This window comes from Pelodiscus sinensis, chromosome 1 (genome assembly GCF_052426305.1).
Source record: "Pelodiscus sinensis isolate ZL-2025 chromosome 1, ASM5242630v1, whole genome shotgun sequence".
In the NCBI taxonomy this organism is placed as follows: domain Eukaryota; kingdom Metazoa; phylum Chordata; order Testudines; family Trionychidae; genus Pelodiscus; species Pelodiscus sinensis.
Genome location: NC_143052.1, coordinates 143,666,475 through 143,790,074, shown reverse-complemented (window position 1 = coordinate 143,790,074; position 123,600 = coordinate 143,666,475). Strand labels below are relative to the sequence as shown.

At 49.4% G+C, this 123,600-nt stretch overlaps 4 protein-coding genes, 1 long non-coding RNA gene and 1 other non-coding gene across 12 annotated transcripts; 4 read left to right on the top strand and 2 right to left on the bottom strand.

The window, feature by feature from the left end:
• The first annotated feature begins 25,498 nt into the window (after positions 1 to 25,498).
• Positions 25,499 to 35,527, top strand: SCNN1A (sodium channel epithelial 1 subunit alpha). Its single transcript, XM_006124174.4, has 13 exons — positions 25,499 to 26,331; positions 26,889 to 27,286; positions 27,595 to 27,850; positions 29,729 to 29,916; positions 30,755 to 30,855; positions 31,296 to 31,459; positions 32,807 to 32,905; positions 33,060 to 33,177; positions 33,443 to 33,521; positions 33,984 to 34,041; positions 34,180 to 34,235; positions 34,493 to 34,568; positions 34,769 to 35,527. The coding sequence occupies exons 1-13, from the start codon at positions 26,323 to 26,325 to the stop codon at positions 35,093 to 35,095; spliced, it is 1,929 nt and encodes a 642-aa protein (XP_006124236.3). The 5' UTR covers positions 25,499 to 26,322; the 3' UTR covers positions 35,096 to 35,527.
• A 1,434-nt stretch (positions 35,528 to 36,961) lies between these two features.
• Positions 36,962 to 53,066, bottom strand: VAMP1 (vesicle associated membrane protein 1). Of its 3 annotated transcripts, none has more exons than XM_075904273.2 (4): positions 52,357 to 53,066; positions 51,094 to 51,252; positions 50,184 to 50,232; positions 36,962 to 38,961 (listed from the first exon to the last, which is right to left on the bottom strand). In XM_075904273.2, exons 1-4 carry the CDS (start codon positions 52,504 to 52,506, stop codon positions 38,891 to 38,893), a joined length of 429 nt encoding a protein of 142 aa, XP_075760388.2. In that variant the 5' UTR covers positions 52,507 to 53,066; the 3' UTR covers positions 36,962 to 38,890. The 3 variants fall into 3 exon arrangements, with proteins under 3 accessions (XP_075760388.2, XP_075760406.2, XP_075760397.2); XM_075904291.2 differs by lacking the exon at positions 36,962 to 38,961 and adding an exon at positions 39,427 to 48,000; XM_075904282.2 differs by lacking the exon at positions 36,962 to 38,961 and adding an exon at positions 39,427 to 41,140.
• Positions 51,402 to 59,023, top strand: LOC149525647 (uncharacterized). The gene is made up of 2 exons (XR_016347585.1): positions 51,402 to 51,605; positions 53,061 to 59,023. It is a non-coding gene; the product is annotated as an uncharacterized LOC149525647 (long non-coding RNA).
• MRPL51 (mitochondrial ribosomal protein L51) lies at positions 58,691 to 59,787 on the bottom strand. Its single transcript, XM_006124172.3, has 3 exons — positions 59,477 to 59,787; positions 59,236 to 59,343; positions 58,691 to 59,022 (listed from the first exon to the last, which is right to left on the bottom strand). Exons 1-3 carry the CDS (start codon positions 59,559 to 59,561, stop codon positions 58,826 to 58,828), a joined length of 390 nt encoding a protein of 129 aa, XP_006124234.1. The 5' UTR covers positions 59,562 to 59,787; the 3' UTR covers positions 58,691 to 58,825.
• Positions 59,788 to 59,994: 207 nt separating this feature from the next.
• Positions 59,995 to 109,772, top strand: NCAPD2 (non-SMC condensin I complex subunit D2). 5 transcript variants are annotated; one of them, XM_075904251.2, is made up of 31 exons: positions 59,995 to 60,313; positions 62,397 to 62,472; positions 64,635 to 64,693; positions 65,144 to 65,322; positions 67,048 to 67,187; positions 68,954 to 69,081; positions 69,164 to 69,287; positions 69,359 to 69,506; positions 79,211 to 79,408; positions 79,615 to 79,749; positions 80,344 to 80,428; positions 80,797 to 80,980; positions 81,308 to 81,435; positions 81,757 to 81,954; positions 83,102 to 83,276; positions 86,200 to 86,284; positions 86,760 to 86,893; positions 87,962 to 88,094; positions 93,501 to 93,585; positions 93,669 to 93,830; positions 94,052 to 94,266; positions 96,913 to 97,024; positions 97,390 to 97,513; positions 97,707 to 97,862; positions 98,091 to 98,268; positions 100,191 to 100,285; positions 105,687 to 105,767; positions 107,104 to 107,290; positions 107,593 to 107,728; positions 107,856 to 108,032; positions 109,644 to 109,772. In XM_075904251.2, the coding sequence occupies exons 1-31, from the start codon at positions 60,184 to 60,186 to the stop codon at positions 109,724 to 109,726; spliced, it is 4,230 nt and encodes a 1,409-aa protein (XP_075760366.2). In that variant the 5' UTR covers positions 59,995 to 60,183; the 3' UTR covers positions 109,727 to 109,772. The 5 variants fall into 5 exon arrangements, with proteins under 5 accessions (XP_075760366.2, XP_006124232.3, XP_075760373.2 ...); XM_006124170.5 differs by having other exon boundaries at positions 94,049 to 94,266; XM_075904258.2 differs by lacking the exon at positions 59,995 to 60,313 and adding an exon at positions 60,395 to 60,540 and having other exon boundaries at positions 94,049 to 94,266.
• LOC112545985 (small nucleolar RNA U85) lies at positions 64,746 to 65,064 on the top strand. The gene has a single exon (XR_003089581.3). It is a non-coding gene; the product is annotated as a small nucleolar RNA U85 (small nucleolar RNA).
• Positions 109,773 to 123,600: the final 13,828 nt, after the last annotated feature.

Below are 123,600 nucleotides of genomic sequence, written 5' to 3'. Positions count from 1 at the left end.
CCGGTAAAAAGAAACCCAGGAAATACCGGACATGTTCACTTCTGGTATTTCTTCTTTCCCTGGGAGGGAAGCCTGGCGGGGACAATTTTCCCGGCGGGAGTGAGGAGTGCGGCAGAATCACAGTGAAGGATGGCAGGAAGGGGCACTTGCTGGGCGCCGGGCTGCGATGGGAGCGGAGCACATGCTGCTTTGGACCATGTGACCAACAGAGACCCGGGAGCTGGCCACGTAATATCTCCCGCTGCACCAGCCAAGATGGTGGTTGTCTTAAAGAGGCAGCCTCCTTTTTTAAAAAAAAATCTGTTCTGGGCGGCTTTTTTTTTTTTTTGCGTAACAACTTTGGTCTCCCCCTCCCCCCCTTTTTTTTTCCTCAACAGAATTTTTTTCCTGGTGGTTTATTTTTTTGGGAGGGGTGGTATTTGGAATTTTTTATTAAACCATCTGGCAACTCTACCCTTTGTCCAAATTCCCAGGTGAGTTACACCAGCCACTCTTAGTCTTTTGCACCCAGCAGGTCAAACAGGGCTCCTGGGGAGAGGTGGGCCATTCATGGGCATTAGTTGCTAGGCACCAGATGTCCCACTGATAGCATTTTCCACTGTCTTCATGGACCCTCCATTGACCTGGGGCTGTGAGTGCCATTTACACCTTTGTCATAGCCTGCTTGAGAGCAAGCTGCCTTTTTCCACCATCTAGTTAACAATGCAGCACACAAGGGAAACAGGCATGCACAGTATTCATGCAAAATATTACAGGGTTGCCCTTTGAGGGGTAGAGGAGTGAATATGGTGCCCTGCCCAATAGGGTATGTCCACATTAAAAAGTGGGTGGGCCACTTTCAAAAACAGAAGGGGCTCAGGATCTTCCTAGGCCTCCCAGTTCCAGCGTCCCTGCTTAGAACCCAAACCCTAAGCCAGCAGGCCTTACCACCCACAACCCTAACCATAGTATCAGGTGCCCAGCCTCCCACAACCTTAACCCAAAGTCAGGGGACCCTATGTGCCCTAACAACCCTAACCTTGACCAGGGTGTGTGATGGAATGGGAATTCTCTGTAAAGTCTGTGTGTGCCTCAGTTTCCCCAAGGACTACATTGTCACCTAGGGGTTGAAAAGAACTGTTTATTCTCAGCAAAAGCCCAGAGATTCAGGTGTGAGCTATCTTGGGGTTGGGGCCCAGATCTGTGGTGAGTCCCTGAAGACAATGGCAAATCCAATCACCGTGACATTTGGAACCTAGCAACTAACAATCGTGAATGGCCCATCCTACCACAGGCAGCTAGGCATGTTTGACTAGCTAGACAACAAAGGACCCAGGAGGGTGCAAGACTGACGTGGGCATTTGAACAAAGAGGACTCAGGGAGGCACAGTAAGAGATTAATGCGGGGGAGAACATAGCTTGAGTGGGGGGACTTGGCTAACCAGAATGGATCACGCTGTAACTTGCTTTTCTCATAGCTCCCCATGGACGTGCTATGCTGCTTTCCCCATGTCTGAATAACCCCCGGTATTATAGCGTGGGCTGAGACACTGCAGATGCTGAATGTGGGGCATATTGCTTTCTTTGGGGGGCTAGTCTTCTTCTGGTGCCCATAGCAGGTGGGCTCTCTGAAGGGAGCGCAGGTGTGAAGGGGGGTGCTGAAGGCGCCAACTTCAATCCAGTGCCGGCCTGGGCAAAATACGCCCTGGATCCAGCCCGCCAACCACCAGATCCAGCCAGCGGACACAGCAGGGAGCCCCAGGCAGGCTCCCCACCTGCCTCACCCACCTGCACGCTGCTCAGAAACACGGCTGCTGGGCAGTTTCACTTTAAAATCTGTGAGCCCAGAGGGGATGGGGGAAGGCTTTAGGAGCTGCTCCCCCCTCCCTCCAGTACAATCCCATTGGCTCATTTTTGGCCCTCTCCCTCTTAGTTATTCACAGACCACATGGCTGCAATCATATGGGAACAGGGCAGGCAGGGAGGCTGCTTCAGGAAAGTGCTGGGCTGCTGGCCAGTAAGTCTCCTGACCTGAGCTTGCCTCTGGCACCCCAGCCCCTTCCTCCCCCAACCCTCTGTCCCCTACTCCACATACCATCCCCCTCCTTCATCCATACCCCCTCCCAGATCTGGCACCCCAATCCTCTGCCCCAGATCATAGTCCCCTCCTGCCCTAGCCCACAACCTATTCCCTTGCACCTCGATTCTCTGCACACCCTCCTGTACCCCACTTCCCTGCCCTAAGTCACAACGCAACCCCCGCACCCCAATCCAGTGCTCCAGCTCACAACTGCCTTCTACACCCAACCTCCATCCCAGACCCCGCACCTCCTCCATTAATATCATGGAAGAGTGCAGCTCTCGACTGCTTTCCAAATTCTTGGAGTGACCCTCCATCAAAAATTATTGCCACCCCTGCTCCAAGGAGTGGTGAGATCTGAGTGAAAGAGTAAGACCGTAGTGGTATCTGGCACAGTGAGGAGTCCTCCCAGGGACTGTTCCAGAACCCCAGGCATATAAATCTGTGATAAAGAGTGGCTGCCTCTCACAGCCCTAACCCTAGCACCAGGTGCCCTACCTCCCCTAATCCAGGGCACCCTACGTCCTCTCATTCTAACCCAAGTCAGGGAGCCCCTTCTGCAACAACCTTATCCCTAATGCCCTAGGTTTCACTGTAGGTTTGGGATACCTATCTGCCCTAAACCTCACATGAATAAGGGTGCTCTCTCTCTCTCCTAACCTGAATCCTACAAGGACTCCATCTGCCCAATCCCAAGCCTAGCACTGGTTGCCCTTCCTTTCCTCACCTAACCCTAAATGAGGGTAACCTCCATGCCCAGCCCTAAGAAGGGGAGCCCTACCTGCCCCATTCTTACTCCTCCTCACATAGTGTCTCATATCCAGCTGTTCATCACTCCACAGAGGACAGGAGTCCTGTGGTAGTGCTGCAGGAACTCTAGGTCACCAAGAGCTGGAATGGGGAAAGGAGATAACTAAAAAGCTCTTCTGGTGTTGGAAGGAAATCCCATCACTGTTTATTTAAGGTCCCAGGCCAGGAGCCTTGCAGAGAGGGCATGGCAAACCTCTCATTCAACCAACCCACATGAGCGCTAAAGAAGGGGACCAGCACAAAGGCTGCCTCCATGCTGTCCACACACGACTTCAGCCTGCTGGGCCCTAATTGGAGAAAAGGAGCCTGCCTGGGAGCCTGGTAAGAGGTTCTGTCCCCATCTGCCCTGTCACTTCAAGGAGTCTTGGTACCAGGCAGCTGTTGTTCAGATACCTCAAGCCAGCAGCCAGCCCACAGTCCTCAAGTCTCACCTTGGCTCTCACCAGCCGGATCACTTACGATGACACCAACCACCCCTCCAGTTCCAAGTCTCCCTAAATCCGTCCTCCCGGAGTTCTTAAACCGACTGTGCCCATCATGTCTGTCAGCGCCAGTGTTGCAAACCCATGCACCCAGTGTTCAGTTCATTTCGCCATTCACAGGCTACATGCCGTAGAGCAGTGGTCCCCAACCTTTTCAGGTTGGCGGGCGCCAGGGGGCGTGGCCATTCGCCCGCCGGGCGCCAGGGAGCGGGGACACTTGCCCGCCCGGGGGCGGCCCCCCCAGCCGCATGCCCGGGGGCGGGGCCCCCCCATAGCCATGCGCCTGGGGCCCCCCCATAGCCACTTGCCCGGGGAAGGCACCCCCCGGCAAGTGCCGCGCACCTGGGGCCAGCGCTCCCCCCGTAAGCGCCGCGGGGCCAAGACCGGCGCCGGAGCTGGCAAGGGTACACGCAGCGCCCCCGGGGCCGGGACCGGCCATGCGCCCGGGGCTGGCACCTGCCAGCCCAGATTGCTCCGCGGGCGCATGTAAAGAGCCCGGCGGGCGCCATGGCGCCCGTGGGCACCGGGTTGGGGACCATGGCCGTAGAGACTGCTTGGGAAGGGAAAGCAAATACTATGCAAGTTACACAGGAAATAGACACCAACTCAGGCATTACACTCCACATTAGATACAAATCCTTTGTGTAACACTAGTTACCTACTACTGCCTTTGAACAGTTTCCCTAACCCAGTGGTCACCAACCAGTCGATCAGGATCTACTTGTAGCTCTTGGAGCCTCTGACGGGGATCCTGACTGGTTTGGCCAAGAGGCGATCAAGTGCCAGCACTTCAGCTGCCCCTGCAATCACTGCTGCTCATCTCCTGCCCTTTGCCTTGGAGCTGCCTCCCCACCACCACTCGCTGCCTCCTGCTTGCTGTGCAGGGGAGGGAGAGGAGGGAGAGGAGGGCACTGATGTCAGGGTGCCCCCCTTACACCTTGTATCCTAATTCGAACTAGCGCGTCCACATTAAGTGGACCCTGAACCGGGGTTAAGGATGGCGGGAAGCAGTGCCGGCAGGGCATCAGAGAAGAACTTAGAGCGTGGAGATGCTGTCTCAGGCTAGCCGAGGGCTGTGCTTAAAGGGTCCTGACCCCCACCCCAGACAGACAGTTCTCAGGGGTGCCCCGCTTGCAAAGCAGTCCTGGCTTGGATTGCCCGGACTACCCACACTGGGCACATCACACCACTCGGCCATCAGCCCGGCTGCACTTGCCGCAGGCTGCCATCTGGGGAGAGGGAGCAATTGGGGGGCTGCAGGAGAGGTTCCACCCCCAGAAGCCCGCAGAGCCAGCCCAGTCCTCCCCATCGGGGGCTCGTGCCCCATTCCTCCCTCACCTCCTTCCACTTACCCTTCCCTAGCCCCTCTTCTTGATGTACAAAATAAAGATAACGTGTCTTCCAAAATGGAATCTGTCTTTATTGAACAAAACTGAGGGAGACTGGGAAAAGGAGGTGGGAGAGGGGAAGAGAGAGGCTGGGAGAGGGGAGGGCAACTAAAATGATCAGGGGTTGGGGGCAGGTCCCATATAAAGAGAGGCAAAAGAGACTGGGACTTTTCAGCTTAGAAAAGAGGAGACGGAGGGGGGACAGGATAGAGGTCTCTAAAAGCATGAGTGGGGTGGAGAGGGTGCATACAGAAAAGTTCTTCATTAGTTCCCATAAAGAAGGACTAGAGGACACCAAAGGAAAGGAATGGGTAGCAGGCTTCAAACTAGTAACAGAAAGTTGTTCTTCACAAAGCAAAGAGTCAACCTGTGGAACTCCTTGCTGCAGGAGGCTGTGAAGGCTACAACTAGAACAGAGTTTAAAGGGAAGTGAGATCAAGTCATGGAGGCTGGGTCCATGGAGTGGTATTAGCCAGGGGGTAGGAGTGGTGTCCCTGCCCAAGGTTTGTGGAAGGCTGGAGAGGGATGGCATGAGACAAATGGCTTGGTCACTGTCTTCGGTCCATCCCCTCCAGGGTCCCTAGGGTTGGCCGCTGTCCGCTGTCCGCAGACAGGCTACTGGGCTAGATGGACCTTTGGTCTGACCCAGGACGGCCATTGTAAGCTCAGGGCTCAGGGGTCTCACTGGACCCCCTTGATTCTCTTGCACACCTGCTCCTGGGTGGCCAGGCTGGCAGCTCTCCTGCCCTAGACGGCCACTTTCCTGTGCCTAGTGCGGAGATCGTGGACGAGGTCCACGATGTCTGCACTAGCCCAGGTGGGTGCCCGTCTCTTGCGGTCCCGGGCAAGCTCCCGGGAGCCGCCAGCCTGGTCCCGGGAAGAGAGGGAGGGCTGGGGGGCATCGGGTGGGTGGCTCGATCCGTGCCAGGTGCAGGGTCTGCTGGCTGGGTGCTGGCAGGCTTGTACCTGGCACGGGCACCGTAGCCAGCCCGTGCCCCTTTAAGGGCTCCGGGGCCGGGAGGGGGGCAGAAGAGTTTCCCTGGTGGTGGCCAGAGTGGCCACCATGGAAAGCTGGGGAGGGCTAGCCTCCCACTAGTTCGAATTAAGGGGCTACACACCCCTTAATTCGAACTAGCTAGTTCGAACTAGGCTTAATCCTCGTAAAATGAGGTTTTCCTAGTTCGAACTAAGCGCTCCGTTAGTTCGAATTAAATTCGAACTAACGGAGCGCTAGTGTAGCGCCTATGAAAGTTAGTTCGAACTAACGTCTGTTAGTTCTAACTAACTTTGTTGTGTAGACATACCCTTACAGAGCCTATACCCTGAACCCCCTCCTGCATCCCAACCCCTACCCCAGGCTCAGCTCAAGACCAGAGCCTGCGCCCCAACCCTTTGCCCCTGCCTGGTGAAAGGGAGGGAGAATGGGGGAGAGGATGGAATGAGAAGGGCGGGGTCTCAGAGAAGGGGCAAGAAGGAGGCAGGGCAAGGGTTTGGGTTTGAGGTAGAGCCTGGATTGCACTTCAATTCAAAAAGTGATCTCCTGCTTAAGAAGGTCAGAGACCACTGCCCTAACCACAGCAGTGGACCCAGGGTTACAATCCCTCATTTAGAATGGGAGAGTTTCTTTTTTGACTTAATGACTCAGTGTCTTCAATTAACCCTTCAATTAACCATCATTGTCTGTCATCCCCCCCCCTCCCCCCTCAGGCTGCACAATGGTTAGTTAATTGGAGCCAGTTGTGTATACATACCCGGCTTGGGAGATGCTCTCTCCTGCTGTAAAGTCTAGTCAAGTGGAAGCTGCAGTAAGGTTAAAAGCACTGTACTGTACGCACAAAGAAAAATTCATAACCCCTGTCTAATTACACAAGCTTTCATAAAGGATCCTAGTACTCCCGTGTAAGGCAATAATACAGTATGCAGTCAGTTGGTTCAAGTGCTCATTTTTCAGGTCAAAACCTCAGGGTGTCTGGAGCCTGATTGTCACAGGGCCACCTAAAAAAGAAGCTAGCTAAGGTCCCTACAGTGAGCTAAATTACAGTGAGCTAAATTACAACCCTTTGCTAAGGGGGAGAGCTGCGGACTCTTGTTTCTATGGTTTGAAGGATGATTTGAAGGTAGAACCCAAGGGAGCTCTTAAACAGGGCAAGAAAACTGACCCTGACTCTAATATGGCCCCAGAATGGGTGAGAACAGGAGTGACAAAGTGAGTGACACTTTGTAGAAAGTCTTAATAAATCAAATGCTATGAAAGGGTACCTGGCTCTGGGGGAGAGGGAGGACATTGGGTTAGAGCAGGGGTGAGGACTGGGAGTGCCTGGCTCTGGGGGAGTGGAGAGATATGGGGGGGGGGGGGCTGAAGCACCTTAAACTCAAAGTCTTTGGGGCTACAGAATAAGGCAGCCAACACAGATGTCATATTTAAATTCCAGGGCAAAAAAAGAATCAGCATGTACCTGGTTTACACTGTGTTTCTTTCAAGAAAATTCAAAGGCTACTGCTTGCCAGGCTGAAGCAATTGTTCTGAGATATGAGTCCCTTATTGTTTTTGAACCTCTCATATTTTCAGTCTGGGACAGGCACTTCAAATTATTCTAATTTACTTCTCGGTTCAGTTTTAATTTTAAAAACCTCACAGGATATAATAGGGCAGTAGTGTTAAATTTAAAATACATGCTGGAGATGCTTTTTTTTTTTTTTTAGTGTGAGAATATTACTGTATTTAAAAAAAAAATTTTTTTAATTTGATTTGTTCCTTGTCGAGTTCTCTGAAGATCTATGGACTAGCCATGAATTTTTTAAGTGACTAGAGACTTTTTTATTGGTTCTTGTCCGAAATGTCCTGTAATGTTATTTGTATCACTACATTTTGTGTACTATATCTATCTTTCTATATATAGAAATATGCAAATAAATATATAATATGTGGCTCTTCACACTCTATCCACCGCTATTTTGGCTCTTTGGCTCTAACTGGTTGGCCACCCTGATCTAATGTATTAATTGGTACACCACTTCATCAATGGAAAGTGGATGTACAAACACCAGCTTTTGTAAAACCGAAGTAGACTTGCCAGACACTTTATATAAATGCAGTGGTGAGGGTAAACAGTAAACTAAGTTTAATGAGTACAATTTAAGTGACTGTAAGTGTTGGGTTAAAAGAGTAGTTACCAAAAGAAAATGCAAACACACAGTCTAAACTCTCAATCCTATTAGACTGGGCAACGTCTAGAAAAAGCAAGTTTGTTTACCCCACTGCATAGTGCAGTACATAGTATCACAGAATTCTAGAGCTGGAAGAGACCTCAGGAGGTCATCGAGTCCAGCCCCCTGCCCAAAACAGGACGAACCCCAACTAAATCATCCCAGCCAGGGCTTTCTCAAGCAAGGACTTAAAAACCTCTGGGGATGGAGATTCTACCATCTCCCTAGGTAACCCATTCCAGTGCTTCACCACCCTCCTAGTGAAATAGTTTTTCCTAATATCCAACCTAGACCTCCCCCACTGTAACTTGAGACCATTGGTCCTTGTTCTGCCACCCGTCACTACTGAGAACAGCCTCTCTCCATCCTCTTTGGAACCTCCCTTCAGGTAATTGAAGGCTGCTATCAAATCTCCTCTCACTTTTCTCTTCTGTAGACTAAATAAGCCCAAATCCTTCAGCCTCTTCTCATAGGTCATGTGCTCCAGCACCCTAATCATTTTGGTTGCCCTCCTCTGGATCCTTTCTATAGTGAGCGAAGCGGACAGGGGACTGCAGACAGGGGAGTTGAAGAGGGAGAGCAAAGCGACCCCACCGCCGAAGAGGCTACCCGGTGAGAGTACAAGCTGTGGTGTGAGTGTGTGTGTGTGCCTGACTGTTTGAATTTTACAGTTTGAAGTGTGAATTGAGAGTCTGATTCCAGGTGAGTGCTAGCAGTTTCAGTTTCAGCTTCTGTGGCAGTTGGGACTGAGAGCCTGCCATTGTTCCCTTGATTGCCTCTGATTAGCCTCAGGCTCAGCCTTCCCCTGTGTGACTCAGAAGGGGGCAGGCCTGACCTAGGCAAGCAGGCTTTAAAAAGCCAGAGCAGTGCGACCAGGGGACTGCAGACAGAGGAGTTGAAGAGGGAGTTGAGCAGAGGGAGTGACTGATGGTGATGAAGACCCGTAGCGCTTGTGCCAGTACTTCTCCTGTCTCCTCCACCTGTGCCTGTATCCAGACAGAGAACCTGAGCATGGATGCCTCTACCCAGGTCCTGGTGTGGTCTTGCTGTATTTGTGGCTTGCAATTCCCACTGAGTGATCTCCAGGCTGGGGGAGACAACCGTTGTGAAAGGTGCCTGCTGGTGGAATCTCTCAGGCAGCAGGTGGGAGAGCTACAGGAGGAGGTGGCCAGGCTGAGGAGCATTCGAAGCCATGAGGAGTTCCTGGACAGTATTCCTGTGGAGTCCACGGAGGTCACTGTCCTAGGATGTGGGACTGTTGACCAGCCACTTATGGAGGAGGCAGTGGTGCAGGGTGAGAACTGGCAGCTGGTTACTTCCGGCAGCAGGCAGTGTTCCACCCCTGCTCCTAACCCTCCCACTGTGTTGTTACATAACCGTTACACTTTACTTTCAGCAGGAGACAAGGAGTCACCCCCCACAGTGGAGGAGACCAGGCCTTGCACCACCAAGGTTGAGCAGTCTCCTGCCACCACTGCAAGGAGGAAACGTAGGGTAGTGGTGGTTGGAGACTCTCTTCTGAGGGGAACGGAGGCGCCCATCTGTCGCCCTGACAGCTCATCTCGAGAGGTATGCTGTCTGCCAGGGGCCCGTATCCGAGATGTTACGGAGGCATTGTCGAGGATTATCCGGCCCTCTGACTACTACCCCATGCTACTTATCCACGTGGGCACAAATGATACTGCCAGGTGTGACACTGAGCGGATCAAGTGTGACTACAGGGCTTTGGGAGTACGGGTGAAGGAGTTTGGAGCGCAGGTGGTATTCTCTTCTATCCTTCCTGTCAAAGGTAGGGGCCCGGGCAGAGAGAGGTGCATCCTGGAGGTGAATGCCTGGCTGCGACGATGGTGTCGCCAGGAGGGCTTCGGCTTCCTTGACCACGGGGTGCTCTTCCAGGAAGGACTGCTTGGCGGAGATGGAGTTCACCTTTCCAGGAGCGGGAAGGCCTTGTTTGGATACAGACTGGCTAACCTTGTGAGGAGGGCTTTAAACTAGGTTTGTTGGGGGCAGGTGAGCAAAGCCCACAGGTAAGTGCTGCATGTGCGGGACTGGCAGATGGGCTGGAAATGGGGGGGACTACGGCCTATAATGGCAAGGAGAAAGGAGGGTCAGGGCACAACAGGGAGGCAAGATCAAATCAGTATCTTAGATGCCTATATACAAATGCGAGAAGTATGGGTAATAAGCAGGAAGAACTGGAATTGCTAACCAATAAATACAACTATGATATCATTGGTATTACAGAAACCTGGTGGGATGGGACGCATGATTGGAATGTTGGTATGGAAGGGTACGGCTTGCTCAGGAAGGACAGACAGGGAAAAAAGGGAGGAGGGGTTGCCTTGTATATTAAAAATGTACACACTTGGACTGAAGTGGAGATGAACGTAGGAGATAGCTGTGTAGAGAGTCTCTGGGTTAAGCTAAAAGGGATAAAAAACGAGGGTGATATCATGCTAGGAGTCTACTTCAGGCCACCTAGCCAGGTGGAAGAGGTGGATGAGGCCTTTTTTAAACAATTAACAAAACTATCCAAAGCCCAAGATTTGGTGGTGATGGGGGACTTCAACTATCCAGACATATGTTGGGACACTAACACAGCGAGGCACAGGCTATCCAATAAGTTTCTGGACTGCATTGGAGACAACTTTCTGTTTCAGAAGGTTGAAAAAGCTACCAGAGGAGAAGCTGTTCTGGATTTGGTTTTAACAAATAGGGAGGAACTAGTTGAGAACTTGAAAGTGGAAGACAGTATAGGGGACAGTGATCACGAAATAATAGAATTCATGATCTTAAGGAAAGGTAGAAGGGAGACCAGCACAATTGAGGTAATGGATTTCAGGAAGGCAGATTTTGATAAGCTCAGAGAACTTGTAGGTAAGGTCCCATGGGAAGTAAGACTGAAGGGAAAAACAACTGAGGAGAGTTGGAAGTATTTCAAAGGGACGTTGTTAAGGGCCCAAAAGCAAACAATTCCGCTGTGTAGGAAAGATAGAAAATATGGCAAAAGACCAGCTTGGCTTAACAAGGAGATCTTGCACGATCTCAAAATAAAAAAGGAGTCATATAAAAAATGGAAACTAGGACAACTAACAAAGGATGAATATAGGCAAGCAACACGGGAATGCAGGGGCAAGATTAGAAAGGCAAAGGCACAAAATGAGATCAAACTAGCTACAGGCATAAAGGGAAACAAGAAGACTTTTTATAAATACATTAAAAGCAAGAGGAAGACCAAGGACAGGGTAGGCCCACTGCTTAGTGAGGAGGGAGAAGCAGTAACAGGAAACTTGGAAATGGCGGAGATGCTCAATGACTTCTTTGTTTCGGTCTTCACCGAGAAGTCTGGAGGTGTGCCTAACGTAGTGAATACAAGCAGAGAGAGGGTAAGTTTAGAAGATAGGATACACAAAGAACAAGTTAAAAGTCACTTAGGAAAGTTAGATGTCAGCAAGTCACCAGGTCCTGATGAAATGCATCCCAGGATACTCAAGGAGCTGATAGAGGAGGTATCTGAGCCTTTAGCTATGATCTTTGAAAAATCATGGCAGACAGGGGAGATTCCAGAAGACTGGAAAAGGGCAAATATTGTGCCCATCTATAAAAAGGGGAATAAGAACAACCCAGGAAACTATAGACCGGTCAGTTTAACGTCTGTCCCAGGGAAGATAATGGAGCAGGTAATTAAGGAAATCCTATGCAAACACTTGGAAGGTAATAAAGTGATAGGGAATAGCCAGCATGGGTTTGTGAAGAACAAGTCATGCCAAACTAATCTGATAGCTTTCTTTGATAAGATAACGAGCCTTGTGGATAAGGGAGAAGCGGTGGATGTCATATACCTAGACTTTAGTAAGGCATTTGATACGGTCTCGCATGATATTCTTATTGATAAACTAGGCAAATATAACTTAGATAGGGCCACGATAAGGTGGGTGCATAATTGCCTGGATAACCGTAGTCAGAGAGTTGTTGTTAACGGTTCTAAATCCTGCTGGAAAGGGATAACAAGTGGAGTTCCTCAAGGGTCTGTTTTGGGACCCGTACTGTTTAATATCTTCATCAATGATGTAGATATTGGGATAGAGAGTACGCTTATTAGGTTTGCAGATGATACCAAACTGGGTGGGGTTGCGACTTCTTTGGAGGATAGGGACATAATTCAAAATGACCTTAGCAAGTTAGAGAAATGGTCAGAGGTAAACAGGATGAGGTTTAATAAAGAGAAATGCAAAGTGCTCCACTTAGGAAGGAACAATCAGTTCCATACATACAAGATGGGAAGCGACTGTCTAGGAAGGAGCATGGCGGAAAGGGATGTAGGGGTCATAGTGGACCACAAGTTGAATATGAGTCAACAGTGTGATGCTGTTGCAAAAAAAGCAAATATGATTCTAGGTTGTATCAACAGGTGTGTTGTAAGCAAAACTCGTGAAGTCATTCTGCCGCTCTACTCTGCACTAGTTAGGCCTCAGCTGGAGTACTGTGTCCAGTTCTGGGCGCCACATTTCAAGAAAGATGTGGAGAAATTGGAAAGGGTACAGAGAAGAGCGACAAGAATGATTAAAGGTCTAGAGAACATGACCTATGAAGCCAGGCTTCATGAACTGGGCTTGTTTAGTTTGGAAAAAAGAAGATTAAGGGGGGACATGATAGCGGTTTTCAAATATCTAAAAGGGTGTCACAAGGAGGAAGGAGAAAATTTGTTCCTCTTGGTTTCTGAGGACAGGACAAGGAGTAATGGGCTTAAAGTGCAGCAGGGGAGGTTTAGATTGGACATTAGGAAAAAATTCCTAACTGTCAGGGTGGTCAAATATTGGAATAAATTGCCAAGGGAGGTGGTGGAATCTCCCTCTCTGGAGATATTTAAGAACAGGTTAGATAGACATCTGTCAGGGATGGTGTAGGTGGAGCTTGGTCCTGCCTTGAGGGCGGGGGGCTGGACTCGATGACCTCTTGAGGTTCCTTCCAGTCCTATTATTCTATGATTCTATGTGGGGCCCGGAACTGAACACAGTACTCCATATGTGGCCTCACCAGAGCCAAATAAAGAGGAATAATCACTTATCTAGATCTGCTGGCAATGCTCCTTCTAATGCACCCAATATGCCATTAGCCTTCTTGGCTACAAGGGCACAATGTTGACTCATATCCAGCTGAGAAAGCCACTGTAATCCCCAGGTCCTTTTCTGTCAAACTGCTACTTAGCCATTCAGTCCCCTGCCTGTAACAATGCTTGGGATTCTTCCATCCCAAGTGGAGGACTCTTCATGTGTCCTTGTTGAACCTCATCAGATTTCTTTTGGCCCAATCCTCCTATTTGTCTAGGTCACTCTGGACCCTATTCCTACCCTCCAACATATCTACCTCTCCCCCATTGTAGGTACATCTAGATAGTGGGCTTTATCTGGGATACTGTCCACCGCATCCAGGGAACGTGTTTGCTCTTCCACTTTTTTTTGCAGAAGAGCAAACGCGCTCTTTCAGGGAGCCCTGTATACCTCATTTAATTTGCGTAGCTTTTTCTGAAAAAAGGCGATAGTGTAGACCTAGTATTAGTGTCATCTGCGAGCTTGCTAAGGGTGCAATCCATTCCCTCATCCAGGTCATTAATAAAGATGGGAGATTTCCCAGTACACTGATTTCACCCTTGAAATCAGGGCCAGTTGGAGTCTTCAGAGAGTCCTTAGTGCTTGCAGCATGGTGGGGCAGGAAAAAGGCCAAGTATGGGCCATGTGTTTATTTTTTATATCCTCAGTCCATGTGCTTGGGGAGCATAACTCCAGTCATGTCAGGGGCATTGCTGAGTTTCCAGGCAAAGTTGGGCAGTTCCTCTAGCTGGGCCTCATACAAGAGAGACATTGCCTTGTAGCTCCATTGCTGGACAATGGCCTGGGAGTTGGCTACTCTTCTTGCTCCTGTTTCTGGGGATCTAATATCTCGCTGATTCCCCAATTTACAGCATGTTTTAATGACAGCCATACAACACCGTCTCATAACTTCATAAACATTGATGATACACATATTCAAATTAGGGTTGCCAGATGTCTGGTTTTTTGCAGCTCTGTCCAGTAAAAAAAATCCAGAAAATACCGGACATGTGCAATATCTGGTATTTTCTGGTTTTCTGACTGGGCGCCTGGAAGCCTGGAAGGAGGAGTGGCTGGGAGATGGGGCACAATCAGTGCTGGGAGCCCTGGTAGCGTGTGAGGAGGTGGGGCAGCCCGGTCAGTGCTCCTGTGCGCTGGTCAAGCATGTGGTAGAGCCGCAGCCGGACTGACTCGTGCTTCACATGGACCATGCGGGGGATGGGAGCATCCTGAGATCTGCACTGCCCGGGTCAGTCCCACTCCCCGCCAGCTGATACACTCCTCCCCCCATCCTGGCTGGCCAATTGGTTCTCCCCCACTTCTCCTCCTGATCTTCCCTGGCCAGCCCCGCTGCACCCGCCGTCAGCCCTGCTTCCAGTGGCCAGTTCTCCTCTCCTCTCCCAATCTCCCCCGGCCAGTCCTGCTGTATCCAACCTCCACCCCCGCCGCCAGCTCTACCTCCTGCCAGCCGGTTCCTCCTCCCGATCTTCCCCAGCCAGCCCCACTGCACCCTCCCGCCAGCGCTGCTTCCGGCGGTCAGTTCTCTCCTCCTCCTGAGCTCTCCCAGCCAGTCCCGCTCCCACTGGCCACCCCCCCATTTCCCCCGATATCCCCCGGCCAGCTCTGCTCTGCCCGACCCCCAACCCCCACCGAACAGTTATACTTCCTATTGCCCCCTCCCCGATCTCCCCCAGCCAGCCCCCAACCCACCTCCCCACCAGCTCTGCTTGCCAGCCCCTCCCCCTTCTGCCCAGCCAGCCCCGCTCTCCTCCCGGCCGGTCCCTCCCCCGCCCCCATGCAGATGTCCGGTATTTTTTTTAAGATGACCTGGTAACCCTAGTTCAAATAGATATCAGAGGGGTAGCCATATTAGTCTGTAACTTTAAAAACAAGGAGTGGTCCTATGGCACCTTACAGAATTCATCTGATGAAGGGGATTTGCCCACAAAAGCTCATGAATCTACATATTTTGGTTAGCCTCTAAGGTGTCACAGCACCACTCCTTATATTCTCCTCATACCTTTCTATACAGGATCATGATACAAAATTGCGGAATATGTGGGTTACAAGGTACTCCCCCAAGATATAGAACCTCACAACAGCCAAATAAAAAATTATACTTGTAGGAAGAAAAAAGGCCAGCCCTGCTTATGGAGATGGGGACTGGATTCTAGACAGCAGTGACTGATAAAGACTTAGGAGTCATAGGAGAAAAACAGTGGACCATGATCTCCCAATGTGATGCTGTAGCAAAAAGAACGAATGACGTTCTCGGCTGTACTAGCAGGGGAGCAGTGTTTTGGAGGAGGGAAGTGATTTTACCTCTGTTTCTGGGATCGGAGAGTCTGGTACTGAAATGCTGCATCCGGTTCTGTATTTAAAGGGTGCTGAAAAACTGGAAAGGGTGCAGAGAAGAGCCAAGACAATGATTTACAGGCTGGAGAAACTGCTGTTCTGTGAGCGAGTACAGGCATGTCTACAGGGCAATCGGTTGGATGCTTCCAGGGTGGGTGGACAGACGCACTAGCTCTGCTCTAGCTAGTATTGTAAAAATAGCAGTTCAGCTGCAGCAGTACAGTGACGACTTGAGCTAGCTCCCCACATAGAATCACCCCAACCCACAGGTTATGTGCCTGTGCTTCTGTGCCCACCACACTGCTAGGGTATGTCTACACCCTACAGTGGAACGAGGTGTACAGATAGTTCGGATTAGGAAGCCTAATCCGAACTATCTAATCCGTGCCGCGTGTAGCCGCGCGGCACGGGGTTCGCACTAGCCGGCTTTTAAAAATGGCGGCGCCGGCTTTATGCTAATGAAGCCCGGGAAATTCAAATCCCGGGCTTCATTAGCAAGTTCGGTATGCATACATTACCCCCCTAGTTCGAACTAGGGGGGTAGTGTAGACATACCCCTATTTTTAATGTACCAGCTTTAGCAGAGCTAGCAAGTTTGCCTGCCCCCATCAGGAAGAAAGCTTCCAGCTGCAGTGTAGACACTCTCCTTAAGAGCACAACCAATTTATGAGAAAGAATACTGGGATGTGGCATAGTTAAGGTATATGAGTACTTTCTTAGGGTATGTCTACACTACAAAGTTAATTCGAACTAACAGCCGTTAGTTCAAATTAACTTTGATAGGCGCTACACATGCAAACCGCTAGTTCGAACTTAATTCAAACTAGCGGAGCGCTTAATTCGAACTAGGTAAACCTCATTCTACAAGGACTAACACCTAGTTCGAATTAACTAGTTCGAATTAAGGGGTGTGTAGCCACTTAATTCGAACTAGTGGGAGGCTAGCCCTCCCCAGCTTGCCCTGGTGGCCACTCTGGGCACCACCAGGGAAACTCTTCTGCCCCCCTCCCGGCCCCGGAGCCCTTAAAGGGGCACGGGCTGGCTATGGTGCCCGTGCCAGGTGCAAGCCTGCCAGCACCCAGCCAGCAGACCCTGCACCTGGCACAGCTCGAGCCGGCCACCCGCTGCCACCCAGCCCTCCGCCTCTTCCCGGGACCAGGCTGGCGGCTCCCGGGAGCCTGCCCGGGTCCGCAAGAGGCGGGCGCCCACCTGGTCTAGTGCAGACATCGTGGACCTCATCCACGACCTCCGCACTAGGCACAGGAAAGTGGCCGTCTAGGGCAGGAGAGCTGCCAGCCTGGCCACCCAGGAGCAGGTGTGCAAGAGAATCAAGGGGGTCCAGTGAGACCCCTGAGCCCTGAGCTTACAATGGCCGTCCTGGGTCAGACCAAAGGTCCATCTAGCCCAGTAGCCTGTCTGCCGACAGCGGCCAACACTAGGTACCCCGAGGGGATGGACCGAAGACAACGACCAAGCCATTTGTCTCGTGCCATCCATCTCCAGCCTTCCACAAACAGAGGCCAGGGACACCATTTCTACCCCCTGGCTAATAGCACTCCATGGACCCAACCTCCATGACTTTATGTAACTTCTCTTTAAACTCTATTATAGTTCTAGCCTTCACAGCCTCCTGCAGCAAGGAGTTCCACAGGTTGACTATTTGCTTTGTGAAGAAGAACTTTCTGGTATTAGTTTGAAGCCTGCTACCCATTCCTTTCCTTTGGTGTCCTCTAGTCCTTCTATTATGGGAACTAATGAAGAACTTTTCTTTATGCACCCTCTCCACACCACTCATGCTTTTAGAGACCTCTATCATATCCCCCCTCAGTCTCCTCTTTTCTAAGCTGAAAAGTCCCAGTCTCTTTAGCCTCTCTTCATATGGGACCTGTTCCAAACCCCTGATCATTTTAGTTGCCCTTCCCTCTCCCACCCTCTCTCTTCCCCTCTCCCACCTCCTTTTCCCAGTCTCCCCGAGTTTTGTTCAATAAAGAGAGTTTCTATTTTTGAACACACGTGTCCGTTATTTTGTACATCAGGAAGGGGGGCTAGGGAGGGGTAAGTGGAAGGAGGTGAGGGAGGAATGGGGTATGAGCCCCTGATGGGGAGGACTGGGCTGGCTCTGCAGGCTCCTCAGGGTGGAAACTCTCCTGAAGCCCCTTGATTGACCCCCCCTCTGGATGGCAGCCTGCGGCAAGTGCAGCCGGGCTGATGGCCGAGTGCTGTGATGTGCCGAGTGTGGGTACTCAGGGCACTCCAAGCTAGGACTGCTTTGCAAGCGGGGAACCCCTGAGAACTGTCTGTCCGGGGGGGGGGTCGGGTCCCTTTAAGCACAGCCCTCGGCTAGCCTGAGGCAGCAGCTCCACACTCTAAGTCCTAATCTGATGCCCTGTGGGCACTGCTTCCGGCCATCCTTAACCTCAGTTCAGGGTCCACTCAGTGTGGACATGCTAGTTCGAATTAGCAAAACGCTAATTCGAACTAATTTTTAAGTCTAGATGCACTAGTTCGAATTAGTTAGTTCGAATTAGTACTGTAGTGTAGACATACTCCTAGGGAGAAGTTACCCAGTGCCAAAGAGCTGTTTCAATCAAGCAAAGAGAAGCGGAACAGGATCCTACGGGTGGAAGGTGAAGCCAGAAAAATTCAAATGAGAAATACAGCACAAATTGCAAAGGGCCAGGGAAAGTGCTGGATTCTCCCTCTCTTGGTATCTTCAAATCAGAATTGGATGTCTTTGAGGAACATGCACTAGAGTTATACAAGTTATTGGACTCAACTTAGGGGAAGCCAGGTGACATTTGATTGCCTGCACTATGCAGATCTTATGGTCTAGAATCTTATGGTCCCTTCTAGCCTTAAAACTTCCTGAATCAACCAGTAAAATCCAACCTGCAGCCACTGTCCTACAAATGGCCTATGTCCCATTCTCTAGCAGCCCGCTAAGCCAGCCCATCCTGTTTCCTGCTCTCCAACCTCAGGCAGTGTTGGAACAGTGCTATAGAGATGAAAGGCTGCCTGTGCCATTTTTAACCCTTAGCAGCTGAGGAAATGCTCCATAAATTAGTCTGAAATTTTCCAACCACATCTCTTTTCTGCTGTGCTAATCAAGGGGGCTACAGCTCTAAAGGGAAAAAGTAGAAACTGGGGGTTTACAGTTGAATTGCCCCTTTAAGATGGAATTCCTGTGGATATTTCCTTTTTCACTCTCTGTCTACCTGATGATCTATGTCTGGCCTGTATCTCCATAGAATGAGAACTGAACCTACTGCAGAGCTGAGCAAATGAGAGGTAAAATGCACAGCCTTTCCTGGGCCCATTGCCCAGGCATTTGCAATTACCAAAGAGGGTGGGACATGCCTCAGCTGGAGATTTAGCACTGCATTGTCAAAGCACTCAGTTACACATTAACTACATTGTTTTAACCCCATCCCAGATAGGAAGAAGTTGGCATCTACCCCAGTATGCAAAGGATTCAAATAAACTTAATTGGGTGGGGCTTTTTTCTTTCTGGGCACTTGCTACTTAATCCTTCTGCATAAGTGTGTGCCAACATGGCCAGGAGCAGTGAAAGAGGAACTGAAAACTGGCTCTAGGTGGCTGTATCTACCCTAGATTTCCAGGGAAGGAGGAATCACATAATAAGAGAAGTCTGTAAGGCACTTTTTAAGAGTATCTGAATGGACTGATCCAAAAAGCACAAGTTTCGAATAGCAAGAGAATGTTTTTAAAGTTATTAAAAACTTCAGAGGGGGAGCCAAGTTAGTCTGTGACAGGAAAAACTTAAAAAACAACAAATAGACTAGCAGCACCTTAAAGACTAATAAACATGTAGATGGTATCATGAGCTTTTGTGGGCACAGCCATCTGAAGAAGTGGGCTGTACCCACGAAAGCTCATGATGCCATCTACAAGTTTTGTTAGTCTTTAAGGTGCTACTAGTCTGGGGTTTTTTTTAAGTGTTTCCTTAAAATTATTGTTTACGATTTGTTAGGCTATCTTGCTTGGACTGAGAAGGGAGTTAAAATCCAAAATATGTCTACTTGAGGTTTCACAAGAAAGTGCCGAGAAGGAACAGTAAGATAGCTTACCTATAGGAACGTTAGTTACAGAAAGAGAGGTTCACTGGTGCTGGTTTCCTCTGGGCCTCAGGGGGGACTCAAACCTCTGCTCTACCTGCTTGGTGGGCCAAAACTGGCCCACAGAGGCCCTTTTGCCCACCCCTGCCCCATAGGAACACACCTCAAAGAACCCCAGTTATTATGGCACATGCAACCTCTCCTTGTTCTCTGAGTAGCATCCCTATCTGTACTCCACGTCAGATGACTCCCAAGCAGTGTGCCTACTGGGCGAAGAAAGCTTCAGAGCAGAGTCTAATATGAAGACAGAACAGCCCTGCAACCTGCAGCATCTGCTCTAGACTTATGAACTAAAGTTCAGTGCTTAAAGACACTATGTACTCAGATCCAGATTGTAGCTGTGCCAACTTCCTTCATGGCAGATTCTTGACTAATGCCACAGAAGCAGCTGACTCACCAAGATCTCATTCTAGCACTCTAAGAAGAAGGTTGCTTGTAGGCATGACTCAAGAGAATACACCTAATCTACCTTAAGAGTCTTTGGGTGGAGACTGTGGATTCTTTGGATCTGTCAGCAATTGAAATCAAGAGACTGGGAGACTTTCTGAATAGTTTGGTTATGTCCAGATAGAACGTTAACACCCTTATTACATCAAAGCTATGGAACAGCTTCTAGCCTAGTCTGATATGGCTTGGCGGGGGGGACGGTAAGATGGATGATTTGGTTAATATGAAATTCAGAAGACACCTTAGGCATAAATTTAGGTTGTGGGTCATAATGTGGGTTTTTCCTGGAAAACCTTTTAAAGGTTTGAAAATTGCTATTAAAGCCCCCAATTCTCCAAGCATCCCTGCAGAAGTGACGACCATCATGAAAGATGTTTTCATGGACCCAATGCAGCAATGAACATGTAGCTAATGGTTCAAAAGGCTGTTCATAAGGCATTTAAGCACAGAGTTCAAGTCCCACACTTGAGCAGATTCTCTGATCTGTGGAAAAAGATTCATCAGTCCTCCAAGGAATCCTGACACTGTAGGGTGGAAAACAAAGTCTTACCAGATCAATAAAAAGCTGTTATAGCTGCTAAGTGCCCCTTGACAGAGCTTGTGGTGATAGCGGGATAGGCATGAACAAATTCTGGAGGGGTCCTTTAACTAACTGACCGGAACCCTAAAGAGAACCGACACCGCTTTGCCCAGATTGCACTTGTTTGGTACAGAAACTGTGCCGAGTCTCCCTGGAAGCTCTGAAGATGTAATCTGGTGAGCTGGGTTGTGAAGATGCAAGTTGCTTTATGACACAGCACTCAAAGACAATTTCTTGCCTAGATTTGAAGACTTATCTCCTGCTACCCCACCTCAGGGCTGGAGCACCCCAAATCTACTAAAGGTCTGGTATGCAAAGGGAATATGAGGAGTGTCTTTCTTCTTCTTAGTTGGGGGCCTCATAGGTGAGAGTGTGGCTTCCCTTCCCCCCCCCTTCTCACCTGTGTGTGGCCCTGACTGATTTTTCTGTGGGCCAGTGACCCCTAAGCCAAAAAAGGTTCCCCACCCCTGACTTATCTGAATCCTTAAAATTAGATTTCTTAGGTTCACAACTATACTTGCAGGCAGATAAGTCTTGGTTGTCACACCATCCAGAGGAGTCCCTGTAAAAACTGGGTCAAAGCAGATTTTTCAAGATTGAGTTAGAGGCCTAAATTGTGGAACAGAGATCTTGTCACTTGTACGGCCAATAGGATGACTTAGTAAGATTGGCCTCTGAATACCTAATTGTCACGATAAAGGACAGCAATTGTTCCTAGCTTTTATAGGTGGGCAAGTATGACTGACATGATCTGTGAGAATGTCCTTGGGGCACAGGAGATGCCAAAAGGGAGCCGCAGTACTAAAAGTGATCCTGGTCAATGGCAAAACACAGAAATCTCTTGTAAAGAAGGAAGATTCATGACATAAAAATATATGTCCTAAAGGTTGAGAGGCACAGACAAAGCTCCAGACCATAGGGAAGGAATTATAGCTACAAGGGTCATCACCCTGAATATCTGTGTTTCACAAAGTTACTTAGATGTCTGGGATCTAATATTGGTCTCCATCCCCTGTTCATTTTGGGGACCAAAAATGACATGGGATTGAGACCCTCCTTTTCTGGGGCATAAGGATCTTGAGGAAAAAGGGGTCTTTGCGCAAAAAGAAAAAGTCCTCAGTGCTTGTTTTTGCACAAAAACCCCAGCGCAAAAACAGATCAGCAGAAAATATGCAAATGATATCGTGACTCATGCAAATGAGCCCCTCATTAGTATATTTTTTGCTGAGAAAACTCATAGTGTAGATGTAACCTAGCTGATGGGACACAACAAAAACCTCTGAATAACCAAACACAAATGGGACTGCTATGTACATGGGAGCTGGGTGCAATTCTGGGAATGCCCGTGTCAGTAACAGAGGCGGAACTATGCCTATTACCCCTAAAGAAAATCATCCCGATGCTTCCTTTAAGATTACCGTAGAATTTCATTCATCAGCATTGCCACACCAACACCTTTCAGCAGCACTAAATACTGTACACACAAGCCCCAGCCCTCACTGTCATACCTTTTCAATGTTTGTTTCTCTGAACAGTACTCATTATCAGGGCTTGACAATCGTTGTAAACTACTCGCCCGTGGGGAGTAGATTACAACTCAGAAAAGCCGGGTTCTGGTGATCTGCGCATGCGCAGAACGATCTGCACATGCGAAGAATGCTGGACAGCGCAGCTGGAGAGCAGGGCTCACCACAGCTCGACAAGCCCTGCTCATTATAGTTCCCAAAGAATCTCCTTTCCATACAAATTTCATGTCCCTTCACTTCTGTTGTCAGAAACAAAGTGGAATACATGAGAAATCCAAACACACAAAACTGGGATTATAGAAAGGGCATGTCTACGCAGCAGAGCTAACGTTGAATTAAGCTACACAACTTGAGCTATATCAATTGCGTAGCTTAAGTTGAAATATCTTACTTCAGCTTTTGGTGCTGTCTACATAGCAGGAAGTCAAAGGAAGAGCACCCTTCCTTCAACTTCCCTTACATCTTGTGAAATGAGGGATACTATGACTCGGAATGAGAAGTCTTCCAGATTGACATTATTTTGAAATAATGGCTTGTAGTGTAGACACGTTCTTTGTTATTTCGGAATAATGTCAGTTATTCTGAAATAATGATGCTGTGTAGACAGCTGTGTTTTCACTGAAGGAAGAAATTCCAGAGTACTTGAAATTTCCTTCATGAATGATTTTTTTGTATCCCAAAACCTGGTGTGTTTTGCAATGACCCTCATTATTCTCAGCTATGACAGAACTCCTAGTGAGACATAAACAGTAACTTGTTAACCCTCACAGCTTCCTAGGAAGAGAAGATTAGATAGATGGGGAAACTGAGGTACAGAGAGAATGAGGGTTTTGCTCAAAGCCCTGGGCTATGCCTAGACTACAGACTTCTTTCGGAAGAAGCTTTTCCAGAAGAGATCTTCCGAAAAAAAATTCTTCTGAAAGAGAGCGTCCATATTACCAAAGTGCACAGAAAAAACTATCTGCTTTTTCAAAAGAGAGCGTCCACACTGAATGGATGCTATCTCACATTTCAGCTGAGATTACTATGGATGGAGTGGCTACCAGGGCACCCGTGCTTTTTCCTCTTTCCTCTTCTTGCGAAAGAACTCCCTCTTCCCTGTCCACACGCGCCTTTTTCTGAAAGAGCTCTTTCGGAAAAGGCATTCTTCCTCGTAGGAAAAGGTTTACCAATGTCAGAAAAACTCCTCTGTTCTTTCGATTTTTTTCCAAAAGAACGTGATTGCAGTGTGGATGTAAGTGAAATTTTGTCAGAAAAATGGCCGTTTTTCTGAAAAAACTCTGTAGACATAGCCTGGTGAGTTAGGGTTTGTCTATGTAGGAAAGCTCTACTGATTATAACAATATAGTTATACAGGTGTAACGTTTCCATCACCTTTCCCTGGTGGGGACAAGCTCATGATGTAAGATAGGGATGTAATAGTGTAGTCGATTAACCAATAAGCAAAAACTTATGAGTTAATGCTATGGACTATACACATCCTCCACCCCACACCCCTGCCAGTAAATTTTTTAGCAGGCTGGCCAGCAGCCCGGCTCAGTCCTGGCTCACGCCTGGTATGGGACCTACCACTGTTGCAGCTCTGCATTTAAAGTGTATTAGGAGCCAGGCAGGCAGGCAGCCCAGCTCAGTTCCAGCTTGTGCCAGGTCTGGTAGCTCAGCCCCACCCCTGGACAGGGGCTGCTGCCTCCCCACGCCACTGCCTCTGTATCAAGAGCAGCAGTGCAGGGCGACAGGCATCCAGTCTACTAGGGGAGCTGGCTTTTAAACTGGCTCCCTTCATGGACCAGCTCCCGCCTGGCACCCAGAGCCGTCCTGAGCTACGGGCTGACCGGGCTACCGCCCGGGGTGCCCCATTGTAGGGAGCGCCGCGCGGGGCTGCCGGACCGGGCCAGGGAGGGGCCGTGCATGCGCCGGGTGCCCAGGAGCACCGCGTGCCCAGGGGTGGGGCCGCACATGCACCGCACTCCTGGGGGCAGCACCGTGCTCCCAGGGCCCAGAGCGCACGAATGGCTTGGGCTGGCCTTGCTGGCACCCGTAGTGGAGGAGTCTCCTTGGGAGTGGGGCTGGAGCGCTCTGGTTACTGGCCCCACCCCTGGGGATTATAGAATAGTGGAGTAACTGATAAGAATTCAGGAGGTTAATTTTAATCGACTATTCAATTAACCAATATTTAACATCCCTAGTGTAAGAGGCATTTTCCTGTAGAGCTTAAATCCTTCACAGATATAAACTAAATTGAAAAACAGGCAGCAGTATAATAGTGTCAACACCAAGAATTATACCCACATAGCTATATAAATTTAAATTCACACCTTGGAATATAATGAAAAAAACTTTCCTGTCTAGAGAAGGCCTTAGTGGTAAAGCTGCAAATGGTATCTAAGGCTTGTCTACATTGCATTTTTGTCAGTAAAACTTTTTTGTGTAACAAATCCACGCTCCTGACAAACAAAAGTTTTATGATGAAAAGTGTTGGTGTGGACAGCGCTTTGTTGGCAGGAAATGCTACCACACCTCATTGGGCACAGTTTTATTTTCTTGGCCAGAAAGCTCTGCTGAAAAACACCAGCTACACAGTGTACCTTACAGTGGCATGGCTGTGGCTGCATAGCTGTGCTCTGTAAGGTACAAAGTGTAAACCTAGTGAGTCCCCAAATCCAAATCTGCCTGCTTCTAGCTAGATGTTTCCCCCAGCTGGGATTAGAAGGCAATGCTTTTTGAGAGGAAAGATCTGTTTATGGTTAAAACACTGCACTAGGATTTAGATTAGGTCCCAGAGCTGCTCCAGACTCGCTGTATGATCTTTGGCACAAGAGTCAATCTCTCTGTGCCTCAAGTCCCCATCTGCAAAATGCTGGAAATAATTCTGTCTTCTCCACTTTAACTGTAATCTCTCCAAGTGCTTCTGAAGCGTTTGTACAGGGGCTAGCACTAGGCTGCAGTTCCAGCTAGGATGGTTATTAGAATACTCCTGCCTTGCAGGCCCGTGTGAAATGACAGTCAGTGTTGGGTTCCTGGGGCTTCAGGGGCCCTTCCTTTGGGCTGCTGGTTCCCACAGGCAATGGCTGCTTGTCCTGGAGCTGAGCAGCACTGAAGAGGCTGAAGGCGCCATAGAGACAGGCTTGGCACTCCGGCCCCTGGGGGTGGTCTGGAACTGAGACCAGTACAGTACCCGGACGTCTACACTGCAGCGCTACGGGTACCCGAGTATCCTGAAATAGCTATTCAGTGTCTTCCCAGCGCTCGCTATGCCAACATCCCTGCAAACCTCAGCCCAGGAGGAGCCGGGCACGTTTCTGACCAGCGCTCTACTTCAAAACGTGCTGCTGTGGAAATGAGGAAAGAAGCGATTTCGAAATAAGATACATTACGGTGCCGTGTAGACGCACCCGCACTGAGCCAAGGCCTTCGCCCCGCTCGGGGGGCACAGGAGAGTGGGCCCAGCCCAGGGAGTTGCAGCTGCAGCACCTTGAGTGTCCCCGTGCCCTTGAGACACGGCTGCCAACATTTGTTCTGCCTTTCTCCTCTTGCCGGGACACTGTGTTCCCAGCTCGCGGGGCGGCGGCGATGGGGAGGGACCGGCGCGACGAACCAAACTCCACCCGCCTGCGGGGAGCCGGCCAGCCCGGGGGGGTCCGTACCGGTTTGCTGCAGCCCGGGGAGCCAGCTGCACGGGTGGGGAGTGCGCGTAGCCAGGCTGGAACGGCCCGGCCCCGCCCGGCTGCTGCAGCGCAGAGCGGCCCCCGGGGCTGCACACTTGTGTGGCTGGAGCCGCCGCCGCCCACGGCCAGAGGCAGCCCCCGACCACAGCAAACGTCTTCTCCCTCGCGCGGCTCGCAGCCCACACGAGCCCGTCCCGGGGGCTGCTCGAGCCTGTTCGGCCCCGCTTCGCTTTGTGGCGCTGGCCCGCCCCCCCCGGGTTTCCCGCCTTTGCTCGCCCCCACCCTGCCCACCTCCCTGTTCGCCAGGGCCCGAGGGACTGAGATGTTAATGAGGCTTTTCTCCCCCCGCCCCACAGCTGCGGGGGCGGGGAGCTGCAGGAGCAGGACAGGTTGCTAGATCGAGCTGGAAAGGAACCAGTCTAATCCCAACCACCAAGGCAGAGCAGCTGCCAGGAGGCAGAGCCGGGAGCCGGCGCCCAGAGCTCGTCTAGCAGCCAGAGAGCCGCTCTCGCAGAGACAGCGCCGCGGGAGCCTCCCTTCCCCGGAGAGCCCCGCCGAAGCCGCCTCGGGGGCCACCATGCACCAAGTTAGTGTCTGTCTGCTCCGCTGCCTCTGACCTTGCCTAGAAACACGAGCCTCCCGCGAAAGCTGTGGGGCTTCTACAGAGCGGACGCTGGGCCGGGAGGGAACATCAGGGCTTGGGTGTGGGGGAGGATAAGTGTGTCTATGTGTGTGTAAGTAAAGGCTGCTACATGGGGGAGGATGCATGTATAGATGGGCGGGGGGGGGGGGGAGTTAGCGGGGGGTGCAGAAGGGCCAGGGCACTGGAGAGCATGTGTGTGTGAGGGGGGGTATTTCTGTAGAGGGACCACAGTGGAGAGAGAGGGAGAGGAAGGAAGGAAGGAAAGCAGGTGTGTATCAAGGGGCCGGGGAATAGAGGAGGAAAGCGAATGTCTGTGGAGGGGTCAGGGCATGGGGAAGAATAGGGGGGCTTGTGTGGACAGGCTGGAATCTGGGGGATGACAGGGAGTGTGTGTGGAGGGGATGAAGGGTTCCAGCGGGCAGAAGCTTCCTGAGTTAGGTGGATCCTGGTAGACATAACTGGTATCTATATTGCCTGATTCCACACTTATTGTGTCATAGGTTGTAACTGTGAAGGCAGAGAAGGTGCCCATGGGGAAGAGGCTGAGGAGGTGTAAGCAGGAAGCAGAGAATCAGCAGAAAGTGGAGGAAGTGGCAGAGAAGCTGGAGAAGGAGCATGAGGGTCTCATTGAGTTCCACAAGTCATACCATGAACTCTTCCAGTTCTTCTGTAACAACACAACCATTCATGGAGCTATCCGCCTAGTCTGCTCCAAGAGGAATAAAATGAAGACAGCCTTCTGGTCCGTGCTCTTCTTCCTCACCTTTGGCCTAATGTACTGGCAATTTGGGATCCTTTACAGAGAATACTTCAGCTTCCCTGTCAACCTGAACCTTAACCTCAACTCCGACAAGCTGACCTTCCCTGCTGTCACACTGTGCACCCTCAACCCCTACAGGTATGAGACAAACTCCCAGGGCCTCCAGGGATAAATATTTGGCATTATTGTACTCCTGTTGGATCAGGAGAAACTCTCGGTGCCCCTACAGGTGATATTGAGAAACTAAGGGCTTGTCAACATGGGTAGACTTCCCTGCATAGCTATACTGTTTGGAAACAGTAATTATACCTGAAAAATGTCACTTATTCCAGGGACATATACATGTATAGTGATAGCAAAATAACTCCAAGTCTAAGTATAGCTATGGTGGGAAATTTCCCAATATAGAAAAGCCCTAACTGGTATCTATTCTCCGCATCTCACAGATATAGTGCTGTCCGGAAGGAGCTGGATGAACTGGATCGTATCACCCATCAGACACTAATGGACCTGTATAACTACAGCATGTCTCAAGTACAAAGCAACGGGGCAGCCCAGTCCAGCCAGAAACGTAGCCAAAGAAGCCTGTCCCACCATGTCCAGCGCCACCCACTGAGGAGACGCAAGCGTAATGAACCAGTCAGCCTGAAAGGGAACAGTCCTCCAGTGGACAAAAGTGACTGGAAAATTGGCTTCATTCTGGTGAGAATAGATCCCTCTCTCTCTCCTGTATCCTATAGACTCTGCCTAGCTCCTTTAGTCTCATTAGGTCCCCTAGTACCAGTTCTGGTTCCACCTATACTGTATGATAAAGTTGTTGCTGCTACTAATGAAAACTGTTAAGAGCTGAAAAAAGTCTTTCAAGCTTCTCTCTAAGGCTACACCTTCACTGCGAGTCCCATCCCCCCCCCCCCCCGCCGACAGAAAATATGCTAATGAGGGACTCATTAGCATATTTTCTGCCATTTCTTTTTGCACACGGAGTTTTTGCACAAAAAGAAGCAGTGTGGACGTGGTTTTTTTGTGCAAAAACCCCATTTTAAGCAAGATTCTTATGCCTGATCTTGCGCAAAACCCGTTTTGCGCAAAAAAAGTCCACACTACTTCTTTTTGCACTAAAACCCCTTGCGCAAAAAGAAACTTCAGAACATATGCTAATGATGTTGCAACTTATGCTAATAATTCCCTCATTAGCATATTTTCTGCTGGAGAGGGAGGGGGGAAAGAGTCGCAGTGAAGACATAGCCCAAGAGTCTAACTCTAAACATTCTAGGGAAGGACTGTCTCCCTTCTTTGTCCATTTTGTAGCATGCACTAAACCAGGGCTGCGCAAGAGGCAGTCTGGGGGCTGGATCCGGCCAATCTAACACTTTGATCTGGCCCATGAGCTGCATCTAGCTTCTTTTTATTTATATTCTGCTGCCAGTGCCACCGAATTACCAGGCGGTGGTTCAGGCTGCAGAATCCTGTTTAAACTGCTTACGGCTCCTGGTTGTGGCTTTACCCCGGTAGGAGCCGGAGCTGTAAGTTTTTTAAATAGCTGCAGCAACCCCAGGCAGCTGCCAGGCAATACAGTAGTGGCGGGACCACAAGCCCCAAGCCCTTTAAATTGCTGCTGTTTAAAGGGCTCGCAGCTCCTGGTCCCATAGCTACAGTGTTGACTGGCAGCCGCCCAGGCGGCCCAGAGTTACTGTGGCTATTTAAAGGGATCCTGGTCACAGCGCTACCCCGGCAGGGGCCAGAGCTTCGAGCCCTTTGCTGTTTTTACTTCAAAGCCTCTAGGCCCCAGGCCATTCTGGGGAAAGGCTAGTCCCTAGCCCTACCCCTTCCCCCTCAGGCACCGCCCCTTCTGGATGGGGTGGAGCTGGCCCGTGACCAGTACCATGGCTTTCGTGTGAAAATTATTGCCCACCCATGTACTAAACTGTCAATGGGTTAACTAGAGTTCCAGCAGGAGTAAAAATTCTAGGCTAGGGCACGTCTACAAAGGGAATGGCACAAGTGCACTGTGCTGCTGTAGCACCATACTATAGAAACCTCCTACCTCAATGGAAGGGGTTTTCCTGTTGATATAGGTAGTTGCCCTCCCTGAGTGATGGCAGCTATGTCTGTGGAAGAATTCTTCACTCAACCTAGCTGTGAGCACACTGGGGCTAGTTTCAACTGATCTATAGCACTCAGGGTTTGAATTTTTTGCACCTCTGAGTGATGTAATTAGTTTGATCACATTTTTAAGTTTAGACCAGGGCCTACATACACCCCCAGAGAGGGGCTTCCTGTTCCAGAATTGAAAGCTCCTGTGTATACTCCACAATCTCCTTTGCTGCACAGCCCATTGCAATAATGCCACTGATTTGCAGCAGTTTCTCAGTCATTCTCCAGCCCAGTAGTTTCCATCCCAATCAGGATCTGGAGTTGGGAGGGGGGTGGAGTGTTCCCCTTATGTCTGTTAGCTGCACTTCTCAAGTATAATCTGAATGTATTTCCTGTCCATGTTCAGGGGGCAGAGGGTGGCAGGTATACCCCTCACTCCTCCTCATGGACTTGCGTTCCTCCAGACGACTGATGTTTCTCTTGCAGTGCAACGAGACCAATGAGGATTGTTTCCACCAGACATATTCGTCAGGTGTAGATGCTGTGCGCGAGTGGTATAGTTTCCACTACATCAACATCTTGGCACGGATGCCTGACACAAAGGCCCTGGACGAGTCCAATTTTGAGAGCTTCATCTATGCTTGCCGCTTCAATGAGGTTACCTGTGACAAGGCGTGAGTGCTGAGGGGGCTCCAGTATCTCTCCTTAACAGCCTCTGCATTCCTTGCTGGGTGCAAGGAGAAGTCAAGATGCTCCTGCTGGAGAACACTATTATGCCCACTGACCGAGGTTGGGGAATCTCTGGGGCTCCTGGATCCCATATTCTCCTTCCTTGGGGTCTCGGATCCTCAGGTTCACTGACCCCTGAGTGCCATGGGGTAGTTCCCTTTGCCTCAAATAACTGATAACATGGGTAACTGATAAGCAGGAAAGCTGACAGCCTCGCTGGTCCACTGGGCAAGCCCCAGGGCAGATGCCTCGTTTGCCCCCCACTCCTCGCAATGGCAACCCTGCTGATAACACGGGTAACCCCGGTACATATACCAGAGTAGGTTCATTTATACTCGTGTAAATGGGTCCCCACTATGGGCAAAATTGCATTAACTATACTGGCATAGTTAAAGTGGATGAAAGCGAGTACCTGGTGTTACAGTTTCCATTCAAATGATCCTAAAGAGGCAATCAAATTAATAACTTATCCAAGAGGCAGGAGAATTTAAAGCCAAGCCTACATTAAGGAGATTTTATTTTTAAAAAAATCCACTGCTGCTCACACCAGTTCTGCCCCTCCTGAGTTAGCACTGTGAGGAATCTAGCCAGAAGTCATTTTCAGCATCTTGCTCAGGGCTTGTTTACCTTACAGACACTTCTCTTTTGTATCACTATTAGTTTTCCTCTGGGTAGTGGTAAAAAGAATGGTTCCTGTTAGAATACCCATCTCTCATAATTTCTTGGGGATTTTGTCCCACATGCCTAGATACCCTTATGTGAATGTTTTCATTTTTCTCCCAGGAATTACACCCATTTCCATCACCCTCTTTATGGCAACTGCTACACATTCAATGATCGCAACAACAGCCTATGGACGTCATCATTGCCTGGGATCAATAATGGTGAGGATCCCCAGAGCAGGGGAAGGAAACATACGCAGCTGTATATATAGAATAGGAGGGTCTGGGAGGTAGGAGAAAACTATGAGCACTAAGATCCTGCTCTGCTTATTCCTCTTTGTGATGGTGGATTACATCCTCCATCCTGACCCATGTGAGTTTGGACTGCTGGAAGTTCATGCTTCCCCTGAGTCTGCTTTCTTGAGGCATGGCTTTGCAATCCCAGTTCTCTGCAGCCTCCAGCAACTCCAGCCCTGATCCTCAGCTCTCTGCCTCCCCCAGGCCTGGCCCCCTTACTGTGTGCTCAGTTCGGGCCCAGCCATGATTCCATTTTCTGGCTCATCTCTGAGTCTCCTCTTCCCTTCCACTAGCTCAGTTGTTATCTCTGTCTCCCTCGCCCCAGTGACTGGCCCTGATCCCCTCCCACTCTGAAACCTCTACAGGTCTCTCCCTGCTAGTGCGCACAGAGCAGAACGACTATATCCCACTGCTGTCCACTGTGACGGGAGCCCGGGTGATGGTCCATGAGCAGAATGAACCAGCTTTCATGGACGATGGGGGCTTCAATGTGCGCCCGGGTATAGAGACCTCCATCAGCATGAGAAAGGTGAGGGGGGAATGGCTTGTGGGGAGAGGTGGCATGGGCTTCATTGTGCACTTGGGGGAAGATGTGTATCAGTACAAGAGTGGCAAGGATGGGCGCAGAAGGGTTGCCATGGAACTAGGATGTGGGGAGCAGAAAAATTAACTGTGGGGAAGAGCAACACTGGGTGGGAGTGAGGGGAAGGACAGTCCCTTGGGAGCCCTTACTAATCAGGGATGGGCTGATAGAGGGCGATAGCAGGGAGGAGTTGGTGGCTTGAGACAGGAGTGAGGAGTGGGAGGTTGTTACCGTTGTATCTGTTACTAACTGGGGTGGATGGAGCTAGAGGATGGCAAGTGGAAATGGGGGAGGCACTAGGGGATGAGTATGTGTCAGTTCATCAGTTCCTCTGCCATTGGAGGGGCCTCAGACATTGGTGCACTTGGGTCCCTGCTATCTGTTCCTGAGGCACATCATAGCTCAGTCTCCTGAGCGCTGTCATGCCCTAGTGCAGGGGTGGTCAAACCATGGCTCACGAGCTGCATGTGGCTCTTCACCGCAGAAAATGCAGCTTGCGAAGCATCCCCCACAGCTTGTAATGCCACCCCTGCGCCCCTACAAAGGGCCCCCAGTTTCCTGTGCTCACTGGGTGTTGGTGAGCTGTCTGGTGTGGTGAAGGAAATGGTATCCTTTTTTTTTTTTTATTGCTTGACAACTTTTTTCCCCTCAGCTTTTTGCACTATGGCCACCACTATTTTGGCTCTTTGCCTGTAATGGGTTGGCCACCCCTGCCCTAGTGCAACATCAGTTGTTGGGTTCAGTGTGTGGGTGCTGGACGGTGTTCAGTGGCCTGTGCTACACAGGCAGATGGTGATCTCGTGGTCCTGTCTGCCCTTAAATTCTATGGGTATGTCTACACTACCCCCCTAGTTCGAACTAGGAGGGTAATGTAGGCATACCGCACTTGCAAATGAAGCCTGGGATTTGAATTTCCCAGGCTTTATTTGCATAAGCGGGGAGCCGCCATTTTTAAATCCCCGCTGGTTCGAACCCCGTGCAGCGCGGCTACACGGGGCTCGAACTAGGTAGTTCGGACTAGGATGCCTATTCCGAACTACCGGTACACCTCGTGTACCATCCTAGTCCGAACTACCTAGTTCGAGCCCCGTGTAGCCGCGTTGCATGGGGTTCGAACCAGCGGGGATTTAAAAATGGCGGCTCCCCGCTTATGCAAATGAAGCCCGGGAAATTCAAATCCCGGGCTTCATTTGCAAGTGCGGTATGCCTACATTACCCTCCTAGTTCGAACTAGCGGGGTCGTGTAGACATACCCTATGACTCGACGACTGACAAGCTGCCGTTTGTTACCAGGAGACCACGATGCTTCTTGGGGGCAGCTATAGTGACTGCACTGAAGATGGCAGTGATGTGCCAGTGCAGAACCTGTACTCATCCCGTTACACTGAGCAGGTAATCCATCACCACTGGTACAAACGCAGTCTGGTCCCTGCCCTCCTTGGGAGACAATCACAACCATGAGTGGCTCCCCGCTGCGTTTTCTGGACCTTGTTACGCTGAGATGTGAGGTTGCCCTTACTGAGATCTCTCCTCTCATGTCTCCCAGGTCTGCATTCGTTCCTGTTTTCAGATCCATATGGTGAAGCGCTGTGGCTGTGCATATTACTTCTACCCCTTGCCCCCTGGAGCGGAGTACTGTGACTACACTAAGCATATAGCATGGGGTAAGCACCGATGGGGCAGAGGGAATTGTGTAGTGATCCCCCAAGCCTTCCCGAGCCTACCCATTCCAACCCCCTAACATTAAAACCCTCCACATCATCCCTGGCTGTCAGCTCCCCAAGCCGCCTGTTTAAATCCTCCTGAGAATTCCTTCTCTGGAGCTCTCAGGCCCTGTGAGGATGCTGCAGTACCCATGCACGTGCCCCAGAGAGTATCTTCTCTGCACAGACAGGTTGAGCTTACTTTGGATCTCTCTCCCCTGTTTAGGTTACTGTTACTACAAACTCCAGGTCGAATTCAAATCCAACATTCTGGGCTGTTTCAGCAAATGTCGGAAACCTTGCGAGTAAGTCTCAGCGGGATAAAAAGTAGGGTTTTATGAACACCAGCATATGGCATAGTTGTCTGAGATATCAGGGAACTGGACTTGATAATCCAGTAGCTCACTTCCAGTCCCATGTGCCTGTGAGTGTCTCATTCCTACAGCTGACGAAGTAGCTGAGAATTTGATTTCCCAAAGTATTTTCAATTCTCTGGGGCAAATAGTGTTTGAGCAACTAAACATCCCACTAGATGCTTCCATCTTGTCTCTCCTTGCAAGAAGCAACACTGGTAGTGGGCAAAAATGTTGGCTGTGGGGTAGGCTCCTCAACATGCAGTCTGGCTCCTTTCAGGAGGCAACCTTGTAAGGAATAGGGCAGATGTGCTAGATATGGAGAAAGTTCCCACTATTGAGATTGCCATGCTGAGACTGGGCCTTGTGGATCCCACAGCCCTTCTGGTTAAGAATAGCTCTTTTTTTCTCTAGGGTTACCAAGTATCAGCTGTCAGCTGGATACTCCCACTGGCCTTCTGCTGTCTCCGAGGTAAGGATATGATTTTCCGTGGTAATCCCGCCAGCCCCAGGATGCAGACAGAACCCTCCAGATATTAACCCCCAAGAAGGGGAGGCTGGGACCACAGAGCAGTGTATATCTATGATGTGTTTTCTGTTCTCCTTTCAGAATTGGGTTTTCCACATTCTGTCCCAACAGAACAAGTACAACATCACATCCAAGAGGTGAGAGCTCCAGAATTGGCACTCAGAATCTGAGAGGGGGCCCAGTGATCTGTTACTGGGTCAATGGGTTGGGTCCTTGTTCCAGATGAACCAACGATGGATAGAAATTGGGAGAGGGGACAATCCAAGGCCTAGGGCCAGGTGGGGGAACTGCGGGTTTAGAGGGTGAAAGGTTTGGTAAGAGTGCAGGATGAGGTGTGTACATTGCAATACAGGGAGTGTGGGATTAGTCACTCATGTCTGTCTTTTATTAACAGGAATGGAGTGGCCAAAGTGAACATATTTTTTGAAGAATGGAAGTATAAAACCAATGGGGAGTCTCCTGCCTTCACGGTATACACCTCATCCTCCCCACTGGCCTTCCCTCACCATGCCCCTCTGCCTGCCAGCAGCATCCCTCCCTCCTGCATTTCTCCTCCCGTGGCAGGATGGGATGAGAATGAAGCCCCAGCTGTGAGTGCTCCTTGCAGCCAGGGGGAATACGAGCGTCCTCTCGCAGATTCAATTTCACTGCCTCCATCTCTCCGTTGCAGGTGGTGACGTTGCTCTCCCAGCTGGGGAATCAGTGGAGTCTCTGGTTTGGCTCCTCTGTTCTTTCTGTGGTGGAGCTTGCTGAGCTGATTTTGGATTTCATTGCCATCACCATTATCCTGTCCTTCAAGAGGTTCCGCTCTCGGCAGGTCCCAGCCCCAGGTGTGCCTCCCCCAGGTGCTCATGACAACACCGCCTTCCAGTCTGAGCCTGCTGACCCCAGTGCTCCACACCGCTTCACTGTCGAAGCTGTGGTAACCACACTGCCCTCCTACAACAGCCTGGAGCCGTGCAGGCGGGATGGGGAAGCCGTGATTGGACTGGAGTGAGATCTATGGAGGAACAGCGCATTGGGGTCTAGGAGTTTCATGGACCACACCGCAGCTCATCTTCTGGGGCGTGAAGGCATGCAGACATGGAGCAGGGACTGGTTTCCAGTTCGGTGCTATAGCACTTGCAGCTCAGTGCAGAGCTTCCATCGCCTCGACCATGGCACTCCGTCGGGAGGCAGGTGACAGCAGTGTCATTTGGTGGGGGGAGCGTTAGTTTATATTTGGTAAACCCTCCAGTCGTCTCCCACAATATAGACGTCAGTGCCTTAGCCACATTTTTTGTGGCATGATGGGAAGAGACAGCTTATGTGAGTGATATTGACTGAACCCCCTTCCACATATACACCCAAACTTCTCTGCACCTAGGAACTTGACCACTCTGGTCCAAGCTGTTTGAAAATACAAGCTAATTAAAGAGGCTTTGCTGTATGACTAGGAAAACCGAGGTTCCGTATGGGCCTGGCAGCAGACAGGGGTGGGCTGTATAGAGGGTACTATCATGCACAAATCCCTCTCCCTCTGCAGGATACATTTTCGGCCAGGAGACTGATTGCTGCTTCCCCACTCTGGGTCACTGTCCCTGAGGCCAAACTCGGGCTGGAAATATTCCCTTTTGCACATGACTCTGAGGAGGAGGCAAGGAGAGCCTATTTGGAAGGAGACTTCCATGGCTTGGAGACCAGGCAGGAGACTCAGCTGCAGAAGAGGTGTTGAGCTAAAAGGTGCAGGGCTTGGGGAGTTTTCTTTAGGATCCTCACCCTGGACTGAGGTCTGGGATATTCTCATGCTCTCCACAGGCTGCCTGCAACTCTTTGTAACATGTGCCTCACTCCGACTCTCCGTGCAGCCTCTCATCTCTTTAAAAGCGGCGGCCATGTTTATTTAAATCCCGCGGGGGAATATTTAAATCCCCCGCGGATTTCTCTATTCTGACTTACCTGCTTTGCATGCCTATTCCGTCTTATGTGGCCAGTCTAGACGTAGCCCTCGAGAAAATACCAGTCATATAACATGTCTGGTATTTTCTCAGTAGGTAAGTTGTTGTATTACTGGATGTATCAGTTTGTAGTTTCGAACTGCCTGGCTGGTAAATGTGCTCAGGCTGCATGAGTGTGTCTACCAGCCAGATAGTTCGCAACTACTCGAGGGGTTTGTGTGTGGGGGGTGGGGGGGAGGGGATGACACAGTAGAATCCCTGTGCCAGACTAACTCGTGCTTTGTGGGTGGGGGGGAGAGAGGAACGGGGTCTGGTCAGTTCCACTGCCTGCAGGCCGATTCATTCCTCCCCCCTGCTCCCCTTGCTGCGCCTCTGGCCAGCCCCACTTCCCCCAGCCCGCTCCCTGGCAGCCAGTTCTCCCCCGCTTCTCTTCCCAGTCTCCCTTGGCCAGCCCCGCTGCCTGCGTCCAGCCCTCTTTCCAGCGGCCACTTCTCCCACCCCGCCCACATCTTCCCTGGCCAGCTCCCTGCCCGCAACCTCGCACTCCCTGGCAGCCCTGCTTCCACCAGCCCCCCAATCTCCCCAGCCTGCCCTGATTCCCCTGTCCAGTTCTGCTTCCGGTTGCCAGCTCTCCCCTCCTCCTCACCCCAGAATCCCCTGGCACCTGCACCTTCCCTTAGCCCTGCACCCTCCTGGTGCCTCCTTTTCCCCTCTTTTTCCCTAATACCCCCCCTCACTAGTCTCTGCCCCATTCCCCTCCTACCCGTCTGTGCCCTCACACACAATTTGTTCCATCCTGACTTTCCTCATGCCCACCCCTTCTTTCAAGCCTTCTCCCAGAACCTCCCCCTCCAGCCCCCAGTGCCCTTCCCTTCACCTCTCCTCTCCCAGCATCACCTTGTCCCCCCTTCCCCTAACACCTCCCCTCCTGCCCTTTCCCTCATGGTCTGCACTTGGCCCCCTGGCATTTGTCTCTCTCTCCCGCACCCCTGTCCCTTGGTGCCTTCCCCCTCTCCTTTCCTCGCCGCCGCCACCGCACGAGCCGGTTCCCACCTTCTCCTTCCACGCTGCAGGGCCGGGGGCCGCACTCAGGCCCCGGAGGCCGAACCCGGAGCCAGCCAGGCCCCGCCACGTGCCTCCCGCAGGTTTCGAAACCCCGGGCCGATATGTCACGTCACACCCGGGTGTCCTCCCTGCCCATGTGCAACGCCACGCACGGGCGGCAGGCGGCAAGGAGGAGCTGCGCGCGGCAGAGATGTCCGAGGCCGAGGGGGCGGGGTGGGAGGATGCGTGGGGGCGGGGCCTGCTCCAGGCAGAGCCGGGGAGAGACCCAGCTCCACACAGCGCTGGAGCAGGGCCCAGCTCGTCACTCGCCGGCACTTCCGGGTGCAGGGGCGCGGGGCCCGATTCGACCAAATGGGTTGAATCGGCCTTAGGGCCGGCAGCCACTAGGCACACTGAGGCCCAGCATTTTTTTTCCGCGGCCCGGTACCGGGCCACGGACCATAGTTTGGGAAACGCTGCCCTAAGACATGAGAGGAAGCAAACTGCCCCAGAACTGCCAATAGCCAGACAGTAAGAGCACTTACTTGGAAGGTGAGACCCTGCTTCTACTCCCTGCTCGGCCTGATTCAGAGCACAGCCCTAACCCCTCAGGTCACAGTGTCTCTTGCTCACAATCCTGCAGGAGGAGCTGTTCTAGCTGGTGTAAATAATTACATATTCCTGGGGCTAGAGAGAAACTGGCTCCACCTTGAGCAATTCACTGTTTTGGAGTGGCTTGTTCTCCATCCTGGCCCTGAGGAAAACATGGTTGCTTGCCTCTCACAACTGTTCTTCTAAATGTGTTACTCATGTCCAGGGCTCGACAAATGCACTTATCTACTCGCCCATAGTGAGTAGATTTCAGCCGGTCACCCCGTTCATCGGCGGTCCGCGCATGCGCAGTGCGAGTCTCGCGCATGCGTGGTGTGGGGCTGGCAAGTGGCTTTCTCCGCGATTGTCGAGCTCTGTTCAGGTCTATTCCAAGTACCGGTGTGTGTGCGGCCTGCACAGCTGTCAGAAGGTTTTCCCCTAGCGGTACCCATCGGGTCATCTGTGGAGCCCTCTTGAGTTGCACCTTCATGGTGGTGTGTCCATGCCAACCTATGGCCTGCTCACTTCCTTCTTGGTGGAGCATTCCAGCTGAGGGGTAGGTGGGTGACTGCTGGAATGGACACGAACAAGTTATAAGAAGCAGGTAACCGTTTTTCTTCTTTGAGTGTTTGCTCGGATTGATGCCAAGTAGGTGATTCCCAAGCAGTTCCTAGGAGGAGGGGTCAGAGTTCACTGAGCCACAGGCTGGGGCACTGCTCTGTCAAACGCAGCTTTGTCTCTAGCCTCTTGAGTAAACGTGTAGCACCACATGGAGGTAGGGCTCATGGACCCACCTCGCTGCCCCTGCAGATGTCTTGAATGGGGACCTGTGCTAGGAGCGCTGCTGAGGAAGACTGCGCTCTTCTGGAGTATGCTGTTAGTGCTGGGGTGGGTGTGCTAGGCCAGTGTTTCTCAACCAGTGGTACAAGTACCCGTACGGGTTCTTGAGAGAAGTCGGGGGGGGGGGGGGGATCAACACAACTGAAATTTGGAGAAAACTGAATTTTTGTTTTAAGTTTTTCAGCGCTTTATTATTTTTGTACTTTTTACACCCAAAAATGTCATCGCCCACCCAGCTACAATGAAGTTGTTTAAACAAATGTGTTGCAGTAGTAGAAAAAAATTGTGTGTCTGAAAACTGTAGGTACTGGGGGTACTTACAATTTTTTTTTTTTTTGGAAAAAGGGGTATTTCATAAAAAAAGGTTGAGAAACACTGTGCTAGGTCACAGCCATGATCCACGAAGAGACCCCTCGAGGTGACTCCGGAAGTCCCTGCATCCACCCAGTAACTGCAATGAAGAACTGTGTTATTTTCGAAACAGCTTTGTCCCCTCAGAGTAAAAAGCTAATGCTCGTCTGGCATCCAGGGAGGGGAGCATTCATTTCTGGTTACTAGCATGCAGCTCAGGGAAGAACACTGGGAGACATTTCATGTAGAATTGAAAAACTCTCTTTGGGAGGAAAGCAGGTGTGGCCGCAACTGTACCTTGTCCTTACAAAAATCAGTATAAGGGGGTTTGGATGTCAGGGCCTTAAGATCAGACTCCCTCCTTGTTGAGTAGTGATAGAAATGTAGCCGTGTTAGTCTGGGGTAGTTGAAGCAAAATGCAGGACAATGTAGCACTTTAAAGACTAACAAGATGGTTTATTAGATGATGAGCTTTTGTGGGCCAGACCCACTTTTGATCTGAGGAAGTGGGTCTGGCCCACAAAAGCTCATCATCTAATAAACCATCTTGTTAGTCTTTAAAGTGCTACATTGTCCTGCATTTTCCTTGTTGAGGTTATAGCCACCAGGAATGGCACTTTCCAGGAAAGACAGAGGAGACTGCATGCTGCTAGGGTTCAAAAGGAAGGCCCACAAACTTCGAGAGCACCAGACTGAGATCCCATGGGGGGACTGGCTGTCTTACTTGGGTACAATCTATCTAGCCACTTGAGGAAGCAGCCAACCCCAGGGTTAGCAAAAACTGACCAGCTGGCAGAACCAGGATGGAAAGCTGTGAGAGCAGCCAGTTGCACTGTTATGGAACAAACTGCCAGGCTTTGCTAGTTGAAGTGCAGTAAATAGTACAGAATGGAGGGACTCAGTGACTGTAATGGTGGGTCTCCTTTTGCAGTGACCAGGTAAGTGGCTCTAGTGGATGGTTTTCTGCTGCTAAGGGAAATCTCCCTAATAAAGTCTGAGTATGTGAACTCCATAGGGTTTAGCCATGGAGTTTCCATGCCGTGAGATGGAGAGACTTGACTAGGAAGCTGGAGATGGTCGAGGTCCTGCGTGATGAAGTCCAGGCAGTGTTATCGATGTGTCCACCAACAGGCCTAGAAGTGTAGTGAACCAGTGTTGACATGGCTGTGCCACTGCTATCAAGATCATTGATGCTCCCTTTCCTTGGACTTTCAGTAGAACCTTATAACTGGAGGAGTGAGTCTAACCAGTTTGTCAGGGTGGTCTCAGTTTGGCCTGTATACTGAGTCTAGTCAAACTGGAAGTGCTCATAGCCATAGCCTGGCCTGCTGTACTACATACGGTCATAGAGCCGAGCAGCTTCAGGCAATTTTGCGCCATAATAGTGGGGAATTGCCTGAGCTCCTTTATGGTGGTACCCCTGGTGAGAAAGGAAGGAACACCCTGTCCTGACTAGTGTCTAGGAGAGCTCTGACAAATTCTGCCCTTTAAGCAAGGGGTAGAGCTGGTTTGCCATGTACAGTATCAGGCTGTGCCTGTTAAACATCACCTGAATTAGGCTCCCATGATCCTTTACTTGAGCCCTGGACTGACCCTTGATTAGCCAGTCACCTAGGTATGGGAATACTTGAACCCGCCATTTCCAAAGGAAGGTGGCTACGACTTACATGTACTTCATGAACACCTGAGGGACTGCCAAGGGGCTGAAGGGGGGAACCAAAAACTGATAATGGGTGTTATAGACCATTAAGTGGAGGAACCACCTGTGGACAGGCTTATGGACACGTGAAAGTATGTGTCCTTCAAGCTGAGGGTGACATGTCAGTATTTCAAATCCAGGTAGGGGATACTGGCAGCCAGGAAAACCAAACAGAACTTCAACTTCTTTGAGAATGTGTTGGGATATTGCAGGTCTAAAATAGGTCTGAGCCCATCCTTGGGCTTCAGGGTTAGGAAAAACCAGGAAAAGAACCCCTTTCCCATGTATTCTGGAGTGTTTGCACTTCCTACATGAAACACTGCTTGTGAGAAGGGTCTCTGAAGACGAATAGGAAAAGTGGCTGGGAAGGCAGGAGCGAACAGAATCAGAGAGACTACCTCAATTCTACTGTGCTCAGGATACTCCTTAGAAAATGTGCTGCTGCGCGTGTACACGAGCAATGCATATTTTTAATTTTTGGTGCAGCAAAAAGTTTCTGCTGAAAAGTTGCTACAGTTCTGCCTTTTGCTCATCAGAGGGTGATGTGGTGCAAGAACAGCAGGCAGCCTCTCCAAGTCAGCTAGGAAAGAGAAAAAGAGCTCAAGCCTGTGCCTTGCCTCTCAGGCCTGGGCAGGAGACAGGGGTTATGAGGAGATAAACAGTGTGGGCTGCTGTTGGGAGGGGAGGGGAGGCAGAGAGGGGCTCATAAGGGCTTGTGGAGAACAGACTGGGGCAAGGGCTAAATGGGAGTGGAAGTGCAGAGCCATATGATGATGGGGAAGGAGGTTCAGGGCCACATGGGCAGAGGGGGAGCAGAGCTACAGGAGGAAAGGGCATGATGGGGGGGGCACAGATACATTGGGACAAAGGGAGGGAGTGCAGGGTCACACGGGGATGGGGTGGCTGAGTGCACGTGAATGGACACATGGCTAGGGAGTGCAAGGACACATGGGGATGGAGGAAGTGGATGTCAAAATGGCATTTGTGGAACACATGGCCACGGGGGCATAAGGACACAACAAGGGCAGAGACGCATGGGGATAGTGGCAGCTGTGCCAGATTGATCCTTGACTGGGCTAGGGGTCAACCAGAGTCTGCAATGGAGAAGCTAATAGTTCTCCTCACCCCCCAAAAAAACGGTTTTATACTTTTCCCACCCATACTTCACAATCCTTCCAGCTCAGACCTTGGCTCCTTCCCAGCAATTCCTTCCTTCCCTCCCGCTCAGATCCTCTGCTATCCCTGACTTTCCCAAGCATTAGCTCTGGTTCTGAGAGATGCAGGAAATACAGTTCTGTAGTTGAAATGAATTACTACTCAGAATTCTGCATTAATATGCCTAGCGAGGAATCTATTTATAAAAAAAAAAATCCTGAATCTTTTTTGTTGCCTATATTGTTACAGACTTCCTTGCTGACAAGTATTTTGAAATAAATGACTCAACATAATTGAAACTAGTATGATTATATTGTATTATTTTGACAAATAAAAATGTGAAGAATTTGAAAATATTGTGCATAGAATTTTTAATTTTTTTGGTGCAGATTTGCCAGGGAGTATCAAGATCCATTAGTCTGAGGTGCTTTGTGCTCAGGCATGGCAAAAATGGGATAGGCAATTCACAGAGGAAGAGGAAGCATCTGGGATTTGTACTGTTGTGTCATCCTCAGGCACACGCTCAAAAGTTGGCCTGGGGGCTGAAGCTGCCTTGCTGAGCCATAGCCCTGGAGGAGGACTGGGAACATCACAGGCTACGTCTACACTATAAAGAAAAGTCGGAAAAAGATACACAAATTTCAAACTCGTAATTTGTGTATCTTTTTCCACTTTTCTTTCGAAAGAGGCTTTTCCAAAATTTGGCCCATCTACATGGTGCCAAATTTCAGATAAAATTCCTCTTTTGAGCCATCCCTTCTTCCTCATAGAATGAAGATTACAAGGATGGCAAAAGAACGCGTCGGCTTTTTCGGAAATTGTTCAGAAAAAGTGGACATGTTCCTTGGAGACAGCACTGCTTTTCTGGATACCTCTGGAATCCTGGGAAAACTTTGCAGTCTAGACATAGCCTCAGTCTATTATACCTGCCTCGCTTCCTTCTATAGTCCTATCTGTGGGGAGCAGGACAGAAGTGAGGGGTAGGCTGTGGCTGGTGAGTGAAACTCCATGAGTTGCCCATGAGTCTTTAAGCTTGTGAAACTTAGAGTCTTTTTCCATCAAGAAAAGCCCTGAGCCATCAAAAGGCACGTCCTGCATTGTCTGTTGAATTTTGTGTGGGCGTTCGAATGCCTGATGCTCTTTCTCATAGTTATGGTTAGAATCATAGGATCACAGGGTTGGAAGAGGCCTCAGGTCATCAAGTCCAACCCCTTGCCTAAAGCAGGACCAACCCAACTAAATCATCCCAGCCAGGGCTTTGTCAAACCAGGACTTAAAAACCTCTAGCGATGGAGATTCCACCACTTCCCTAGGTAACCCATTCCAGTGCTTTACCACCTTCCTAGGGAAATAGTTTTTCCTAATATCCAAGCTAGACCTCCTCCACTTGAGACCATTGCAATTTGAGACCATTGCTTCCTCCTTCTGCTGTCACTACTGAGAAAAGCCTTCCTCCATCCTCTCTGGAACCTCCCTTCAGGTAGTTGAAGGCTGCTATCAAATTTCCCCTTACTCATCTGCAGACTAAATAAAACCAAATCCCTCAGCCACTCCTTGTAGTTCAGTCAAAACTGATCTGTTCACACAAAAAGTTTCAATGAACTGGCATTTTCTGACCAAAAAAATCATTTAATTGAAAACTGCCAACCATCTGTGGCATTAAAAATCTACTCAACCTGCTCTAGGGATAGCAAATGAACACTGAAACTCTAGGCACACGGGTTATGGCCCACAGAACTACCTTAATGCGTGCTGTGGTTTTATTGAAGTGGAATACCCAACAATTACCAAACAAGTAAGTAAAAAAGAGCTGCTGCAGAGGGGTCATCATGCAGATGAAAGTTTAACTGGGAGGGGAGGGGGAGGCCTCTATGTTAGAGCTGATCAGGAATTTGAGGGAAATGATGTTTTTTGCCCAGAAAATGGTAGTTCATCAGAACAGAAACTTTTTGGTTTCTAGAACCTACTAGCCTCTATTTTCCCTCAGGTCCAAGACTAGAACTAAAGAGTTCTTACTCCAAATAATAAAAAGGCATGTCCTGATATTGCTTTGTGACTGAAGGAAAGGAACTGTCAGTGAGATTAAAATGGATTCTTTGGATATTCTGTGAATTACTTAAGCAGAACACACAATCTTTGCTGTCTCACTTTTCCTTTCATGGATTCCTATTCTAGGATCCCTCTTGTGTACAGAAGCCTCAACTGCATGCACTCTTTTTTCCATTGAAATAGGATAGAAACACATTGACTAATTATTGATTATAATGGGATGGAACAGCACCAGTATACTTAAATAGTTAAGCCAGTCTCAACATTCACAGCCAATTTTTCTAAGAGCTCTGAAACCCAGAATCTGACTTGGATTGCTGTACCTCAGAGGGAGCTAGGATAACACCTAAATAATCCAAATTTTGAGGTCGTATAAACAACGATTCATAAGGTAAAGCCCTCTTAATAAAATTGTTACATCAAAATTTAATGGTTCTCCTAACTTTCCTGCGCCCATGTGCGGTTAACATGGCTTCTGATATGTCGATGCTTGTGCTTCCCAAACTATCATCACCTTCTTGGGTTTGGTCTCAGCTACTGTTCCAGAGCCCACTACCTCTGTGGAAAGGAAATGTTTAAAAAATATTCAAGGTAAAAATTGGATCTACAATGTGACTTGAGATCCTAAGAATCCTGCCCATGGCCAGCTCTGCTCCTCTGCTTGCCCTGTAACAGAACAAGAGGCTTGGAGGCAGAACTCAGGAGAACAGCTCCCAGTGAACTCTCTTGTGCTATCTGAGGTGCTGCGTTTGCACCTGGACTCAAAACAAGCTTCTAGGACATGCTGCTTCTCTCCGGCCCTGCATGAAGGCAGGGAGAAAGGAGACTTGGCCCTAAAGAGGCCTCAGGAGCTGAGGCACCAGCCAGCACTATGCAGAGGAGCATAGCTACTAACTCCACTTCTCTTAAATCTGGGGTTGCCAGGTGTCCGGTATTGATCCAGACAGTCCATTATTTTTGGCTCCTGTCCGGTAAAAAAAAAATCTGAAAATACTGGACACCTAAAATGTCCGGTACTTTCTGATTCTTTCCCAGCCACGAGGCAAAAATCTGGGGCTGTCCAGCTCAATACGGAGGCAGCCTGGAAACCCTAGTGCTTACCAGTGAGCTGTCTGGCCCAGTGCAGGGAGGAAAGATGGCAGGTGGCCGCTGGCTGCCTGTTTTTAATTTTTTTTTTTTTGCTCAACAAACTTTTTCCTGGCATGTTTTTGTTGGGTATCTTTTCTGAAACCATCTGGCAACCCTACCTAAATCAGTCACACCCACTTTCTCTGAAATGGCTTTCCAACAATGACTAGGCCAGAGTGACCATATTTCCCAAAGGGAAAATAGCTTTCTGTGTGGGGCTATCCCAAGCCCTCTCCTCCACTCCTGGAATATGGTTAGCCCTGTCCTTCCCCACACCTGAGATCCAAACTGTCAGGCTGCATGGTACCCTTGCATAACTTTCTGCCCATTCTGTCACGACAAGCTATGCAATGCCAGGCAGTCGGGCATTAGAAGCAGCTGCCAAAGAATATGTTTTTCTCCATAACCCACAAAGTGCATTGTGGGCAGTAATTGGTGTTGTCTGGAAAACAACAATTCTGTTTTGCAAACACCTGCAAGGTTATGACGTTTGTTTTTATTCCATTGCCGAAGGAAAATGAGGCTTTTTGAAATTGACTCGTCAGTGTTTTTTCTCAGAATAAAAGAACTCAAAATAACCAGTAGCTGAGCCGTCTTCTCAGTTGTGAGAGAACCCCAGCAAAAGCCCCTGAACTGCATCAGCCTGTGCAGGGACTTGGCTCTCAGGATCCTACCCATCAGGCTATAAAGTCAGTCTTTGTTTCTGACTCCATGAATATTTATACAACCTGGAGCAGCTCCAAGAAGAGAGATTGGTAGCGAATTAATCCCGCATTCTAGACTTTTAGTTGGATTGTATAAAGCAAATGGCCAGGGCATAGGCACTGACTTCAAGGGTGCTCTGGGGTTGGAGCACCCACAGGGAAAAAGTGGTGGCCGCTTAGCAGCAGCCACCCTGCCCCTTTTGCCTCTCTCTGCTCCATGCCACTGGCCAGCTGATAGCCCCACTTACCAACTCCTCCCTCGCCCTCCCAGAGTGCTGCCAACAGCTGATTCATGGTGTTCAGGAAGCTCTGGGAAGGAGGGGGAGGAGCAAGAATGCTGTGTGCCTGGGGGAAGTAGTGGAATGGGGGCAGAGTGAGGATGGAGCAGAGTCACTAAAAGGACAGGTGGAGATTTGGGAGAAGGGGTAAACTAGGAGTGGGGCCTGGAGTGGGGAGTGGTTGGTGGGGATCAAGCACCCTCATCTATTGGGTAAGATGGTGTCTATGGGCCAGAGGTCACCTTGGAGCTCACAGTTGAGGTCAGAGTTTTCATTAGGGTTGCCCTATGGTTTAACCAAAAATACCAAACACCCCCGCCTCCAAAAAAAAAGGGGGAAACAAAAGTTGTTGAGCAATAAATAAATAAATAAAAAGGACCCCGACAATTATTAGGCAAAAACAAATAAAAAAACAAAAAACTAGCTTTTGCCACTAGAGGGCACCGCTGCCCCACGCTTCACAGGGAAGCCAGAGATCCTGGGAGTGGGTGGGACCCGGGCAGAGAGATGCCAGAGCGCGCAGGCAGTGCTCTCAGGGCCCTGTCCCACAGAGCATCCCCCAGCGTCTGCAGTTCTGTCTCTAGAGCAGCCCGGCCGGCCCGCAGACGCTCTGGGGGGGGGGTCTCTGCTGGCGGGTGGGTACAGTGATGCGCCTTTCCCCAGCTCCGCAGACACAGACACGAGACCAACTCTTTGAAAGAGTAAATAAGAATAAAGTGGCAGCTTCTGCAGCCTGGCCCTGGGGGCGACTCTCCTAAGAGACACAAGAGCCTGCAACGCAGCGCTGTGCCTAGCCCCGCTCCACCCCACATCTCCTGCCCTCCAGCTGCCGCTGGATCCTGAAGCCAGAGTCCTCTGCCCCAGCATGCTAAGGGGTGGTCTCGGTGTGGGGGAGCCCCGTGAACCCCACATTAGCTGGTCTGTGCCTGTGCAGGCGCTGGGCATCGGGGGCTGTTCCGTTCCTGCCCCCAGCACCCAGTCCTAGAGCAATGTGTTAGGCCATAGAAAATTGGGCCTAGGGTAGTTATGCTAAGACAGACTGAGAAGAGTCCAGCAAAGGGTTCTGGATAGTCCCTGAACAAAATTTGAAACATGAGTTGAGCAAGGGCATAAGATAAGCGAACAGCTGCATTTTTGTACTTGCTGAGCTGAACAGCTTGCTTAAGAAACTGATAAGAAAACTCCCTGTCTCCTCATTGCCTGGTACTTGCTTTCTGTCTTAATAAGAAAGTTGCTAATGTATCAAGGCCACCTTGTATAGTTGGCAAGGTATGCACCCATGCTAGAAGTTTCTAACTAACAAAGAGGGGTGGGTTGCTTAAGTGAATAGTCTATAACGCGACGGAACTGTTTATATAACCCCACTTGTTATAGAAATCGGAAGCTGGTTCCTGGTAGAGACGGGCTGCTCTCTATTGTCGTGTGCACTCTTCAATAAAAAGCTTTGTGATTAGACCTTGCTGGTGTTGCCTGTCTCTTTGCAGTCAGACAACGAACTGAAGCCGTCTGGGTTCGAGTCCCCGACAAATGCACCGGAGCAGCCGGGCACCGGGGGCCCACACAGCTGCCTTGGTGCGAATACAGGGCGACTGAGCCACGCGGTTGCCCCCAACCAGAAGGGAGCCAGCGTGCAAGCTGAGCAGCATCAGGCTGGCAGAGCAGTCTACACGGGCCACTCCTTGGGGTGGGGGCTCCAAGTGAAGGCATCACCCCCCATTACTCCCACTGGCCCCAGTTCCTGGCCAATAGGAGCTGCAGAGCTGGCAGAGCACAGAGCTAAGCTCAGGGAGGGACATGTCACTGCTTCTGAAAAGCCAGCTAGGGAGCCTGCCAGCATCGCCAACACCCTCCCTCCTCCCCAGCGGCACTCCCTGTACCATCTGACCAGGGACTCATAGCACTCACCAGACAGCACCTGTTGACCCCCCTATGCCTCTGTGGCTCCCCTGAGCCTCTCCCTTAAGTACTTGTGGTGCTATAGCCACCATGATGCTCACCAATGATTGTGTCTGCCCAGTGTGCTCGCAAGGAAGTGCACCAGTCTTTGGACTTCAGAGTCATGAAAATATCACTGTCAAACCGACAGATGTTCTCAACCAGAATATCCCCCACATCTGAGCACACACCTGGAAAGGGAAAATGTGGGTCTGCCAGGTGCCCCTATCCCTTGTTCTTCCTCAGTCCTTCTATCACTCAGCCCCATCTTCCCACTTTCTTGTCACCCCCTATTCCTATCTCTGAGGGTATGTCTACACTAGATGTCAGAGGCCCTGGAGAGCTTAAATTCAAGAGTCCAAGATGGAGTTTAGCATATAGTTTACAAGTTCATGAGCCTTTCTAAGTAGATTTGCAGAGAGTCACAAGTTGATGAATCTAGAGTTTGAGACATTTTCTCAAAGCCCCCCTCTCAGCACAGAGCTCTACTTTCCTACCATTTGTTTTGTAACTCCTGCACAGAACAAGGGTTTTGGAGAAAGAACAGAGCAGAAGATGGGAACTTGGTCAAAACATACACACAGGATGTAGGTGCGCAGCTATTTAGGCAAAGAATCCTCCCCAACCCCTTGGTCACTCCACACAACAGAGCAAGAGGCACATAGCTTGGTGAATTGAGGGGGGGGGGGAATCCAGAATTCCTACTTTCTCCCTCTACCAGTTCTGTTCCCTCCACACCCCCGGACTTCCTTAGGTTAAGGTGCATGCCAGTAGCTAACCAAGGTGACAGCCTGCCAAGTCTGGACCAGTGACAAGAATACAAACCCCTGATACAAGCACTGCTGCCATGCTTGTGGTGTAGGAAAAAGGATCACCAACCTTTCAGTTGCATTCCTATGAAGCTGAGAGCTGTCTCGTCATGAGCAAGGGACAGCCCACCACTGTCTGTAGGGAGGCTCAAGGTCAAGTGACCACCATAAACTAGTTTAAGCTTTAGCAGGTAATGGGAAACTCTGTGGCTACGTATAGAATGGCATGATTTTCCGGAAATGCTTTTAATGGAAAAAGTTTTCCGTTAAAAGCATTTTCAGAGAAGAGCATCTAGATTGGCCACGGACACTCTTCCGCAAAAGCACTTTTTGCGGAAAAGCGTCCGTGGCCAATCTAGACGCGCTTTTGCGCAAAAAAGCCCCGATCTCCATTTTTGCGATCGGGGATTTTTTGTGTAAAACAAATCTCAACTGTTTACACTGGCCCTTTTGCGCAAAAGTTTTGCAAAAAAGGGACTTTTGCCTGAACAGGAGCAGCATAATATTTCCGCAAAAAGCACTCATTTTACACAGTAGGAAGAATTTCCGCAAAAGCACTGACAAGTGTAGACAGCTGGCAAGTTTTTCCAGAAAAGCGGCTGATTTTCCAGAAAAACTGGCCAATCTAGACACAGCCTGTGAGAACAGAAGCCAGAATGCCTTCTGGCGTGAAGCACTACTCTAATGAATTTCACATGGGAGCCCTCCTTCCTCTCTGGCTCATCACAGCCAAGGAACTGCTCGGAGAAGCTCACAGTGCTGGAGTGCTTTCCCCGGGAGGTATCAAGTAACTGCTGTGATAAAATTGACATCTAATCTACACCTCACTCAAACTGTGGATCTAAATAACCACCCACAAAAACAGAAGAAAGAGTAATGTTTTCCCTTTCCCTCACAATTAAGCTGGCCCTCTTTGGGGCTGCAGGTTTCACCCCTTCATGACCTAAGTCCAAGAAAGTTATTTCAGAATCACACACAGAAGACAAACACAACCAAGAGAAAGAACAGACGGTGAAGCAGCCATGTGGAGGGGAAGCATGGGCTAGGAAGGAGACAGGAAGAAGGGAAGGTGGACTGCAGACTGAGGGACAATGTTCAAGTATAAAAGTAAACTGGAGACAGAAGGCAGCAGAAGGAAAAGAAAAAGGAGAGAACAAGAGGGCAAGTTACACCAAGTTCCCTGCAGTAAGCAACTGAGACCTCCAAACCCCTAGGACTGCCCAACCCTTCTGTTCCCGTCTCTGTCATACTTTGAGAAGGCCTCCTCTGTCATAGTAGAGTGAAGATCCATTTCTTCACACCCTTCAAGTACAAAGAGCTCTCTTATGGGTCCTTTAGATGCTATTTGGGATATACCATTTCCCTGTGGAGTTTCCCAGAGACTACCTGCCAAATGCCTAGTGAAGGATGGAGTTTCCCCCTTCACCACCAGAGAAATGCTACCATTTGAACAAGCAGACTACTCCCAGACCTTAAGGCACTTAACCAAAAGGGAAGGGGCATCATTTACCAAGAGTCTGGGGCTCCCTTGGACCTCTAAGATTGAGATTCCATATGGTACTTACGTACAATGGCCATCACAATGGCACAGATCACTCCAAGCATGATCATCATCTGCGGAGAAAGATTGTGAAGGGTTAATACTCTCGGAAGGAGTTGAGATGCCTTGGGAGACCCCACCTTATAACACATCTGCACTCTAAGAGACCAAACAGCTCAGAATTCCAGTCTTTGCAGCAGGCCATGCAGTACGGAAAGTAGCATTACCTTTTTCCAGCCCCCAGAGTCATGAACCTGCTTCCACAGCCAAGAGATGAATGTTCAGCTTGAATCAGGAATCCCCTGAAGCAGGGGCATCAGCAAGTCCTAATTAGCAGCACTGCAAATTTTCATCAAATCTGAGGTGTGGTGCTGCCCATCTCTAGCCCCCCTCCGTCCCCCCATCAATCCCCAAGGTCACTAATGCTCAGCAGTAAGGAAGGAGTGGGGATCCAGTGGAAGGATGCACTCTTCCACCCCTCGGGGAGGGTATGCAAAGATTAAGGTAACTCTCTTTCCTGTGCACCTTACCTTCCAAAAGAGGGCTTGAGGCAGCTTCATGCTGAAACCACAGCCCTAACTGTACGAAGTACAACTGTCTTATAAACCCCAGCTTCACTTGGATGCAGCCACAGACTATCCACACCTGCTGACATGGGAGGGAAAGGCACAACCTTGGAAGAAACTGGACACCCCCACCCCCAAAGCAGCAGTGTCTCAGAGAACCTCCCAGCTGTTTCACCATACCTGACTTGCAGGCTCAGCTCTTACACAGCGGTGGGGGGAGGGAGGGAGGGAGAGAGGGGGAAAGCACTCCATCATGTGACTGGCATGTGATCATGCATGTACCACCTCCCCATGTGTGGCCTACAGATGCAGCCCAGGGAGACATGAACAACTTCAGATCTGGCCTCACTGGAGGGTAATGAGGCTCACCTTACAGTTTTTCCACCAGTACTTCCTCTTTAGCCGTCCTGCACTAGTTTTAAACACTGAGGCATCAGCCTCTAGTGCATCTGCCTTGCTATCCATCTCTGTCAGTCTGATGTCTCGATCCAGCACTTTGTCCACATTCACACGCATTATGCTCACCACCTGCAAAAGAAAAAGAGATGTTATACAAGCGTAGCCCTCTTACTTAAAGGGCCTCTGACCTTCTGGGAGAATCCTGTGTGCTGCAGACTACAACTCCCATGAGCCTTTGAGGAAAGAGGGGGAAGTAGGGCTTGTCCGGGCATGTTCTAGAGTGGGCTCTCCATTTTGAGACAGAGGAGCCAGGCTGCTGTGGAGGAGCCTTATCCAGTTGCAGCTAAAGCCTGGGACTGAGAGCCTCCAGGGCTTGGACCTAGCAGGCTGCTTCAGAGGCTGCTGATTGTTCTAGAGGGGAGAGAGTCTGGCTGTGCCTGTGGCAGAGAAGGACTACAGAAACTGGCACACAGGAGGAGGCTGTAAGTAAACAGGTTCTTTAGGAAAATGCTGCCTGGGACAGACCTCAGAGATATAGACTCTGGGTCCAAAGAGAGGCAGAGTGTCCAGCCCAGTGAACCAGAGCTGCTGACATTTGGTGGAGCCTGCTCCAGTAGCAGAGGGAGTTTGCAGCTGGCTGCTCAGCTTGGACCAACACACACAAAACCTGCTCAGTGCTGCCTCCACTCCAGCTGCAAACCTTCAAGCATGCCTACCCAAGCATCTGGGACTCTGACTCCAGAAGAGTGCACACTCTGGGGTGGGATAAATGGTGACAGTACAAATGCTACATAGCTAAGTTCCTTTGATTTCTGTGTGCTGTTAAAATTGATTTTATTCACGTTTAATCTGTTAAACCCCATGTCTTTACATTGTAAAGTAAAGGTGTGAATTCTAATGTAATCAATTAGATGTATATATTTATAGTTGTTGTCCTGGAGTTAGATCCAGACTATTGCTGGAATATTTTTATTCCTGGAGGCTCCCAAGACACTCCATTAAGTGTGTACAGGACCAGCCAGGTGGAGGCACCACCACTGTATATTCTTTACGAGCAAGGAACTGCAGCAAGGGGGTGGATAGGGAATCCCCAACTAACCACCACCACTGGAGTACTCAGGATCTCCTTTTATGTTAAAAATCAGCAGGCACCTAGGCATACCTGTGAGTGTGACCTGCTCCCAAATAACCTAGGGAGGAAAAAGAGACTAAGCCCAGCAGACACTGACTTACCTCTTCCATCTGGGCCTGGGACTGCTGCAGCCAAAGATTACTAGTCACATTAGGGAGAGGCCCAGAGGGACCGCCATCAAGAGCCCCCTGTTCTGGTGCCTGAGAAGTAGGTTGTTGAGCTGGATCACACCTGATGAAACAAAGAGACATATCCAACAGAGAACACAGAATAATACAGATCCATTTATGAACCTCAGATTTAAGAGAAAAGCAGAATTCAGGAGCCAAGTCCTAAACTGAAAAGCCCAGAGAAAGTTCAAGAACTGATACAGGATCTCGAACCGGGAGAGGGTATGTAGTGAGGTCCCATGAGGGGAAGGGTGGTTGTGGTGGCGGCAATTGTGGGTCCAGCACTATTCAATATTTTCATTAATTTAGGTAATGGCACTAAAGTTGTGCTTAGGAGCTGGGAGGGGTTGTGACGTGAGCAATTTTGATGATCGGTTTAAGGACAGGTTTAGAATTGAGAATTACCTTAAATTAGAAAGCCAGAAATGGATACAGTAGATTACACTTCGTACACAACTCCAAATGCACAGGTATGAGGTGGGGAATAACTGGCTAGAAGTAGGACTGCTGAAAAGATTCTAGGAGTTTTAATTACAAATTGAAAAGTAAACATGTCGAGCTGCAAAATATTCTGTGCTATATTAACAAGAGCATTATATGTAAGACATAGGCGATAACTGTCCCTCTCTGCTCAGCACTTAGCTGGAATCCTGGGTCCAATTCTGGATGCAAGAGGTGGACAAACTAAAGAATCCAAAAGGACAACACAAAAGGTGACATTTAGAAGACTGAACTTATATGGAAAGCAAAAAAAATAAGAAAAAAGTTTAATTTTGATAGAAGAATGAAGGGGATCCGGATTACTGTCCTCAACATACTGGAAGACTTATCAATTGTTCTCAAGGTTCACTGAAGATCAGAAAAGTAGTAATGGGCTTCCTCTGATGCAAGGGAGATTTAGATTAGTCATCAAGAATTTTTTTTCTAATTATAAGTGTAGTTAAACTTCAGAATAGGCTTTCAGTGGAGGATGTGGAGACCCCCAGCACTGGAGGAGGTTGTTTTTTGTTTTTTGTTTTTTTTAAGGTGGTGTTATTGTTTGTTTGTCGCAGCTCCCGTGTAGGGGGCTAAACTTGACCTTGAGATCCCTTCCTGCCCTCCACTGCTAGCATTCTATGGCAGACAGGTACCTACTGCCGTACAACAAATAAAGGCCAACTTGAAAGAAACTGAAGCTAGGGCAGGAAATTGAGTCTAACAGATGCATCAGTTAACCTGAACACGTACATGCAGGATTAAAGTCACAGGCAAACTGTGGAGAGTGACTCTGCTAAAACAAAAGATGCTGCCACCCAGCATTGCCTTTAAATGACTTTGGTCAATTATCAAAGGGGTAGCCCTGTTAGTCTGAATCTGCAAAAGTGATGAGGAGTCCTGTGGCACCTTACAGACTAACAGATTTATTGGAGCATAAGTTTGAGGGCAAAGACCCACTTCAGCAAGATGCATATTATACACGAGTCTTTGCCCACTTAAGCTTATGTTCCAATACATCTGTTAGTCTGTAAGGTGCTACAGGACTTCTCCTTGTTTCTGTCAATTAGGCATTAAAGCTGCATTTCCCATTCAGGGAAACAGAGCAGAGGAACAGCCCCACTTGAAGTATTCATGGGACTAGGCTACTACAAAACAGGTGGTTTATAAGTTCCCCTCGCCCAACATGTAAGGGGCTAGCCAGCACCACCCTACTACTTGCGCAGGAACATCTAAGATCCAGATTTTGGAGGGGGGAGGGAGAGAAAGGAGTTTACTACTCCCGGTCGAGGCAAGCCCATTCCAAGCTCCAGGAGACTCCCCAGCGCACGCCGCTTCCTTTAGGCGGCAGAGAGCCAGAGCCCCCTGGTGCGCTGCGGGCAGGCACCGCTGACGCGCACGGGTGCCCAGAGCACGAGCCCCCTAGGACATGGGACTGTGTGACAGAGCTTCTGCCTATAGCTGCCCGCTGCTTGGCACCCACCTAAGCTCGGGGAGGGGGGGGGGGAGCAGAGGGAAGGCTGCGGCGAGCGAGGCACCACACCAGCTAGGCGGGTGGGAGCCCAGCTGCTACCTTGTTGGAACGCGCTACCGGTAGCGCTCTCGCATCGGTAGCGCCTGACACACCGCCGGCAGGGAGCGCTCCGGTGGAGAGGGGCAGAGGCCGCTGCGGGGCACGCAGGAGGGGCAGAGAGAAGTGCAGGAAGGGTCAGTCGGTGCCAGCAGTGACTCCCACCATCGAGATGGGGGTCCAGTCCTGGGACTGCAGGGAGCCGCGCAGGGGCGCTGGAGCAATTTGCATAAGAGGGGAGAGGCTAGGTGCCACTGACCCCCCTGCAACCCTTCTACAGGGTAGAAGCCACCCCCAGCTGCGAGGGCTGCAGCCCCCACCTCTGGTCCCAGCTCCTGTGGCCGGTAGCAGCACGCAGGCTGCCCAGAGGGGGGCGGACAGCTCACCCCGCTAGCTGCACCTGCTCCGCGCGCAAGACTCCCATGGCTGCGAACGCGCCCCCAGCTCGCGCTGTCTTCAAATCCAGCCCCGCCCAACTCCTACTAGTCTGGTGTGACCACGCCCACCGCCTCCGGTATATCTATGTCATCAGAGCACACGGCCACGGCCACGCCCCCCGTTTTCTGGCACTGTCCCTTCGCAGCGTTGGTCTGGTCTCTGGTGCTTCCTGAAGGGCCTGCGCGGGCAGCCTGTGGGTCTGCCCACGGCCTCAGATAGAACCCGCGCAACCAATCAGCTTCATCCTGGCACCGCTAGCCGCCCTTTGATGGTTCCAGCCAGCTGTTATCTTCAGCCTCTGTCCTGGTACCGCCCCCAAGGATGGTACTAGCCCAATCAGAAGTTTCGTTACCCCTTTCCCTAAACCAATCGCTGCGTCCTCCCGGCCTCGCGCTTAGACCACCCCCGCCAGCTGCAATGATTTATTATGAAGCCCCCTGCCCGGGATGGGCGGAGGCGGGCAAAGGGCGTGGACGTGGGAGAGGAGGGAAACAAAGAAAATCCGGCTGGGGGCCGCCGCAGACCTGGCACCATCAAGCGGCCCTAGGGCTTCATGGGCACAGCGGAGCGGAGCGCATCAGACCGAAAAATCTAATCCCCATGGTGACATCACAGCCTGGAGCTCACCGCCCCACCCCAGTGCGGGGAACTGACTCATCCTATCTGCAGCCTGACTCAGAGAGCCGCAGCTGCAGGTGGCAGTAGCCAAAGTTCTGCATCAGACAGGTCACCTCCCCTGCACTAGCCATGATTGCTGAATCATTTGTCTCTCTGCTCTACAGATCCAGATATTCTCCTTGCCATACCACCTTGCCGTTCCCTCCACAGCTGTTATGAAGAGATTCAGAAAAAAAAATAAAAAACAAATCTTGAGCTATATCACAGAACTGAAAGCAGTAATGTTTTGGGCAGAACATGTTCTTTATTTTACCTATTTCCTTTAAAAGGTTCTCTAACAGGTAATTTAACTAAAATTCAATTTATTCAAGAATTGTTCAGTGTGTTTATAGAGCTATAGTCTCACTAAAGTGGGAATCAAGAGGCAACGTCAACTATGATGCTTCCACAGATTTAGAAGGCACACATGGACTGCGTCTATACTGGCAAGTTTTTCTGCAAAAGCGGCCACTTTTGCACAAAAACTTGCCAGCTGTCTACACTGGCCACTTGATTTTGCGCAAAAGCACTGACATTCTACTGTCTGAAATCAGTGCTTCTTGCGCAAATGCTTTGACGTTCCCGTTTGGGCAAAAGCCCTTTTCCGGAATGTTTTTGCAGAAGAGGGCCAGTGTAGACAGCTAAAAACCGTTTTGCGCAAAAAAGCCCTGATGGCGAAAATGGCATTTTGCAGAAAAGCATCTGTGCCAATCTAGATGCTCTTTTCCGCAAATGCTTTTAACGGAAAAACTTTTCCATTAAAAGCATTTGCGGAAAATCATGCCAGTCTAGATGTAGCAATGAAGTACTTGCACTCATCTCTTATATGAAGCCTGGCTGCCCGCCCAGTCCCTAACAGTCAACTATCATACTGGATTGAGATCCTAGTGCCTTTGCAACAGCCCTAAGAACATCTGTGATTAATGTAGCTGTAGCTCAAGTGTTTTTTACTATCAGCCCTTCAAAGAATCTCAAGACTAAATCTGAGCTAGGGTACATTCAATGTACCCCATGTCAACGAGATGAGAATAATAGACTAAGGTTCAGTGGTTCTTTCTATATCCCACCACAGGTTGAGAGCATATGTAGCATGTTCATAGCTTAACCCACAAACACACCATTTATTAGAATGGTAAGACATGAATTAATAAAATGAGGCTAAAAAGTTTGAAAAACAAGATAGGACCTGAAGGGGAAAGCAAGAGATGTGAACTAGAAGGAAGACAAATGATATGGGGAAGCAAAAAGTGAGTAGAACAAGCAATACATTGCTAGAGCCATATTTTGTATAGCAGAATCTGATAGTTCAATTTATCTGATGAAATGGGTTTTACCTATGCAGGCTTATGCCAAAATAAATCTGTTAGTTTAAATTGCCACAGGACTCCTCACTGATTTTTTTCTCACCAATGTAAGTTTCACTGACAAGTGCTAGTGTGGACAGCACTATGTCAGCAGGAGAGCTCTCTCTTGTCAGCACAGAGCAGCTACATAGGAAACCATGTAGTTGTGCCACTTATGGTATGTAGTGTACATGTAGCCTCTGGAGCACTAAAAAGATTTGTAGCCTCCCTAGCAGCAGTACTTTCAAGCTCTTCAATCAAGGCATTAAGAAAAATAAGTGGAATGAGCTCCTGCAGGGCCTCTTCCTGGAGCATACACTTGTTCAGGAAAGGGGCAATGTTATAGACAGGTCGTAAGAGACAATCCTCAGTCATCTGACTAGAGAACTATTGGCAACCCTACTAGGGGCCAGAATGCCTGCATTCTGGCCTCAGGCAAGGGGCTCAGCGATGTTCTATGCTGGGGTACTTATTATCCAAGCAGCAAATGTTTCCAACTTCTGCCACCCACTGGATCAGAATGGAAACTACTCATCTCTGCCAGGTCAGCTGCTAAAACTTGCTACTCCAGTTTAAATTCCCCAGTCACAATGACTGCCATCACCACCAGAGGAATAAAGGAAGGAACTCAGTTTGTCACAGTTCCTTTAGTAGAACATTAAAATTGGAAGGGACCTTGAGAGATCATCAAATCCAGTCCTCTGGACTCAGGGCAGGACCAAAAATCATTCCTGAGAAATGTTTGTCTAACCTGCTCTAAAAAAATCTCCAACGATGGAGATTCTACAACCACCATAGGCAATGTATTCCAGTGTTTAACCACCCTGAGGCTATGTCTAAACTGATGGCTTCTTGCACAAGAACATATTGCACAAGGGTACAGGAAGAACTCTTGCACAATAACACATCCACACTGCCATGAAATTTTGTGCAAGAGCATCCATGGCAGTGCGGACACTCTTTTGCACAAGAAAGCTCTGATGGCCATTTTAGCCTTAGGGCTTTCTTCCGCAAGAAACCCCTGCTGCACGTCCACACTGACCTCTCACGCAAGAGAGCTTACACATGTTAGAAAAGAGCGTAGCTCTTGTGCAAGAAGCCCTCTCTTCCCACACATCTTCTTGCAAGAGTGGGCAGGCAGTGTGGATGCTCTGCGGAAGAACGCCCATTCTTGAGTAAGAACCTGCCAATGTAGACATAGTCCAAGAGTTAGAAAGTTTTTCCTAACATCTGGTGTAAACGTTAGCCCCTTACTGAGGCTAACCATTGATGCAGTAACATCTCAGTACAACACTGCTCCTGTTGGACACTATGGAATCTCTCATTCAGCTCTGTCTCTCTACATTGAGGCCTTACTACGCTTGGGGAGACTTAAAACAGAAACCAATGAAGTGCTGATGCTTCATTACAGAAATACTAGTATATCCTCCAGCCCAAGTAAAGATCTCATCCACAATTCTCTTTTCCTTTCCTACCCCAAATCTGCCTCAGTCTCTTATTGTGTATACTGTAGCTGTATCAGTTCCAGAAGTCGGTTCAATAAAAGACATAACTTCACCCCATTCTCTCATTTCTCCTCTTATCTCTCCAGAGCTGCCAGAAGATGCACCTAAGGAAAGAACTGAGTAGAAGGGGGATGGAAATTTAGCAATATTCAGAGACATACTAGATTAACAATTTTTGCAAGGGCAATTAAATCTTATGCTTGGTTTCAGCCCATTCCCTTATCATGAGAGATCAATCAGGATGTGAACTTGTGTTGGTTGAAGGGGATCAGAGGTGGTTGTGGAAGAGAAATTGAATTTATTGTGATTTTACAAGATTCCATTCTGTGCACAGCTCCAGGTGCTTAAACACCTGTTGCCCCAGGATGCCATTCCTTCCAGGATGCACATGGCTGGTTCCCACAAGTCTACTCTTAGCGGTGCTTTCCAGTGCGATTGAAGCGTCTGTACAGGAAACTGATCCTTTTGCTAAGGTTCTTGAAATCCTGGTCAAACATTCGATCGCCTACCATTTTCTTCTTCCGGATACATCTCTGCAGTTCATTTCCCTTCCAGCCTCGCAGCCATTTAGGCCCTATGATCAAGTCCTTGGGGTGAACCTGAAAGTCTCCTGAAGGTAAAGTGGGAAACAGATACAGTACCAGGAAAACAAACCCAGAACAGCAGAAAGGTTAGCCCCAGGTCCCATCAATTCATTCTGACCCCATTAAATTTTCCCATGTTGAGGGTAGGATTAATCTCTGCACACACACACACACACACACACACACACACACACTTCCTCTCTCCCATAGTATCCTCAGACCCATCCTCTCTCACTTACCTAAAATTCCTATATTGTCATAAACCCCAAATAAGGCTCGTTTCTCTGTCCAGCGATCAACCTCCTTAGGCTCAGACGGCTTTTTCACGTGGATCATGCTGGTCGCCCCTTGAAACAGAAAAGGCAGCTGAAGAACCATTTACTCAGCAGAAGGGCCCGACGCTTTCCCGGGCGGGAGGGCAAGACAATGGCAGGGGAGGGGGGGGGGGGAGTGCCCGGGACTGTACCCGGCTCTGCTCACCACAGTGGAGGCTCCTGGCGGCGTGGACCAGAGGGAGGCTACGGCTCAACAGGCCCCATCTTGCCAGCTGCGGCAGAGTCCCCATCACTGTCCCACCCGGCAGACACAGCCCCGGTCCCACAGCGCCCTGGCAGCAGGGGCGGCACCACCGCGCACGCGCTTCCACTCCCGCCCCTCAGAAGCCGCCTGAAGCGGGGGCGCTACAAGCCCCGCCGGGCCACCGTCATCTTAACTAGCTGCTTCCCAGAATGCAGCGCTCCCCGCGCCGCCTGTCGTGACGCGCCTGGCAGCCCTGCTGCCGCCCACAGGTCAACCCAAAGCAAGAGCTGCCTTCCCCCCCGCTGACTATAAACGCGAGCGGGGCTCTGAGAGGCGGAAGGAGCCTCTGGGTTCTGATTGGTTGCTGTGTCCCAGCCGCCCTCTGATTGGTGCCAAGAACAAGGCGGCGGATTAGAACGCTGGAGGAGTGGGCGCAAACCTGGCCATTCGGAGAGAGGTGGGCCTGCACATGGCTGGGGCGGTGACGAAATCGGTCCGTGCTTTGATTGGCTGCGCGGTGTTCCGCGCGCGCTGATAGGCCGAAGCGGATACTTTGTCGTGTTTGCTCGCGCGCGGCGGACCGTTTGGAGGAGGCTGTTCGGGACCAGCCCCGGGCGTGGGGCCGCTGAATCGCTGGCGACGTGACCCTGCTCGCGGGCAGCCAGGAGATGCCGGCACCGCCCTCCTGGGAGTTCCACCTGCCCCTGTCCCCGGGCGATCTGCTCCGGAGCGGGGGCCCCGCGCAGTACGTGGTGCAGGAGGTGCTGCCGATAGCCCAGGTTGCTGCGCAGCTGGCGGGTAAGAGGCGCGGCTCTGCCCCCCCCCCCACCCTCCCGGCGGCCTGGCGTGGCGCGGGTCATAGCGGCGGCGCCGCCTCCCGCCGTAGGGCTGTGGCTGACCATGGGGGCGGGAGGGGGGCAGGTCTCATGAACTGGGCTTCTCCCTTATTTAAAATGGCCGCCGCCTCGCTTTGCTGTGGTCGGTGCTGAAGCCAGCACGATGGGCGCCGTTTCCCGGCCCTGGAGGCGAGTGGGAGTCGGGCTGCGCGGGGCTCTGGCCGCTGGCGGGAGAGACCGGATGTGTTTTCGGGTGGGGGTCGGGAGCGCGACAGGCGTGGGGGTCCCAGCTCCCTCCTCCCCACAAACGGGGGCCGCGGGCATTTGTCTTCCTGCGGAGGTGCTAGTCTTGCTCTGAAATCTAGAAATGGCGGGGGCGGTAGGGCCCTTGTTTGTGGTGAGGAGGGAGTTGGTGCCTGCCACGCCTGCCGTGCTTCTGATTCCCAACCAAAAATACCGACGGGGGAAAGCGAAGCTCAGTCCTGAGACAGGTACCCCACGATCACCGAGGGTCCTTAATTAGGTTGGCCAGTCCCAGACGTTGACCTCCTTCCAGGGATCATGCGCCTTTTCTCTCGTGTCCCCTTCCCCTTCTTCTCTTCTGCTGTCACGGTCTCCTCTAGCTTCTTCCCCACCGATTGCACAGCGAGAGGCTGAGAAGAGAAGTTGCAGTGCTTTTATTGGTGCCTGGGGTGCTGGGTGTTGTGAACATAAGAATGGCGAGACTGGCTCAGGAGGCGCCCCGTGCCTGGGGCCAGAGTGCACTGTGGGCTGGCCCTACCCCAGGGACTATAGAATAGTTGAGTAACCAATAAGAATTCATGCGGATACTTAACTATTGTGTTACCTGATATCTAGCACTTCTTCTCTAAACACTGCTGGTGAGTGCATTAACTTAGCCCAGTAGGGTCTACAAGGCAGGGGGGCAGACAAAGCACAGCGTTAGCCTCTGTGGTGAACCTAGGAGTGCTCCAGCTCTTTCAGAATTGCTGAGTCTTGCTTTCTAGCCGACTCTTAACTGCATTGTCTACCTTGTGCCCTAAGGGCAGAGGAGAATGCTGCTCTGCAGCCTCAATACTATTTGCTGTATGTGTTTGTGTGTCTGAGAGTCCATTTGTTTTAAGAATGCCTCCTGAATAGTAAGAGCTAGGACCACCAAATTTGGTATACAGCTTCCTTTTATCATAATTTGAAGCAAGGTCAGCGTTTAATTGTTCTAGGACAATGGGGTGTGTCTGGAATCTGACTGTTTCTTATTAAATGGTAAGAGAGGGCTGATATAGCCTGGATAGTTATACTCACAATTGACCACAGAGGGATAGCAAGTATGGCTCCTGCAACTTCAGTCATTCCCAGGGACAGTGTGGCTCCTGCTGCCAGCCCAATTCCCTGCTCTGAGTGTGCCCCCCTGCCCTGACTTCTGCACCCCGCCCCCTACAAGGACCTGAGAAACACCAGGTAAATTCTTGAGTACAAAACGTTTGTGCTTACAAGATTAGTAATTCTGTAAATACATGTAAAAAGTTGGGAGGATTGGCACCTCAGCTTTATGTATGGTTCTATAGCAGCGAGAGAGGGTCCTGGGGCAACAGAAGTCTGGGGGGGTGGGGATTAGGGAAATGTTGTTGGACCTTGAACAACGCTAACCTCCTCTAACTGCCTTGGGATTTCTCTACTTGCTATTCTAACAGAAGAAAAGCCTTTGGGGGCTAGAAAGTCAAAAAGTTGTTGCTGTTGAGCCCGGGAAAGTGGAGAACACTTCCGGGATTCAGGCAAGTGACATGAGGAGTCTAGACAATGGAGGACTGTTCCCCAATCTTAGCAGGGGGAAGAAAAGTGGAGTCTCTTCATCCAAGTGGCTAGAGTGTGACATTCATTTTGTGTTTATTTAAGTCTGAAATTATTGCATTTAACTGGAAGACTACAGGGAGATGAAAAGTTTGATAGGTGGTGGGTTTCTTTGTGTGTGTGCGTGCGCACGCGCTCATAATTTTTGATCTATTGCCATTGACAATGCTGTTAATTGTGTCTTGCTGTCTCCTTAGAATTCCGGGGAGCATTCCGGGTGCAGGGGCCTCTGGCCATTCTGCAGCACTTCGACACCCTCTACAGTCTGCTCCAGTGAGTATATCCCACCCTGCGGGGGGTGGGAGTGACTTGGTCATAATGAGTGGTAGTGTGCATTACTGCTCTTGCTCCTCCTACTGATTCAGGAGCCCAGAGTCCTGAATATGTGTCTGCACAGTTCTCCAAATGGGTAGGCCAGTGAGGTACTGCTGGGTCTGCACAACTGTACCCATTTGCAGGGCTCAAGAAATAATGCAGTCTACTCGCCTGTGGCGAGTAGATTGCAACCTGGAAGAGCCGGATTCGGGCGATCTGCGCATGCGCAGATCATTGGACAGTGCGGTTGGTGAGTGGGGCTCACCGTGGTTCAGCGAGCCTTACCCATTTGACTAAGTTGGATACCCTGTATGCTTCTCGTCCACAGGCTTCTGAGCTCCTGGCCAGGTCCTGAGTGCAGAAGGGCCTCATGCTGTGTGGCATTAACCTGGGATGCTAGTTAGTGATGCAATAATATAAGCATTGCCTTTTTCACTGATTATTGCAGCCATCTCAAGGAGGAGAGGCTGTTAAGCTGTGGTGGAGTTGGGAATTGGGAGTTCCTTGGAGGGAAGGGAATGTTACAGCTGGGTAGAAAATAGATTTCTCATCTCTCAAATACTTTAGGTAGGTGCCCTCTCTCCCTTTCCACGTCAGGGCAAAACTGACATCTTTTGGTGTATGTGACATCTAGATGTTGTTGTTTTTTTAATTTTACGGGGCAACATTTGGTTTGTTTGGGTGGCAGGCTGACAAATAGCACTGAGTGATGGTTTGTTTGTATGAATTCGGTATTAGGCAATTTTCACTCCAGCCTTCTGTAAGCTTTGCTGGTGGTTTCCATAGCTTGTAGTGGGAAACATGCCTTGGTTTGTACTAGGGATGTAAGTGACTAATCGACTAGTTGGCTATCCGATAAGCAAAAGCTTATTGGATAGTTGACACAGTAGTCAACTAGTTGTCATTCCCCCACCCTCCCTGCCTCTTGCTGCCTCTATCAGAAAGTGGGGCGCAGGAGGAAAAGGAGGGCTTGCTGGGGGGAGTCTGCTTAAAAGCTAGTTCCCTCCAGCTCCATGGGTGGGGGCGGAGCGCAGTGACAGTGTTACACCTTTGAAAAGTACAAGAGTTCTGCTGGGGTTCTTGTACATTTCAAAGCGGAAGTTCTGCGTGGAGCTTGGGGCCTGTGGGGGACTCAGTGGCAATGCTCCATGTGGCATTGCCAAGGCAGAACACCCTGTGGCACTTCTGCCTTTGAAACGTAGCAACAGCTGGGTGGGCTCTTGCTACATTTCATAGAATTGCCCTAATTGAATAGTTGATTAGTTGATTAATGTTAACATCCCTCGTTTGTACTAGTGCATGTCTACAAGATTTTTGGTGGCCTGCCTATTTCAATAAGGGGTATGTAATGGTGTCTATTATAGTTTTTCCCAGTATAGCTGTACTAGCAGCTATTTTAAGTATGGTAACTAAGTCCTTGTGTTTACTACAACTTCTTGCATTGCCGTTGTCTGTCTTTTGTAACTTTTTGTATTTGTACGATACACAACTCACTATTTCCTATGATTTGCATTTCCATACTATAGCTAAGTGTTTGCTTCTCAAGAGTGGTGTTTGCTTAATAAGTGGATTCAGTTAGCAATAAATTCTGATCGCTCACTCACCAGCTCGCCTAGATCCACTTTTGCATTTTGTTCATAACATTTCAAAATACTCCTATTTGAAATCTTTGTATACCTTTAGAGCAGGAGTGGGGAACCTCAAGCCCAGGGTTGTCTTCAGCCCCCGGCTTGCCTGGATGCAGCCCCGAAGGCTCAGGCCTCTCTCTCTCTCTCTCTCCTTCCCTCCCCCCTCCATTTGGTACTCAATCTGTTACCTGAGGAAGAATATAGCTTATACTCCCAAAACTGTAGAACGTGCATTTTTGAGTACAGAATTTTCTGAGAAACTTAAAGGTAAATTTATCAATGAGTACAGATTCTCCAGTGAAATCTCTGATGGACCTATTTAAACCTTCTCATATGTGGCTGGAGGGATCAGTTTATGTGGGCAAGTTGGGAGAGAGCTGGCTTTAGAAGAAAAGTCTAGAGTTGCTCCTGAAGACTCCTATGTGACAGCTTTGTAGTAGGCCTACTACCAGTAGTCATCCTATATTTTGTTCTCTGTTGTCTGCTTCTCAGTCACTTCCGATCTGTAAATGCTGCAGTCAAGGAGGATGCCCTGGAGCTCATGACAAAAGGTAGGTATGAGGAGCCTTCTTCTCATGGTGAGATATTTGCTTCTTCCTTGCAGCTCTATGATGATATGAAGGCAAATGTGATCTCATTGGCTGGGCTGCACCCTCAACCCGTCCCTGATATAGGTCTGTAATCTTGGCAGGCAGTGCAGAGTTTGTGTGCGTTTGCTGTAAGGGCAGACCGACATAAAGTCCCATTTTCCATTTCATTCCTCGAAGGGAGTATGCCTGCCCTTAGCAAGTGGTCCTAGGGGCTGGACTGAGCAGGGCATGGGGACAGAATGAACTTGGTGTCTTTGGGTCCTGGGTCTCAGGGTGTAGTCCAGATTATGGCCAGTGAGGCATGAGCACAGTTCTTTGGTAATCTGAGGGCTGCTGTGAGTTTGTTGCAAAGGAAGCGGGTGCTTGAGTATGTATGGGTAGCGATCCTTTTGCCTTCTCACCTTCCTGCAGTGGTATCCCGTTACTCCAGTGACCTCTCCTCCATCTTGGATGATCTTGATCTGAGCCCTTCGGAACGCACCACTCACCTCAATGCTCTTAAAATGAACTGCTATGTGCTGACTCACCTAGTAGAGGCCTTCGAGATAGACTGCAAGAGTGGCTTGGCAGGGCTGGATCCCAGTGGAAAGGTATGTATGCGAGGCAGGTGGGAGTGGATTTTTTTTGAAAATGGACATGCATAAATTTACTGGACTCTGCAACTTTGTTCCTGCACTTTGATGCTCTAGCTGGAATTTCCCATATGGATGCTGTGATGGGATCCCCAGGATACAGCCTGGAATTGTGGGATTGCTGTGCCCCATCAACTCTCCAGGCTCAGTTGGAGAGTTGATGGTTTTCTAGCAACAAGCAGCAAACCCTTCCAGGTGCTGTGATCACTCAGCATTACAGCATGTGGAACCCCACATCCAGCTGGATGACGGGAATGCTCCCAGAGCCATTCATGAATCTTTCAAGAGTAAGACACCAGCTAAATCCCCTCAACTCCCAGCCTTGCACTTTAGGGGAAAAAATGTATTCATTGGTTCACCACTTTATTAATGGAAAGTGGATATGCACCATTGTTCCCTCCAATTGTTTTATGTCCATGTGTGGAATGACTCTTGTGTGCACTAATGTGATCCATCATTTCCATATCACAGAAAAGTCATTCTGCACATGAACAGTGTGTGGTTGGGGTGCAGGAAGGGACTGGGGCAGAGAATTGAGGTGCAGGAGAGTGAGGGATCCTGATGAAGGTATGGGTTCCGGGGTGGGAGCAGGGATGAGGGGGTTGGAATGCAGGAGGGTTTCTGGCTGGGGGGGTGGGCTCTGTGTGGGGCTAAGGATGATGGATTTGGGATGCAGGCTTCTCTAGGGAGAGAGGACTATGCCCCTCGTCCCCCAGCCTCCTCTCACTGCATCAGCTTGGTGCCAGGTGAGAAGTACCTCTCCATGGCTGTCAGGAGCTCCAGCAGGCACAGCTGAGAGAATGGAGCCTGTCCCCCAGCTGGGGTAGGTGGAGGCGAGGCTGGGTGGAGGCCAGGGACGAAGCGCCTGTCCCTAGGCTGTGGTAACTCTAGATGGGAGAGGGGGGAGGAAGGGGTGTCAGGGAAGGGACCACACTCCAAAGAAGCCAGCAAACTTCCTCCATCCCAAGCCCTGCTGTGCTCTCGCCCTCCATTCTGTGGAGATAGAATACAGGATGAGAAAGGGGGCACCCTGACATCAGCACCTCCTCCTCCTCTTCCTTCGTACTCTGCACTGCAAGCAGGAGGCTCTCAGGGAGGGGCAACTCTAAGGCAAAGGACAGGAGATGTGCAGCAGTAGGGGGAGGGACAGCTGAAGTGCTGTTCTTGATAGCCTCTTGGCCAAACCAGTCAAGATCACCTGTCAAAGGCTCCAGTATCTACCAGTAGATCCTGATCTACTGGTTGGTGACCACTGCCTTACATGATATACTGTATATGCAAGACCACAATTGTCTATAAATGAGTATGGAGGTCACAGGGCACTCCCCCGAGGTATATCTGTCCCAGATGCTGATCAGGTCACTATGACCTGAGGAAAGCCAGGCTGTGGTATGTGCATCTTTGAGTTACTTGTGGGTGGCAGCTTTAGGAGACAGGACAGAACACAGCAGGCAAGGTTTGCTGATACCTAAATGCCAAGGCTATTCGGTGTGGTGCCTCCTATTGTTGCAGTTCCAGTATTCCAGCATTTCCTCCCAAGCGCATGGCCCTTTCCATATAAGAGGAAAGCCATCACAGCTGGTTCCTTTTGCTGTGGCCATTTGGCTCTTGGCAGATTGAAACTTGAGGATCACCTCCAGCTTTAAAAGGGCATGCTGCCAATGTGAATATTTATCCTCTCAGAACAAGAAGAATCATGCCACAGGCTCAGGCTTCTGCTGGGAAGATGAGAGGCAGCCACTTATACAGCTGCTGACACAACTGCTGCAACTGGATCTCCGTCGACTGTGGTGTGGTTTGGTGGTGGAGGAGGAATTCATCAGGTAACGGTCCAAGTGGATACTAGGGAGAGGAAGGCAGAATGGAATGGCTGCAAGGGAGTAAGCTAGATGTGGAGGATGCTGGGAAGGGCTAAAAGAACAGATAAGATCATCTATAGGGCTACGGCTACACTACAAACTTTTTCCAGAAGAGGAAATGCAAATGGGGCACTCATTTGCATATTTTCTTCCGATTCTTCTTGCAGAAGAGGTTCTTGCGCAAAAAAACTCTGTGTAGACTGCACCTTTTTGCGCCAAAACCCTTCTTCCTCATTTTAAGGGATCTTGCGAAAAGAGGGTTTTGGTGCAAAAAGGTGCTGTCTACACAGCACTCTTTTGCACAAAAACTTCTGCAAAAAGGATTAGAAGAGAAAATGCAAATTGAGTGCTCCATTTGCATTTCCTCTTCTGGAAAAAGTTCATAGCTGTAGCCTAGGTGTAAACCTCACGGGAGTAGGGAGATACACTGAGAAGACATTTGAGAGAGCAAGGTAAGACTGAACCAAGGGAGAGATGTTTAGGAGACCTTTGCAATGCTGAGGGACCTATGAGCTTGGGCACATTATTGCTAAGGCCATGAGAAAAAGTGTGTGTGTGTGTGTGTGTGTGTGTGTGTGTGGGCCATGAGAAAAAGTGTGTGTGTGTGTGTGTTTTTAATTTACTGCAGTCATGGGTAAATTTAGAATTTGAGATATGCGTGGCCCCTGAGTCTCTTACCTCCTTTTCAAATTGCTCGGATTGTTTTCTAACATGAGGTATTCTCTATGCCGCTCTCTCTGCTGCAGTGGTGGCCTAGGGTGGAGTGAGTTCGGCTGAGCCAGACCACCTGCTACAATGTGTTGAGATACCACTACCTACTCCTGCTCAAGATCAGGGTGGGCAAAATACAGTCTGCGAGTTGGACCTGGCTTGCTAAGCTTCTGGATCCAGTCCGGGGACCAGCGGGAGCCTCAGCTAAGCTGCTTGCCCTGCCTCCGCATGATGCTCAGAGCAGTTTGCTGAGGGGCCATATGTGTCTGACTACTATGAGCTTGGGTGAAGGGAGCAGAGGCTTCACATGTTGCCCCCAGCACAGTATTGCAGCTCCCACTGGTCAGTTTCCAGCCAGTGGAGCTGCGTCTTTGAAGAACAGAGAGTGAATGAACTCCCCTCCCCCCTTTTCCTCTGGCTTGTAGCATTCAGAACAGCCGTATGGCCCCTGCAGCCAACTCTGAGCAGCGTGCAGAAGCATGGAATGCAGGGAGCCTGGTTGAGGAAACTGCTAGGTTACCAGTTGGGAGTCCAGGGAAGCGTCTCCTGGCCAGAGCCTGCCTCTGGCACTCCAACACCTCTGTCGAACATCCGACCCTTTGCCCCTGCTTCTGCACCCTATACCCATGAAACCCTCTGCATCCTTGCTTCTGCACCTATACTCCTCCCAGACTTTGCACACCCACCCCCTGCACACCCTGCTGCATGCATTCCCTAGGTCACAACTTCCTCCTTCACCTAAATTCCTTTTCCGATCCTGCTTTCCAATCCCAGCTTACATCAAGCTCCCTTCTACACCCAGCCTCTGTCCTAACCCCCGCACCTCCTCCATACCTAAATGCCAGGATTTTAGGAACTTGGAGCCTGGGAAACAACTCTGCCTCCCCTCCCCCCCCCCCCCCCCCCCCCCCCCCCCCCCCCGGAAAGTGGAAACTGAGGCTCTACCAGTTCATACCTTGTGGCTGGGGTTGTCAGATTGCCGTGCCAGGTCTCCTTATCTCTCCCTATTTTCCTTTCAGCTTAGTGACTAGCAACTGTTACCGCATTCTGGAGAAGCCCAGCATCAGCCACCAAAAGCATCGGGCCACACGGGAGGCAGTAATGCATTTGCTTGCTGTGGCTCTGACTCACTATGACCACATGCTCAGTGAGTCCATCACCTCCCCTTCCTGATGTGGGTCCTTCTTATGTATCCTCTGACCCTTTTCCCCCCTCCTTTGGTTTGGCAGGTGCAACTCTGAAGATCACACAGATGTTGCAGCACTTTGAACATGTAGCCCCAGTATTTGCAGGGGCTGTCAGCCTGTGGGCCACAGAGTATGGCATGAAGAGCATGGTGGGAGAGCTGTTGAGGTGAGACATTCTCCAAACCCCTGTCCCCTCCAGTCTCACTAGCTTTTGACACCAAGTCTTTCTTTATGTAGGGAGATTGGACAAAAGTGTCCCCAGGATCTGGCTCGGGATGCTTCCGGAGTGAAGGGCTATGCTACCTTTCTCTCAGAACTAGCTGAACAAATCCCAGCAATAGTGCTGTCAAACATGAGTGTCCTACTGCATCACTTGGATGGAGAGGTACTGCTTGGGAAGGGGCAAAGCTCTGTTTCCAGGGAAAACAATGTATAGTGCAGTGGTATCTAATCTTTTTGGCTTGAAAATCGGCTTGTATTTCAGCAAGATCAAGGGATTGCAAACAGTATTTGGGGGCAGGTTTTCTGCCTTGCTCCACTCTTTGCATGCTCTGGTGATGCGAATGGAGAAGGAACCACTGCAGAAAGTACTATGCTGGGAATTCACTCAGCTTAGGAAATATCCAATGGCAGAGAACTGGGGTGGGTGGGGGGGTGTCACTGTCTGTTGGCTTTCTGCCCTTTTTGCCCACCTCTGTGTGAGGAGAAGACCCATCCTTTGCTGTATGTTTCCCCTAGGCTCAGGCAGAGCTAGCTTAATCTATGCTTCTCTCTCTGGAACTATTCCAGCTTGGTAAGGAAGCAGCCAGTTGCAGGGGTAGCATAAGTCTTTACCAGAGGTGGCTTTACCTGGTAAAATCATGGTTTGCACAACCACAGCAAAAAATAGTTTAGTACTAATTTAAGGCATTTTCTGTTTTTAAGACTGTTTCATTAATGCACACCACAGTGCGCTTAGCTATGTATTCAAGTTGTGGTTTGCAAATGAAATTAGATTTGTACAAATAAAAAATAAAATTGCAGTAGGCATAATACTTGTATGTAATTAAATACTGAACATCAGAATGTTACTCAGACATTCTGGTTTGGTATTTTTATTGAAGGCCGTTGTACATGTTATGACTCACTTCAGTTTTCTAGTTTTTGTTCATATAATATTGAAATCAGTTAGATTCTTTTTCCAGTGCTTGTTCATATCTGTTCCAAGCAGGTGTGCGCGCTGCATGCACGGGTGTTGGGAACTGTTTGCCCTTAGCGGTCTCTGTTGGGCCCAGCTGGGCAGCCTCTGGAGTGGCACCTTCAAGACACTCACTATACGACCCTATCAACCTGACACCTCCCGCCTCCTGCCCCCACACACACTTCAGTTCCTTTTTGCTGGCCATGGTGGCATTGGAACAGTGTTCACTTGCATGCAATTGCTCCCTTAGTTATTGCAATTTTATTTTATTTTTTCAGTTCCCAGGTGTAGTTAGTTGTTGTGTTCTGGATTATCGTCCCATCCACCTGCCTGGGGCTGCAGGACATGCCACAAGCATAGGGGTTTACAGTTTGCCTGACTGCCATAAGCCTATATCAAATAGTGACTGACCCCCACCCCCACTACTGCTGCCTGAGGTGTCTGGGGGAAACCCATCCATGTGAGTGCTGTAGGATTTGCAAGGCTTTTCAGCTGCACATTAAAAAAGAGAATCCCACCTGGAAGCAGCTCCTGGTGGAGGCTGTGCTAAAACCTGCGGCACTGGACCGCCTGGTCTTGAGCTTGGTCTGGAGCATCTGTCATCAATGCCCAAGACTGTGCAATGGAAGGACTCTGCTAAAGAACCCTGGTACTGGAAGTCTGTCACCAGCGTGAGAGGGAGAGCCATGACATTGCTCTTCTCCAGTGCCACTCAAAAGGCACAGAGCATTGGGGAGTAGGGATGTTAAGGACTAGTCAACTAGTTGATTACTCTCTTGCTGCCTCTGAGATGGAAAGGAGAGAGGGGAGGGGGTACTTCAAAGTGGCAGTGCTGCATAGATAAGCAGGGGACTCCCCAGCTAACCCCAGGCTCTGAGCGGCATTTCCCCAGAAAATAAATAAATAAATAAATAAATAAATAATATATATATATATATATATATTTTTTTTTTTTTTTTTTACTGACCCTGGGTTCTGGGGAAATGCTGCGCGGAACCGGGATCTGCTGGGGAATCCCCTGCTGACCCCAGGCTCCACAGCTGCCCCTTTGAAACATGGAGGCAGCATTTCAAAGGGGGCAGCACTGTGGAGCCCGGGGTCAGCTAGGGACTCCAGCTGATCCTGGGTGGCTCTGCGCAGCATTTCCCCAGAACCCCAGGTCATCTGTGGAGTCCATCGCTAATCCCAGGCTCCATGGCTTTGAAATGTACCTGTGCGTGCAGCCCAGAGTCAGAGGGACGTCCCTGGTTCTGGCCTAGTCAGGCATGCCAGACTGAGGCTCACACCCCTACAATCGTGACTAGTCCTCCCCCATACACTTCAGGACAGCTTGGACCTTGTAGTTCAGAGAACCGTAGAGCTGGAAGGAGACCTCAGAAGGTCATCAAGTCCAGTCCCCTCCCCAAGGCAGGACCAATCCCAACTAAATCAACCCAGCCAGGGCTTTGTCAAGCCGATACTTAAACACCTCTAGGGATGGAGACTCCACTACTTCTCTAGGTAACCCATTCCAGTGCTTTACCACCCTACTAGTGAAATAGTTTTTCCTACTATCCAACCTAGACCTCTCCCACTGGAACTTCAGACCATTGCTTCTTGTTCTGCCATCCGTCATGATTGCGAACAGCCTCTCTCCATCTTTTTTGGAACCTCCCTTTAGGAATTAGAAGGCTGCTATTAAACCCCCCTCACTCTTCTCTTCTGCAGACTAAACAAATCCATCAGTCTCTCCTTATAGGTCATGCGCTTCAGCCCCCTAAACATTTTCGTTGCCCTCCGCTGGACCCTCTCCAGTGCGTCCACATCCTTTCTATAGTGGGGGGCCCAGAACTGGAAACAATACTCCAGATGTGGCCTCACCAGAGCCAAATAAAGGGGAATAATCATTTCTCTAGATCTGCTGGCAATGCTCCTCCTAATGCAACCCAATATGCCATTAGCCCTCTTGGCTACAAGGGCACACAGTTGACTCCTCTCCAGCTTCTCAACCACTGTAACCCCCAGGTCCTTTTCTGCAGAACTGCTACTTAGCCATTCGGTCCCCAGCCTATAACAATGCTTGGGACTCTTCTGTCCCAAGTGTAGTACTCTATACCTGTCCTCATTGAACCTCATCAGATTTCTTTTGGCCCAATCCTCTAATCTGTCCAGGTCACTCTGGACCCTATCCCTGCCCTCCAGCATATCTACCTCTCCCCCTAGGTTAGTGTCATCTGCAAACTTGCTGAGGGTGCAATCCATCTCCTTATCCAGGTCATTAATAAAGATGTTGACCAAAATTGGCCCTAGAACTGACCCCTGGCGCATTCCACTAGAAACAAACCGTCAACCTGACATCAAGCTGTTGATCACTACCTGTTGAGCCTGTCAATTTAGCCAGCTTTCTCTCCACCTTAGTCTATGTATCCGATCCATACTTCCTTAACTTGCAGGCAAGAATATCAAAAGCTTTGCTAAAGTCAAGGTATATCACATCCACTGACTTTCCCATATCTACAGAGCCAGTTATCTCCTCATAGAAGCTAACCAGATTGGTCAGGCACGACTTGCCCTGGGTGAATCCATGTTGACTATTCCTGATCACTTCCCCTCTTCCAAGTGCTTCAAAATGGATTCCTTGAAGATCCCCTCCATGATTTTTCTGGGGACTGAGGTAAGGCTGACTGGTCTGTAGTTCCCTGCATTGTCCTTCCCTTTTTTAAAGATGGGCACTACACTTGTCTCTTTCCAATCATCTGGGATCTCTCCCGATCTCCACGAGTTTTCAAACATAATGGCCGAAGACTCCGCAATGACATTTACCAACTTCCTTGGTACCCTCGGATGCATTAAATCCAGGCCCATGGATTTATATACTTTTAGGTTTTCTAAATAGTTTCTAACCTGTTCGTTCTTCAACAAGGGCTGCCCATCTCCTTCACATACTGTGTTGCCTAGTGCATTAGTCTGGGAGCTGACCATGTCTGTGAAGACAGAGGTGAAGACAGAGGCAAAGAAAGCATTGAGTACTTCAGCTTTTTCCATATCTGTCACTAGGTTACCTCCCTCATCCAGTAATGTCCCCATGCCTTTCCTGTTACCCTTCACGTCCCTTGCTAGCTGCAATTCCAATTGCGCTTTCACCTTCCTGATAAGTCACCAGCATAGTTCTCCCTAAGGTGCTAGGCTGTGCTCAGTTCTGGGCCCTCCCATCTCATTTGTAGAGCTGCACAGCAACACTCACCACTCACTTACCTGCTGGAAGGTGAGTAGCGGGTTCCTGCTCAGCAGAACACCATGCGGCCTGGCTGCCCTGTGTGCTGTAGCTGGAGCCAGACCATGGTGAGGCTGTCCCTGCTGGGGCAGCGTCACCACAGTCCCAATTCCTGCTCTGTGGGGCTGTTCAGGGGGGCGAGCCATGTGGCGGAGCGAGGCTGTTCCCTGCCCAGGGCTGCTGGAGCAAGCCACATGTCGGGTGGTGGTGGCCAGGGCTGCAGCCACATGTCAGGCAGTAGCGGCCCCGGCTGGGAAAGGCATTCTGCTAACTGAAGTGGGGCAAGCTGCACTCTTGGGGCTGGGAAGGCACCAGCCTGCAGCGCCTGGCTCAGGAGTGGGGCAGGTTAAGGGAGAGGCAGGCACTGACCTGCTGGGCCAGGGTTCCCTTAATGAATGTTACTGATGTTAAATGAAAGAAATCCCATGTTCAGATTTAGATCAGACCTGCTTTGCTGGCGATTGCTGTTCGTAAAAATGCAAGTCTTATTAAAAACATTTTAAAATCAGAATACTATCAAGCCTGTTTATTACGCAGACCGCTAAATGCAGTCTTTAAATTTTATAGAACAAATGGCCTTTCATTAAGCCATTCAAAAGTGTGTTCCTCAAGGGGCATTGTTTCAAGGAGAAATGGAGAGAGTACAGTTTAGTGGGTAGAACAAAATACTGGAAGTCGGCCATTAATTTTTTAGTTTGCTCTTTGTATTCTTGTGTATGTACAGTAAAACCTATGTTATCTGGCATGCTCGGGGATGAGGGCATTCTGTTTATCTAAAACCTCTGGTTCACTGCTCTGCAGCCAAAATGCTTCTGAAATAAATGCAGTCAAACTTTAATAATTCTGGGTCACTGACAATGAAAATGATGCTTAACATTGTTTATTGACTCTAGCTTTCAAGATATGCTATTGGGTCAGTATATATGACCCTTGACTTGCAAATGGCGAAGGATAAGTGAGTTATAAAGGGAAGGGATCTCCATTTAAACCAGAAATGACTAAAATACATCTATGAATAAATCTATAACTGGGTTTGGACAGTACAGGCAGTCCCTGGGTTACGTACAAGATAGGGACTGTAGGTTTGTTCTTAAGTTGAATCTGCATGTAAGTCAGAACTGGCGTCCAGATTCAGCTGCTGCTGTAACTGACCAGCGGCTGACTACAGGAAGCCTGAGGCAGAGTTGCTCTGCCCCAGGCTTCCTGGAATCAGCCTCTGATCAGTTTCAACAGGTTGAATCTGGACGCTAGTTCCGACTTGCATACAGATTCAACTTAAGAACCGCAGGCGTCCCCAAGTCAGCTGCTGCTGAAACTGATCAGCGGCTGATTCCAGGAAGCCCAGGGCAGAGCAACTCTGCCTCAGGCTTCCTGTAGACAGCGCTGGTCAGTTTCAGCAGCAGCTGACTTGGGGACGCCTGCGGTTCTTAAGTTGAACAGTCGTTGGAGCCTGGGAGGGAAAAGTGTTCAGCATCCACTACTTGTTGAATCAAGGAAGATTTTGTTACCACCCTTACACATCAAGCGGGGTCTGATGAAGAACTTTGTCAAGGTCATGGACAAAACACAAGCAGCTTTCAAGTACCTCCATGGAAAATTTTCAAGGTTAAGTGAAGTTAAGATAAAGGAAGGTGTCTTTGTTGGTCCTCAGATTCATGAACTTCTTTGAGATGATGCATTGACCATGCACTGCGTGGCAAGGAAAAGGCGGCATGGAAAGCCTTTCAGTTAGTGGCAATAAATTTTCTCAGAAACAACAAGGCAGACAACTACAGGTTGTTGGTGGAAAACCTCCTCAAGGCATACAAAAGCCTTGGTTGCAACATGTCACAAAAGATACATTTTTTTGCACTCTCATCTAGAGAGTGCTCATGTGAGCAACTTTTGGTCACCAGGACATTGCAACAATGGAGAAACACTATCAGGGAAAATGGAGCCCTTCAATGCTTGCAGACTATTGCTGGACAGACACAAGAGATGCTCCATTTAATGAATACAAGAGACAAGCCAAGAAGCACTGAGTAGACACTGAATAGGACTAAACTATGTACATAATGGTTTTTTGCCTTTTGTTTCATAATTTTTATTTATATAACTCTTTTGCTGATTAAGAGTTACATAAACAGGACAGGTGAAATATTATCATGTAAAGCAACCATAAACACATGAAAAGACCTAGGTTTACAATTTATGATTAAAACTCTATCTACACAATATACATAGATGTAAAAACTTAAATATCTTGGAAACAGTACCCAATCAGTAGTTTTATTTGTCATATTTGAATTCAGAACATCGAAATACATAATAATTAGCACATTTTATCTCTGATGCAGATGACTTCTAAATTGTAGACTAGTATTATCTGAGGGTCCTATCAACCTAGGAAAAACTATTGAACAATAATAGTAAAACTCAAGTTTTTAATATTGGTAATTTTGTAGTGAGGGGCAGTTGGTCTCATTTTGAGTTAAAGACGATTAGTACTTCTTAAATAAAAAATTGTTAAGCCAATCATGGTAAACCAACCTGAGTCTGTGCCCCTGAAGGTATGGCTGAGGGTAATGCCAGTTAAAGTTTTCTTGTTAACAGAGTGCTGGATAACAAAGGTTTCACTGTATATATGATACTTGTTAGTAACTGGTAGGTGCCAAGCACACATGACCTCACGAGTGGTGCATAAGACACAACACACTCTGCGCAGGGACATTGGCCACTAATACCTTCACAAGTCTACCACTCCCTGCGCTGGTGGTTGAACCTTCATTTAGTTTGCAAGGGCATTGCTGGTAGCTCCACTAGCATTGGTATACAATGCTGATAGTTATTTGTGGATATGCCACTTCTCCAGGACTCACACAGGATGGTGGGCGTCTTCTGGGTGCGGGCTTCATGATGTGGGGCTTTGTGGCTAAATTGACTAGCGCTCCAGTGCTTGTAGGCAGTTGGGGAGATGCTACTGGGAATTAGGGAGGCTGCCACTAAAGCCATTTAACTGACAAGTGGGAAAGGTTCTTGTGCTGGTGCGATGAATGGTGCCTTCAATACCCTCCCTGGCCCCTGTTTCTCTCATCCTGGACTGGTGCTGGTCTTGAAACAAAAGAGTCTTTCTCTCCCATTAGGGTCTGCCTGGCAACTATTTTGGCCTTTCACCCAGGGGACTCGGGGCAATCTGTTTTCATGAACCTCATGGTAGTTCATTTAAGGCGATAGAGAGACTCTCTCTACCTGCAGTTGCGACCATCCATACCTACGTGGGACCTGAATTTGATGCTCTCTAGGCTCCTGTGCCTCTCATATGCTCCTTCCTTTCCCTTTCATGGAAGGTAGCATTCCTGGTGGCCACAACATCAGCTAGACGGGTGTCAGACCTGAGGGCCCGGACACCAAAATTCCTGCATACAGTCTTTCATAAAGACAAAGCTCAGCTTAGATCACCCAGCATTTCTGCCATGGGTATTGTCCCAATTTCAACGGGGACAGGACATTTTCCTTCTGGCGTTTTTTCCTAAAGAAACACACCACTTCCAGGCAGCAGAGACTGCACTCTGTCTGGATGGCCACAGAGTCCTTGCTGCTACATCACATGCACAAAGCCATCCTAGAGATTGACACAGTTGTTTGGAATAGCTGCAGCCCGGATGAAAGTCTCCTGGTTTCATCACCGCAAATCTGTTTGTGGCTCACAATCTGCATCCATACCTGCTACAATCACAGCTCCAGCTAACACCCCTCATTCCACAGGGGCATGTACTACTTCATCTGCCTTCCTTACTCAGGGTATGTCTAGACTACAGGGTTTTGTCAACAGAAGTTTTGTTGACAGATACTGTCAACAAAGCTTCTGTCGACAAAGAGCGTCTAGACTACATCCAGTTCTGTCGACAAAGCAAGCCGTTTTGTCAACGTAACAGTGTGGACGCAAAGGACAGTGCAGATGCAATAATGCCTTCTATCGACAGAACTCTGTCAACAAAAGGCGTTATTCCTCATAGAATGAGGTTTACATACGTCAACAAAACTGCTGAGTTTTGTCGACGTTATGTTGACATAACTCAAAGGCAGTGTGGACGCAGGTATAGTTTTGTCGACAAAAGTCCAGTTTTGTTGACAAAACCCTGTAGTCTAGACACACCCTCAGGTGCAGATGCAAGAGATTTGTAGAGTGGCAGCCTGGTTGTCTGTTCATTCACTCATGACATTGATCAGCAAGCTAGGAGTGACGCAGTAGTCAGCAGAGTGGATTTCCAGTCAGTGATTCCATAGCTCCAACCCCACTTCCAGGGAAGAGCTTGGGAGTCACCCCATTGGAATCCCCATGAACTGACACACGTTTGAGATGCGTTCGTGTTCACTAGCCACCCTCCTGCTTATCTATGGGAGTTGCGGGCAAAAAGGAACTGAAGGGACAGGTCGGATCGACAGGGTCGTATATTGAACTCCAGGAAGGCATCTTTCCAGAGGGTTCCCCAGTTGACCTGATGGGCTGCTAAGGGAAAAAGGTTCCTGGCACTCATGCACTTGATGTTCACACACCTGGTTGGAATGATTGCTAACAAAACATCTTGAAGAACAATTGAGAGTTGAGCAACTGCTTTTTATGTGGAATTGCTGGTGATGCAGAGCTGAAGCATTAAGGAAACAAGACTGCAGAATTGCAGACTACAATCCTAATCCCATTTGGCTGTAGAGGATTCTGTAAGGATGTTAGATAGCGTGTAATTGAATAATGATGTAACTGTGCCAAATTTTAGAGGTTACATGATTGTTCGGTAGTCCCCCAGGAGCGGGGCCGGCAGCCAGTGGGGAGCCCCCTACCACTCTGCGCTCTGCCTTTCTATCAGGCAGCCGTGCAGGGTGGCAGGTAGGAACCAGTCTATGAGAGGAGCCTCTGCCGACAGAGGGTGTGCTGGCATCCTATGGAGCAGCCTCCCCAGAGGCAGCGAAGAGGGGTCAAGTGGCTCCCCACATGTATTGGCTCCTGCCTGCTCTCCCCCTCCTCCCATGCTGATGCCTGTGATAGAGAGACAGCAAGCATGGGGTTGAGGGCAGGTAGCACCATGGGAGCAGACATTCATAGGGAGCTAGCTTAAAAGCCAGCTTTGTTTCTGCTGCATACTGATGCAGTTATTTTTTCTGGTTTAATCTGGCCTTAAAATGGGATTTTCCTGGGAAATTGCCAATCCTGACCAATAGAGCAGCCATAATTCCTGTCTTTCTTCCTTATGATGTAGCATTTGGCCAACGGGAGCTGCTGAGCAAATGCTTCAGGAGCAGAATTGCAGTTATTTTGGGGCCTCAGGGGGCATGGTGCTCCTCACTATGGGGAGCCCCTCTGTTAAGTTGCAGGGGTGGCTTGCCTTCAACTCAGAATCATGTGAAGTCATCCTCAAAGTCCACAAATGGCACTCCAGTCAGCCTGAGTGCTGCAGGCCTAAGTGCATCGGAGCTCTGGGAGATGCAGCCTCCAGGGGCCAGCCACATTTTCCTGTTGTCACACAGGAATTCTGTGGTAAAGCAGAGAATTGAATTTGGGTTTCCCAAACATAAGCACTGGACCATCCTTGCTGTCTTAGCATGAGTCCTGGTTGGATAGGTGCTGTGGAAATTCCCCTCCTTCTGATCCTGGTACAGTGGAGTCATTTTCTCTCTGCAGAGCTATGTAATGAGAAATGCCATCCTGACAGCCATGGCAGAGATGTTGCTGAAGGTGCTGAGTGGGGATCAGCTAGAGGAAGCTGCAAGGGGTACACGGGACCAGTTTCTGGATACGCTGCAGGCCCATTTGTGTGATGTCAACGGGTTTGTGCGCAGCCGTGTGCTGCAACTCTTCACCCGGATTGTCCAGCAGAAGGTGAATCTTTGTGAAGGAAATCGGGGGAAGGAGGCGTTCTCCTCAGATTGCTCTCCTGTTTAGGAAGGGGTGAGGGAGAACATGAGGCCTCTTGCTGGGCTCTGAGGAAACATGGCTGTGGAACTTTCCTAGAGGGAGGAATGCAAGTCTACATCTAATGTCTCCAGGGCTTCTGGGTAACCTCTTCAATCCACTCTTTGCTGCAGGCCTTGCCCTTGGCTCGGTTCCAGGCAGTGGTGTCTCTGGCTGTGGGCCGCCTCCAAGACAAATCAGTACTTGTGGTTAAGAATGCCATCCAACTTCTGGCTGCATTTCTGTCAAACAACCCCTTCTCCTGCAAGGTAAACTGCTCTACCATTCTGGAATTTCTGTGCCTTCCTGGGGCAGGAGCTCCCAGGAAGAGGTTGGTCACTAGTCTTTGGCTGTGGCTCAGGGTCAATATTGGAAGTTTCCTTGTTTTTCCTCTGATTCAGGTACCCTAACTAATATCTGGGCTTTCCATTCCATTGTTCAGCTTGCTTGTATGCAGGGTATGTGGTGCATGCCTGGTATACGGCTCTTAACTCTGCTGAAAGCCTTTCCTGGTTTGGTTTGAGTCTGCGGTGGGACTGTTCTTTGGGATTTTGGTTTAGACTTCAGAATCTTGCTCCACTGCACCCCCTAGGTCATGGAGCTTGTGCTCTTGCACACCCTTCACTTAGACCTTGTCGCAAACTACGTGGCTTCACAGCTAGACCTCCTCCTATGCTCCCCTTGTGGGAAGTGGTCTAGAAGCAGCTACTCTAGCTTCCAAAAGCAGGTGCCTTTTACAGGTCCTGGGGTACTTCAAGGGGGAGCTGAAAGAAGGCTTATGTGGGAGAAAGCAGGAGCTTAAGTAGGATTTAAGGGTATGGAGAACAGCGTGAAACATTCCAATTTTCCCCTCGCATCCCCAGCTAAGCTGCACTGACCTGGCTGAGCCACTCAAGAAAGAGATGCAGAAACTGCAAGAAATGAGGGACGAACGTACAACAGCAGCTGGTAATCTCTGCTTTTGTCCATCCGAGTGGGTATCCTGAGTCCTCCCAGCAGGAATTCCTGTGCATTTCTCATTCTTCTTCCTGTCTTGCATCCATACTCAGCCTGTATTGCAGTGCCCCAATCTTTTATCCTTTTGAGCTTCTGTGACCTGAGCGGTCCTGTCTGCATGGCCCAGAGTATCAGAAGCTTTCCATATGGAATGGAGAGGGAAGATCAGGAGGGGGCAAGCAAAGGGAATGGTGTCTCTGGGGGACCTAGAGAGGAGAGTGCAGGACTCCAACCCTATCTCCATCTAAGCTGTTTCCCACACTTTAGGATAATGGGTTTGGTTAGCTGTATCATTCCTGTTCTCTTCCCTTTTTTCATAGCTGCACTAATTACCCCAGAGGAGGAGTGGGAGGCCATGCTGCCAGAGCTCAGGGCCACCATACATCAGCTCCTTCACGCGTTGCAAGGAGACGAGGAGGAAGAGGAGACGGCACTAGAGGTTGAGGAGACTGCACTGAGTACAGCTGAGCGCATCATCCAGTTGCTGAGGAAGCTAAACTACAAGTGAGTGGGACCCTTCAATGGGCTGCGGTTGTGTGTGTGGGGGGGGGCAGTGGGGGAGGGATCTGCAATATGGGGAAGAGTTACCGTGGGGACGCCCATCTGTAATCCTTTTATTGGGTGAGGTCTGAGCCTTGGGGAAGGGGTAACACCTTGTGGGAGATTGAAGACTCATTTTTTGTGTGGAAAGAGCTTACTGTCCATGGTAGTCTGGAGGTGTTGACGAGATCCCTATCCCATAGGTTCAGGCACAAAGCCAAGTGATGGAGTGCTTCACTGACTGGCTCCTGTCCAGTGGATGATTTCTTATTGTGCATCCTCTCTGTCCAGGGATGCTATCCGCCTAACACAGAGGGCCGTGTGCCACTTTGATGGGGAGGAGCCCTTCACCAGCAGTTCAGTGTTGGAGAATGACAAGGAAGCCATGACCCTGGCCATTCTGAGGACACTGTACACAGGTAGCTTTTCTGAGACCACCAGTTTCTTGTCTTGGGGGTCATATTGGTACCAACACTATAGAGGTGAAACATGTTCTGTCCCTTTCCTCAGCCCTGTCTCTGCTTGCATTGCATCATGCCATGGAAGTGAGACTTGACTGGCTGTGTGCTGAGAATCTAGGTCTAAATCCCCCTTTTTGGCTGCCTGACTGAGCTGCTGTTAAGTTGTGGTGTTGGGAGCTGATTCTTGGTTTAGGTCACCAGGGATGAATAGGGAGAGGACAAAAAACATTTTCTCCTGCCCCAAGCACTGTTCATGGATAAGTTATTTTTGTTATGTAGATTTCCACCTGGAAAACGATATCCAACAGCTTTCGCATAGCAATGGAGAAGACCCTGTAATAGAAGAGCAGCCACCCCCCGAGCTGGTCAAGCAGGAGATGCTTGTGCAGTATCTGCAAGATGCACACAACTTCTCTATGAAGATCACTGAAGCCTTGAGCATGGTCAGCAGGATGATGTATGAAAGCTCTGTCTCTGGTAAGTGGGGTAGCCCCAGATCATCCTATCCATTAAGATTACCAGGGTCCTCAGCTTGGTGGATGAGAGCTCTATCTTGGATATGTGGAAGAGGCCAGGACTGGAATGCCCTGAAGAGGTGCCTTGGGGACTTGCCTGCCTTGTTAACATTGGGCTCACAGAGCCAGTCAAGAGGGTTGTCTTGGGTGGGGTATTCTCTGGTATTTAAAAGCCTCAGTAAACTTTTCAGGTAAATGTAGTGGATCCAGCCTCTGAGGCCTGCAGATTCTTCAGAATATCAGGTGGCCTCAATCAATTCTTCAGGGCAGATTCTCTTGTCCTTTTCTGCTTTGGGGATGCAAGAGTAATGGAAGCCCTTGGCAGCTCTCTTAGTGGGTATTTCCCCGATAGACAGAGCCAGCAGAGCTGACTTCTCTGTTGCCACACTGCACCATTTCCATGAGTGCAGAAGAGAGAGGCAAGTGGCTGGCAGTACATTCTATGTTGTGGCTAATCCCAAATGGCATATGGTCCCTGAGGTGGGCCTCGGACCGCTCTGACCTGTAGAAGAGGCGGGGAGGAGAATTGGAAGGCTCGAAATACTTTCCTAAATCCTCCTCTTTCCTCTCCCTTCTGCTTTGCTGGGCAGCAGCAGAGGACCATGGGAACCACATTTGCTTCCAGGTCTCTGACTCCTTGTACTAAGCTTGGGGTTCCTGTAGCCTGATGGGCAGAGGGGCTATGGATTAATTGGATCAGTTATTTCCTATTCTTGCGCTGCTGAGTAGTTTAGTAGGGAAGAAACGGCAGCGGTTATAAAACAATTTGCTTCTTCATAGCAAGTGATCGGATTCAAACTGCTTTTATCCAGAAGTTGCATGACGTGGCTCTGGAAACATGTTCTCAGTTCATAATCAACTGCGAGTTTTGCTGGGGCTTTTGGTCATCGTTTGGGCACTGCTGAAAGTGCTGTGGCAGCCACCTCTCTACTCCCCAGGGGACAGGACTGTAGCGTGTCGGGGGGCCTGTTGTACGTGGGCTAAGGGTTTGCTGGGAAAACAATGGGTACATAGCTTATTGCTTAATGATGCACTGGACCCATCTCTTTCATAGACTAGAAGGGACTGGATTGTTGTAAAGCTAGACTGACTCTTCTCTACTCTCCTAGTGGTGCAGGAGGCCATTGAGTTCTTTGTGACAGTCTCGCAGTTCGGTGTTCCCCAGGCACTGCTTGGAGTTCGAAGGATGCTTCCTCTTGTCTGGTCTAAGGAGCCAGGTATCAGAGAAACTGTGCTAAGTGCCTACAGGAGGCTCTACTTAAGCCCCAGCGGGGACTCCGAAAGGTATGGGATCCCCTGATCCGTGTCAGTATCTCTCAGGAGGTGCTGTTGGAAAGGGAGTATGGACTGCGCACCAGTGGGTGCGGTGCGGTAGGCAGGGTGTGGGTGGGTGGTTTTAGGGTGCAATCCAAACCACTGAGGGGTTGTTGCAGGGTGGGCAGTGACCTGGACTACTTTGTAATGTTTTGAGCTTGTAGGTCTCAGGCTAGGCTGCTTGCAAACAGCTTACCAATACGCAGGTCATATCCTGGGTGTCTGTGTACAGCCACAGCCCTGCTCTAGCACAGCGGTTTCCAACTGTTGGGCTGCAGACCTCTGACAGCTGGGCCACGGCAGGTCTGGGGGTCAGGGCTGGAGTACACTGCCCAGTGTCCTACCATACAGGAAAGTGTTCTTCTGTCTTGGGGGAGACCTTGCCCCTTCCTGCTGTTGGCTGGCTGAGAGGCGGGGCAGGACACGCCTCTCCCAACCGCTGCAGCAGGAGGGGGAGGTGCTGGGTGGTATGCCCTTGCCCCCAGAGCTACTGGCATGCAGGCAGCAGCGCAGGGCTAGGTGAGGGAGGTGGGGCAAGCACTGGGGGCTGCAGGGGCAGGGCTATTGCTGCTGGGGGGTTCTGGAGGCTGAGCTAGTACTGTGAGGGGGAGCTACAAGGGCAGGACTGGCATTGGGAGGGCTCTTGGGATGGGGCTAATATTGGGGACTGGCACTGGGAGGCATTCTGGGGGGGTTGAGTGCAGTTGGGCTCTGGAACCAGGAGATTGGTGCTGTGGGGGCTCTAAGGGGCAGGGGGCTGGCACTAAGGAGGTTGGGTGCAGGAGACTCTGGGGTCAGTGGCTGGCACTGGGGGGGTAGTGGAGTTACAGCTGGGACTGAGGGCTCTGGGAGCTGGGCTTTTGGTGGACAAGGAATGTTTTATTTTCACATTTGCATATTCAAATGCATAATGAATATGCAAATGTTGCTGGTTTCCCAAAAGTTTGTGAATGGGTTTGCCAGTCCCCAGTATCAAAAAGGTTGGGAAACACTGGTCTGGCAGATGGTCAGCTTTCACCAGTCTTGATTATTACTTGCTGGATGACCCCAACCCACTCCAAGTCCTGAAAACATGTTCTGCATTATCTGGCCCTCTCTGCAGGTACATCTAGACTACATGGCTCCGTCGATGGAGCCATGTAGATTTGTTTGTTCGGCAAAGGGAAATGAAGCCATGATTTAAATAATCGCGGCTTCATTTAAATTTTAAATGGCTGCCCCGCTCTGCCGATCAGCTGTTTGTCGGCAGATCAGGGCAGTCTGGACGCTCCCCTGTCGACATGAAAGCCCTTTATCGACCTCCCCATTATACCTCGTAGGATGAGGTTTACCAGGGAGGTCGATAAAGGGCTTTCAGGTCGGCGCGGGAGCGTCCAGACTAGCACGTTGAGCCAACAAACAGCTGATCAGCTGTTTATCGGCTCAGTGCGGCAGCCATTTAAATTTAAATGAAGCCGCGATTACTTAAATCACGGCTTCATTTCCCTTTGCTGATCAGCCTAATCTACATGGCTCCATTGACGGAGCCATGTAGTTTAGACACACCCTGCCAGTTCAGATATTAAAGGTCCATTGCTCCTGTAAAGGGTCAGTATTCAAGTCCATTACTTTACCTGGAGTTACCAGACACTGGCTTGAATTTTAGATTAAAGAAAGTAGGATTTTAAGTGAGTTCTGGTATGAAGTATTCAGGTCAGAAATGGTTGCAAGAGAATTAGAGCTGGGTAAATGGAGGTTAGGTCCTTCAATGGCTATTAGCCAGGATGGGCAGGAATGGGGTCCCCCTAGCCTGTTTGTCAGAAGCTGGGAATAGGTGACAGGGGAGGGATCACTTGATGGTTTCCTGTTCTGTTCATTCCCTCGGGGGCACCTGGCATTGGCTTCTCTCGGCAGACAGGATATTGGGCTGGATGGACCTTTGGTCTGACCTATTATGGCTGTTCTTGCATTGTTAAGTTCGTTACCATGTGTTACCACCAACTTGGCTAACCAAATTCTCAGGTCAGGGTCCCCCTCCTTTTCTTCCCCCCCAAGTCAAAGTTTGATTTCTTTGTTTTCTCAGATGAAAGAAAGGGCTTGCCATTTTCTGCCCCCTTTTTATAGTCCAGTTACCCCGCAAAATGAAATTTATTCAAACAGTAAAGAGGTAACATTAAGGTCTGGTATTAAAGGAAGCTCCCATGGTTTTTCTTCTCATTGCATTTACTGAAATGCAAATTTGCTTTTGTCTTTTGTCGTCTTTTTATCTGCTCACTTGAGGACCCTTACTGCTTATGTGCATTAAGCTGAAATTTACATACTACTTTGATCAGGGTACAGCTATGTAGTTTTGAACCTCATTCACAACTTTACAAAGTGCTTCATACATTTCATCATGATGTTATTGAACAGTTTTATTTTTCAAATGATACCTTACAAGGCTTACTTTGTACAAAGATGATTACGTTATTGTATCATCTGTGAATACAGTTCTGCTTTTGGTCACAGAGTCACTAAGGAATGCTTTTCCTTAATGACTACTGACCCTTAAATAATGCTGGGGGCCAGGAGGAAACATGCTTGGTGACCTCTCTCCCTGGATGCACTGTGCTGCTGGACATCTTTCTATTCCCATGGGAACTAAAAGAAGAGGTTTTGCCGCCTCATGAAATCACTGCATGCTTTCTGATGCTTTTTCTGAACCTTACTGTTGTGATTATAGTCTCTGTTCTGAGAACAGCTTTCATGTGAGCAACTTTTGGTCCCTTATTTCAACATGTTTGTTTGAAGAGCCTACTAGGGGAAGGGGCTGCATGCATGCCTCATTTCAGGGACTGGATTGCTCTATTTGGCATCTGGTTCTGGGAAGTAGTTGCATATAAATTGCCTTTTTGTCTGTTTATCTCCTATACAGGGCCAGGGCCCAAAGCCTGGTGCAGTCTTTTTCCCTTCTCATGGTAGATGCATCTCTAGGGACCATTCAGTGCTTGGAGGAAATAGTAAGTACTAGTCCCACCATGTATCTTGATTCTGTCCAAGATTTTGAGCTTTTTGTCCTGCTTTTTGACTTGCTGCTGGTGTGTCCTTGTGACTGACCTTGGCATAGTAGCTTTCTCCCAGGGTTGCTCTGCCTGTGTTCTGACCTGCTTCTACTTTGGCCTTCTGGCCAAGCTTCTTTAAAGTCTCTTCTTCCTGGGCAGTCCATGAACAAGATGTAAGTGGAATGAACACAAATAAGCTCCGTTAACAAGAAATACATGAGTAATTTCCTCTTGGTATGCATCAGACTCTGGCCCTCAGAGAGAGAGGCCTTCAGACCATTGTCCTCTGGGAAGCTCCCCTGTTGCCAGGTGTAGGGTGTATATACCCTGTCACATCTGTCATCTAGCCATCCCAATAAGATCTCGTGATGGTGTGAAACATCCCACACTGTGTTCGTGCATCCCTAGTTAATGATTTCCTCTCTCTCTCCAGATCTCGGAGTTTGTGCAGAAAGATGAAATAAAGCCATCTGTGGTCCACCTGCTCTGGGAGCAGTTCACAGAGAAAGCGCAGCGGTCGTCACTGGAGCGCTGTGCTGCTGTCATGCTGCTGGGGATGATGGCACGGTGAGGCCATAGATCAGATCTTTGTATCCTTATTGACCCTATGAAAGCAGGGAGTCTTCCCAGAGTTAATTAGGTACAAGGCCTCGGTGGGCTGCAGTTTCTTGCTCTAGATTCTGTGGTCCCTGATTTCTGCAGAGATTCAGAAATGAATTGCATATAGAAATACTGGGTCCCAGTAACCCCAGTTTCTCTAGGTTGTTAGCATGCTACTAAATTCCGTGTTCTGAGCTAAGCTACCTCACCTTTTTCATGTTTTATTACAGTTCTGGGTACCTAGTTTATTAGTTCCATTGTATAGAGGAGAAGTTACTGAATATAGGGGTATTTGAAGACTTTGGGATTGCAGAGTAGTTGTTTCCTTGCCCACTTTGGTCAGAGTAGGGGATGGCTTTGTTTTCTGGGACATGAGGGTTTCAGTTCCTTATCTCCCAATCCAGTGACCCTTGAGACCACATACCTGCCCCCATTAGTTCCCACATCTACTACTGTAACAGTCAGTGAGGCACCTGATGGGTGTTTCCAGCACTCTTGATATTAGAGATGGGAGTCTCCCCAGTATGGCCCAGGTAAATACATCTTCCATCCCAGGGGTTGCAGCCAGATCATATATTACTGCTGCACAGACCTATCATACTTTCAGCAGCATTTGCAAAGCAAACTGACCCATTTTTGGAGGGGAGGAGGGAGCAGAACTACCCTTAGCTGCTGGACTCTGTTCTGCTCCTGCTGCAAGAATGTCAGTTGCTGCCTCTTCCCCCTTCCTTACCAAAAAAGTCTTTTCTGCTCTTGAGCCCTGGGGAGAATAGCTGAAACAATGTTGCCAGTTTTAGTGATGTATTGTCTGGTTTATCTTGTTTGTAATTGCTGCTGCCTCCTCCCCCACCAAAGCATGTGCAACATCCACCTCTCTAGAATTTGGTTGACTGCCTTTCACCTGAGTCAGGGATCAGTTGGCAGCTGTTTCTTCAGGCTCATGTCCCTCTTCGGCCGTCTTCGCATATTTCATGTAAGATTTCAGAACAATCCTACCTAATCATGTGCATTTTCCCCCTAACCACTGCCACTCAGGGGAAAGCCAGAGATTGTGGGTAGTAACCTGGATGTTCTGGTGAAGACTGGGCTAGATGAGAAGGTAATTGAAGACTATCGCCTCGCCCAAGAAGTGTGCAATGCCATCTCCAAGCTTGCCAATAGCAACAAGGTAAGGCATGTGAGCTCCCCCAAATGTTGGGCATTTCTTTGAACTGCCGTTGTTAAATCCTCTATCCTGAGCAGCTAAAAAATAGGAAAATAGGTATTTATCAAGTCTAGGTCCACCCATCCACAGTGTAGACTAGAAGATGTAAATGGAACCATTTCTGTCCATCACTGGCAAGGCTAACTTCATTTGGGAAAACTAGGTCAATAGATTTTCCCATCCATGAACTTCCAGAGTGACAATTATGATCAGGGCTCAACAAATCATGTAATCTACTCGCCCATGGTGAGTAAATTACAAGTTGGCATCGCATGATCTGCGCATGCGCAGCTCACAGAACTGCACGGCTGGCGAGTGGGGCTCGCTGCCGTTTGGCAAGCCCCGATTATGATGCATGTCAGCTTGGCCAACTGGAGAGTCTTTTCTGTTAAACCATGTTCCCTAAACTCTCGTAGCATCAGGTTTGGAGGTTTTGTTTATATTGGTGGAAGAATTACATTTAAACTTTACATGTAAAAGGAAGGTTGAATAGTCTAATTGGTTCAATCCCCAAAAAACCTAGCAGGTGAGAAGTGATCCTTGCACTTCTAGTTGTCTACAGCCATAGTCTCAAGAATTGGGACACAACAAAGCTTTTTGCTCTCCAGACCAGTATTGTCTCCCAGAATGCTATCTAGTACCATTGCTGGAGAAGGTGATGCAATGGGAGAGACCGTGTCAGACATGGCCAACCACATCCATGAAGATTTAGAAAGGGTTTCAATACCATTAAACTCCCTCTGCTGACGGAAAGGAGGCCTTGATTTTCTTTTTTCGGATCCAGTCAGTCTAACATCAAGTCCACGGATATTCTGTCGTGTGGAATCTACCCCCCTGACCTAAGCCCTTATTTTGCATTCAGACCTAACAGGCTCAGACTGGCTGCTAGGCCTTTGAAAACAAATGCTTGAAAAAAGAAAAGCTAATTCCCTGGAATTGTGAATTAGGGCTGTCCTTTACAAGAGCTCATTCAGACACTGGGATAGGCAGAAAAAGAATATGGTTAGCCTTGCCATTGGCCAATAAAGAAATATAGTATGGGTCTGTGGACTTGAAGTGAGGAGACGTTTATGCACTAGCAGGATAAATCTGGATCTTCATGTGGCTCTATATAATTCCTACTTTGTGGATAATGCACTGACCCAGGTGACTGACTATTGCAGCCCACATTGCACTTCCTCCTGCCCATCTCCTTAGTGTCTGTGGGCTTTCTGAGTTGAAGGATATATAAAGGATCAGTGTACCTTCCCTCATCTCCTTTCCTCCCAACTGCAAGCACGAGATGGAAGTGAATTGCTCCAGTCCTTTGGATCCAGGATTCTTTCCTACCTTGGTGCCTTCTCAGCTACAGTGTTAGAGTAGTTTGACCTTTTTTTAGGTTTGGTTCTATGGGATGGCAGATCTGAATATAAGCAGGCTTCAAGGGATTTTGCTTCCTGCCTAAAGGACTCTGTGACCCCATGAAATGCCTTAAGTGCATCCAGGAAAGCCACTCTTCTGGATGTTCAGTCTGTTGGATCTTCATGTGTAGAGCATATAAGGAGAAGCAGAACTTACTGTAGGTGCAACTGATAAACTTTCTGGTTTTGGCTGGGATGTTTTCAGATCCCAAGTTTTAAAGGGTCTGTGCTGGCACAGGTAAGGCTAATGTGCCTAAGTAGTATTAGGGGTCCTTGTCCAAATTTGTTAGTTCCACATTCTGGAGCTGCTTCATTGACTTGTGGTAGGACTTTCAAATCCACACCATCCCTGAACTCTTTCAGGGATGAGGAAGCTAAGAAAGGGCCCATTAGTGGTATTAGACCACAAATAAGGGGCTTAAGTTGGAGAAGCAACCCCTGATTGGCAGATGAAGCCCAGCTGGGCTGGTGTCGGGAAGCTGGCAATAGAAATGAAGGCAGTGAAGAAGTCTGCAATCACTCTTCCCATTAGAAGGGGATTGAGGGAATCCAGGGGAAGAGTAGAACCTTGAGATCCTGGTCTCAAGGGAAGGATGTACCCAGAAAAGAGAACCTTTGGGAAGTGGGTAGGAAGTAGGACAGGAAGAGAGCTGCAGGATTGGGGACTGAGCAAAAATTGGCTGCATGTTATAGGGTTCCTGGTCTGGAACTCAGAGTAGTGAGCATGACTGGATTCCCCTACCAGCCACTGACCGCATGGCAGTACTTGGACAGCAGGTCCCATGAAACTAGTCATGAAGGGGAAATCCCACAGTGCTTGGCTGGCTGAGGAAGCTATGTCACAAAGAGAAAGCTGCAGGCCCTAGAGTGAGAGGACAATGGTTGAGGGAGCAATGGGAGGCGTTGGACCTTGAAGAGAGCTATTCCTCAGAGCAGCCAAGAGGAGGTGCCGCCTGTGTGGAGAAACTGTGGTACAGACCCTTCTATGAAAGCTGCCAAGGCACCATCTGTTCAGTTTGCAGCTGGGGACGCTATATTAAAGTTGTTGGTTCTAACGAATTTTGATTCCAAAGAAGGAGGCAAGGTAGAAAATGTTCAGTGTTAGCAGTGACCAATCCTGTGGATCAGATGTGTTGGATCCTTAAAATTCTAATCTGTTTTCTATAGTTGTGGTTTATAAGAGCAGAGGTGGTTCTACAATCCGCATTCAAATACTGCAGACAGGGCCTTTCCCCAGATCCAGTGACATGTTTTTATTGACCCCAACACTAAAGTTGGATCCAAAGAGGACACTTCAGTGTGCTGTGCCTGATCATTCATCTGGTATGAGTGAGATTTTGCTTGGGGAGGGGAAGAAAAGGACTTAAATGGTTGCAAGATCTAAACTGCCTGTTCTTGAGAAGGGGATTTGAGAGGATACTTTGAGGTTTTTTTTTCCCCCAGAGCAGTCTCTCTTATTTGTCTCCTCCTTTTCCTAAGACTCTCCTGGGTCACCAGACAGATCTTGCCTTTGATTTATCATCTTTGCTACTCCCTCCCCCACAGTGCTCTTATCCCTGGTAAAATCCAATGTAGTTATCATAAGCATTGCTCCTTGTTATTTAATATGAAATCAAATAAAAACATCACCAACACCAGCTTTCTACTTCTCAATCTCAACAAATGAAGTCCTAGGACCAGGCTGAAGTTGAAGCAATCTGCTTTCTCATCTTCTTTGAATAATACAATAGTTGTAGATATGAGGTTAGGGATTTTAGGACCAACTAACAAAGGGTAAAAAGGAATTTTGTTTGGAGACTGTCGAGACCTTTTTGCAAGCAATTGCAGACTTACTTCATTGGACAAATGGATGCTAGAAATAGTAGGAAAGGATTATACAGTACAGTTCAAAACGCTTATTTCCTTTCAATTCTTCCAACCTTCCCCTTTTCAGGGAACTGTCTCAGAGTTCTTCTGTCAGAAGTTCAGGTACTGTTAGTGATAAGTGCAGAAAAATGATGGAGCTATTTGTTCAGTTTTCAATAGGAAGCTGAAGATATTCACCTGGAAGTTTCGGTTCCAAAACTTCAGCCTCCATCATTACCTCTCTCAAGCATAGGTTGTTTTAAAGCACTCTAGGATACATATTTCTGTTCAGCTCACTCTTCAGAAATACCTCTATTCTGTTGTGGGGCTAAATTCTGCCATATGAGGTCCTTCCCTGTTCTTTCTCTATGGCCCTAATGGTCCTTACCAACACCTTTGAAAGGCACTTTGTATATCTTTGCTGCCCCATACATTCAGCAGTTTGGCTGGTACAGTAAGCTTTGCGTGAAGAGCTGTTGACTCTTATTCAGTTTAAAACTTCTTCTCTTCTTACAGATTTAACACTACTTATAAATATCAAGAAATCTAGTCTCTGTCCAACTCAGAAAATCATCTTTTATGGGAGCTGTAAGAATTTAACACTGAAGGGTTTTCCTTTTGAAGGAAAGATTTCTGAATATTTGTAGTTCTCAAACCAAGATATTAACTTTCACTTTGGATCTGATGGGTCACATGGCAGTGACCATATTACTCATAAGTATGAATATATAGTCACCTTGAACTCCAGTGACAAGTAAGCAATGTTCATTTAGAGAAATGATCTATCCATGGGGAAGGCTGTTTCCTCTACCTCCATTTACAAGCTGACCTATGCCCTGAAATATAAGACCCTTATCCCAACTTAAGCTCTTGGCAGAGAGGAGTGTTTAATCTTTTAGAACTAGTATTCAGAAACAAGCTATAGAAAAATGTCTGATCCTTTGGCTTCAATATAGTGCAGCAATAAATTAAAGCAACATATTTTAAAAGCTTATCTGAATGTTGGCTTGCTCCTACCTTGAAGAGTGAATAGAAATATTTAATTTTTCTACTTTCTGCTATATAGTATCCTCTGCTCTGGTTACTGACTGACTGGGTTACCTAGGCCACAAACAAAGCCTTGAGAAATTCAATGTCATGCCAGACTTTCCTCACTCTAGCCTCGCAGCCACAGCTGACTATTTCTGCACCACAGTGCACAGCTTTCTCTTGGTATCTCAGCTTTATGGAAGGAACTAGTGCTGCAGATGGTTGAATGCTGCTAGTAACCCTTCCTTTCCTCTCTCATTGATACTCCAGACCTGGATTGTGACTGTAGGGATAGTATTGTAGCTAACTGTGCCTCCATTTCCCACCTTTGGAAGACGATTTTCTTAGTTTCCACACCCCAAACAATATGCTTATGTTTGTTCAGCCCAAACATCTAGGTAGTTCAGATGTGCCCACGCTATTCTGGTCATACTTGGTTGTCCAAGTATGTCAGACTTCCAGCCCAGCAGTAACTCCTCTTCCCCTGCTTCTTCAGCTCCAGGTTCCATACATACAGAATGGGCATTTGGCTTCACTTGCCCAGCTTCTGTGTTGCTGTTCGTGAAAACTGCTTCTCTTAAGCTCACAAAATGGCAAGGGTATACGATCACCTTTTAATAAGGTGACCTGGACTGGTCACAGTACTCAGGTGAAAGCATTCTATTGATTAATATAATAGCATTATAATATTTTCACTATTTCCATGTCTTGTACCCTTGTTCACCTGATAGGAAAGCAGTATCAAATGACACTCCAAGGTAATAACTGCCAGCACAAGCTGAAACAGTAGGATTGCCCATCTTGTCTTTGAAGCTTCCTTTGTTGGCCTAAAACTACAATCTTTCTGCATGATGCAGAGTCACCATTGTACCTTGAAAGTGGTTTCTGCCCCTTTTCTGGTCTGCATTGTTTGGGGTCTTGAGTGACTCTAGTATTGCTCCTCAAAAACATTCAGGATGGCTCTAGCATAAGTATAACACATTTTGTATCTAGTAGGATGTGTATCAAAAGCATTGAGCCCCTGAGCAACATTGCAGGGAGGAGGAGGTTATTGGTGAGCTCATGGTTATCCATCTGTCTGGGGTTCTTTCTGCAGCCAGCTGAGGGAAAGAACCTTGCTCCCTTTCGACTGCCACAGACACACCTGCTGTTTGGATGTCTGAGTGAGGCTGTGACCAAAGGTAAGGTCAGAAAAGCTTCAGGGAAGAGGGATAGGCCTTGGTACATCTGACCTGTCTAACGTGATTCTCTTTCTACTCACTAGGCTTTGCCCAGCCAAGCACACTCTGGATCCCCTTCACGGAGACAGCAGTGACCCTCACTTACCAGTTGGCAGAAGGGCCTGAGGAGATATGTGCCCAAATCCTGCGGTGTTGTATCCAGCAGGCTCTGGAGAAGCTTCAGGAGCCACCAGGGGTGGCAACAGGTGAGGGCAGAGAAGGGGGGAGAAGATCTGCACCCGTAGCCTGCAGCATTGTAACTGGCTATCCCTGGGATAGGTAGATGAAGTGGCTCTGGAAGAAGCTAGATTAGAAGGGGCTGAGGGTGCAGTGAGAAGGATATCCAAAGAGCTGTAGAGTCATTGAGACTCGCTGATGAATTGGAAGTTCTGTGAATGTTGACTCCCTCCTTTCCTTCCGTCAGAAGCAGGGACTTCTCCGAGCAGTGTCCATGGCAGTACCAAAATGCTCCCTACCTTCCTGCTGACACACCTGATTTCCCTCATGGGAAATGTGGCCCTACAGCAGGTTGTGCATCTGGAGCGGGCAGTGAGTGCAGAGCTCCGTAGGCGCCGTGTTCTTGGGGAGGAACAGGAGGCCAAGAAGCATGTTGGCAACAGCATCAAGGAGCAGAATGCCAAGGTGAGAATTGAGCTCCTTCATGTGTAGACCATTCCTTGTTAGTGACTGCCCCAGCAAGTGCTTAGGGAGAACTGTTCTGTAAGGAGTGGTTTGCAAAACCGGCATGGATTGATTTTAAATCCCTGATTCAAAACACTTTAAACCAGCAAGTGGGAAACCTTGGATTACAAAACAAGACTGAAGTCAGTAGTTATATGAACTTTTTAATTTTCATAGAGGGCTAATTATCATTGGCAGTTGGTAATGATTACAACATGTTGATATAATGTCTGCACTGCATGTAGTGCTTCTTTTTTCTACCTAAGAGGATATGTTTAAAATATGGTGATTTCAGTTATTTACTTTTTTTATGATTTGTGTCATGCTCTGTTTGACTGGAAATTCATATTTAATTGCACAAAAATAACATTGTAAATTATTTTTCTGTTAAATCTACTTTATGCTAGATACATATACAAAACTTTATTGGGAGAAAGATTATTAAAAGATTAGCATTTAAATGTAATTGAGTAAACAAATGAAATATTATCTGTTGGTGAATGGAGGTAACTGTTTCTGCTCACCATATTCTAAGATTTTAAAATTGGTAGATCTCATCTCACCTAATTCTCAATCATTTTCTGAAAGAGAAAAACATGGTTTCCTATCTTTTCAACTCCCATTGACTTAACTTTGAATGAGCTAGTCCTTGAACTGAGTTATAATAAACTGAAACAAAAATATATTCTCTCTGAATAGGTTATTGTCAAAAATTCTGATTTTTAGTATGTCAGCAAATTTTGTTCCAAGTGATGATTGAATGACGTCCTCTAGTTCAGTGATTTGATTATCTCTTAAGCTTGGCAGTGAAGCAGAGACCTCTTACATTCACTAAAGATCCCATTATGCCTTTGTGGGGAGAGGGAGAGGAGAATAAACCCCTATGTTCTGACCATGCTCCCCCGTTCTCTTCTTGTGCCTATGTAATACCTGTCACTTGCTCTCCCCAGCACATTTTGGTCTTTTGGCTTTTATGCGTTCTCCTTGTGCAATACGGGTTGGACCTCACTGGTCCGGCACCCTTGGGACTTGACTGGTCCCAAACAAGGGCTTTGCTAGACCCTTAAAGGTCCCTCCCCTCATGGCCCGTGCTGAGGGCTCCAGCCTGCCTCTGCTGCTGGCCGAGCCCTGCCTCTCCTCCTGGGGCTCTCTAGATGCCCCCAGCCATGCTACTGCCAGGGCTGGAGCACCAACCATGGTCAGAGTTGCACAACCTGGGCAGAGCTCTGCAGCCTCCTGGATCTGGGCCTGGGACAGAGGGATGAGGCTGGAGTTCCGTGACCCAGGCCAGAGCTCCCTGGCTGCTGCTGGGGTCAGAGCTCTACAGCTGCTGCTAGGCTAGAGCTGTGTGACCAGGGAGCGCTGCTGGGGCCAGAACTCTCCCCTATGCTGCCTATTGTTCCCCTCCACCATCCCCCCCCCCCCCCCCACACACACAGGGCTCCTGACTGAGTCACTAGTGGCCCCTACAGCACTCCTGCCCTGCTGCCAGATCTCCCTGTTCCTGGGCTCTGTGGTCCAGGAACATCTGTGGTCGTCGCTGGACCAGGGAGTCCCAGTTAAGGGAGGTACAGCCTGTATACTTGAGTGGTAGAGGTCTTCTGCATGTGCCTTGTCTGATCAAGATTAAGTAGTGGAAGAGGTGCCTAAGGTTGAAAGAGAGTTTCTAGAACCTCTCTGAGGTTGAGGGATTTTTGTGTCTATGGAACAGCCTGTGGAATTATACATGTAACAGTAGTTTTCTTAAGCAAGCTATATTAAAATGGTGGTATAACAAAAACGGTTCTTATTATTGCCACAGCCGCCCCCCCCCCCCCCCTTCAGAAGCCTTCACTATGCTGTGCCAGAAAATTCTTTTCTTCATCCCTCACGTACCCTGTTTATACTGTCTGTACCTCTCCAGTCTAGCACTCTCAGGACCTGACTGGTGTTGAACCAGAGAATTTGCTGAGCCATAGGAGGTCATTCTTGTCTAGCAGCATTACCAACTAGCGCTAAATAACAGCACAGAACATTGAGAGCCAGGACTGGTTGCTGCCAACAAACTTTATGGGATCGCAGGAAACTTGGGCACGCCCATGATGAGCAGACATCCAGCTAACTAAAATCATGCTGGATCATGGATGTTTCCAAACCAGAGTGTGCTGGACTAGAGAGGTTCAACCTGTAGTTTATCATCATGTCAAGTAACACTGATGCTTCTCCAGGAGTGTTTAATCCAGAGTACCATTTGGAGGAAGTGGTAAAGTGTGTCTTCCATATAAAGCAAGACCAGGTAGACTCATTTTTGTAAGCTGCTTTGGCTGATGAGGAACTAACTGGCTTTTTGGATTTGCATAGTCGTTGTTGTTTATAGATGTTAAATCAGGCCCTCCTGCTGGCTATTGCCAATTAGTCTTGGCTGATCAGAAGTAGCATGGACTTGTTGCTTTAAATCTCATCGATGTTGCCATGCCATGGAAATACAAACTGACAGATCTCAGGCCTGGTATTCTAATTCCATTCAAACTAGAGGGCAGAAAGGAGTTGAACCTAGATGGAAGATACTAGTAAGATGCAAACTTTTTTTCTGTAACTTCTGTTCAGTAACTTCTTTCCTCTTCACAGAACATTGAGAATGAGACTACTATGGAGGAGGATCTGGGCCTAGTTGGTGCCTCTGCTGATGACACTGAGGCAGAACTCATTCGCAGTATCTGTGAGACAGAGCTGCTGGATGGTGAGTGTGCGGGCGCGCGTGTCTCCCCCCCCCCCCCCCCTCCGCCCACTCCATTGGACTGTCCTCCAGACCATTCCTTTTTATCTGCCATGCCCTAAAGAGCAGACAGTGTGAGAACCAGAAGGAAGCACATATATTCCTTCTGGAAACTTAAAATGCTATGGAAACTTCCTTTTCATGTGGATTTCTTAGAACATCAGTTTTGTGATTCTCAATTTTGGGTGGCACTTGTCCAGTTATAAAGGTAAGGACACCAAATCTGTGGGGACTCCTAACGTAATTTGTGATTTAAGTGATCTCCTGAAATAAGGTACGTTTTGGAGACTGCTCTCTGAGATCTGACAGTGTTTCCCCCCACTGTACAGGGAAACAGTTGCTCTCTGCCTTTGTTCCGCTGGTGCTGAAGATCTGCAATAATCCAGGGATCTACAATGATCCAGCACTCTCAGCTGCTGCAGCACTGGCCCTTGGTAAACTCTGCATGATCAGGTAAGAGCTAGTCTTATGGCCATAATCCTCTCTTCTTCCCAGCCTAATCTACTAGAGCAATAGCTGTCACAACTGACTTTGTCCACATGTTATAGCACCCTTCTCTGGAGAGAAGAGAATGACAGTTCCCTTGGCTCTGTTCTCACTGGACCACTTAATCTGATTTTTGCTTTTGTTGTCTTGGTTTCCTCAGTGCCCAGTTCTGTGAGTCTCACTTGCGCCTCCTGTTCACCATGATGGAGAAATCCACCCTCTCAGGTGTGAGATCAAACCTCATGATTGCAGCAGGAGACCTAGCTATCCGCTTCCCCAATCTGGTAGAGCCTTGGACCCCCCATCTGTATGCCAGGTAAAGCCTCTCATCTCGGAAAGTGGAGAGTTTAGAGAACTGAATGGGAATTTATAGGAGGGTGAGGGAGCTGTAGTAACCCAAGTTTGAGGAAATGGAATGGACATCTGTGCAGATTAGGGAATTTTAAGAGCTCAGGTTGTGGAAGGGAGGTCTGAAAGATCTCAAAGTTGGCTCAGAGCTAAATGACCTATTGGCTCCCTGTGTGAATTAATCTGTTTCTCTTAGGCTGCGGGACCCCTGTCAAGGTGTCAGGCAGACAGCTGGGCTGGTGATGACGCACCTGATTCTCAAAGATATGGTGAAAGTCAAGGGGCAAGTGAGCGAGATGGCAGCTCTGCTCATTGACCCTGAAGAGGAAATTGTGGGTCTTGCTCGGAATTTTTTCAGCGAACTTTCCAGTAAGGTGAGGGACGGTAAGGGGCTCTAGGGAGGATTCTGTTGAGGAGGTGTGGAGATGGAGAGGCGATTGTGAGGATCTAAGCCAAGAGCTAGACGCTCTTGAAAAGGCTGTTGGTTTCCAAGCTGTCATGCACAAGGTCAAGAAGACAGTGTCTGTTCTGGATTCCCTCTTGTTCTTTGACTGTGGATGAATCCAGAAGGAGACACACACAGAACATCCTTGTATCAATCCTGATATTGTTGAAAGTGACTCCATCCACAGCAGAGTATGTTGACTTTGCAGGGCCTGTGTTCTACAGAAGGTCAGACTTGGATGATCACAATGGTCTTTTCTGGCCTTGGAATTGCTGAATCTTAGGGTACGTCTAGATTGCATGCCTCTGCCGACAGAGGCATGTAAAATAGGCTACCCAACATAGTCAATGCAGTAGGGATTTAAATATCCCCAGCTTCATTAAAATAAAAACGGCTGCTGCACTGTGCCGGCTCTGCTGATCGTTGGCACAGTGCATGAGTCAAGATGCAGATCAGTCGACAAGGGAAGCCTTTGTTGACTGCTCCCTTATGCCTCGTGAAACAAGGTTTACAGCAGCGGTCGACAAAGGCTTCCCTGTCGACCGATCCGTGTCTTGACTCGCGCGCTGTGCCGACGATCAGCTGAGCCGGCACAGCGCAGCGGCTGTTGTTATTTTAATGAAGCCAGGATATTTAAACCCCAGCTTCACTGACTATGTTGGGTAGCCTATTTTACATGCTTCTGTCAGCAGAAGCATGTAATCGAGATGTACCCTTAGAGCCTTTGTCACCATAACATGTAACTGCTACCACCAGCCTGGTGCTTCATCTCTGCCCGTGCTCTTCCTTGTGATTTTTTTTCCATCTCCTTCAACCATATTCCTTGTATGCTCCAGCATCTAGCCTTTGATTCTTAAGCAACCTTGGTGGCTGTCATTCACATCGGACTTCTGCCAACCACACATACAGGGGATAGCATACAGGGCTCCAGTAGTCCACCCCTTAAGTTCACATCTGTGCAGCTTTGCTCACCACTGAAGGGATCGTGCTGCCAGCATTCATCCTCTGAGAGCTACTGCACTGTACATACGGAGTTGTGTGCGCTTGGAACCATCTCCTGAAGCTGATAGTCATAAACCAGGCAAAAAATCACTGGGACTGGTGAAGGGCTATTTAATTGGAAAACTGTTCTCTAGCTTGGTCCAAACTGTACCTTTTTTTCCCCTTTATTAGTATACTAGCCAATTAGCCCGTCATAAAACGGGATTTTCAGGTCTCTCCTCCATATCGGTCTTCTCTCCTGAGCCTCCGGCCAATCTCTCCTCCTACTGCCTCCCTCCCCCCCCCCCCAGCTCTCCTCCACCTTCTGCCTCTATCTCCCTCTCTCTTCTCCCCCTCCCGCCTCTCACTCTGTGTTTCTCTCCTCCTCCTGCTGCATCTCTCTCTCTCTCTCTCTCGCTGTCCGCCATCGCCTCTGTTCTCCTCTGTCTCCTCCCCATCCTCTGTGTCTGCTCCGCTTTCCTCCTTTTGAATCTGGCGCTCTTTCCTGATGTCAGAGACACACGCTTGTCCAGGCCCTGCCCCCTGGCTGTTCGCTCTGGGCGACACTGTTGCCTCCCGCTGTGGCACTTGGCTGACTTCTGCGCCACTCAGCCAGGCTGCCACGCGGGAGCAAGCGGTTGTTTGGGGTCTGTGCTCCCCATGTAGCATGGGGAGCGCAGACCCCAAAAGGCTGCTTGCATCGCTTGCTCCCATGCAGCATCCCTGCTGAGCAGTGCAGAAGTCAGCCAAGCGCCACAGTGGGAGGCAACAGCGCCACCCAGAGAGAATAGCCAGCATTTCAGCGTTAGTCACAGACATTGGGCTACTATATATATGATGCCATGTGATCATTTTGTGTGCCTCGTGCAGGGTAATGCCATCTACAACTTGCTTCCGGATATTATCAGCCGCCTCTCAGACCCAGACTGTGGTGTAGAAGAAGAAGCCTTCCGTACCATTATGAGGTATTCTGGGGAAAAGCATGTTGTCTTATAACTTTGTCTAATTTGGTATCCATCATGTATAAATATCTAGAGAAAAGAAATGGCAGTGGCACGTAAAATACCTTCCAGTCACTGTTCCCCAACTGTTGACTTGTTTCATACTCAGTAGTTGAACTAGGAAGTGCAGTAGAAGAGGGGATCTGCTTTGTAGTTTTGGCCTTAGGAGTGTTGTAGCTGCTCATCCACAATGTGGAGTCACACCTTTTGAGGGCCATTCTTGGGACTACAGGTACCAGTCTTTGACATACAAGTGCAGCCACTTGCCCTGACACAGAACCCCTTTGTCCGAGTGCCACTCAGTCCTGTTCCTGCTCACAGCACGGCTCACCAAGCATTTAGCATAGAGTGCCTGAATACAGATTTACGTCCACCAAATGCTGTCCCAATCACTGGGATCATGGCATAGTGGGCTGTCCCCGACATACAGATGCCGTGCAGCCCACAGTGATGAAGGTAGCAGAGACCAAGACACTTGGTCTGCCTCAGTACAGTCTCAATCTACCGAACTTGGGCTCCCATCCCAGTCTTTGGCGTCTGACCAGGAGCTGTTGCAAGCTGGTCAAGGTCCTTGTCCCACACCCACTGCCTATCCCTGTGGTACCCCAACCTTCCTCTGACCCCAAGGGTAATGGTTGGTGCCATAGGTTACTTATCCTGTGGGGATTCTTGCAACAGCCCCTAGGATACCAGCCATTATCTGGGCAATTGGCCAAGCTCTTGGCAACCCATCTTTCCTCACTCCCTCAATGGCTGGAGCCCTCCCCTACTTTCTCTCAGATGACCCAACCAGGGGAAGAGGGCCCAGCTAAGCAGACCAGAGGCAGTTCCTATCATGGCAGCAGCATCATCTTCTTCCTCGGACAAAGCATAGATCCCCAGAATGACCCCAAAGTTCATCAGGAGCTGTTGTAGAGGATTGCCTCTAGCCTGGTCATGGCGAAAAAGGAGCTGGACGAGCTCTTGGATAAGTTGTTTAATGTCCTGGGTGTGGCAGCACCAGCCAGAATTGCACTGCCATTGTAAATTTAGCAAACCCCCTAATCGTTTTCCCTGATCTATAAATGGACAGAACAGAAATGTTACGTGCCCACCAGTGGGTCGGGGTGGTTAGATCACAGGGGTCCCCTGGTGACTGTCACCCAGTGCGATCATGACACTGATCCCACTGCTGTCTGGAGTGCCCCACCATCCTGCCCTAGACTCCCCTAGCCAAGGCACGGAGTTGGGGCAACAGCCCCCCAGCACAACAACATAGACATTGAACCAGCTCTGCTCTGGGAGGGCTCATCTGTAAGGTTGTTGACAGCACCCAGGAATAGAGCCCCAAAGAGGACCGAAACACCACATAAATCCATCTTTGTACAAGGAAAATTTTACACAGAGAAGGCTCAGAAAGTTAGCCTCCTATTTGGGCTTGACTCAGGGTGTGTCTGCCTCTGGCCTCTTATTCCCTATTCCGCTTACCATGGAACCTACTGGAGCTCATGTGCATTTCAAAATTGGAACTTCACATGCATCGCTTTAGTTCAAGACCTCTTTTGGGAGTTTGGTCTGCTCCTGAATGTGTCCAAATTGACCCTTGTACCCTCCCAAGTGATAGTTTGTGGGCACCAATCTGGATTCCACATCGGCCAGGGCTTCCCATCCTGGTTCCTGCTTCCTGGTAATCAGATGGCCAGGACATGTAGGCGTTCCCAATGACCATGACCAGGGCCTGTATGCGCCTACTAGGTCTAATAATCTATGTCACCCAGCACACCAGGCTCCTCATACGTCCTATGCAAATGTGGCTTGTGTGGACCCACAACCCATCCTTTCACCTGTGGGACAGTGGTGTTAGTTCCCTGTGATGTCCTTCACTCCCTGGATTGGTGGTCCTTGGAGGAGATGGTCTGCAACAGAGTCCCATTCTCCAGGCCTCTGCCGACCCTCTGGCTCGTGACGGATGCATCAGACACCGGTTGAGGGGCCTATCTCGGAGACATGCAGATGCACGGTATGTGGTCCTGGGATGACCTGTCCCTGCACATCCGTGTCAGGGAGCTGTGGGCAGTCCATCTTGCCTGTGCGGCCTTCCTCCCTCAGTTCAGGGGCCAGTCAGTTCTCATCCTATCTGACAACACATCGGTGGTCTCATATATCAATGGGCAGGGCCCACTCTTCTCACCTTTTGTCAGGAGCCGTTCAGCTGTGGGAACTGTGCATCCGGGCAGATATTCACCTGGTGGCCTCCTATCTCCCAGGTTCCCAGAACACTTTGGCGGACTGGCTGAGCAGGTCCTCCTCTGGCCACAAGTGGTCCCTCAGAGATGTGGCCCTCTGGGTTTTCCGCAAGAGGAGATTTCCCCTTCTGGACCTCTTCGTCACCTGTCAGAACAGGAAGTGCTTGAGTTTCTGCTCTCTCATGGGGCCAGGGCAGGGCGGGGCTCCCAGGGAGCCGTGCTACTTATCCTGTGGCCCATGGGACTACTCTACACGTTCCTGCTGGTCCACAGGGTGCTCCTGAGGGTGCAGGAATTCAGGGCATCCCTGATTCTCATCACTCAAGCGTGTCCCAGGCAGCACTGGTTCTCGATCCTCCTGAGCCTATCGTGCAAGAGGCCAGCCTCTCTCCTGCTGGTCTTGGACCTGTTCATGCAGGACTTCGGCAGGCTTTGCCAGCCGGACCTGCAATCCCTGCGCCTTGTGGCTTGGAAGCTCTGTGGCTGACAGTGGCAGAGCTACAGTGCTTGGTACGTGTGCAGGAGGTACTGCTGGGGAGTAGGAAACCTACTAGGGCTACATATCTGGCTAAGTGGAAGCACTTCCATGTCTGGACTACGTAGGGAGGATATTGCCCATGGATGCCCTGGCCCTGGACTATCTTCTGGATCTGAGGCTACAGGGGTTATCCTTCTCAGTTAAGGTTCACCTGGTGGCTATCTCCGCTTTTTACCTGGGTGCCTGGGGTAAGACCCTCATTGTGGCCCCGATGGTAAACAGATTTTTGAAGAGCCTGGATAGACTTTATCTACACATTCAGCAGCCTGTCCCCCAGTGGGACCTCAGCCTGGTACGGTCTAAATTTATAGGACCTCCCTTTGAACCCCTGGCTCATTGCTGCATCTGTCCTATAAGGTATCCTTTCTGTTGGCAATCACATCGGCCAGGTGCGTGTCCAAACTGAGGGCTCTAACTTATACCCTCCCCACACGATTTTCTTCAAGAATAAAGTCAGATTGTGCCCCCACTACCTTTCCTTCCAAAGGTGGTGTCTAACTTCCATATGTCGCAGGACATCTTCCTGTCAGTCTTTTATCCCAAGCCCCACACATCGGGTAAGGAACAGGCGTGGCATGCTTTGGATGTCAGAAGGGCCTTAGCCTTTTATTTAGGGAGAACAAAGCCCTTGTGTAGGTCTCCTCAGTTCTTTGTTGCCATTGCAGAGCGGCTGAAGGGCCAGCTGGTCTCTGCAAAGGATCTTCTCCTGGATCACAGCCTGTATTAGGGAGAGCTATGGGCTGACTGGGGTTCCAGCCCCCTCCTTAATGGCCCACTCTGCTGGATCTCAGGCCTCCTGCAGCTTTTGTGGCTCAGGTCCTGACCCTGGACGTCTGCAGGGCTGCCACATGGTCCTCTGTTCACACCTTTGCCAATCTCTACACATCAGGCAAGGGAGGATGTAGTCTTGGGTAGGGCTGCCCTCCATTCAGTGGAAGGGTAAAACTCCGAGCCCACCTCTTAGGGTTTCTGCTTTGGAGTCACCTACATGGAATGGACATGAACAATCACTCAAAGAAAGAACAGTTACTTACCTTGTAAGTGGTCTTCTTCAAGACGTGTTGCTCATGTCCATTCCAAATCTCACCCGCCTCCCCTTTTTAGGAGTGGCCTGATAAGAAGGGACCGAGGAGGTGGAGGGCCAGCAAAGGTATATATTGGCCAGTATAGCAGTGCCACTCCAGGGAGCTTCCCTGCTGGCCCAATAGGAATTGCTAAGGGAAACATTTCCACCGATGTGTACAGGTTGCATGCATACACCTACATGGAATGGACATGAGCAACACATCTTGAAGAACCACAGTTATGAGGTAAGTAACCGTTCTTTCAGCAGTCTTCCAGTACATCTACCTCTCCAGGATATCCGAGGAGCCGTAATGTGTTTGTCCATCCATACATTCGATGGCTGCGTCTAGACTGGCATGATTTTCCGCAAATGCTTTTAATGGAAAAGTTTTTCCGTTAAAAGCATTTGTGGACAAGAGCATCTAGATTGGCATGGATGCTTTTGCACAAAAGCACTTTTTGTGGAAAAGCGTCTATGCCAATCTAGACGCGGTTTTGCGCAAGAAAGCCCCGATCGCCATTTTCACCATCGGGGCTTTTTTGCGGAGAACAGTTTTTACCTGTCTATACTGGCCCTCTTGCGCAAAAGCATTTTGCATCATAATATTTGCGCAAGAACACTGACAATCTTACATTAGATCGTCAGTGTTCTTGCCAGTCTAGACGCAGCCATAGTGTATTATGCCAGCACCCAGCAAGCCAAAGAAGATTCTGGGTGCAGTAGAGTGATGCTTTAAGAGCGTGATACATCTTAGGAGTCACTTCATTTACACTAGACCATGAGCAGGCACTTGAAGAAAGACCGTTACTTTTCCATAACTAGTGTTTGAGATGTGTTGCTCATATTCATTCCTTGACCCTCCCTCTGTCCCCACTGTCAGTGTTCTGGCAAGAAGGAACTGAGGACAAGGGGAGCCAGCAGCATCACTTATATTGTACTCTATGGACACTGTCACAGAGGGCACTGGGGCCACTTGCCTATGGATATTGTTAAGGGATAAACTTCCAGCACTGATGCATGTGGCAAGCACAAACCCCTAACGTGGCATGGACATGAGCAACAAATCTTGAAGAACACCATGAAAAGTAACTTTTTTCTGTAAATTGGATGCTTATTTAATGGCTTTTTTAATGTAATGTACTTGCAATATATGGGATGCAGTGTTGCAGGAGTTATAAAATAGGGTCTGTTGGTACATGTTTGGCATCCTTAACTCTTCACTTACAGTGTGAGTTCTGAGTAAATTGTAAGAAGGGATACGGGAAGCAGACCAGTGTTTGGGCCACAACTTTAATTTTAAATGTAAAGTTGTGTCAGTTTATTGTAATGACTGCTCTCTCCCGGGTTAGTTAGCCAAACTCCCAGTGCTACTCTGAGTAGCTGAGCTGTGCTAGTGGCTTCTTCCCTCAGCTTTGCAGTATCCCAAAAGACCCCTTTTGTGACTTGGCGTGGAAAACTACCCTTGAGCAGAGAGCTGCATATGGCTGGAATTCAGTCTTGTACTTATTCTCTCTAATCCGTTTTTGTTCCCTACAGACAGCTTTTCTCATATATCACAAAGGAGAAGCAGACAGAGAGTCTGGTGGAGAAACTGTGCCAGCGATTCCGGACTGCCAGGTGAGATGCATTCTAACTCTCCAGGACCAAACAGTATTGTGTGGGTTCTCTTGACTGTCAGAGTAAGCCTGCTCCTATGGGAATGATCTTATGCTTCCGTTATGCAGCACACATGGCAGGATAGTCCTATAGACCCTGCTCTAGGTTAGTATCTTCCTTTTCCCACATCCCTTTAAAACAACAAAAAAAGACTGTTGAGACTTTTTGTTATTATGTGGCCTTTGGAACAGGCAGATGATTTCAGCAGGGCCTCACTGCATAGATTCCAAACTGAAGATTTTAAATCCTGTATGCCATGTGATGGTCTTATGCCCCTTAAGCTGGGAAACTTACCCCAGGGAAAGCATTGGCTAAGTCTACCAGTGCTCACTCTGTTTCAGTGGCCTTAGCAACATGGTCTTCATTTCACACATTTGCCAAGTATTCTGCACTAGGTCTGGTTCCAAAGTTATGAAGCTTGGCAGGAATTGGATAGCATCCAAGGAGGATGAAGCTGGAAGTAACATTGACATTTTTTGTCTGATGATGAATCACCCGTGAAGTTAACTCCTGTTGACCTTCATGGGACTTCAATATTGCCCTCCTAGGGCACTGTATAAAAGCACAGCCCTTCTGTGTTTGCATCCACTGTGTCATCTATGTTGAGGTCTTTTTGGTGGCCATCACCTTGGGCAAAAGTGAGTGTGTTCTCTGGCACACATGGCTAAACTTCTATTGATCTAGTTTCATTAAGAGTATTCATGTAAGAATACTCAGATCACCTGTGAGATTTCCAAGATAGAGTTCCACTTAAACCAAGCAATGAGCTTATCTGTGTTCTTTCCAAATTCTCACACTGCACATGGGATCTATCCAGAGCTCTGACTGACACTGCTACAAAGTTTCTGAGCTCGGGTATGTTAGGTATATGCGCACCCTGACTTCAACATCTCAGACCACAGTAAGTAACTATTCTGAAGCTAATAGAGATGGAGATCAAATCCAGACTGGATGCCTTTAGTCAAACAGAAGCTGCTGGGCTAAATATGGTAAAACTTAATAGGTTGTGTTACACAGGAGGTCAGACTAGATCAGTGGTTTTTAACTTTTTCATTTGCAGACCCCTAAAAATGGCAAATGGCAAAGCCAGACCCCTTTGGAAATCTTAGACATGGTCTGTGGACTCTCACAATGCACAGACCATAGGGTTAGGTTATCTAATTGTTCTTTCTGGCCTTAAAATTGTGTGACTCCTCTAATCAAATGTATATGATTACACCTAATAGAGAACAACTCTGCTTAGTATGTTGTTTTCTATTCTGAAACTGAAGGCAATCTCTTTTGTTTTTTTCCCCAGAACAGAGCGTCAGTATCGAGACCTTTCTCACTGTCTCACTTTGCTTCCTCTCTCTGAACGAGGCCTCCGCAAGATGCAAGATAATTTTGATTGTTTTGCTGACAAGCTTCACGACCTGGCTGTCTATAACAGTTTCATAGCTGCGCTGAACAGACTCCGCAGGTCGGTCACCAAACTGGAGACCAAGGTGAGAATCGGGTAACTACTTCTGAGACTGGAAAAGAACTTTTGCATCCAGATTATCCTGGACTAGACTGCAAATATGGACAAAATTAAGGTGACTGTTCGTGAGCTGCAATACTAGATAGAGCAGTTTCTTAGGCCATGATGAAGGGTCACAAAGCTTGAGATGTAGGGAACTCCCAAGGTGGGTTTGAGCTTAGTTTTGGGCGGGGTAGGAGGAAAGCAGCATGGGCAATCTGGGCTGCAGCATGGTATCTTCCCCCCCCCCTCGCCCCCCTTACCAGCTTCTGTCTCTCCTTGCATCAGGCTCTGATAGAAGAGATGGAGCAGAAACTCCGTGCATGCCACACCCGTGGTATGGATTCCACAGAGGTTCCCAGGGAGATTCTCTGCCAGGAGGAAGGCAAGACCCCCCTACCAGGAAAGAAGAGTCAAGTAGCTGGTATGTTCCTAAGGCAGCATCATCCCGGCCCCTCTCTCCCTCCTAGCCTGCAATCCAGGCAGAGAAGCTGTAGGTTTCTCACACCTTCTAGGCAGCCTGGCCCCTCACCTTTCTGCTTCTCCTGCAGGCTCCTGTCGCCGCCGGCGCCGCCGCCCCATGAGCATAGCCAACAACGATGCAGACTCTTCCTTTGTCACACCCGAGCCTCGTGTGCCCAGGCGTTGCCGGGGTACTGCGCCGCGCCGTGCAGCTAAGAAACCTACTGTCACCTTCTCTAGCGATGAGGAGAACAGTCCTGAGGCCGGTAAGGAATCCAGGCATGCTTAGAATTGCGTGCAAGGCCAGAGCTGCCCTTTCATGGAATCTCCTGGGCAGCTGCTAAGACTTGGCATGCTGTACTCATGTTCTAATGAGACCTGGCATATTTTTTGGATCCTCTGAGACGATTTACGAATGTGGGTCAAATTTGGCAAATGTCAGCTGTGGGCAAGTGTAGAATGTTGGCATACATGGAAATGACACTTTCAAAATATTTCACATTGAAAATGTCAGCACTTTATTCATGCTGGCTATTCATTTTTGTGTGTTTCTTCAAGAAAAACACATTCAATTCAGTTCAAAATAAGCAGAATGTGGGGGGAATTTTCCATTAAGGGGCTACCAAACTGAAAAATTATTCACTCAGCTATTATAAGAAGAAGAAGAAGAAAGCTTCTCCCAGGCATTCTTTGTATGTCCCTCTTAAGTTCACTGTCCCAAATGGACCGATCATTTGGGGGTGTAATGTATTCACAGCTCTCCATCCTCCATCTGCCCCTTTGCTACAAGTCCTCAAGGAGGACAGAGTTTGGGGTGGGCGGTGAATTAAGCACCAAGGTTTCTGCCACTCAGCGGGGTTGAGCAGTAATGTGTGTACGCCCCAGTGCTTGGATAGGGCAGCATGCAGTTAGGGGCTCTGGCCTGAAATCCAGGAAGAGCAATAATGCGTGGATACCCCTGTATCATCAGGCAGAGCAGCAAAGTCCGTATCTCAAGCCATGAGGCGCAGGGCAGGACAACTAATAGTAGGGGTTCCTGGCTCTGGCAAATCACCGATATAAGCAGGTCTCTTGGCCTGTGGCGGGGAGAGGCTGCACCCCAGTGGTAGGGTGGCAGTGGTAGGAGATCACAGGCCCACCTGACTCCACTGCATCCCCACCCAAGATTGTAACAATAGCAGAGTGGTCCACCACTGGGTCAGCAGGGAAATCTTGCCACAACATGCTGGCTGGCTGTTAGTCAGTAGCACAGCTCTGACAGTTCCTCCAGACCTTGAGCACTGCAGCATTTGCTGTAGGATCTTGGTTCCAGCAGGGGATTAGAGTCCTGTTCCAGTAGCTCCTTTCCAGCTGTGCTGGAGGGCCTTCCTTTTACAGGAAACCCTGGCAATTCACAGAATTGCTATTTGTGATTTCGCATGTACAGGAGCATCTCCCGTTGCACCTCATAGCCCGGCCTGAGGGGAGGGACGTGGCCTTGGGGGAGGCCTGTTGCTGGACAGCAGCAGTGGCCAGGGCCCCCCTTTTCATTCACCATGGTGCTGGGAGCCACAGGGAGTTTGGGAACTGCCATCCCCAGTATTTGCAGATTTCACCACTTGCAGTGGTGCCAGGAATGCATCCATCGCGGATGGTGAGGGATAACTGTCTCTTCAGATTCCTATCCTGCTTCTCTTTCTGGCAGGGCAGACATGGGTGTCCCAGCTTTGCCATCCAGGAAGTGGTACCAGCTCTCCCTCCCTCTGCCTGGGAGGGAAGCCATGCCCCCTCACTACAGGGCTGTAAATGACATTCTGGATTACCTTGTTTGTCCTCTGGTACTGTGGGTATATGGGGATGCTGTCTCCTCAGTGACTGACCCTTTTTCTCCCTCTTAGGACTCTATGCTGAATTGACAGATGATGAAACACCAAGCAAGGTGACTCCCATTGCCCGAGCTTCTGCCTGTCGTGATCTGTGACATGATATTTCAATGTGTCTTAGCAAATAAAACCAGTTTTATTTTCTCTGCTGTCTCATGAGTTACAATCAAACTACTACACGGTTGATGTATAAGAAGGAAATGGCAGAGCTGAGATTTTCAGGGGTACTGTCTCTGGGGTCCTACATCACACTGCTGACGGCCTGAGTAGAAATCCTGTGTCCACAGATTCTATGGCCAGAGTCCCAGGGCTTGAGCCACATCTCCTGACCTCATATGTTCAGCATGATCAATGAGCATCAACGTAGCCTCTATTGGCTGAGAGGTGCACTTCTCTCTCAAGGGCAGCATTTGCCATCTGTTTCCTCCATGAACCTGCAAGGCTCATGAATTCCAGCTAAGAAAGCGTATTGAGAAGGCTCAGGGATCTCAGAACTGGGCTAGAGAGACTCCCTCTTCCCCACCACAGCACGTCACCCTCAGCTGGTTGACTAGCAGTGCTCCTTCAAGATCAGGAGTAGAAGTGACAGCTGCCAAGACCAAGGAAGAATTACTTGGATGTCTCATGAGAGTAAGAGGCACACACAAGTGAGAGGACAGCTCTTCCAGGTCTGCTTCCAAAGAAAAGGGAATCCTCCGCGACTGTCGGGGTGCCCTTGTGAATGGGTTCTAAAGCCTCAAAGCTTCCTGTCATGAGGGTAAGGAGTAAAAGGGAGAGGAACTGCCAGTATCAACATCTACACTGATTCCCAACCCTAATAGTCACTCAATGACCTCATCTGTAAGCTCCTTAGTAGACTGATGGTACCAACCCATTGCCATAAGGACCTACTTACTGTCCAGTAGTCTCATGAATGTGCTGGATCCATCAGTCTCCACTGTTGGAATATGTCTAATTCTGGGATGAACCAAATCTTGCAGCTCATGTGAGTATTTTCACTTTCACCTCTGTCCTTAGTTGTCTTGTCTTTACGGTCCAACCCTTTTGCTTGAGAACCGCAGAGGAGGAAGATTCTAGGGGACAAGAGTGTTCCCTCCTCAGTCTTTAGTCAGGAGTTTTCTCAGATCCCCACAGCTCTGCAAGAAAGAAAAGCTGGCCTTAGAGGCTCCAGACAGTTCTTTATCCCAAGAGAGGTGAATTAGATATGGGATCTGTCCACCTCCTGTTTCTATGCAATTGCCCTCAACTAGTTGGCTCTTCACAGTGGCCCTCTTGTGCTCTAAGGGATCTCTACAGTAGATGCCCTAGAGCTGTCCATGAGACCTACCGTATCTTTCCTGGGGACACCTACTGACTTACTAGAAGATTTACCTGGCATTGCTTGGGTCCTTAACTAAATTAACTTTCTTTGCTTAATTTAAATCATTGCTCTTGGGAGGTGGGGTTCACTTTGCTGAGTTTCCCACGGAGAGAAGACAACCCCAGGCCTCTCACCACAGCAGCTTGGGGCCAGGTGAGAAATGCTGCTACCACAGGCATGACCAGGGAAAGGGTGCATGTCCTGCATCTGGGGCAGGTCAAAGTTTGTCTGCCCTGCACTTGCCAGCCAGACTGAGTAATGGAGCAAACTGCACTTTCTTTGTGCCTCCCTGACAAAGGGGAACAGCCAGAAATGTTCCCATACAAATGGGGAGGGTGAGGCTCAGCTAAGTTCAGTCCCGGACAGAGTGATACATGGCCCCAGCCAGCCCTTGTCAAGTGTCATTGGAAGGTTTTTCCCTTAGTTGTACCTGTTGGGCCAGCTAGGGAGCCCCTTGGAGTTGTGCCCCTGTATCGCCCCTTATATACCCCAGCTGGCCCTCCACCCCTTCGGATCCTTCTTACCGCTTGTGATGGTCATTGAAACGTGCTTGGCCTGCTCTTAGTGGGTCTCCTTTGAGTTTACTGGTTTTTATCGTTGTGGTTCATTGTTAGTTATCTGGGGTAAATACTTGGTATCTAGTGTAAATAGTTTAGTCAGATAGGGGCTCACTTTGCATCCCGTGTGCTTCCTGTGGGGCATGCCTGGGCTCCAAGGCTTCAAGCCCTGTGCCAACTGTCTGAAGCCCATGCCCTCTCACAAAGCCTGTTTAAAGTGCCTCAGTGAGGCACATCTATTGGACTTGTCTAAGATCTGCAGGGGCTTCAAGCCATGAACCAAGTGAGAAGGGGAGTCCCCCTTGAAGGTACTTATGGAGGTGGCTCTTTGCCTGGCACCAGCTTTGGATGTGGTACCAGCAATGCAGAGTGCTCCAGCCTCAGTGCATGAGGCACTGAGTCATTCACGTGCCTCTCTAGCACAACGATGGCCTGCGCTACACTGGTCACAGTCTCCCGAGCCTCAGAAGATGTGGAGGCCTAACAGGGGCAGGTCTCTGAGGCATGGGCCTAGAGTGGCCATCAGTCGGAGCACTTGGCATTGGTGGGTTCAACACCCAGGGCCTCCATGTCTAGCAGGTACCAGCCCAGTCCACGCTGTGATCCCAGCTAAGAAGATCTCACTGAGGCAGATCCTTGGACACTTTAGAGGCCGCAAGAGAACTCATCAAGCTCACTTCGTCTCCTGCCTCTTTGTCCAGCACCAGGAGGAAGCAGGACTAAATAGCGTCTTTATTCAAATTTGAGTTTAAGACTTCACTTCAAAGAGAATCCTCTGAACTGTCATTCATGCTTAAATTTGACACTTTACACTCAAATTTGAATAAAGACGCTAATTATCTTACCCATTACAAAGATGGCTTCCCCAATTATCACCTCTAATATCATTAGCTCACAGACATTTACCTCCGCTCCTTCCTCCCCCCATTCTCCTTCTGTTCTGAAATTTGATTTGTCCTTTTCATATTTGTTCATTTTTTTTAATTGTATCCTTTGGTACATATGGTTGTGACAATTTTCTTCCACTATTTGATCTGAGGAAGTGGGTCCGGCCCACAAAAGCTCATCACTTATTAAACCATCTTGTTAGTCTTTAAAGTGCTACACAGTCCTGTTTTTTGTTTCATAGTTAGGTTAGTTGCTCAGTTTCTAGTCTTTTTTTTTTAATTAGTGTTATTCTTGTTGGTTAGGGGGTTCATCGGTTGTGCCCCTCTATTCTCCCTGGGTCATGCCCAGGCCCCAGGGGTTCAAGCCCTGCTTGGACTGCCTCCAGCCTATGCCCTGTGAGGACTCACGCAACTTGTGCCTCAAGTGCTTGGGTGAGGCCCACATTTCTGCAAACTGCAAGATTTTGTCTCAGTTTTAAGCCCTATTACCCAGAGGGAGAGAGACTCATGCCTCAAGATTTTATTAATGGAGTCGGCGCTCTGCCTTGGACTCGCCACTCACTCAGTGCCCACCTCCCACAGTGCACCGTCTTCGGTGAGAGAAAATCTAGGCCCATCAACACTGCCCCGGTACCAAGATGACTGGCTGCTTGGCACTGCTCCCAGTTGCCAGTGCCCCAAAAGGAGAGAGCAAGTAGAGGCCAGTCTCCGATGCAGTGCACGTTCAGAGTGCGTCCTCATTCAGGACACTCTGAGGCTTCGACCTTGCGAATGGCCGGGCAGCAAACACGAGCTACCCAGGGATGGAGCTGGCTCCTGTATTAGTAAGGCAGGATAAGGGACCTGCTGAAGGTACAGAGGTGGGGCGGGCTCTGGAGTGGCTCTCAGGGGATAGGGCATTCACCTGGATCTGGCTCCGTAAAATCACAAAGACTTTGTGCAAATGCCAGCCTCCATCCCCCCTCGACAGGCGTGTGGAGCAAAGATACTTTGTCTCCCAGGCTGGCCATAAGCATCTCTTTTCTCACCTGCCCCCAGCACGCTCGTGGTGCAGGTAGCTAACCACCAGGAGTAGTAGGGAGAACCTGGCCCTACCCATACCCCTAAGAACAGGGAGGCCAAAAAGCTGGACCTCCTAGGCCATAAGGCCTTTACTTCAGGAGGATTGCAGGTCAGGATCACCAACCATCTGGTGCTCCTGAACAGATACACTCAATTCCTGGGTGGCCATGGACCATTCAAAGAGCTGTTACCCTAAGCCTCACAGCTGGAGCTGTGTGCTGTCTGAAGAGGGCAAGGTTGTTTCCCGTGCAGTCGTTCAGGTGGCCCTCAACTCAACTGATGTCGCAGCCTGCACCATGGCTCCAGGCCTGGTGCTGCAGCACAGCTCTTGGCTGAAAGTTTTGTCGAAGCAAAAACACGCTCCTCTCTGTTTAGGCGGCTAACAACTGATTTGCTTTATTGATCAGTAAAGCAAAGTGAGCCAAACGTGGTCCCAGCAAAGCCGGGCCCAGTAAGGCTGCTAATACAATCAATCCTAATATCTTTATACCCTTAGCCAAACAGTCTGACGTCAGGGCATCCAATTACAGAAATCCTCAATTAAATTTGGAAAAACAAAGCCTTATCAACAAGATGGCAGACAGGTACGAGGGAGTACATCTCCTGTCCCAACCAGCCCAATTAACACATACCAATAGCCCATCCTGTAGGCCTCTTCTCGTGAGGGTGACAGAAGGTTCACTCTGGTCTACGTGCTTGAGAGAAAAGCTGAAATGGTTTCTGATATACAAGATGGCTTCTAGCTAACCATAAAATAGCTTCTACAGTTTCAAGCATCCCTCTTGTGGTCCAGACAATCATCCAGGACCGGCTGTTTGAGGGAATGGGCCTGTTTTCAGACTGGACTGATACCCACTTGCACAGGTTAAAGGATTCTACGGCGACTCAAGTCCTGGGGGATCCTCACCCCAGCCCCTCAGAGATGCTCACTCCACCTGAGGGGCCCCCCTCATTCGTTCCAACAGGGCCCAAGGCCTGAGTTGCCCATGCACAGAGGCAGAAACAGTAGGAATGGTAGAGATGTCCTGCTCCTCCTCTGACCAGGGAGCAGACCCTCGAACGAGTCCAAGCCCCAGGCCATGCCTTTGAAGGTTTGCCCAGGGACCGTGTGCCAGCCAGTTTTCCAACACAACCCTTTGTCAGCTGTCCCTCCCTTTCCTCTGCGCCTGCTTGGGCGTTACAATGGACCATTGGGTCCCAAGGACAGTGGAAAATGGATATTCAATCCCGTTCCTTTCCCAGCCCCTGCCCCCAGCCCTCTTCAGGGATCCCTCTCACAAGCATCTCTTGTGACTAGGGGTGTAGCAGCTCCTCCAGTTGGGAGCTATAGAAGAGGTTTCTCTAGGCCTATGGGGCAGGGATTTCTACTCCTGGTATTTTTTTTAGAGCCAAAAGCCAAGGGAAGGTTCTGTCCCATCTTGAACCTCAGGGGTCTCAACATATTCATAGCAAAGTCAAAGTTTGAGATGGTGATCCTAGCTTCTAATATCCCTTCGCTCTCCATGGGAGACTGGTACACTGCCCTCAATTGAACCGGATGACTGGTTTATAAGGAGAACGTCCTCTCCCGAGGTGTTAGACCATATCTCCCTGGTCAGGCACTTTTCTCCAGCTGGGCCTCATTTTGAACAAAGCCAAATCCACCCTTATCCCCACTCTAACAGTGTTTGTGGGAACCTGTCTGGATTCTACGACGGCCACAGCCTCCCTGCTGACAGCTCGGTTCCTCACCATAAGGGAGGCCATTCTGAGGCTTTGTCTCCCCTATCACCACGGCCAGGAGCTGCCTGAGGCTTCTGGGGTTCATGGCAGCTTGCACGTATGTGTGCAGCACACCAGGCTCAGGCTCTGCCCACTACAACCCTGGCTGGCGTGGGTTCACAATCCTTTCCAGCCCATGGACATGGCTCTGACTGTGCCTGAGGACGTCATGAGGTCCCTCAACTGGTGGCTGCAGGAGGATGTGGTCTGCGCCCGGGTGCCATTCAACAGACCTCTTCTGCCGACCCGGTCGGTGACGGATGCCTCTAATGGTATGGGGAGCCTGGCGATCTGAGGACTCAAGGTATGTGGTTCCCCTCAGAGCCTGCCCTGCATATAAATGTCAGAGCTAAGGGCCATTCGCCTCGCTTGCCAGGTGTTTCTCCCATGGCTTCGAAACAGGTGTGTTTCGATCCTGACGGACAGCACGGCAGTGATGTTTTATATCCACAGACAGGGTGGCGCTCAATCCTAACCCCTGTGTCAGGAAGCCCCCATCCTTTGGGAGTTCTGCATTGCTCATGCTGTTCACCCGGTAGCTTCCGACCTCCCGGGAACTCAGAATGCAATGGCAGACTGGCTCAGCAGGTCCTTTGAGGGTAACGAGTGGTCCCTCAGGGTGGATGTGGCCTTGGACATCTTCCACAGGTTGTGAGTTCCCCTCCTAGACCTGTTCATGACTCGCAGCAGCAGGAAGTGTCCTCAGTCCTGCTCCTTCCTCAACCACAGTCCAGGGTTCTCGTTCCCTGGTCCCCAGTCGTTCTGTATGCCTTCCCTCTGTTCCCGTTGATTCACAAGGTGGTGGTCAGGGAGTTCAGGTCCTCCCTGATTGTGATAGCACCATCTTGGCCTCAACAGCCCTGATTCTCGACTCCACTCGATCTGTCGGTGGACCAGCCCACCGCGCTCCCAGTGTACCCGGAACTGATAATGCAGGCCTTTGGCAGGCTTCACCATCTGAACCGCCAGTCCCTGCACTCTTGGCTAACCGCCTTGGAGAGAGAGTGCTCAGAATGAGTTCAGAGGGTTCTGTTTGGTAAGTGTGAAGGTTTTCAACTAGCTAAGTGGAAGTCCTCTGTACTTTGGGTGGCCCAGAAGGGACTTTCCCCTGCAGAAGCCCCCATCCCAGCTATCCTTGACTACCTTTTGGACCTTACGATTCAGGGGCTTGCCACCTCCTAGGTCAGGGTTCACCTTGTGGCCATCTTGGCCTTCCACTTGGGTCCCGGGGGAAAGTCTGTCTTCGCTGACCCCATGGTACACTGGTTTGTGAAAGGGCTGGACAGGTTATATCCACATGTACGTCAGCCTCTCCAACTGTGGAACCTTAAGCTGATGCTTATAAAGGTGGGTGATGGCACCCATCTTTTGAGCCAATGGCAACGTGCTGTCTTTTGCATCTTTCCTGGAAGGTCCCCTTCCTAGTGGCCACTACTTCTGCTAGGAGGATGCCTTAGCCCTGAGCTTTAACCTCCAATCCCCATTACACTGTTTTCTTTAAAGATAAAGTTAGGCTCCGCCCACAGTCTGCCCTTTTGTCCAAGGTGGAGTCTGTTTCATGTCAATCAGGACATATTTTTGCCCACGTTTTACCCCAAGCCACACAAGTCTGGAACAGAGCAGGCTCTAAAAACTTAAGATGTTAGACGTGCCTTGGCTTTTTATTTAGATAGGACAAAACCTTCCTGCAAGTCCCTGCAGCTGTTTATTTCGATAGCTGACAGGATGAAGGATCTCTCCGATTTGGCCCAGCCTATCTCCTCCTGAATTACATCCTGCATCAGGACTTGTTACAAGCTGGCCCATTTGCCAACTTCCCCATTACGGCCCACTCCGCTAGGGCCCACACCTTGTCAGCTGCCTTTGTGGGACAGGTACCCATCCTAGATATTTGCAGGGCAGCCCCTAGTCCTTGCTGCATACTTTCGCAACCCATGACACCATAGCGCAGCAGACCGGAGATGATGCAGCTGTTGGTCGAGTGGTGTTGCAGTCCATTTCCAGATAGGCCCCAGCCTCGTCTCCTTGGGTTTGGCTTGGGAGTTACCTACCTCAAATGGAAATGAGCAATCATTGGAAGAAAAACCAGTTACTTACCTCTCATAGCTGCTGTTCTTTGAGATGCACTGCTCATGTCCATTCCAACTCCCACCCGTCTTCCCTTCATCAGAAAGTTTCGGCAAGAAGGAACTGAGGGGATGGAGGGCTGGCAGGGGTATATGTGCTGCCATGGAGGCGCCACTCCAGGGAGCTCTCTGCTGGCCCAACAGGTACCGCTGAGGGAAAAACCTTCTGATGAGCCCAGTGCATTCACTCCTATATGGAATGGGCATGAGTAACACATCTTGAAGAACAGTTATGAGATGGTAAGTAACCATTTTTTACCCTTTTCAGGGTAGCTGTAACTTCAGCTCAACTGAGAATAATGGTTCATGACCGCTGTACTTTCAGCATGAAAATTAACACACACAAAAAAAAGTATCTTAAATTAGAGACAAAGTGGGTAAGAAGCATATCTCTGGACACTAGGGTTGCAGGGTGTGCTGCAGCACTCCCAGCTTTTGCATCCAGCTTCCCTGCACCCCAGCTGCGGCTCCAACCTGGGATGGAGAGAGGATAGGGCTGCCAAGTCTCCCAGACTGGATGCCACTGCTGCAAATGGCATCTGGTCAACCCAGTCAGGAGAGTTGTCAACCATCAGAGGGACAGGAAGAAGCATAAGGGGGTCTTTGTCTGTTTCTGTAAGTGAAAGACAGACACTTAGTATCCCCACTCTAAAAATTGCCCTGCCCCCGGGAAAGAGCAAGCTTTAATTGGACTGACATGCCTACAGCTACACTGCATATGGGCTGTGCCCACAAAAGCTCATGATCCCATCTACATGTTTTGTTAGTCTATAAAGGGCTACCAGACCATTTGTTGTTTAACTTAAATATCAAGTCACCCATTGTATGAGAACCACTGAGCAGGTAGGCCAGGAGCAAAGGGAGGGGGGTGAGTGCATGCATGGTAACATAAGGAGGTCTAGGGAGTGTATGCATAGGATAAGCAGTAGGGAGGTTCAAGAAACACATTTTGGAGGACGAAGAGGAGGAAAATAGGATATATGCTCCATCTGTGTTGTGGTGTTCTGGCAAAAACAGTCCTATAAGCCCATTTTACCTTGCTCTGGTTATTTAAATTGGCTTGTTAAAGTAGTTAGAAAGTATGGAAGAATTAACAGTTAAAATTTAAGTAATTTGATGTAGAATTTAAATAATTTGTCAATCATTTGAAATACTGCATCTGAAGATTTTTTTTACTGTTTATTAATGTAGTTTAACAAACACATTCAAATTAAGTTAAAGTAGGTATATATCAGTCATTTACAGCAAAGAGGAATGTTGTAATATTCTCAAAACTAAATGTTAACCTGTTAATAACTGGAGTTTAAATTTCAAAGAAAGCCAAACAAGCAAATGTATGTCATGCAAACAACCTTTGTCCTATACTCATGCCAGAAGGGGAGAAAGTAGTGAAAAACAATCTAGTGTGTTCGAAAACTCAGTTTAATCTAATCTGAATCCACATACACTCATTGGGGCAGAGGGCAAAGTTCTTGTTCCCTATGATGCTGTTTCACCAGATTGGAGGCACCAGTTCCTTTTCTCCACATTCCTCTCAAGTATGGCTCTGTTGGAAGCCGGGTTGGGTTAGTGTGGATTTGCACAGATGGGCACTGACACTGTTAGCCCTTGATGGGATGGAGCAGGGTAATCACCTGGCTACAGGGCAGGGAAGACAAGGAGGTGAATCAGGATGGAGTAGGATACTCTGGATCTCAACCTGTCTCCTTTCGGTCTGTGTGTCTGTCTCCCTTTCTTAGAGACATTCCTTTCCCACCTGCTGCTCTTGGAGTCTGAATCCATGCGGGCCAGAGGTAACATGAGGGAGAGGTCCACTTTTGAGCCTCAGTTGCTCCCCTTAGCCCCACACTGCTCCTTCCATACAGAGCAGATACTGGCTGGGTATCCTTTGGGTGTCAGATGCTGGCCAATCACAGGTGGGCATTTGTCTGAGGAGTGTTCACGGAAGGCAATGCCCAGGGGCTGATTTGAGCTAAAGTTGGATCAGATTGGCATATCCAGTCATCTTGGATGCTAGTTCTGGAATGGGACAAAGGAACAAGCATTGAAATCAGGGGAATAGGCAGGTGAGGGGAGTCTTGCAGAGGGGGGATACCAGAAGTGGGATCTGGGATGCATGAAGGTGGGTGAGTCCAAAGGCCAAGGGGCTCATGAAGGACACAAGTGCTGGGGGGAAGGGAGAGGGGGAAAGCAGAGGAATAAGGAATTATGGAGCTAGGCTCTCTTTATGGGCTATGGAGGCGAGAGATGTGAGGCTGAGCCTTGTGCAGGTAGGTCATTTTAAAATTTATTATGGCAAGCTGGCTCGTTTGCTGTGTGACTGGTACATATTTTTTCCCTAGACATAGGGGTTACAGGCACTCAGCCTGTCCTTTGGGACAATTCAAAATGAACTGCTTAGTGTCCTTCAACTCTTTTGTCTTGTGCTCCAAACTGGGGCAGGGGGGCTGAAACTGGTAAAGATGGCTGAACATAACTGCCGCCTAACAGTGCAGTGCCTGCTTAGTGTAGGCAGAGCCCCCTTCTTGCACAGTTGTGCACCTGTATCAATACCTCTCACTCACCTGCGGTGCAGCTCTGCCAGTGCTCCTCAAGTCTGACCTTAAACAAATCCTCATGGCCTTTGTTCTTCTGTTTGAAGTTCTGAATGTTTTAGTGTTGGTGGTAGTTTTTGTGCATAAGGATATGTTTGTAAATAAACAATGTAATTAATTTGCCTATAGAGTTAAATTAGTCCAACACCAGTTGTAATAAAACCTCTGCAACAGCCCTTTTTGGACTGGTGGTATTTGTGGAAAAAGAGATATCCTGTAGAAAGAAATGAGGGTGACAGAAACCAGAGAGGTGAAAAAGTGTATTATGTTCCTCAAGCCTCTGAGACAAACACCTCCTCTGCCCTGGAGTCAGACTGGAACTGGACTCTTACCCTCAAAGTAAAAATTCTTCTAGTCCCTGGGAGCCTCCTATCTATTTGTATTCTGCTCTATGAATAAAGCATGTGTGTTGGTTGGTGTGTTTTTGTCAGCAGGTGGCAGCAGCATCTTAGGCATGGTGCAGCCCCTTGGAGTTAGTTTACTGACCTGATCTTTTATGCTCCAGTTTCCCATTTCAGTCTAGGTGTTCAGTGTGTACTAATCTGGACAATCTCCTGTCATCCTACAGCTAGTGAGAGAGAGTGGCTGAATCCAGACAGGTTCCTTGCTGGGGAAAGACTTTGTCCTGTATTGCCCTAGAACGTCTTTCTCTTTCATTCTCTCCTGTCTGACTGTTCGCCTCAGTAGACACTGTTCTGCTGTGTTCATCTTACCAGCTGTCCCAGCCTGACCTAATACTTATGTAACAGCCATTCAACTTGCATTCCTTTGTCTCCCCTTTGCCAAACTCCACAGCTGAAGCTGCCATCCTACCTCCCCTTTCACGATGGCAGCACAGTCACAGAAAAGCCAGAGACTTACAGTATGGTTGCTAATGCACTGGCTGCTGAGCAGGCTTTTCCCTTGGTAGACTCTCATGCCTAGGTCCCTGTTATCTCCTAATGGGGCAGCCTGGGCCCTCTTCCTTCCACTTCCTGTGCTAATCTGTTAGCTTCACAGTCAACTTCTCTCTCCTGCTAACCATAGGAGAAACTGCTTTCCAGGCCCAGAGGCCATGGTACAGAGCCATGGGCAGGCATGTTGTAAACTATATGTACCACCCTGTGTTTTCTACTCCTGGTCTTTCTTGTAGTGGGGAGCAGGACCATTGGTGGGAGTGGTTCTTAGCTACTTCAGTGCTGGTTTCCCCCAACAAGAGGCACTATAGTGGTGGTTGCTAGGATCAGGGTGTAGCAGTTTGCAGCTGTTTGGTTGGCCTGTCTTCCTTCTGCACAGAGTCCTCAGCAATGTGTTTCTCCAGCCAACACAGGCCCTTTTGTTAGTGCAAATGCTCAAGTAGCTCAGGAGAGAACGTCCATCCCCTCCTCTTCCTGACTTCTCTATGGCATTTTGCCCAGGATCTGCCCCATGTCCTGGTGGGTCAGAAGTACCAAACTGTCCCCACTCCTCTGGTGTGGTATAGACCATCCCTGTGGCCTTTAATTAAAGGTCATAACTTCAATTCGAGCTAAACTTAGCTCCCTCCCACTTTCCCAGCCCTGGGAATAGCATCTGGATGAGGGGAGTTGGATTACTTCTTAACCAGTTGACCTGTCTCTGCTCCTCTTGGTATCTGCTCTGCTACCCATTCCTATCTGTGCTTTGCTTTCTCCTACTGTCTCCTCTCCCTACGGCGCCTATGCTGCTGTCCCCCCAGTCCTGGTAGGCAGGGCCAGGGCCAGGGCGGAGGAAGGGTTTACTCCTTTACTATCCGCACGCATTTCCATAGCTCACCCGGTCTCACGAAAGGGAGACTCCTTAGAGCTCTCCAACGTGTTGTTTGAAACACGCTCCAGCTCTCACCCTTCCCGCGGCTCCAGGGGAGGGGGGATCTGTTCTGCACCAGGGATTTTTGTCCCCGGCTGGGCACTGCCACTCCTAGCCGAGCTGACTGGGGGGCGGGCATCCCAGCTCGGGCAGGGCGTCGCCGGGGCACTGCTGTGAGAAAGCTCATCCTGCAAGGCTCCCACCCGGGGCTGCACGGGTGAGGTGAGGTCGGCCTGTGAGCCAGGCAGGGCCCGGCCCAGGAGCAGCTCCTGCCGCGGGTGCTCCCCCTCCCGCGCACAAGGCCCCGAGCCACGGAAACGCCCTGTCCCCCCCCGCGAGCGGGCGAGTCAGGTGGTAGGCAGGATGTCCGCAGTCACGTCCCGCGGGTAGCAGCCTCCCTGCCTTACTGAATGTTCCTCACGCTGGGGAGCGCGGCCTGCTGGAGCCGGGCCCGAGGGCGGGACGCCAGGCCGGCCAGCGCCTGGGAACCGCGCTCCCAGGCTGAGCACGTCGGGCCGGGGCAAGGCGGGGGCGCCGAGCCAGAGAAAGGCCCAGGGAGCTGTGGCGGGGCGGCAGCGCCGGGCCGGGCCGGGCCGAGGGAGAGGGGCCCGCAGGGTGCGGATCCTCCCAGGCTCGCCCCGGCGGTGCCAGGCTGCTGCGGGGGCGGCTCGGGGAAGTTGTTCCCGCAGGCGCCGGTGCAGCGACCGAAACACTTAACTTCTCAGGATTTGTGACTTTGGGTGCACTGAGCATGCGCACCCGAACTGAGCAAACTCAGAGATTTTTCTACCCAAAAACAGTTTCTCTGAATTTGCAAGCAGCCAGCAAAGGGAGCAAGTCCTGAGCAGTTGCACCGATTGTCATGTGTGCGTGACAGAAACTGTGACGGTCACAAAAACGGAGCGGTTTCACTTTTTGCCTATACACCGGCCCGAGCCCCTTCTTGCTCAGCCCACGTGACAATTGTGCCCCGTTCCTTCCGCGCCCGGGGGCTTGTGCAACTCCCGCCCAGCCCCCATCGCAGAGCCTGTGGCCAGGTTACCGTACTGTGTGTGGTAGAGGCGCACTCGCTCTCCTGCCAGTCTTCCGAGCGCGAGCTAGAATGAAGCGCCAGGTGTAACTCAGGCTGAGTGGAGACGGCTCGCCTGCTCCCACCGGGGAAGAGCCCTGGGGCCCATCCCCCATGCACGGCTCTTTGAGGGGGAGGGGCTTCCAGACCCCTCGTCCTCTCTCTGGGGAAGACCGACGGAGCCCCTGAAGACAGGCGCCCCCATCGAGGGATCCCGCAGACACGTGTGCGCGTCCCCTCCGGCCCCCTCCTCGCCACTGTGCTCCGATTGCTGTGCGAGTCCTTCCCCTGCCCACCGCACAGCGGCGGGGCTCCGGCAGGGAGTTCACTGGAGCCAACCAACCGAAAGAATAAACCCCACTGAGAAAGGGGATAATCGCCCGCCCCACCGGTCTGCGCTAGCCCTTCAGTGCCGGGCTGTACTCTGCTGCTCTTCCAGTCCTGGCCTTCTCACGCACCTTATCTACCCTCCACTTGTAATCTGCTCCCCTGCTGCGCTTTCAACTCACCCCTCCCCATACCCAGGCGCGCAGGGGACGCCGCTTAGTGCCCCTGGCATTACAATAGCATCTAAGCCGTGGGCCCTTGTGCTGGGGCCCTAACATCCCCACAGTTCCCTGTCCCAGCCACCCCTGCCTCACAAGGCACTTCAAGCTTCGATGGCTGGGCCTGTGCCCATCTGAGTTTCTGGTTACAGAAAAGAGGTAGCGGGCGAACCCCAGTGCATGCCTGGTCTCACCGCCTTGCACG

Bases quoted from the DNA above. Each gene is read 5' to 3' on its own strand.
- SCNN1A (XM_006124174.4), top strand. The intron at 34,042-34,179 runs GTAAGGATATGA...TTCTCCTTTCAG, and splicing joins GGCCTTCTGCTGTCTCCGAG to AATTGGGTTTTCCACATTCT. The intron at 34,236-34,492 runs GTGAGAGCTCCA...TTTTATTAACAG, and splicing joins TACAACATCACATCCAAGAG to GAATGGAGTGGCCAAAGTGA.
- VAMP1 (XM_075904291.2), bottom strand. From the start codon at position 52,506: ATGTCTCTTTGTTTCATCAGGTGTGATCCAGCTCAACAACCTACTTCT. The intron at 50,233-51,093 runs GTGAGCCTCATT...CTTTCTCCGCAG, and splicing joins ACTGGTGGAAAAACTGTAAG to ATGATGATCATGCTTGGAGT. The intron at 48,001-50,183 runs GTAAGTACCATA...TTCCCTTTCCAG, and splicing joins CATTGTGATGGCCATTGTAC to GTGTGTGCTCAGATGTGGGG.
- MRPL51 (XM_006124172.3), bottom strand. From the start codon at position 59,561: ATGGGGACTCTGCCGCAGCTGGCAAGATGGGGCCTGTTGAGCCGTAGC. The intron at 59,344-59,476 runs GTGAGCAGAGCC...TTCTGTTTCAAG, and splicing joins CGCCAGGAGCCTCCACTGTG to GGGCGACCAGCATGATCCAC. The intron at 59,023-59,235 runs GTAAGTGAGAGA...CTTTACCTTCAG, and splicing joins TGACAATATAGGAATTTTAG to GAGACTTTCAGGTTCACCCC.
- NCAPD2 (XM_006124170.5), top strand. From the start codon at position 60,184: ATGCCGGCACCGCCCTCCTGGGAGTTCCACCTGCCCCTGTCCCCGGGC. The intron at 81,955-83,101 runs GTAAGTGGGGTA...CTACTCTCCTAG, and splicing joins GTATGAAAGCTCTGTCTCTG to TGGTGCAGGAGGCCATTGAG. The intron at 93,586-93,668 runs GTAAGGTCAGAA...TCTACTCACTAG, and splicing joins GAGTGAGGCTGTGACCAAAG to GCTTTGCCCAGCCAAGCACA.